General features: G+C 43.0%; 4 protein-coding genes across 14 annotated transcripts; all 4 read right to left on the reverse strand.

The window, feature by feature from the left end:
• Window positions 1-6,352: 6,352 nt before the first annotated feature.
• On the reverse strand, window positions 6,353-28,235 carry LOC118079919 (cytochrome P450 2C18-like). 3 transcript variants are annotated; one of them, XM_088661650.1, is made up of 10 exons: window positions 26,484-26,621; window positions 25,559-26,234; window positions 19,866-20,028; window positions 17,350-17,499; window positions 16,701-16,861; window positions 14,651-14,827; window positions 11,485-11,626; window positions 9,633-9,820; window positions 9,196-9,337; window positions 6,353-7,975 (listed from the first exon to the last, which is right to left on the reverse strand). In XM_088661650.1, the coding sequence occupies exons 3-10, from the start codon at window positions 19,975-19,977 to the stop codon at window positions 7,788-7,790; spliced, it is 1,260 nt and encodes a 419-aa protein (XP_088517776.1). In that variant the 5' UTR covers window positions 19,978-20,028; window positions 25,559-26,234; window positions 26,484-26,621; the 3' UTR covers window positions 6,353-7,787. The 3 variants fall into 3 exon arrangements, with proteins under 3 accessions (XP_088517776.1, XP_034960563.2, XP_034960562.2); XM_035104671.3 differs by lacking the exon at window positions 25,559-26,234 and having other exon boundaries at window positions 6,357-7,975; window positions 26,484-28,235; XM_035104672.3 differs by lacking the exons at window positions 17,350-17,499; window positions 25,559-26,234 and having other exon boundaries at window positions 26,484-28,235.
• A 145-nt stretch (window positions 28,236-28,380) lies between these two features.
• Window positions 28,381-53,780, reverse strand: LOC118079920 (cytochrome P450 2C19-like). Of its 5 annotated transcripts, XM_088661651.1 has the most exons (11): window positions 53,467-53,606; window positions 50,458-53,254; window positions 40,677-40,843; window positions 39,964-40,126; window positions 39,195-39,344; window positions 38,539-38,699; window positions 36,152-36,328; window positions 33,021-33,162; window positions 31,745-31,932; window positions 31,309-31,450; window positions 28,381-29,423 (listed from the first exon to the last, which is right to left on the reverse strand). In XM_088661651.1, the coding sequence occupies exons 4-11, from the start codon at window positions 40,073-40,075 to the stop codon at window positions 29,236-29,238; spliced, it is 1,260 nt and encodes a 419-aa protein (XP_088517777.1). In that variant the 5' UTR covers window positions 40,076-40,126; window positions 40,677-40,843; window positions 50,458-53,254; window positions 53,467-53,606; the 3' UTR covers window positions 28,381-29,235. The 5 variants fall into 5 exon arrangements, with proteins under 5 accessions (XP_088517777.1, XP_060127787.2, XP_034960565.2 ...); XM_060271804.2 differs by lacking the exon at window positions 40,677-40,843; XM_035104674.3 differs by lacking the exons at window positions 40,677-40,843; window positions 50,458-53,254 and having other exon boundaries at window positions 53,467-53,780.
• A 2,257-nt stretch (window positions 53,781-56,037) lies between these two features.
• LOC132591743 (cytochrome P450 2C55-like) lies at window positions 56,038-81,258 on the reverse strand. Of its 3 annotated transcripts, none has more exons than XM_088661654.1 (10): window positions 79,033-81,258; window positions 78,018-78,239; window positions 74,715-74,880; window positions 72,965-73,114; window positions 66,347-66,507; window positions 64,451-64,627; window positions 63,381-63,522; window positions 59,081-59,268; window positions 58,437-58,578; window positions 56,038-57,201 (listed from the first exon to the last, which is right to left on the reverse strand). In XM_088661654.1, exons 2-10 carry the CDS (start codon window positions 78,192-78,194, stop codon window positions 57,014-57,016), a joined length of 1,491 nt encoding a protein of 496 aa, XP_088517780.1. In that variant the 5' UTR covers window positions 78,195-78,239; window positions 79,033-81,258; the 3' UTR covers window positions 56,038-57,013. The 3 variants fall into 3 exon arrangements, with proteins under 3 accessions (XP_088517780.1, XP_088517779.1, XP_060127785.1); XM_088661653.1 differs by lacking the exon at window positions 79,033-81,258 and adding an exon at window positions 78,784-79,008; XM_060271802.2 differs by lacking the exon at window positions 79,033-81,258 and adding an exon at window positions 78,504-79,008.
• A 1,510-nt stretch (window positions 81,259-82,768) lies between these two features.
• Window positions 82,769-102,992, reverse strand: LOC118079922 (cytochrome P450 2C55-like). 3 transcript variants are annotated; one of them, XM_088661655.1, is made up of 10 exons: window positions 101,884-102,992; window positions 97,528-97,746; window positions 94,472-94,634; window positions 90,968-91,117; window positions 89,337-89,497; window positions 88,151-88,327; window positions 87,547-87,688; window positions 86,765-86,952; window positions 86,346-86,487; window positions 82,769-84,502 (listed from the first exon to the last, which is right to left on the reverse strand). In XM_088661655.1, exons 2-10 carry the CDS (start codon window positions 97,702-97,704, stop codon window positions 84,315-84,317), a joined length of 1,488 nt encoding a protein of 495 aa, XP_088517781.1. In that variant the 5' UTR covers window positions 97,705-97,746; window positions 101,884-102,992; the 3' UTR covers window positions 82,769-84,314. The 3 variants fall into 3 exon arrangements, with proteins under 3 accessions (XP_088517781.1, XP_088517782.1, XP_034960573.1); XM_088661656.1 differs by lacking the exon at window positions 97,528-97,746 and having other exon boundaries at window positions 101,884-102,297; XM_035104682.3 differs by lacking the exon at window positions 101,884-102,992 and having other exon boundaries at window positions 97,528-97,829.
• Window positions 102,993-106,459: the final 3,467 nt, after the last annotated feature.

A 106,459-nucleotide genomic window follows, 5' to 3' on the forward strand; every position in this document is an offset into this window, starting at 1 on the left:
TAAGAAAAATGCAGACCCTCCAAGCTGCCCAGAGTGGCAACCTAGTCAGATGGGTGGGGCATTATTATTATTATTATTATTAAAAATAGGACTCCCTATTTTCATCAGAGGAATGTTGGAAGGTATGAAAGTAACAGGAAAATGCACTAAGAAGTGTGAGGTAGTGATGAATTGATGAAAACTCATATAATGCTCAATAAATAGTGGACGTTGCATAACCTCTGTGCAAACAAATTCAAATGAATGCTCAACAAATAGTGGGCATTGTGCAGGTTCCAAGCAATCTTTGTGCAAACAAATCAGTGTGAATGTTCAATAAACAGGTTGCCTTGAAGTGGCTTTGGAGACTTTTTCCTAGACCAATAGCTTCAGAGGTATGTGGAGCCACTCTTCAGCAGGAAACAGTAGCTGGCTACTAAGACAGAGAACTCAGTCCAAAGCTGTCTGCCTTTTGTAGGCAGCTGCAAGATTGCTGTGGTATATGGCTTGCGGTACCCATGGGAACATGGCTGAGCACCTAAAGACTGATGCAAAGAGTTGGCTTACTTTTAAGTAGAATTTATTTCCGCCTCCCTTTAAGCTCTCTTTATCACACGTTTGTCAACTAACAGACCTACTCTTTCTCTGGGTGGTTTTAAACGCTGTATTTATATATTTTAAAACCTGTGTTCTACTTTATCGTAAAGCCTTGAGATGGGTAAAACCATGTTACTATTACTTACTAGTGTTTATTCTTAAATCTTAAATCTCTTACTGGCTTTTCTTACAATCAGCTAGTGGGGACTGCTGGCATTACTTGGGAATTCTAAGAAACCAACAGCAACCCTTTACTGGCAATCAGTGCACTTTTGAAAGGTTCCATCCACCATTTTGATTCAAAATGGCATCCAGTGATATCTACCTGTAGACCAAAACATGCTACTTGATCTGAAGAGCCACTGTACCAATTTTTGTTAAAATATCTTAATAGTTGTCTAAATCAATGGATTTATTATTATTATTTAAAGGTTCAGGTTGTATATTTTTTGATGTTCTGTTTATTGTTTATGACTACTTTTGTTATGTTTGTACTTATGTATTTTTTGTACGTTGTAAGCTGCCTTGAGCATGGTTTTAACTTTGGGAGGGCAGCATACACATGAAATGATTTATTTATTTATTTTGGCCAAGTTTTTCCACATCTTCTTGTTTATTGTTCAGCCATGCTGGCATTTTTTCCCATGTGTTTGTGCCTTTTCCTAGCCTGTACTACATATTCCATTTGTGTCTTTGTGAAAATGACTTTAAATTATGTTCACACTTTATGAAGGAATCTGGTCCCCCTACAGTAGTCTTGGTTTCCTCTAATTCCGAAGAAATTTTCCCTTTGACCACTTGTCACTTACCTGTCTGTGAGATATAGATATAAAATAAAAAATTGTCCAGTAGCACCTTAGAGACCAACAAAGTTTGTTCTGGGTATAAGCTTTCGTGTGCATGCACATTTCTTCAGATATACTGAAACAGAGAGAGTTATTTTCTTCTTCTTCAGAGATTTAAATAGACAGAATTGAGGAATTTGGGGTACTGCCTCTTGAGCAGGTGCAGAGGCGAGAGATAAGTATTATATTTGTTTGGCATGTCCATTCACAGGCTTTCATTACTTTCAGTTGGGTTCTGATTGTGGGATCAGTGTTCCTCGTGCATTCAAGTTTTTCTTTTTTTCTTTTTGCACACAACACATGCCACCCATATTCCCCCTCAGTTCAATCCAGGGTAAATCCAGTAAGATTAAAAAACAATAATCTGTTGCCAATGACTCATTTCAAATATCTCAACAACCTGTATGCAGTTTTAAGCTTCCAACTGAAACCAGACAAACAAGATTAGCATTCACTTTGTTAACTCAGTATAAAGCGTTTATTTGCTCACAGATAACTGCTAGCCAGAAGCTGATCTATGGTTACATGTGAGAGAGGCAACAAAGAAAATTAGGTATGGGTTCTTGTATGAAGCTTACTGTATACAGTGGGACCTCCGGAATGAATTAAGTTCTTAACCAGAGGTACCACTGTATTCAAAATGCATTGTCAGGGTTGTGATTTTGGAATGGTCCACTAGAGGCAAGGAAAGAGTGATAGGACTCTCAGCAGGAGCTGTGTGACATCAGAACCCCAAGATTAGAATAACCATAATGCCGTGTGTCACACTTGATGACTCTCAGCAGAGTCCACACCCTCCGCTTTTCCACTCTGGTACAATTCTGAAGCTTTTGGACAGAGAAACAGACACACAGAGACAAGGAGACAAAGTTCTGGATATCTGAGTATTTCTGGAATCATGGATTTCCTTCTCATTTCACATTCTTACGTCTGATGGCTCGTAACAGGCGGTGCTTTCCCTCTCCTTTGCAATCAATAAACATGGCATTCATGTCCACCTCATTGGGGTTTGCAACCAGTTGGAAGGTGAAGTTCTGGAGCAGGGTGGGAATGAAGAGGAAAAGCTCCATCTTGGCCAGAGCCTCTCCTGGGCAGGCCCTCTTCCCTAGAAGACAGAAAGGGAAAGAGAACTAGTTCATCACTGGAGACATTTATGGTACCCAGTAAACACTTGACTCCTGAGGAGTCACCTCAAATTATAATGTGTGTGTAGAGACATTTTCTCAGAAGCAACATAATGTAGCCAGTACATTGAGATAATGTGATAGCCCCACAATAATGAATGCAGAGGTATTTCATTAACCATTAAATGTATGTTAGACTATAAAGGTTACCATTTGTAAGAGCTCTGTTATTCCTCTGCCTACTTGGATTAACATTTCAGTGAGCAGCCTAGGCAACAGGATTAAGTTTTAATTTTCATCACTCTAAGAAGTAGGAGTGGAAAGTTCTGTCAATTTCAATCCTCTCATTTTTTTCATTTTTCCACTCTTAAATTCAGCTGTCTATATTTTGCTACAATTTGTCATTAAAAATATATTTGTCAAACCTCATCAGCATTTTAGGCAGAATTTACCCTAATAAACTAATTTCTATATGTAGTTTTGACTAATCACATTTTTGCAATCAATTTTCCCTACTGTAATGCATCTTTGTATGTTATAGTTGCAAATATATTCATTTTTAGGCACACTTTCCTCCAATATATGCTTTTTGGTAAACATTGTTTGGTTGCAGAACTGTTGCATATTATTATGATTTTCACTTTTAAAAGCAGCATGGGGGCAGCTGCAGCATGGGGAGGGGGAGTAACTATCCATTCTTGCACTATAAAAACTCCCACCCCACCCCCATGAGCTGTGGTTTGTCCCAGAGGGACTGTTTGTGTACCCTTAAATGCACTTGGGGAGATTTACTAAGACCAAGTGTGTACTGTATTGAGAACTTCTGATTTATGGCCCCAAAAGATGTGTTATCAGGCGATATGTGACCAGATCACCTGCGTTCCCTCCCCCACAAAAGTAAAAGACAGCCACTCTGGAGAATACAGGTGTCAGGGTTGAGACAGATGAGGGGGAAGAGTGGTGGCACAGCCCCCCTGACGAAGTGGCACCCACAGAGGAATGTGAGGAATTCATGCTGGGGGAAGACTGGTGGAGGCACTCCTCAGAAGAGGAGGAAGAGGGAGAAGTTGAGTCAGAAGCAGGCCCCAGTCAGGGAGGGGACCAGCCAGCCCCCTCACACACACCCCATTCACAGCTCTACAATGCCGAGCGGAAAAATGAAAGATGCCATTAGAAACAGCTGCAGCTCGTAGAAAGCGTGGGAGTGAGTCAGATACTTAAGAGAAGGCAAGATAAGAGTCAATCAGTGTCTGCAACTCATAGAATCATAGAGCTGGAAGAGACCACAAGGGCCATCCAGTCCAACCCCCTGCCAAGCAGGAAACACCATCAAAGCATTCCTGACAGATGGCTGTCAAATGTAATGAAGGCATATCCTTGTGAGCCTTCCTGGGAAGAGCATTCCACAAACAGGGAGCCACTGCATAAAAGGCCTGTTCTCACGTTGCCACCCTCCGGACCTCTTCTGGAATAGGCACACAAAGAAAGGCCTCAGATTATGATTGCAGGGTCCAGATTGGTCCATGAGGTCGAAACAAAATAAAAAAAATTCCTTCCAGTAGCACCTTAGTGACCAACTAAGTTTGTCATTGGTATGAGCTTTCATGTGCATGCACACTTCTTCAGATACCTGCTCACGAAAGCATGCACATGAAAGCTCATACCAATGACAAACTTAGCTGGACTCTAAGGTGTTACTGGAAGGAATTTTTTAATTTTGTTTTGACTATGGCAGACCAACATGGCTACATACTTGTAACTAGGTCATGAGGTGTTATGGTCCTGAGCCATTTAAGGCTTTATAGCTCAAAACCAGCACTTTGAATTGGACCCAGAAACTGATTGGCAGCCATTACAGTTGAGCCAGGTTCGGTGCAATATGCTCAATCAAGTTAATTGAGTTATGCCACTTGAGAATCTTGTATTTAGCTGGTTTTGTGCTTTAAAATGCATTGACCCTGTTTGCCCCATGGGGCAGTGGTCAGCAGTTCCCGACACTCTGGTTCCTTAAAGACATGGAATGACATTCAACTAAGTTTTACTCAGAATAGACACATTGAAATTAATTGGCCTAATTTAGTCATATTCCTTAATTTTAGTGGCGTTACTCTGAAGAAAACTGAACACCACTCCTACAGATTTATTGTTACATGAGATGAATATATATGATGATGAATAAAATGGGCTTCTGTCTACAAAAGCTTGTGCCATAACAAATTTGGTTAGGCTCAAAGTTATTGTTGACCACAATTTGAAAGTGACTCAAATTGTTAACCTTCTGTACTTTTCCCTACCTGCAGTTTCAGTTCCTGTTCTTTGCATTGCTGCTTACTTTTTGTTACTGTAAATGACACTGCAACTTTGCAGAGCCAGTTTTTCTTGTCCTGTTTCCCCATTCTGCTGCCATCATCCTTCCACTTCCTCCCCCCGCAAGAGGACCAGTTTGCACTAGAAGAATTCAGCACTAATTATAAACTAACATGTCCTTTTGGCTCATTATTAGGAACTCATGAACCATTCTCTAGCATTTCTTGGTCAACTGATTTGTTCCCCCTTTAAAGGGCCCGGAGTCACAATGTTTGAGAATAGCCACACTATACAGGGAAAGGACTAAGAAGCTGGCGCACAATCACACAAGCATGGAAATGCTACCTCAGGATCCAGCATGGGTTGATGGTTAGGATGTTAGAGTTGTACTGGGAAGACCCAGGTTCAAATCCCAACTCATCCATAAAGCTATCTAGATGACGATGGGCTCAGCACCATGTCTCAGCCTAATTGGCTGCCCAGAGGAAAACAAAGGGCTTGCCTGACAAGCCACAGTTGCTGAAATTATCTCATTGATAGTGTAGGTCAAAGATACTTCTTCTAGCTGAAAAGAACATAGTGGTAAATGTAGACTCCTGCTAGTGCTATAGTCTCCCCCTCTTGTGTATACTGTACTTCTTAAGGTACAGAGTTTCTTACCTGCTGGCCTTCTTCCTCCATTAGCTTTCCTTCCACTTGCAAAGAACCAACCATATCATCCCCTTAGTATCTAATTTTATTAGGTACAATTTTATTGCTTTGAACAAGTCTTGAAGTTGAGGACTTTATACAAAATGCAGTAGGCTATTGATATTTACATATGTATTGGGATAATAATATCGAATTTATATAATAATGTATGGGTTAGAGTTTTCTTTGTATATTTTATATATTCTTATATTGTTTCTTTCTACCCAGTTTTGTGCCGTTTTCTTTTCTTTTCCTTTCCTTTTCCTTGTGCTTTTAATTGAAACATTTTCAGGAAAAATGCCCCCCCCCCAAAAAAAGTCGGTAAGAAAAGAGCAAATGTGAAACACTGATTAGGATTGGACAGATTGGGACAATGTGGTGTGTATAAAATGGCTGTGCACAGGTTAAAGACTCCTTGTGCAAATGATCTTTCTTCTCAGCTTCTCCCTCTGCCAGGTCCCCTGAAAAAAGCCTCTCCTGGTGGGCCTTCCTGAACATCTGGCACTGCATTTTGAGGGTTCTGCAGTGGAGGGAGGAATTGCTCATGCAAATGTTGGATATATGGTAATCCATGGGTAGGCAAACTAAGGCACGGGGGCCGGATCTGGCCCAATCGCCTTCTAAATCTGGCCCACAGACGGTCTGGGAATCAGCGTGTTTCTACATGAGTAGAATGCGTGCTTTAATTTAAAATGCATTTAAAATGCAACATTTATTTAAAATGTTATTTGTGGGGCATAGGAATTCGTTCATCCCCCCCCCCCAAAAAAATATAGTCCAGCCCCCCACAAGGTCTGAGGGATAGTGGACTGGCCCCTGTTGAAAAAGTTTGCTGACCCCTGAATTATAACCCAATGTAAATGGGTGTCATATCACAGTTTAGCACCCATTTTAGAAGCCATTTCCAGGGATGTGGGTCGTAGTGCTCATCCCTAAACATAGCAGCCTTAAAAATGTGTTATGTGGAAAACAGGGTTCATAAACATCTATATATATTCAAAATGGAGGCTTTTAAAATAAATCATAGCTTAATAGAAAACAAGATTATGAAAGCTGGGTAAATTAAATTGAATGGTAATATTTTGCTATGCTTAAAAACCACACTTTCCTAGCCAAACAGCCATCTTTTTGTGAGTTGAATATTCTGGATCTGCTACATGCAATCTTCTTTATTTGTCTGAAGCAAGTCTAAGGCTACCTTTCTAATATCACACAGATGGGTGAGCAAGGGGTCCAAAGGAGCATCATTTTATGAAGTCTTTTTTTTATTACATTAAACTTACAACTATTTTTTGACAAAGTAATAATCATGAATAAATAAATAAGAATAAAAATGTGTACCCCACTACATTCATACCTTGGTTTGCGACCGCCTCCGTTTGCGACCGCTGCAGACCCGGAAGTGTTTATATCCGCGTTCCGCAGCGTGTGGATGCACAGAAGCGATCTGCGCAACATGCACAGAAGCACTCTATTAGCGCTTTGCACACGCGCAGAAGAACCCCTTGGTTTACTACGAACTCGGGGAGCAACCGGCTCCCCGGAACAAATTGCGGTCGCAAACCAAGGTATGACTGTACTGAGATCATTCCATTGTAACTATCCAACCTCCCAAAATTTCAACACCTCTTGCAATGGTTTGACCCCTTTCCGTTTTAACAGTACAAATTCTACAAACACCTTCCATATCTCTTCAAAATCATTTCTCCTTCATATTCCCTGTCTTACCTTAATGGCATATGTTAATTTATCATTAATAGCTATATCGCACACCTCTTTGTACCATTCTTCCATTTTATATTCTGCTTGCCTCTTCCACTTCCTAGTTACTATGATTTGTGCAACTGTCAATAAATTTGTGAGCAAGTCCTTCATAGCCTTCCACCCCATCGTAAATTGATAATAATGCTACTTCTGGACTTTCAGTCAGCTTTTACCCAGTGATTTCTGTTATCTCCTTAAACACCTTTTTGCCAGAGAAATTGTACATATTTACCCCCCCCCCCACGAAATGTGAACATAATTCCCGGTTTCCCAGCATCTCCTCCAACATAACACCTAATGTTCCTTGTTTGTTTGATTTAATCTCATTGGTGTTAAATACCACCTCCAAAATAATTTATAATAATTTTTTTATTCTTACAGACACCATTTTCAACGTACGATTCTCCCATCTCTCTCCCCCCCCCTCCCCAGCATCTAAAAGCATTGGCACCATCCATTCTGCTTAGTTGCTGTCACTGGATCATATTGAACGTCTAGTGAATTTCAATGGCAAGTCTCCTGTCTTCAGGCCACTATCCTCATACAAAGTGAATATATCCTTGTCTTTGGCATCTCCAATCAGCTGGAAGGTGAAGTTCTGGAGCAGAACACTGAAGAACAGGAACAGCTCCATCCGAGCCAGGGCTTCCCCTGGGCATGCCCGTTTTCCTAGGAGAGAAGAAAGTGGCAGGGCTCACCAGTCATCAAAAACCTATTTAGTGCCCAAGAAACCCAGCCAACTCATTTTGAAATAACGGAACTGCAAAAGAAAGACAGCAGTGTGACCATTTCTCAAGGGGTGCCTGCAACTCTCTGCTTCCACTGTGATGTGAAGGTGAAGTGTTTCAGGCAGGTATGTTTTTGGAGATATTGGTCTCATGGAGTTTTCTCGATTCTTTGGCTGACTGGTGGACTTCTATTCTGAGCATGTTATATAACACTAAAGTACTGCTTGGCTCATTCTCCTGCCACAAAACACAATATTGTATGTACTGTGCAAAGTGAGGATGTGCCCCAAAACCTATTCCAGGATCTTTTATGGCTGAGGTTACTGCTGTAGCACCTGTGCTCTTGAAGGTGCCTGTCCCAATAATTTGAAACAATGAATATAAATTAGTACTTTCCACCCTGTCAGCTTAAGGCATGGCAAAACATTGGCCACCATCTACCTGACACCGTTATTGGTCTATAGGCTGAAGATGAGCTCCTTTCAGCATGCCCAGCTGCTTGGAGTAAAATATAATGGTTCCTGCTATGTGGGAGGAGTGCAGAGGGCTAGGGAGGGCAATGGAGAAACATGCAGGGGGTGGGAATTCAAGAGTCTTGGAAGGTTGGAGCATGAGTAATGCGGAGGAGGATATGGGGCTTCCCAATGAGCAGCAGCCATGTTGCACTACTTGGCTTCACAATTCAAGGAGGCACGGATAATCCATTCTCTGGCTGGGGGACAGGCAGCCTGCAGAGAAGAGAGTATTGAAAAGACCATGTGGGATCCCTCTGTGTGTGTAAATCTTTGAGCTGAAAGCTACACATAAGCAGCTTCAGATCAAAGAAAGATAAAAGATTATGTGAGTGAGTACTCTCCTTTCCTTTCCTATCAACTCATCATGCCAGCTCTCTTTCTTAACACAGAGCCCATGTGGTTCCTGTAGGCAGTGGTCCAAAAGATGGGAACTCAACTGTCCCTTCCTCAGGCTAATGCTTGCTCAGGATGTAGGAAAGGGAGGGCAAAGACAGAGAGAAACGTCTTGTGGGTAGACAATCCCTCCCCAAACCTCTTACTTATCTCCTGGCAGCACTATCACTCTTGGAGTTCTCCTGCCCATCCATCCACATGCCAGCTGCTGGACCCAACCCCACAGTGTGAGAATCTAGGTCTATAGAGTCACCTGCAGAAAAAGGCATGAAGGCAACCCTGTTCCGGAACTGGCCCTTCTCATCCAAGAAATGACCTGGGTCAAACTCTTCTGGATTCTCCCACTGGAGAGGATCAAAGTGCACAGATCCAATCTCTGAACAGACGGTTGTGCCCTTCAGGGAGAAGATAGAGATTTCATTATTTGTTTCAGTTTCATAAACATAAAAAGAAGCCTGTTTATGTAAGAGACTGTGATCCCTAAAGTTGCTTGTCACATATAGAAACAAGTCATGGCACAGCATTCTGAAAAATCACCATGAATGTGTGTGTGGGGGGGGGTGAGGTAGTAATCAGCATACCTTGTCTCTGCACTGGCTGGGATTGTGACAAACCAAAGTCATTAATGGGATGATAAATCCCCCCTTCCCCTCTCCACAGTAACCTGCTCATTTCACATGTGACACACACCTGGGGGATAAGATAGCCCCGGAATTTTGTAGGACATGTTGTTTCACGCGGGAAGCTCTCAAGGCTCCCTTTTTCATATCGTTGAATCTCATGGAGAACAGCATTGGTGTAAGGCATCCTCACCCTATCTTCCATGCCAGGGATACGGTTGGCACCTACCACCTCATCAATCTCCCGTTGAACTTTTTCTGTAAGAAAACAAATTCAGAGCTCTACTTCCAGAATTCTGAAGCTACTTCTCTTCTAACATAGTGATAGCCTTCAACATTCTCCAACCAGAAGGAAAAGTAACACCGTCTTACATGAATTTGCATCCTGACAGGAGCCCATTTTTAAAGATGGCATGCAAAGATGAAAGGAATCTGGCTTCCATAACCCCAAGGCATTTGCTTTGCTACAGGGGATCACCTTATATTACTAAAGGATGTGGGCTTTTTATCTTAAGCAAAAAAGTTAACTGGAAGGCATTCTTAGAGATGTTCATGAAATTATGTAAAGCATGTTGAATAGATGGTCTGGAAACTTTATGCTGTCTCTTCAAACAATACCTTTTATTCATTCATTAAACTTACATCCCACTCTTGTACCTCAGCCAAAAAAAAAAAAAGAGTCACAGGGTAGCAAATCAGAATCACCACAGGGCAAGGGTTGAAGGCATTAGGTTCAGGACAGAAAATATAAAGTACTTCTTTGCATGATGCACAATTAACAGTCATAATTAAAGGAAACCTCACTACTGAGCTATTCTTAAGAGTTCACAGCCTTGCAGAAAGGGGATCAGACACAATCCAAACTGTTCTGAGGTAAAGAGCTGTTTGCTTATAATGGTGGTTCCTCCCTGCCTCGGCTCTTGCTAAAATGATTTAAAGAAGTGGTTTACTTTTGCACTAGCCCCTTGGACATACATAGCCAATGGATACTGGAGGTGATCCAATACGAGCCCAGCTCAGTGTATGAATCAGTTTAAAATGGTTTCCTCCTCCATCCCTCAAGGCAACAGCCCTCCTAGTCCCTGGTATTCAGATGTTAGAATCCCCAACAGAGGTTTTCATTCTGATTCTAATGGCTCCTAGGGTTGCCAGACTCAATAGAGGACAGGACTTCTGTGCCTTTAATTGCCCTGCTCTCTTTTGAGTCGGGAAACCTTAAAGAGAAACCAGCAGACCCTTTGCTTGGAAATTAAACAAAGGGTCTGCTGGTTTCTCTTTAAGGTTTCCAGACTCAAAAGAGAGCAGGGCAATTAAAGGCACAGAAGTCCTGTCCTCTATTGAGTCTGGCAACCCTAATGGCTCCATGGATTTGTCTTGTGGCAACAAAGTTTTAGGAGGAGTTATTCCTTTCATGAACAATGTAAGGCCCTTTTTTGTTGAAGCATTTGTTTTAAGGGATGTAAGTTTTAGTTCCTGAGTGCCAAGTTTGTTGGAGAGAAGTGCCGTGGAGCTGAGGTGAATGGGAAGATGCCCTTTTCCCTCCGGAAAAGATAAACATCAATCTCCAGGAAGACAGAATATGAAGGACAGGTCTCTGGGAGGACAGTGCTCTATTCTTGCTTTAATTTTACAATAATTTTATCAATTTTATGTAAATTATATCATTTATGTAGCATCTTTATTTATGTGCTGGTTACTTATGGAAGCTTTTGGAGTGCATATGCTTAAAATAAAATAAAACAGTGGAGGGTGGGAGCAGCGTCTTCCTCTTCTAAACAAATGTGGCTGATGCTGGACCCCAGTGGAAACCTTTACCATGGGCCGAGGAAAAGACATTTTGTACTTCAAGTATTTCTGTGAGCAAGTTGCACTTCCTTCGTGAAGTTTTAATGTCCTTTCAGTCCTTTGGACAATTTATGTACCTTGAATGTGTGGCAATCTAGCCATCACCAGGAGGGCACGGCCCAAAACTTCGCTTGTGGACAATGACCCAGCAATAAAGAGTCCCTGCACACAAATGATAAGCTCCTCTTGGGTGTAGATGGCCTCATGATTGGTTTGTTCCTGTAAAAAGGAAAAGGAGAAATAGAATTTAAAACACCCATCGGAAAGAGTGATGGAGGAAGTGAGACATCTCAGTCTTTTCTATGCAGTAACTGGATGGAACAAAATACTTGCATTGTTTATTGCCGTGTAACTACAGTGGGGTTTTTTTTAAAAAAAAAAATTGAATATAGTTTTACTCAGTGACATTTCTCTAGAAAATGAGGTGGTGGAACTCGTCACAATCACCTGCTCATTCTCTTAGAATGGCAATGGCACCCACCTGAGAGCTGCCAGAACTGAGATCCAACAGGTTTCAGCTGAAACAAAGCCATGGTGTTATTCATTTAAAGTTTTTTAAAAAACATTTTTAAAGTTTGATGTTTTATGATGCTTTTATATGTATTGGTAGGCTACCAGAGTGGCTGTGGATACCGAGTCAGATGGTCTGGGGTATGGACTATTATTATTATTATTATTATTATTATTATTATTATTACAATCATTATTTTCTTATATACAAGTTTATACTGATTTTAGTGGTTTTTAAGCCCACAAATTATTCCAATCTACCTCCACAATCTCTATTCCTACATCAGATTCCCATTGCTGTTTCATGGAGTTGTATCCTCCAATTGTTAACTCATTAATTATTTGATAGAGTATAGTGTTTATTATTTTGGGGGGATGGTATATTCATTTGTATGTAAGATCAATTTTTCAAATAATTTTGAAGGTCTTGTGACATTTAATGGCCAATGCTATCCACTCAATCTATTTGCTGATCCAGAATTGTTGATCAAGGTGTCTTCCCTGCCAGGTAAGTATTATTATGTTAATATGTTTATTGAAGATTTTTACATAAAAAAATAACAAAAACAAAAAGAAGAAAAAGAAAAGAGAAAAATACAAAAAAGCAAAAAGAAAACAAAACGAGATACAAAAAACAAATATTTTTAATATCGTAGCATCGACTTCCCCGTCCATCCCTTCCCGAGTCTATTTTAAATCCCATTGTACAGCTTTCACAATATTTTGCATAATAATTCAACAATTACAATTCTTATTCTTCACTCAATAATATAGCTTACTCAGTTTTAAACAACATCTTAACTATCTCTAATTATTTCCCTTAGCCTTTAATTTCTCCCTGAAAAATATATCATTTCCCCAAATCTAACATCTTCATATCTAATATATTACGATTCCTCTTGAATCTTCCCCTCCCTCCCCTGGGTAACAATTCCCACGATTCCCCAACCAGTTCCTTAATACTTTCCATTTTCAGACCTTTTAAAGCCATCCATTAATTAATATTCCATAAAAATTTTCACCCCACACCCTCTCTTGACCACTCCAAGCCACACCATTCGCTCCTCCTCCCCTTCTGTTGTTTCAAATCTTCAGCCAGTCTCCCTCTCACATCTTCATTTTCCTTGTCCCCTATTATCACCCATCTTCTGTCTGGATTGTGTCCCCCTTCTCTCACTAGAGAGGCACAAATCCAGACCCAGTCATCATCTTCTGCCACAGCTTGATTGTCTCTGACTGGGGCCTGATCTCCCTCTCCCACTAGAAAATCAGGGCCCCAAGTTCCACCTTGGTCTGGAGATCCTTGAATCAAATAAGTGTCCTTCACAACCTCTCTCACAGGTTGCTCTTCAATGTGCTGCTCCTCCTTTTCTTCTTCTAATTTTTCATTATTGTTATCTTCTTCCTCCTTTGCTTCTGATTGTAAATTTTCCATTAGGGGCTGTGAATTTCTATTACAGTTACACATTTCTTGTGTCATTTCTTGGATTTGTTCCAAAATGTACTGTAAGCAGTCCTCCTCTGACTGTAGGTTGGGTATTTTGTCTGGCTGCATCCTTTGTCTTCTCGTATTACACCAGAAGGCGTATGTTGTAATGCCAGGGGTGGTGCTGTATTCTTTTGTTAAATTTCATCCAAATTAAATCCTTTCTTTTATTTCCAAGGTCTGATTACTTCTTAAATTCCAAAGCCTCTTAGAGCTCAAATTAATGTATCCATAATATTGTATCTAGAATTCAAAGGTTCACCATTATTGATACTTTCTTTCCCTTTGTAGCCTCGCAGTTTCGGCTGGTCGCGGCTTCAAGGGTCTTGCTCCCAGGTTACAGGGGGGGATTGTTTATACTCCAAACATATTTTGCAGAGTTCAAAAATTAAAATACCTCCTCCCCTTGGCTCTGCCACTTAAGGGAAGGGTTCTCTTTTTTAGGAGAGTTCGTAGCCTCATTCAAACAACGCGGCTGCAGGCAAGTTAGCTGCGAAGTGATTATCTCGGGGGGGGGGGAGCGACCTCCGTTTCCTTTTTTAACTCCCCTCCCGTGACCAATTTTTTCCGAATTTCTCAATTCAATCTTACGTCCATTTGCTCACGGTCGAATTCTATTTTTGGAGGTATCTGCCGCTCCATTGTCTTCGGCTCGGAGCTTCTCGCCGCTGAGGTAGCAAAGGACCCAAGGCTCCGTCACGATCGGTCTGCTCTCAGGGCTCCAAAAATGGGGCTTTCCGGGCAGCGTTTGTAACTTCAGGGAGCACAGCTGGGTGTCCAGGTCCCCAAAACGCTCTATCTGGGGGTTCTCCGGGGGTCGCGGCACTGACGCGACTCCCCCCCTCCTCGGCGGCGATGGGGACCTTGGAGACCGAGGCGATCCCCGCCGAATGGCAAATGGCAGCAGACCGGAAGTCCCCTGCCAGGTAAGTATTGTTGATGAAGGAGGCCATTGGGGAAACTGAAGCATTTGGCAGGGTGACAATTAATAAAAGTAAATCAAAGATGATCTGAGACATCTCAGTCTTTTCCATGCAGTAACGAGAAGGAACACAAAACCTGCATAGCTTGAGGGAAGATGCCTCCACCTGAGATTAGCCTGGAGATCATCACAATGGCCAACCACTACAGCCAGAATGCAGGATCAGAATGAGGGAGGGCAGCAGACATATGAGGCATTTCCAAATGTAGCCACAAACAAGAGACATCTCAGAAGTGTAGAGAAGGGAAATTATATAACCTCCTACCTTCTCTGACTTCATAAGGAAGCAGTCAATATAGTCCCGGGGGTCCTGATAATCCAGGGTCTCCCTGTGGGATTCCACCCTCTCATTGATGTAAGCATACATTTTTTCAAAATCTCCAAAAATCTTTTTGTGCTGTCCAGGCAGGTAAGGCATTATTTTTGGGAACACATTATAAATCTGGAACAGAGACAATACATAACAATTGTATATTGAATTCATCATTTTAGAACTGCCTGCTGAGTCTATGGATTTAGGGATGTTGGAGAAATCTACTGCAAAATGTCTGCAATCCATGGCTCCTTTGAGAGGAGTGACAGGATTTAAGTTTAATAAACAAACAAACAATTGTAAAGAAATCCTCTCTCATCCTCTTCCTCCCCCTCCTCCTTGGTCTACTTTATTTACAGTCTATTATATTTACATATTGACATATTCATTATCATTAGATCCTGCCCATATCCACTGAGGCAGAACTCCTAACCATACCTGCCCAGAAATGAGGCTTACTGAATTAAACTGGGCTTACTCTGAGGTAAATGGGGTTAGGATCACAGCCCTAATCAACTTCCTACTGTGAATTTATAAATAATGCATTGGTTTTTTTTAAAAAAAGCAAATGCATTGTTCATTATTTCGCCTGCTTATTCTCTGAAACAAAATAATGCAGAAACAGGTTCGAGATCTTTCTACAGCAAAGACTCATTAAAAATAATTGTTAGGTATCTTGTATGCAGGTCTGGCCCATCCATGAAGTGGAGTGAAGCAGGCACCTCAGGTGGTGGAAGCCCTCGAAGTGAACCCTCCTCAGATGTCCTGCCCACCCCACCCCGTCCTCTGCTGGCTAAGAATTTACTTTGTTTTGTCTCAAGTCATGAAATGGGATGCACCACCCCTGCTTGAATGTTTCTGTGCTTAGTTGATACACGTTCCATATATATTAAATCTAAGTAGACTAGAAACCAGAACACTACGGACACGGGTTCAGTGGCAGAGCACCAGGTTTGCATGCAGTAGGTCCCAGGCTCAGTCACTGGCATACAAGGAACTCGAGAGTAGCTTGCAGGAGCCATGTGCAGGGCCGGCTCTAGGTAGAGTCCTGGTGGCGCCGGGCTGGTAGGCAGGGCGCTGCGCGGCGAAGCCGTGCGTAAGCCATGCTGCACCCTGCGAGGGCAGGGGCACCAGAGCGATCTCCGCCCCTCAACGCCAGGGCCCCCGACCTGCTCGAGACTGCCCTGGCCATGTGGTCTAAGCTTGGAGCAACCAACTCATACGTCCTCACATGCTGAGCTTCTCAGGTAGACTGGAGAGCAACAAAGAGTTACTTGCCCAGTCTCTCCTGGACTTCCGCTTATCCTATGCCTAGAAGGCACAGGTCCAAGCAGATTTGCTCTTGGCCCATGCTTTCTAGGCACAGGGCTGAGTGCTTTTACCATTGCCCTGCTGCTTCCCCCCAGGAAACCTGCTATTTAGTGCTGAATCAGAAGAAACAGCAATCTGCAGAAAAACAGATTGCTGTTTGTTCCAAAACAATGGGTTTTCCTGGGGGAAAGTAGTGGGGCAATCTTAGGTGTGGATAAGCTCATAGAAGAAAAGCCCAGATAAAAATATTTCCCTTATGCTTCCTGGGGAAAGGGAGTGTCCGAGTTTCAAACTCATTTCCCTTGCCACAAGCAGATATTCAGCCCAGCTCTGACTGCCTTAACACCCTTTAGATAAGCAACCCCTTGATAATGAATAACTGGGAAAATTCACCGCTAGCCCGGGGAAGTGCTGCACCAAAACACCTACAGAAGAATTCCTCAAGGTCTGTATTTTGAGGCCCTGCCTTTCTGTGGCAAATTTAATGTTGATCTGCAATTAAAGCGAAGATGTATTTGATTTGTTTCATGTGCAATTTTGCAATTTAATGCAGACAAGAGGATCAGAGAAAGTGTAAAAGGTAAAGGGAAATATGCCCTAGAGTGCACCTGGCTTATAACAGGCCCATGTCCACTAAGATGAACCAAGGTTCTGGGTCCATGGGATATCCTCACAAGAAGAAACAACATACCTGTCCCATATAACTCGCAAAGTAGCTCACGAAATCCTCTATGATACGCAACATCTCCCAGAGGACCTGATCTGTGTAGTCAAAGCGACTCCCAAAGACAACAGAACAGAGCACATTAGAAACAGCAATTCTCATGTATTTTCTTAGATCAAAGGCCTTCCCTGCAGGAGCAAAAGGACATAGTCAATGGAATTTGGCGAGGTGGATGCTCTCTCCCTCTGCCAGCACGGCAGAAGAACGTAAACAAGAGTTCCTTGTACAAACTGAGCTAGACACACGGTGCATTTAATATTTCCCTGACATTTAAAGATAATTAAATTCCTTTTACATGGAACGATAGTATCAGCAGCTCTTGAAGGACAGTATTCACTTTCTTTGGCAATGCAGAAGTGCAGCTTAACTGGTGAGGATAACATTATGGACTCCTACAAGGAGGACAATGTGCTCCCCCATATCTGTGGTCAGGAAATCCCTGCTCAAACAGAGCTTGGCACATTTCAGGAGTACGTTACAACTCAGCCAAGTTCTTTAATAGGAAGAAATTCATTATGAACACCTGTGCCATAACTAATGGAAATCCTGGTAGCCTACTCTTCCTGCCCTGAAGGACTTCAAAAGTGTGTTTGGAATAAGGATAACTTGAGAAGACCTTTTGCGGTTGCCATTGCCTCCACCAGACTGAGAGCTTCCTCCTGCACCCTCTTGGACATTGTTTTCTTCCCCATTCCAAAATCTCGCAGGGTGGTGAGTGTGAACCTGCGCAGCTCTCTCCATTTTTTCAAAGATCTGCTGGACAGTCCTGAAAGCAAACAGGTGAAGATCATTCCCTTAGGAAGTTTTCTTATCAGGATGGAAGTTCATTGTGGCACTTTGTCCATTCAGAATATATTCCCATTCGTAGTTGCAGTAGGGTTTCTTCCAGACAACCTGTTCATTGAGTGTTCATCCTGACTTGTTTGCACAACACTTGTACAGAGATTATATGGTATTGACTGTTGCTGAGTATTCATTTTGATTTGTTCACCCCAAGGTTTATGACTTCCCATCAACTGATCTCACTTTTTACTGCATTTTCCTATGACTTTCCTTGCCATTACAACACCCATCTGAGAATGAATCAAGCCATGGGTGGTTTGTATGTAACTTTTGTACCACATAATAACAGTGCTGAACTATAGAGTGAATACATTGAGTCATTTCTTCACATTGTTAAATGGTGCTGGAGGAAAGAGGATAGGCAAACTCTTCAGTGGGTCATGTCATATCACGGCTTTCATTAAATATTTGTTATGGGCAAAATGTTGGATTTGGTTAAGAAATAAAAAGGAGACTTTCCTGTATGACTAGATCCAGGTTTGGGGCAAGTGCTTTTTGGTGAGAGAGCCCCAGCAGAGATTTAACATCACAAAACATGCAGCAAAGAAAAGTGTGGGAATATAGGCTTTTGGGCCTTTAAAACATGCCCTTCTACCTTCTTTCCAAAGTTTCCCACTTCCCTTTAGTATAGAAAGAGACCACACAGTTTACTTACAAACTCTTCAAAGGGCAGATTCATGTGTTTTTCCATACAGCAGCACAAAAAGACTGGTTGAAAAACTTGGTTTCAAAACAGTAAGGTTTTCTAAATTATTTGCATAGAAACAGAAAGATAACTCGATAAAGCCATGTGGCCTAAGCTTGGAGCATCTAGCTCAGACATCCTGCACATGGTGGAAGAAAAAAAGGAAGGGAAGGGGCAGAACAAATAATTTGGTAGCCCTTCCTTCCAAGGTGAGCTAGCTAAGCTTGGCATGACAGCTAACTTTATGATCTTAACCCTTCATAGATTAATTAGAATTTAGCTTGTTGGTTATTTGAGACTGGCTATATCCCTCACAGTAAAGAAAGAAATCAGTCCAGGGCTGTTGTTTTGGGTGGAAAACTCCAGTTTGTGGTAACATCTAGCTCCACCTGCAGTTTGAAAAGGAAGGGCTTGATGTCTGCTTCTTCCTACTCAGAGACCCCTGTAAATGAAGGCTGCTTCTCATGGGCGTACCCAGCATGGGGCGGGGGGACAGCTGCCACCCCCTAAGCAAAATAAATAAAATAAATAAATCATCCTGCTTCACGGTGGCTGCAGCTGAGCTGGAGACGTGTTGGGGTCCCGCAAGAAGAGCCTGAAGCGTCTCAGCAAGGCGCAGCGATGTTGCTAGCCTTCTGGCTGCCCGGGGCGGCAAATCAGAAGGCACCCCGCCGGTGGCGGGGCGTCCGTCGCGCGCATAAATGCTAGCGACGCTGCTGGGAGGAAGGGACCTGCGCGAAGGGAAAGGAGGGAAAGGAGGGAATGGAGACAGGAAAGCGGCTTCCTCCTCCTCTCCATTTCTCCCTCCCCTCCTCGAGCTCCAGCGTAGGGGCAGCGCGGGAGCCACGTCCCTAACCAGCCCAGCCCAGCCCCGCCCCAGCAGCGGCACCACTTGCTGCTCCTTCCGGCTGCGGCCTGACGGCATGCCCAACCCCGCTGGCCCCAACTCCGAGGGCTGCACATGGGCCGCTCCTGGCGGCTGCAACAATAGCCCATGGCGGCGCGGCGCCTCAGCAGCTCCCGGGTCAGCGCACCCTCGGAGTGCGCAGCAGACGCCGTCACCGCTTCTGCTTGGGCTGCAGTGGCAGCAGGAGCCGCAGAAAGGTGAGGGGGCTTCACAGCAGGAGCCACAGAGCCAGGCCTTGCCCCCGGGAGGGATGCAGGGAGGACCTCAGCTCGTGCCCCTGCCAGGTCTGTGGGAAGCACAGGCAACTCAAGCATGCAGCTGCTCGGCGACTCGGCCAGCCCTCCCTCCTCCTCCTACTCAGGCGTGGCAGCCATCGGTGGAGGTGGCAAGGGGCGCCGTGCTGCCCCCCACAAGGTGGAGCCCAGGGCCCCCGCCCCCTATTGCTACGCCCCTGGCCGCACACATGCGCTCTCCCCCGGGGCTGCGCCCAGGATGAAACTTCTTCCTGGAGTCAGTTTGACCTGGGCTCCGTAGCCCCGCCCACATTCCCACTTTGTGGCCCCTCCCCTTCCATGCCTTGGCCCTGCCCCTGAACGACCATGGCTTGCCCCCCCTAGTTTTGATCCTGGGTACGCCCCTGCTGCTTCTCCCATTAAAATGGAAGCAATCAAAAAATAAGCACAGTACCCCTGCCTACCTTTATAATGGTTCACTGCATCACTGAAGGGCAAGGCAGGACGCCCACCAAATTCTTCAGCATGATCCAACAGAGCATCTTTCACCACTTCATATCCACAGAGTACCACCATGGGCTTGGGACCCAGCCAGACGGTAAAGATAGGACCCCATTTATCAAAGAGCTGAAGGTAGGATTTAAAAAATGCATGGATATATCAGTGGCAGCTGGCCCATTATGGCAATCAGGGTTTAGCCCTACCAAGTGAAAACCCAGCAATTTATTTTTAAATCCCCCCAATCTCAAAGCTATAGTCTTTTTTGTTCCACACACTCTCCCATTTCAATGAGTCCTGGATACTTTTTTTGTCAATCGGCTCTCTCACCACTCAACTAATCACAATCCAAAAGTGTTGCTCTAGCTAGGAGGTCCCACACCTCTCTTTCTCCAGTCCAGGGGTTCCCAACAAAATTTTCTCGAGGACCCCTCATCGAGCCGCTATTGTGACAAGGACCCCCATTAATTCCTAATCCTAAAATTAAAAAGTGAGAGCCAAATTAAGAGTCTTTTTATATTTTATATTTATACGTTTTTTACAGTTACAACAGAGTACTCCATCAGTATACAGTTTTAATTTTCAGTTCTTAATGAGATGAACCACTTTTTAACCAACGGTCCATTTTTAACTACGCGAACTGTAGCTTCCGCGAAAAACAATGCTTTGCTTACAAACACTACTGTTTTGCAAAGAGGCAGTGCGCGCCAGGGAGGAGGGAGGGGAATGGAGAAGACAGGGTTACCTGCGCAGTAGCGCACAAATGAAGCCGACGCGCGCAAAGCATCTTGGGGAGGTGAGCGTTAGTAGAATGTGTGTGCTGCCTCTTTGCAAAACAATAGTGTTTGTAAAGCGCCACCTAACAGCATACAGCAGAACTACTGCCTCTATCTAATTCTAGTTTTGCGCTAGACTCTGCTCATGCAGGAAGCGGCCAAAACAAAAAATCTGTTATCATACGAAATATATTTAATATATTTTTTATTCTAATAGCATCTTGCGGACCCCTCTGGCATAGCTCGCGGACCCCTGGGTGTCCCCGGACCACCTGTTGGGAACCACTGCTCCAGTCAGCAAAACCTATTTTTATTTGACCTCGCTATGCAATTTCCTCCTCCCATCTGCTGACATTATTTCAATTCATCCAGATGACTGAAGGCAATTAGCCTGGTGATTTGGTAGTCCCAGTTCTCATAACTGCTTTCCTGTAGGTCATGGCCAGAAAGCTCACACCAAGCCCCAGGATTGTGCTAATTATTTTATTTCAGTGACTTGTCTATTTGTGCTTCTCAGCTGTCATGGCAAGAACCCAGATGGCTATTGCAAGGGCTTGCTGCTTCAGCCAGAAGTAATTGCTACAAGATAGTATCACCAAGGAGACATCATGGAAACAATAAATGTCCATAAAAATGGCAAAAGTACCGTATTCTCCAGGTGGATCACGTTTAGTCAAAACTCTCCACTATGACCTGTCCATCTTCAGTGGCCCTGCATGGCATAGCTCATAGCTTCTCTGAGTTATTCAAGCCCCTTCACCACGACAAGGCATTGATCCATGAAGGGGGACCCCTATTTGGGGGGACTCTAAATAAAGAAATCTCCCATATGCACTATCCGTGTATAAGACGACCCCTCAATTTTAAACTTGAAAAAATAGGGGGGGGGAATATAGTCTTATACATGTGAAAATACAATAGTTTCTTTCCCAGATAGGTTTTATCTTAAACAATAGCAAATGCAGTAAATAAAAAGTTCGCTTGTAATATATCAGTGGTTCAGTGCTATTTTCTTCTCTTTCTAAAATAGATTTTATCTTGAACAATTGCAAACGCAATACAGTGGTACCTCGGTTTATGAACACAATTGGTTCCGGAAGACTGTTCATAAACTGAAGCGTTCATAAACTGAAGCAAACTTTCTCATTGAAAGTAATGGAAAGTGAATTAATCTGTTCCAGATGGGTCCACGGCGTTCGTAAACTGAAAATTCATAAACCGAGGTGTTCATAAACCGAGGTTCCACTGTAATAAAGAGTTCAAAATAAAGAGGACGACGTCCTTCAGTTTGTGAAACCTCCTGGAAGGTTTAATAATGCTACTCCCAATGTAAACATGCAGATGGGGTCAGATATACCCCTGCTTTAGGTTGTTTACACACAGTCTTTTCTTGTATATTATTTGAAACAAAGCTCAAAGACTAAGCTCTTCAATGACAAAATGTCTGATTACTTCCGAGCACTGAACCACTGGTATATCACAATTTGACTCTTTATTTGCTATTGTTTAAGATAAAACCTATCTGGGAAAGAAACTGTTTTTTGCAAATTTTTATGGATTTATTCATAAAATATCCTTGGTGATATTATCTTGTGTCGATTGCAGTAGTCACTGTATCACCACCCTGTTCATTGTTTTATCAGCAAGAAGTAAAGCAGCAAGGTGAGATGCTGCACATTTAATTTGGAATGGAGCTGTGTGAAGAGAGCCTATCAGAAAGTGAAAGGGTGTGGGGGTCAGACATCTGTGAGTAACTGAAGAAAAGGGTTTAGAAACAATGTGGGGCTGTTGAAGGGAAAGAAGAGCAGAAAGAAAGGAGTTGATGAATCAGCCAAAGAAATTCCTATATGAATTCCTAAGTGCTGAAGACATTTATTAAGCACAAATCAAGGAAGAACCAGCAAACAAGTGCTGATTAATAAGGATTTGTATGTAAAGCTGGATGGATGAATTGCAAAATGAAATATGAGTGGATGAAATGATCTGGTAAGAAAAAAGTGAATGAATTTAATGTGACCCTAGGAAAAAATTAAGTAACTTATGAATAGAAAAGAAATATCAACTGAATTTTTTGGGGGGAGAAATGGGTCAGAGAAAACCCACCCACTTCTTAACTCACTCACAAAGAGAAGGTTCTGTTCACAGAACCTTGGGTGGCTGGGTGACTATCCAGTCCTGGGATCCAATGAAATATCTGCGTGTTTATAGTTTAATATAGAGGGCGTTGATCCAATAGGAATAGAGCAAGGAGAGCAAACAGTCTGTCAATCATTATGGATGTTTATGGGGATATACACTAAAACTTTTTCAAGGGCATCATAGGAGGCTATCAAAATAACTGTAGCAAGGCTATTGACACTGGTCATGTGTCTCATTGAAGGCAAGTGCTCATGAGGGCTAAACTAGTCAAGGGATTAAGACAGTGTGCACTGTGTTACTGCAGAAGGTGTACATTTATATACCACCCCTATTTTCCAAGGAGCTCAAAGTGATAGTCCAATCATTACTTAGACACACACACAGAGAGAGAGAGAGAGAGAGAAGACTGTGCTAGTGCTGAAACGTTTGAAATGAACTGACAATGTAGGAATAACCTGAATTAACACTCAGGGTGAGTGAGAGAATGAGCAGCCAGTTGAAATTATTATTTGGGGCTTGGCTGAAACTTTGGGGCCAGCTTTTTTAACCATTCTGGTGGGGCGGGGATAGAAATTATGATGATCCCAAATATTAAGGACAGGATAACTTTGGTGAAATTTCTGTTTGTGAGCATTCATAGTGTTCACAGTATTTAACATTTCTGAGGTCTCTGAGGGCTTTTTCACATCTGAAACCTTTAGGAAATGTCTTTCTTCAGGGAATTGAAGTCTTGCACAAAGGAGAAGATTGAATAGAAACACAAACTACCCCCACCCCACCCTCAAAAAAACCAAGGCAGACAACAAGTGATGCAAAATTAGAATTTGAGGGGCATACCTCTGAAAACATTAAGAATAAGGCCTATTTATATATCTAAAAGTGGGAAATTAGCTAGGGAAGAAGTTCATATATTTATTTATTTATTACATTAATATACCAGCATGCTATGGTCCATGGGGTCACGAAGATTCGGACACAAATAAACGACAATCTTCCAAGGAGCTCAAAGTGATGTACATGGTTCTTCTGCTCCCCATTTCATTCTCACAACAACCCTGTGAGGTAGGTTAGGCTAAGAGATGGTGATTGGCCCATGGTCACCCAGTGAGCTTCATGACTGAGTGGGAATTCAAACCCTGGTTTCCTAGGTCTTAGTCCAACACTCTATCCATTATGTCACACCCCAAGGCAGGGCCGTCTTAAGCATATCTGGCGCCCTGGCGCTGTGGTGCGAATATCCCTCCGGTGCCCCCCGCCCTATTTCCCAGCGCGGCTGTCTGGTGGGCGCTGCAGCGCGGCGGCCCCCCTGGCGGCCCGGCGGCCCCCCTGGCAGTCCGGCGCCCTGGTGCCCTGCGCCACCCAGCCTTGCCTTAGGGCCGGCCCTGCCACAAGGGTTTTAAAGGTGTGCCAAGGAAGGAGAAATGAACTGCAGAGAACCTGAATGAATTCTTTGCAGATGTATTCATTGTTAAGGTGTGGGGCAGATACATGTGCCTGGGCTTTTTTCAAGGAGCAGGTTTGGCCCTATCATGAGGCAGAGAGAGGCAGCTGTCTCAGGCAGCACATATTATGAAGCAGTGAGTGGAGAGAGTGGAGAGTGTGCATGCACTAACATAGGTCACTGTCCTCAAGGTGCTATGGAGAATGTTGAGATCAGAGTCAATGGCCTGCTGGACCTTTGTACATGGAACAGGACTGGGAGGAGGCAGCTTTTCCCCGTTTGCTTCAGGCAGCAAAACACCTTGCAAAGGAAGTTTGCAGACAGCTGTGCCATTGAAACTGGCAGGTTATTGTAAAACTGGAAAAGGTGCCAACAGGGACAATTAAAATTATCAAGGGGCTGGCCTCTGTGAAGAAAAATTAAAACATTTGGAGCTTTTTTGTTTTTGTGTTTAGATAACAATGCGCTAAGAGAAGACAGAGGTGTAGGCAATTTATCATGGTGTGGGGAAAGAACACTCCTTTGCTTCCAGTGAAGCAGAATGGTAGGGCAATCAAGATAAGCAGAAGGAGCTCCTCCTTCTCAGAGGCAGCACCACTGCAAGATGTCTGGATGGTCATCAACTTAGACAGATTTTAAAGTGGATTAGACAAATAAGGCTATCAATGGCTGCTAGGCAAGATGGTCATATACAGTGGTACCTCGCAAGACGAATGCCCTGCAAGACGAATTTTTCACAAGACGAATGCGTCTTGCGATCTGATGGTGACTCGCAAGACGAATTCGTTTTGCGAAAAATTTGTCTTGCGAATCGCAGTTTCCCATAGGAATGCATTGAAATTTAATTAACTTCAATGCATTCCTATGGGAAACCGCGATTCGCAAGACGAATTTTTCGCAAAACGAATTGACTCGTGGAACGAATTAAATTCGTCTTGCAAGGCACCACTGTACTGTATTAGCTGCAGATGACATATAGTATGCCTTTCAACACTAATGAAACAGCAACATAACCCTCCGACAGCATACAAATCAATATGGCTAATTTGACTCAACAACCCCTCACACTCTCTCACACACCAACAAAACTCACTGTAATCAACCAAATGCAACCAACCAGTCTCTTTCACTGCCAACGAAAAGGAATAAATGAATAGATGCAAGAACCATCCACGTGACACTAATACAACACCCGACACATACACTATGCAAAAGATGGAAATATCACTACCCCCTTCTTTCTCCCTCCTCCCCCAACCACACAATGCCTATGATAGCAATGTCTCAACCAAGTGTTACTGACCTGTAGATAGGGCTCTACTAAGTAAAAACAGAGGCGTTATGCAGGGGCGAACCTAGGCTTTCTTTAACACTAGTCAAAGACCCAGCTTGGCATCCCCACACACATTTATTTACACACACACACACACACACACACACACACACACACACACAGAGGCTGGGAGCGTCAATGGTGCCCTCCTGGAGGCTTCACTTGGGGGCGGTGGCTACCCACCCCCCTGCTACAGCACTGCGTAATATGTCCCTTTGTTATCCATGAAAATCTATAGAAGCAATAATAACACTGATTGCCAAGGCATGGGGTGGGTGCAGAGCAGAATTGCAGGAGACTGTGCTGCTTGGAGAATGGATAAGACTTTCATCTAGTCCTTCAGCGTTCTTTGTGTGTTCTTAAAGATGGTGCTCTCTGCAGCCTCTCAGTCTGGCAGCACTTCCAGGAAGAGACAAAGAGGATGGGAAACCTTCTTTTCATGACCTCCCTTCTGTTCACTTATGTTGCAGGAATATTTGCGCCCCTCAAAGCAGCAGATAGAATCAGACATACACAGACTAAAGAAGGTAGAAATTAACTTTGTGCCTTCCTGTCTCTATCTGCCTTTTGAGTCTAGCCCAGGGGTCAGCAAACTTTTTCAGCAGGGGGCCGGTCCACTGTCCCTCAGACCTTGTGGCGGGCCAGACTATATGAAAAAAAAAACATATGAATGAATTCCTATGCCCCACAAATAACCCAGAAATGCATTTTAAATAATAGGACACATTCTACTCATGTAAAAACATGCTGATTCCCAGACTGTCTGCAGGCCAGATTGAGAAGGCGATTGGACCGCATCCAGCCGCCGGGCCTTAATTTGGGGATCCCTGGTCTAGCCAAATCTGCTTTACGGCACAAATGAAAAGTGAAAGTGGTCTCCAAGAGGTGGACTTACCTTTGCATAGTTTCTGCTCAGAGGCAGGACGTTTTTCTGCAGAAGATTGCCCAGAAGAAACCAAGGAGTGGGCCCTGGAGGTAGTTGGGCTTTCTTCTTGTACATTTTGAAGGAGAACAAGAGCAAGGTGAAGAGGAGGCAGAGAAGGAGCAGAGCTTCTACCCCCATTTTTCTCTCTGTTCTTTTGGTCAGAAATCCAAGAAAATACTTAAGAACAACAAGGTGGAAGAAAGCTGCCTGCTGGAGACCCGACCCAACCTGAACTCTGGATTATCTCTGTTGCTCTTCTGGTGTTCATGTTTTCAGTGTGGCCTTTAATAATTAACGGGGATAGTTATTCATTAATATACATTGAACTTAACCTTGACTCAGAATTAAAATAGGTTAATGGGGCGCATGAGAGATAGAGTACATGGAGGCTGCAAGCAAATATATGCTATCTGAGAAGCCAGTCAGTGAAAAGGTGTGTTTTACCTGCTGCAGGGAGGATGTTTACCTTCTTTTTTGAATCTGCTCACTCTCCTTTAAACACACTTTACTTATATATTTTATCTATCATCTATCTATATATCTATCTATCATCTATGCCACATTTAAACTGTGAGGGAGATAGATGTTTCCCCACTGCCCTTCCTGGCATACTCACAGCAACATAACTTTATGCTTTATGCATTAGTTAGCTTCTAAATGAATTCTTCTTTCCCCATCCCATTGTAATAACCACCACTTGAAAGGTGTCCTTGTTGTGGGTGCAAACTCCCAGATCTTGAATTCCTTGTAGATACTTGTTCAGGGTGGGACATGGTTGCTCCGCATAAAAGAATGCTTAAGGCTCATTGTGTACATGTGGATTTCTTGAGAAACGTGTCGCAGGAAACAAATTTTGAGCTGACGTGTGAATGTGTTTCATGGTGTTAAAAAACAAATCAGATGCAAGTCTGTGATGCGAACAAATCAGAGTGAGTGCTCATTAACTAGCTGGCTCCCCTGAAAACTCCTGGTGCTCAGAGTTTGGGTGTAATAATATAATACTGACTATACAAACAGTATTCAAAGTGGACTTAGGACTCAAATTTAGAAAAAGGTAGAAATAGGAGGATTCTAATATGAAATTCATAGGGACGCAGGTGGCGCCATGGGTTAAACCACAGAGCCTAGGACTTGCTGATCAGAAGGTCGGCGGTTCGAATCCCTGCGACGGGGTGAGCTCCCGTTGCTCAGTCCCAGCTCCTGCCCACCTAGCAGTTCGAAAGCACGTCAAAGTGCAAGTAGATAAATAGGGACCGCTACAGCGGGAAAGTAAACGCCGTTTCCGTGTGCTGCTCTGGTTCGCCAGAAGCGGCATAGTCCTGCTGGCCACATTTCCTGGAAGCTGTACGCCGGCTCCCTCGGCCAATAATGTGAAATGAGCACGCAACCCCAGAGGCGGTCACGACTGGACCTAATGGTCAGGGGTCCTTTTACCTTTAATATGAAACTTGGCAAGTGATGGGCAGAAGATGCAAGATATGTAGAACTGAGGAATGTTAGGGAAGTCCAAAGATGATACAGTGCTGGCTTGAATGGGTGTGGCTACCATTCATGAAGAAATGAAGAGGAATATAAAAACTGTGTACAAAAGTGAAAATCTGTAACCTCTCTGGAAGAGCAAAGGAAGCTGTTCTTTATGAGGGGAGGGTCTTTTTACCAATTGTCTCAGATGCCAAGTGTGGTGGTGCACACAGTTATCCACAAAGAAGAGCATTAAACCATTAAAAAAATCATAGCCCAAGATTTCTTGCACCCATTTATCAAATATGTGGCAAGTTTCATGCCCCCCAAAGGATCTACTATACCATGACAGTAATTTCATCCCATTTTACCAACAAAGAAAAAGGGTGGGGGAGAGATGCAGGTGTTTGATTTGACTACTACTTTAATTATACTGTTGTTGATAAATCTCTATCTTTGATTAATACAATTTATTGTGAAGTTTAAAATGTCTACACCTTGAAGAAGAAACTGACACGTGATATTATCAAATGCTTTTTCTGCATCTGGAAATGTAAATACTTGTTCAAGGTTTGTTTTTCATGCATAAATGAAGTTGTTGGGATTCATCTGTCTCAGGAGACAATGGAGGAGTGCAACTTTGTGGGTGAGGTCAAACTGCTGGAGGGTTACAGCACCTGCCGTGGCTGTAGATATGGAATAGATATGATTTGCTGCAGCTGGGGCCGATGAAGATGTCCAGTTGAGTTGCTGCAGATGCATAGCTAGATTTATTATTTTCCTAATATTATCCTTCATTAAGCAAAATCCATTTTCCTTGTCTATAGGTTTTTTTAATAATGTTCCTTTTTAGATAAAAAAATGCTATTGTTATAGCCCTGTTACAGAATTCAAGTAATTTACCGATTTATAATATCTCATTCTTCACTTTAGAAAGTTATTGGGCTAATATACTCCTAAAGGTCTTAACACTGAGATTCCATCTGCTCCCAGAGATTTATTTATCTTTGCCTTTTTACTTTATCTATCATTACTTATTATTGGATTGATTCTTCTAATGTAGTAGTGGCTCAGCTGTGGTTTTCCAAGTGTTGCACTACAACTCCCAGCAGCCGCAGCAGCATGATGTGATCTATAGTTTGGAATATATAGTTTTTCTAAGTAATGTGTGATTCAGTTCTCCCAGTAATCATGTTGTTCCTACATCAAATTATCTGAAAAGCATTGGCACCATTTATTCTGCTTAGTTGCTGTCACTAGATCATATTGAACGTCTAATGAATTTCAATGGCAAGTCTCCTGGCTTCAGGCAACTATCCTCATACAAAGTGAATATATCCTTGTCTTTGGCATCTCCAATCAGCTGGAAGGTGAAGTTCTGGAGCAGAGCACCAAAGAACAGGAACAGCTCCATCCGAGCCAGGGCTTCCCCTGGGCATGCCCGTTTTCCTAGGAGAGAAGAAAGTGGCAGGGCTCACCAGTCATCAAAAACCTATTTAGTGCCCAAGAAACCCAGCCAACTCATTTTGAAATAATGGAACTGCAAAAGAAAGACAGCAGTGTGACCATTTCTCAAGGGGTGCCTGCAACTCTCTGTTTCCACTGTGATGTGAAGGTGAAGTGTTTCAGGCAGGTATGTTTTTGGAGATATTGGTCTCATGGAGTTTTCTCGATTCTTTGGCTTACTGGTGAACTTCTACTCTGAGCATGTTATATAACACTAAAGTACTGCTTGGCTTATTCTCCTGCCACAAAACACAATATTGTATGTACTGTGCAAAGTGAGGATGTGTCCCAAAACCTATTCTAGGATCTTTTATGGCTGAGGTTACTGCTGTAGCACCTGTGCTCTTGAAGGTGCCTGTCCCAATAATTTGAAACAATGAATCTAAATTAGTACTTTTCACCCTGTCACCTTGTTGTTGTTCTTTAGTCATTTAGTCGTATCCGAATTCTTCGTGACCCCATGGACCATAGCACGCCAGGCACTCCTGTCTTCCACTGCCTCTCGCAGTTTGGTAAAACTCATGTTCGTAGCTTCGAGAACACTGTCCGGCCATCTCATCCTCTGTCATCCCCTTCTCCTTGTGCCCTCAATCTTTCCCAACATCAGGGTCTTTTCCAGGGAGTCTTCTCATGAGGTGGCCAAAGTATTGGAGCCTCAGCTTCAGGATCTGTCCTTCCAGTGAGCACTCAGGGCTGATTTCCTTCAGAATGGATAGGTTTGATTTTCTTGCAGTCCGTGGGACTCTCAAGAGTCAGCTTAAGGCATGGCAAAACATTGGCCTCCATTTACCTGCCACCGTTATTGGTCTATATAGGCTGAAGATGAGCTCCTTTCAGCATGCCCAGCTGCTTGGAGTAAAATATAATGGTTCCTCCTATGTGGGAGGAATGCAGAAGGGTGGGGAGGGCAATGGAGAAACATGCAGGGGGTGGGAATTCAAGAGTCTAGGAAGGTTGGAGCATGAGGAATGCTGAGGATGATGTGGGGCTTCCCAATGAGCAGCAGCCATGTTGCACTACTTGGCTTCACAATTCAAGGAGGCACGGATAATCCATTCTCTGGCTGGGCTACAGGCAGCCTGGAGAGAAGAGAGCACTGAAAAGACCATGTGGGATCCCTCTGTGTGTGTAAATCTTTGCTGAAAGCTACACATAAGCAGCTTCAGAGCACAGAAATATACAGTCATACCTCGGTTTAAGTACTTTTTTAAAAAGTACTCTGCGGACCCGCCTGGAACGGATTAATCCACTTTCCATTACTTTCAATGGGAAAGCTTGCTTCAGGTTAAGTACGCTTCAGGTTAAGTACAGACTTCCAGAACCAATTACACTCATACTTCGGGTTAAGTACACTTCAGGTTGAGTACTCCGCGGACCCGTCTGGAACGGATTGATCCACTTTCCATTACTTTCAATGGGAAAGTTCACTTCAGGTTAAGTACAGACTTCCAGAACCAATTGTGTACTTAAACCGAGGTACCACTGTAAAAGATTATGTGAGTGAGTACTCTCCTTTCCTTTCCTCTCAACTCATCATGCCAGCTCTCTTTCTTAACACAGAGCCCATGTGGTTCCTGTAGGCAGTGGTCCAAAAGATGGGAACTCAACTGTCCCATCCTCAGGCTGATGCTTACAAATTTTCTGCTCAAGATGTAGGAAAGGGAGGGCAAAGACAGAGAGAAACGTCTTGTGGGTAGACAATCCCTCCCCAAACCTCTCATTTATCTCCTGGCAGCACTATCACTCTTGGAGTCCTACTGCCCATCCATTCACACACTGGCTGCTGGACCCAACCCCACAGTGTGAGAATCTAGGTCTATAGAGTCACCTGTAGAAAAAGGCATGAAGGCAACCCTGTTCCGGAACTGGCCCTTCTCATCCAAGAAATGACCCGGATTAAACTCTTCTGGATTCTCCCATTGGAGAGGATCAAAGTGCACAGATCCAATCTCTGAACAGACAGTTGTGCCCTTCAGGGAGAAGATTGAGATTTCATTATTTGTTTCAGTTTCATAAACATAAAAAGAAGCCTGCTTATGGAAGAGACTGTGATCCCTAAAGTTGCTTGTCACATATAGAAACAAGTCATGGCACAGCATTCTGAAAAATCACCATGAAAGTGTGTGTGGGGGGGGTGAGGTAGTAATCAGCATATCTTGTCTCTGCACTGGCTGGGATTGTGACAAACCAAAGTCATTAATGGGATGATAAATCCCCCCTTCCCCTCTCCACAGTAACCTGCTCATTTCACATGTGACACACACCTGGGGGATAAGATAGCCCCGGAATTTTGTAGGACATGTTGTTTCACGCGGGAAGCTCTCAAGGCTCCCTTTTTGAAATCGTTGAATCTCATGGAGAACAGCATTGGTGTAAGGCATCCTCACCCTATCTTCCATGCCAGGGATACGGTTGGCACCTACCACCTCATCAATCTCCCGTTGAACTTTTTCTGTAAGAAAACAAATTCAGAGCGCTACTTCCAGAATTCTGAAGCTACTTCTCTTCTAACATAGTGATAGCCTTCAACATTCTCCAACCAGAAGGAAAAGTAACACCGTCTTACATGAATTTGCATCCTGACAGGAGCCCATTTTTAAAGATGGCATGCAAAGATGAAAGGAATCCGGCTTCCATAACCCCAAGGCATTCGCTTTGCTACAGGGGATCACCTTATATTACTAAAGGATGTGGGCTTTTTATCTTAAGCAAAAAGTTAACTGGAAGGCATTCTTAGAGATGTTCATGAAATTATGTTGAATAGATGGTGTGGAAACTTTATGCTATCTCTTCAAACAATACCTTTTATTCATTCATTTAACTTACATCCCACTCTTCTACCTCAGCCAAAAAAAAAAAAAAGAGTCCCAGGGTAGCAAATCAGAATCACCACAGGGCAAGGGTTGAAGGCATTAGGTTCAGGACAGAAAATATAAAGTACTTCTTTGCATGATGCACAATTAACAGTCATAATTAAAGGAAACCTCACTACTGAGCTATTCTTAAGAGTTCACAGCCTTGCAGAAAGGAGATCAGACACAATCCAAACTGTTCTGAGGTAAAGAGCTGTTTGCTCATAATGGTGGTTCCTCCCTGCCTTGGCTCTTACTAAAATGATTTAAAGAAGTGGGTTACTTTTGCACCAGCCCCTTGGACATACATAGCCAATGGATACTGGAGATGATCCAATACAAGCCTAGCTCAGTGTATGAATCAGTTTAAAAGGTGGAAACCTTTACCATGGACTTAGGAAAAGATATTTTGTACTGATCTCTGTGAGCAATTTGCACTTTCTTCGTGAAGTTTTGATGTTTTATTGTTTTACACAGGCACCCCCAAACTGTGGCCCTCCAGATGTTTTAGACTACAACTCCCATGATCCCTAGCTTACAGGACCAGTGGTCAGGGATGATGGGAATTGTAGTCCAAAACATCTGGAGGGCCAAAGTTTGGGGATGCCTGGTTTTACCTTTCTCTTTGCTATTACTCTTTCCACCTTGGAAATGCACAGCCTTTCAGTCCTTTGGACAATTTATGTACCTTGAATGTGTGGCAATCTAGCCATCGCCAGGAGGGCACAGCCCAAAACGTCACTTGTGGTAAATGACCCAGCAACAAAGAGTTCCTGCACACAAATGATAAGCTGTTCTTGGGTGTAGATGGCCTCATGATTGGTTTGTTCCTGTAAAAAGGAAAAGGAGAAATAGAATTTAAAACACCCATTGGAAAGAGTGATGGAGGAAGTGAGACATCTCAGTCTTTTCTATGCAGTAACTAGAAGGAACACAATAATTGAATGGTTTATTGCAGTGTAACTAGAGAGGGGTTTTTTTTAAATTGAATATAGTTTTACTCAGTGGCATTTCTCTAGAAAATGAGGTGGTGGAGCTTGTCACAATCACCTGCTCATTCTCTTAGAATGGCAATGGCATCCACCTGAGAGGTGCCAGAACTGAGATCCAACAAGTTTCAGCTGAAACAAAGCCATGGTGTTATTCATTTAAAGTTTTTTTTAAAAAACATTTTTAAAGTTTGATGTTTTATGATGCTTTTATATGTGTTGGTAGGCTACCAGAGTAGCTGTGGATACTGAGTCAGATGGTCTGGGGTATGAACTATTATTATTATTATTATTATTATTATTATTATTATTATTATTACAATTATTATTTTCTTATATACAAGTTTATACTGATTTTAGTGGTTTTTAAGGCCATAAATTATTCCAATCTACCTCCACAATCTCTATTCCTACATCAGATTCCCATTGCTGATTCATGGAGTTGTATCCTCCAATTGTTAACTCAATAATTATTTGATAGAGTATAGTGTTTATTTTTTTGTGGGGTGGTATATTCATGTGTATGTAGGATCAATTTCTCAAATAATTTTTAAGGGCTTGTGGCATTTAATGGCCAATCCTATCCACTCAATCTATTTGCTGATCCAGAATTGCTGATCAAGGTATCTCCCCTGCCAGTATCAAGTATTGTTGATGAAGGAGGCCATTGGGGAAACTGAAGCATTTGGCAGGGTGACTGTTATGTACTGAGCTGAATCCTAGAACAATATAGATTCAGAATCAGCAGTCTGATTGGTCCGCAGGAGCTACCCAATCCAACTCCAGGTGGAAGTGAATCCGCAACCTGATTGGCCTGAAGGAGCAGCCAATCAGGCGGCTGGCAGAAGGGAATCTGCAACCTGATTGGCCAGTACCGTGTTTCCCACATTTTAAGACACCGTCTTATATTAATTTTACTCAAGAAAATACGCCTATGGCTTATTTTCGGGGGGTGTCTTTTTTTAAAAAAAATATTACTGTAAGTACCCCTTCTTACCGCGGCCAGCATTGCTGCTGCTGGGTCCCGCTAGCTCAGGGTGCACAGCAAGGAGGACGCCTCTGACCAAAGTTTAAGGGGGGCGTGTCGGGAAGTTCCATTTGGCAGGGGGGAGTTGGAGGCACAATAGTCCTCCATAGCAGGGCCTTCGCGGTCCCTTCCAATTCCACAATTCTGTGAAACCGGAGGACATCATCGACAATGGTGGCATATGACAAAGGCGACGCTAAGCAAACCAAGCCGAGAACGGATGGCATAGGCAGAAAAGTCCCTCCTCCCCTCCTCCCCCGACGTTGCGGTGGACCTGCTGGCGGTGCTGAGCGGGGGGCCGAGGCCGTAGAGCATGGCTCACGCAGGTGGCTGGAGCGGGAGCGCAGGGGCTGCCGTGGGGCTGAGCTGCACCATGCAGGCATCGCTGCTGGCGTTGCTGCTGAGGCTGGCGCCGGTGGGGGACATGCCCGTGCCTGTGCCCGCAGCAGTGGCGAGGGTGAGGGTGCTGGCCGGCTCGGCGCGCTGCGCTTGGCTATTGCTGCGCCGCGCGGAGCACCGGATCAAGGATCCGGTCTGCAGAGTTAGCGCCCAGCAACGCCGCACGGAGCATCGCCTCCTCAATCCAGCACGGCGCTGCTGAGCGCTGACTCTGCAGACCGGATCCTCGATCTGGTGCTCTGTGCAGCGCTGATCAGTGCTGACCCGGCAGGCCGCCGGATCAAGTACGGTAAGCAGCCTGGAAGCTTCCCAGGGTGGTGGGAAAGAAAGAGGGGAAAGTTTGTCGGCGGGGAGAGAAAACGCGTGAGTCCTCTCCCTTTCTTTCCTGCTTAGCCAGCTTGTGGGCAGGCCGAAGCAATCGAGCCGACGTCTCTAATGACAGAACAGCTTCTGTTATTAGAGACGTTGGCTCGATTGCTTCGGCCTGCCCACAAGCTGGCTAAGCAGGAAAGAAAGGGAGAGGACTCACGCGTTTTCTCTCCCCGCCGACATCTTTGCCCTCTTTCTTTCCCCCCTCCCACCACCCTGGGAAGCAACATAGGCGAGGATCAATTGCTTTGGCCCAGGGGTTGCCATTTTACAGGAACAAACAACGTGAAAAGAAAACAGAAGCAACAAGCCCAGTCAGCAGTGCCTCCCTCCCTCCAACTCCCCCCCCCCCGCCAAATGGAACTTCTCGACACCCCCCCATAACTTTTGGCCAGAGGCGTCCTCGGCCCCGTTCCCACCTTCGCTGCTGGGCGCCGACCCTGCAGGTAGACCTATGTCTTATTTTCGGGGTATGTCTTATATTTTAAAAATCTTAAAAATCCTGCCATGGCTTACTTTATGACTACGGCTTAAAAAAGGGGAAACACGGTAGGAGCAGCCAATCAGGCTGCAGGCAGAAGTCAATCCACAACCTGATTGGCCCACAGGTGTAGCCCTGAAGTAGCCAATCACGCAAGGCCCATTGTGTAAATAATGTATATAAGCAGATGGTTTTGGGAAAAGAGCCATTCTTCTCTTCTTCTCCTTGAAGACTATGAGCTGAATAAAGAGCATGAAATTCACTCTCGACTCCGAGTATATTTCAGTGACAATTAATAAAAGTAAATCAAAGATGATCTGAGACATCTCGGTCTTTTCCATGCAGTAACGAGAAGGAACACAAAACCTGCATAGCTTGAGGGAAGATGCCTCCACCTGAGATTAGCCTGGAGATCATCACAATGGCCAACCACCACAGCCAGAATGCAGGATCAGAATGAGGGAGGGCAGCAGACATATGAGGCAGTTCCAAATCTAGCCACAAACGAGAGACATCTCAGAAGTGTAGAGAAGGCAAATTATAGAACCTCCTACCTTCTCTGACTTCATAAGGAAACAGTCAATATAATCCCGGGGGTCCTGATAATCCAGGCTCTCTCTGTGGGATACCACCCTCTCATTGATGAAAGCATACATTTTTTCAAAATCTCCAAAAATCTTTTTGTGCTGTCCAGGCAGGTGAGATATTATTTTCGGGAACACATTATAAATCTGGAACAGAGACAATACGTAACAATTGTATATTGACTTTATCATTTTAGAACTGCCTGCTGAGTCTATGGATTTAGGGATGTTCTCCTGCAAACTGTTTGCAATCCATGGCTCCTTTGAGAGGAGTGACACGATTTAAGTTTATTAAACAAACAAACCATTGTAAATAAATCCTCACTCCTCCTCCTCCTCTATCTACTTTATTTACATCATTCTGCCCGGACACTGAGGTCCAGCGCCGAGGGCCTTCTGGCGGTTCCCTCGCTACGAGAAGCTAAGTTACAGGGAACCAGGCCGAGGGCCTTCTCGGTAGTGGCACCCACCCTGTGGAATGCCCTCCCACCAGAGGTCAAAGAGAACAACAATTACCAGACCTTTAGAAGGCATCTTAAGGCAGCCCTGTTTAGGGAAGCTTTTAATGTTTGATGGATTTCTGTATTTTGGTGTTTTGTTGGAAGCCGCCCAGAGTGGCTGGGGGAACCCGGCCAGATGGGCGGGGTATAAATAATAAATTATTATTATTATTATTATTATTATTATTATTATTATTATTATTATTACAGTCTACTATATTTACATATTAATTATCACTAGATCCTGCCCATATCCACTGAGGCAGAACTCCTAACCATGTCTGCCCAGAAACGAGGCTTTCTGAATTAAACTGGGCTTACTCTGATGTAAATGGGGTCAGGATCACAGCCCTAATCAACTTCCTACAATGAATTTAAAAATAATGCATTGTTCATTATTTGGCCTGCTTATTCTCTGAAACAAAATAATGCAGAAACAGGTTCAAGATCTTTCTGAAGCAAATTTTTCTGTTAGGTTGATTGTACCTTGTATGCAGGTCTGGCCCATCCATTAAATGAAGCAGGCACCTTGGGTGGTGGAAGATCAAATATGTCCTGCTCACCCCACCCCGTCCTCTGCTGGCTAAGAATTTACCTTGCTTTGTCTGAAGTCATGAAATGGGATGCACCACCCCTGCTTGAATGTTTCTGTGCTTAGTTGATACACGTACCATATATATTAAATCTGAGTAGACTAGAAACCAGAACACTATGGACACAGGTTCAGTGGCAGAGCACCAGGTTTGCATGCAGTAGGTCCCAGGCTCAGTCACTGGCATACAAGGATAATAAATAATAAATAATAAATAATTTATTATTTATACCCCGCCCATCTGGCTGGGTTTCCCCAACCACTCTGGGCGGCTTCCAACAGGAAAATAAAACACAATAGTCTATTAAACATTAAAAGCCTCCCTGAACAGGGCTGCCTTCAGATGTCTTCTAAAAGTCTGGTAGTTGTTTTCCTCTTTGACATCTGTTGGGAGGGCGTTTCACAGGGCAGGCGCCACCACCGAGAAGGCCCTCTGCCTAGTTCCCTGCAACTTGGCTTCTCGCAACGAGGGAACTGCCAGAAGGCCCTTGGTGCTGGACCTCAGTGTCCGGGCAGAATGATGGAGGTGGAGACGCTCCTGCAGGTATACTGGACCGAGGCCATTTAGGGCTTTAAAGGTCAGCACCAACACCAACACTTTCAATGGCAGGGCACCAAGCTGCATGCAGCAGGACAAGGTTCAATCACTGGCATACAAGGAACTCAAAAGTAGCTTGTAGGAGCCATGCGGTTCAAGCCTGGAGCAACCAACTCATACCTCCTCACATGCTGAGCTTCTCAAGTAGACTGGAGAGGAACAGAGCGTTACTTGCCCAGTCTCTCCCGGACTTCCGCTTATCCTATGCCTAGAAGGCACAGGTACAAGCAGATTTGCTCTTGGCCCATGCTTTCTCGGCACATGTCTGAGTACTTTTACCTTTGCCCTGTTGCTTCCTCCCAGGAAACCTGCTCTTTAGTGCTTAATCGGAAACAGCAATCTGCAGAAAACCAGACTGCTGTTTGTTCCAATTCAGTACTAACCAATGGGTTTTCCTGGGGGAAAGTAGTGGGGCAATATTAGGTGTGGATAAGCTCATAGTTGTAAGGAAATTTTTAGTGATGTCAATTGAAAGGAAATCCATAATCACTGATGTATTTGATTTGTTTCATGTGGAATTTAATGGAGAGAAGAGGATCAGAGAAAGTGTAAAAGGTAAAGGGAAATATTTCCCAGGGTGCACTTGGCTTATACCAGGGCCCATGTCCACTAAGATGAACCAAGGTTCTGGGTCCATGGGATATCCTCACAAGAAGGAACAACATACCTGTCCCATATAACTCACAAAGTAGCTCACAAAATCCTCCATGATTCGCAACATCTCCCAGAGGACCTGATCTGTGTAGTCAAAGCGACTCCCAAAGACAACAGAACAGAGCACATTAGAAACAGCAATTGTCATGTATTTTCTTAGATCAAAGGCCTTCCCTGCAGGAGCAAAAGGACATAGTCAATGGAGTTTGCCAAGGTGGAACCTCTCTCCCTCTGCCTGCACGGCAGAAGAATGTAAACAAGAATTCCTTGCACAAACTGAGCCTGATACATGGTGCATTTAGTATTTCCCTAACATTTAAAGAGAATCAAATTCCTTTTACATGTAATAGTAGTATCAGCAGCTCTTGAAGGACAGTATCCACTTTCTTTGGCAATGCAGAAGTGCAGCTTAACTGGTAAGGATAACATTATGGACTCCTATAAGGAGGACAATGTGCTCCCCCATATCTGTGGTCAGGAAATCCCTGCTCAAACAGAGCTCGGCACATTTCAGGAGTACGTTACAACTCAGCCAAGTTATTTAATAGGTAGCAATTCATTATGAACACCTGTGCCATAACTAATGGAAATCCCACTTTCTGGTAGCCTACTCTTCCTGCCCTGAAGGACTTCAAAAGTGTGTTTGGAATAAGGATAACTTGAGAAGACCTTTTGTGGTTGCCATTGCCTCCACCAGACAGAGAGCTTCCTCCTGCACCCTCTTGGACATCGTTTTCTTCCCCATTCCAATATCTCGCAGGGTGGTGAGTGTGAACCTGCGCAGCTCTCTCCATTTTTTCATAGATCCGCTGGACATTCCTGAAAGCAAACAGGAGAAGATCATTCCCTTAGGAAGCTTTCTCAGCAGGATGGAAGTTCATTGTGGCACTTTGTCCATTCAGAATATATTCCCATTTGTAGTTGCAGTAGGGTTTCTTCCAGACTTAGGTAATAAAAAAAATAGGACATCCACTGAAAATAAGCCACCTTGTGTTTTTTGAGGAAAAATAAATATAAGATGGTGTCTTATTTTTGGAGAAACACGGAAGTTAAGATTGGCATGACAGCTTACTTTATGATCTTAACCCTCCATGGATTAATTAGAATTAATCTTGTTGGTTATTTGAGACTGGCTATATCCCTCACAGTAAAGAAAGAAATCAGTTCAGGGCTGTTGTTTTGGGTGGGAAACTCCTGTTTTTTGTAACATCTAGCTCCACCTGCAGTATGAAAAGGAAGGGCTTGATGTCTGCTTCTTCCTACTCAGAGACCCCTGAAAATGAAGGCTGCTTCTCCCATTAAAATGGAAGCAATAAGCACAGTACCCCTACTCATAGCTGCCAAGTTTTCCCTTTTCTCGCAAGGAAGGGAAGCCTATGCAGCATAAGGGAATTTCCCTTAAAAAAAGGGAGAACTTGGCAGCTATGCCCCTACTTACCTTTATAACGGTACGCGGTATCACTGAAGGGCAAAACAGGACGCCCAGCAAATTCTTCAGCATGATCCAACAGAGCATCTTTCACCACTTCATATCCACACAGTACCACCATGGGCTTGGGACCCAGCCAGACAGTAAAGATAGGACCCCATTTATCAACGAGCTGAAGGTAGGATTTAAAAAATGCATGGATATATCAGTGGCAGCTGGCCCATTATGGCAATCAGGGTTTAGCCCTACCAAGTGAAAACCCAGCAATTTATTTTTAACTCCCCCCCAATCTCAAAGCTATAGTCTTTATGGTTCCCAAAACTCCCATTTCAATGAGTCCTGGATACTTTTTTGTCAATCAGCTCTCTCACCACACAACTAATCACGATCCAGCTAGGAGGTCCCACACCTCTCTTTCTCCAGTCAGCAAAGCCTATTTTTATTTGACCTCGCTATGCAATTTGCTCCTCCCATCTGCTGACATTATTTCAATTCATCCAAGATGACTGATGACAATTGGCCTGATGATTTGGTAGTCCCAGTTCTCAGAACTGCTTTCTTGTAGGTCATGGCCAGAAAGCTCATACCAAGCCCCAGGACTGTGCTAATTATTTTATTTCAGTGACTTGTCTATTTGTGTGACTGACCATCTATTTTGGAGGTAAAGAATCCTTAAACCATTTTTGTTTATTGGATACAAAGGCAAGGTTTAAAATTATTACCTGCTAGAAATGTACAAGAGGCCACAGAGAATCCATACCATTGATCTCTCCCATTGTTGGACCTATTGCTGGCTTCTCAGCTGTCATGGCAAGAACCCAGATGGCTTTTGCAAGGGCTTGCTGCTTCAGCAAAAAGTAATTGCTACAAGATAGTATCACCAAGGCAACTATATGGAAACAATAAATGTCCATAAAAATGGCAAAAGTACCATATTCTCCAGGTGGATCACGTTTAGTCAAAACTCTCCACTATGACCTGTCCATCTTCAGTGGCCCTGCATGGCATAGCTCATAGCTTCTCTGAGTTATTCAAGCCCCTTCACCACGACCCCTCAATTTTAAACTTGAAAAATAGGGGGGGGGATATAGTCTTATACATGTGAAAATACGATAGTTTCTTTCCCAGATAGGTTTTATCTTAAACAATAGCAAATGCAGTAAATAAAAAGTTCGCTTGTAATATATCAGTGGTTCAGTGCTCTTTTCTTCTCTTTCTAAAATAGATTTTATCTTGAACAATTGCAAACGCAGTAATAAAGAGTTCAATGCTTGGAGCATGGAAAGAGGACGACGTCCTTCAGTTTGTTAAACCTCCTGGAAGGTTTAATAATGCTACTCCCAATGTAAACATGCAGATGGGGACAGATATACCCCTGCTTTAAGTTGTTTACACACCGTCTTCTCTTGTATATTATTTGAAACAAAGTTCAAAGACTAAGCTCTTTAATGACAAAATGTCTGATTACCAGAACAACTTCCGAGCACTGAACCACTGGAACAGCCATACCTCGGTTTAAGTATGCTTCGGTTGGAGTACTTTCAGTTTAAGGTTTTTTTTACTATCAAACCTTTATTAGGCATTTTACAAATAGAATCGCAAGAAAAAGAATCACATACAAAAGTATTTAAAATGCATACAAAGAGGCAACAGTAAACTGCATATACTAATTGTATATGTGTGTGTGTGTATATATATATATATATATATATATATATATGTATATATATATATAAATTCTGAGATTTCTTCCTATTAAACTACTCCTTGAGACACTGCTGCCAAAAACTCAGCTTCTCCCGCAGTCACCTTATGATCAATGTCAGACAGGCAGAATCCAACATTTCCACCATGCTGCGATTTCAGAGCACCCAGAAGGGGGGAACAACACACGTTCACGCAGCATGCTGTGGAGTGGATAATGAAAGAGAATATGCTCTACACTATCCGGCACATTCAGAGAACATCTACGGTATCTCTTGTCTCTGGGAGTGTTCCGATATCTACCCCTGACAAATGCCGAGGGAAATACATTCAGTTGGGCTAGTATAAATGCCCTACGTTGGGCTGGGATTATTAGCTTTGTAATATAGTTGACCCTATTATCTAAGATATTTAAATCATAGAGCATGGGGGAGCAAACTCTATTTGCAGCTGCCACAATGTTTTGTCTTCCAACATCCTTTAATCTGATTTGGACATTGTGGAAGATATATTGCTCACTTGAATTATACAAGGGCTCCAGCTCAATGCCTATGAATCTAATTTTGTTTTCTAGGAGTTGGTACCATCTAGATTTATAAGAGTCCTTGAGCAGGTCAGAGAGCAGACTTGATGGTGGGCAACGTAAATGGCATCATAACCAGTATTTTATGGCAATAGTTCAAGCCCAATATTCCATTGTGTGTATGCCTAATTCTGCACACATTGTTTCATATTTAATGGAAGATGGGAGTCCAAGGATACGTCTCAGGAAACTTGAGTGAATCTTTTCCAAATCTCTATTAAATGCTTGTACCCATATTGGGACCCCATAGAGTATCTGGGATAACACCTTTGCTTGGAAAATTTAGTTGGCTGCAGGGATAAATTGGTTTCCTTTCTGATAATAGAAACGAGCAACAGCTGAGGAGGTACCGTATATTCCGGCGTATAAGACGACTGGGCGTATAAGACCCCCAACTTTTCCAGTTAAAATATAGAGTTTGGGATATACTCGCCGTATAAGAAATACGACCCGGCGTATAAGACGACCCCGACTTTTGAGAAGATTTTCCTGGGTTAAAAAGTAGTCTTATACGCAGAATATACAGTACTCTTTGCCTGTTTTATAGCATTTGTACAATGATTTGACCACCCTAAATTGCTCTGGAATAAAATTCCCAGATTGTGTTGAATGATTGTGTAAAAGTGTCATTATTGTTTCACTGTACCTTTAAGAGTCAGGAAAGATTAAATGACTGGGGCTCTGCAGCTGTGGAGCAGCTCTACAGGTGTTGCTGTGAAGCTGATGATGCAGGGTATATCAGGGGTGTTGTGTGTTGCTTCTGTGCTGGGTGTTTTCCCAGTGTGCTCTTGGTGGGTGGTTTGGTTGTGCGGGTATTTTGTGCAAGCTTAATTTAATTTTTGTTATTTTTACTTTCTCCATTAAACCAAGCATTTGTTTAAGTCTTGGTCTCTATGTGTAAGTTTCTCAACCAGTTTCTGCTGATTTTGCTTTTAACCCTAACATTTTGGTTATGGGCCCAGTGGTTGAGCGTGGAACTGCACATGTTAGTTTTTGGAGAAAGGTTTAGAAAGGTTTTTTCCCCCTCTTTTCTGCTGCAACGGTTTTGTGGGCTGGTGGTTGAAAAGTTCCAGCATGGCAGACCGTGTTGCTGAGGCTGAAAAGGCTTTAACATTCCCGCAACTAACGGCCGAGAACTACAGTCTATGGTCCTTTCGAATGGAAGCACTTCTAACTTCCCGTGATGTGTGGAAGTACGTGACCGAGGACCCTCCTGCTCCTATGACCGATGCCTGGTCGAAAGGTGATGCTAAAGCAAGGGCATTAATTAACTTGTCTGTTAGTGATCAGCAAGTTGTGTATATAAGAAATAAGAAAACTGCCAAAGAAATGTGGGACAGTCTTACGGCAGTGCACGTTAGAAAGGAGTCAGCGTCTGCCATAGCTAGCCAGATATCTGCTGTACCTCCAGCACAATTAACTGTGGAAGGGGTAACAGCAAGATTGATGGGCGAGCTGGACAGAAGGGAGGCTTGTGGGATTAGCACTCCTATTTCTAAAAATAATGAACGCCGTATGCAAGTCTGTGGTGATTCATCTGCTTTCAAAACTTCCAAGCATTGCTGGTTTTGTAAAAAGCAGGGGCACCTTGCGAGGGACTGCAGATTTAAAAAGCAAAATGCTTCAGGGTCCGTTCCATTTCGTAAATCACAGACAGCAACCCAGCAGTCGGCAGCACATCGTAAAGATGGACGTGAGCCGCGAGCATTCCATGTTCATGAATTAGGTCGTAAAGTAATTAAAGATGACACATGGAAATCGTTTGTAGTAGATTCCGGGGCGTCAATTCATCTTTGTAACGACCGAAGTCTGTTTGTTTCTTTCGAAGAGGAAATTGGCACCATTCATCTGGCCAACTCCAACGTTCTACAGTCGCTTGGCAGAGGTACTGTGAAACTTGACTCCTTGAACATCACAATAGCAAATTGCACTTACTGCCCATCAGTGGACAATTTATTATCAGTAAGTTGCTTTGCACGCCAAGGAGTAACTGTGTGCTTCACAAAATCACTATGTGAGTTCTACAAAGGGGGAAAGCGTGTATTGTATGCCAGAGAGTCTGAAGGTTTACATAGACTATATTTTAAAAAGCATTCACAGCCACCTGTGAACTGTAGAGTAACCCAGCCAAGTCAGGGGCTGAGAAATGTAAAGCCTCACTCCGGATGTATTCATGAGCCGCATAGACTTTTGGGACATTTAAATTTCACAGATGTGATAAAGACAGAGAAGATTGTTGATGGACTAAACTTAAAGCCATGTAAATACTATATGCAATGTGTATCTTGTTGTAAGAATAAGATAAAAGTTGCAAGAAAGGGTAAATGCTCAAGCAGGAAAGTAACAGAGCCATTTGAACGTGTGCATTGTGATTTAGTAGGGCCACTCCCTCCTTCTTTAGGAAATTCAAAATATTGGCTTACTCTTATTGATCAGTACAGCAGATATTGTTTTGTTTACACCATTGCTGAAAAGTCACAAGCACTTGAGAAGTACAAGATTTTTTGCAACTGGGTAAAAACCCACTTTAACAAACCTATAAAGCATTTGTTTTCTGACAGGGGGGGGGGAGAATTTGTTTCTGAGGAATTTTCACATTTCCTGGAAGCGCAGGGGACTGTTCACGAGTTGTCCTGCCCTAGAAGTCCTTGGCAGAATGGGATTGTAGAAGTAGTGCAACGTGATTTGCAGGCAGGTGTTAAAACTTACTTGCATGATGCTAATTTGGGGAAAGAATATTGGGCGGAATCTCTTCATGCCTATCTTTTTGTTAAAAACAGATCCTATCATTCTAGTTTAAATGTTACACCCTATGAAATGTTGTTTAAAAAACGCCCTAATTTAAAATACCTGCGAATTTGGGGCTCAGACATTATTATTCACTACCCTGCTAGACACAAGTTGGATGAGCGTAGTGTTCAAGGAAAGTTTATGGGCTACCAGCAGGGGGCGTACAGAGTTTATGTACCAGCAACTGGTAAATTTCATATTACCAGAAGCATGATTGAAACTGTAAATTGGAATAGAGTTGCTATTTTTCAAGATAGTGATGGTTTAGATAATGCTGATGAGGAGGAAGTAGAAGTAGAAGAGGGAGAAGCTGGAGCAGGGGATACTAGTGAATCTGAAGACGAAAAGCCTGTTGTGTCTGGTGATTTGTTTGAAAATTTAAAGACACAGACACCTAAAGAAAGGTTAAGTTCTTCTGAGTTTTCTGAAAGTAAGAAAAGCCCACAAGAGTCTCATCAGTCTGATGATAGCAATTTACAGTCTGAAGCTAGAAGTCCAAATAGTTCTACTGATTCTGAAGGGCCTAGCTCTTCTTCAGGACTAAGACGTTCAGACAGAAAGAGACAGGAACCAAGACGGTTTTCAAAAGAGCAGTTATACACTGTGTATGCCAATAAGTAGTTTTTGAGCCAAAATGCTACAACGATGTTCAAAAATTACCTTTGCATGAAGCTGTAAATTGGTACAAAGCTATGGATGCTGAAATAGCTTCTTTAAAAGAGCATAACACTTGGTCTCTTGTACCACAAACCCCAGACATGAGAGTTATTGATTCAAAATGGGTTTATAAAGTGAAAATGAATGATAAAAACAAAGTTGTAAGGTACAAGGCTAGGTTAGTAGCCAGAGGTTTCCAGCAAATCCCAGGTGAAGACTATGATTTGTGTTACTCACCGAGCGTAAAATATGAATCTGTTAAGCTTTTGTTAAAAGATGCATCCCAGCGTGGACATTCTGTCTATCATGTAGATATAAAAACTGCCTATTTGTTTGCAGATTTAGAAGAACAAATTTTTATGCGTGTCCCTGATGGCGTAATCGCCACTAAAGGAGTAGTGTGCAAACTAAATAAATCTCTTTATGGTTTGCATCAGAGTGGTAAAAACTGGCATCAGACTTTAGTGAAGGAATTGCTGAATTTTGGTTTTACACAAGGCAAGGCAGATAACTGTGTATTTACAAAAGAAAATGGAAATTCTGTGACCAAATTATGTGTGTTTGTAGATGATATATTAATTTCTACAAAAACTAAACATGAATATACACAGATAGTGTCACTGTTACAAGAAAAATTTGATGTGGTAGAATTAGGCAAAGCTAAAAACTATATATCCATGCAAATTGAAGAAGGCAAAAATGGTTCTTATCTGATTCATCAAAATGCAAAAATAGATGATCTTGTTGAAATGTTATGTTTAAAGAATGCAAATGGGAAAGAAACGCCTATGGTATGTGGTTTCACTTTTACAGATGGCAATAACACGTTCTCTGGCAAAACTTTGTATCGCTCTGCCATAGGCAAGCTCAATTTTATTCAAAGAGTTTCAAGGCCAGATGTGACTTATGCTTTTCATTTTCTGGCAAAATTTGTAGAAAAACCCACTACCCAATGCTTCAAAGCTCTTAAGAGAGTGGTGATGTACCTCAAACACACAAAACGTTACAGATTGGAATTTACACCATCTATTGACAAAGGTTTTGAAATATATTGTGATGCATCTCATGCTGTAGAGCAAAATAATTACAAAGGTACATCTGGTATGGCTTATTTTTATAATGGGTGTCCTTTTGAATGGAAAGCACAGAATCAAATGATTAATTGTCTTTCTTCAACTGAAAGTGAGTTATATGCCTGTACTCAGGCCATCCGTGATATAGAGTGGTATTTACAAATATTTGAAGACTTAAAGATGCCAGTATCACTCCCAGTAAAAGTTTATCTCGATTCCCAGAGTGGACTTGCTATCCTGTGCTCAGAAACCAACACACAGCGCACTAGAGTGTTGAGATTACGTTTACAATTTGTAAAGAATTTGATTGCTGACAAAACAATTGTTTTTGAATATGTCCCCGGTGACAGACAAGTCGCAGACATCTTTACTAAAGCACTTCCAAAAGTTGCACATGAAAGACATGTACAAAGTTTGTCTCTGTTTCACAATAATGAACTGCAGGGGATATGTTGAATGATTGTGTAAAAGTGTCATTATTGTTTCACTGTACCTTTAAGAGTCAGGAAAGATTAAATGACTGGGGCTCTGCAGCTGTGGAGCAGCTCTACAGGTGTTGCTGTGAAGCTGATGATGCAGGGTATATCAGGGGTGTTGTGTGTTGCCTCTGTGCTGGGCGTTTTCCCAGTGTGCTCTTGGTGGGTGGTTTGGTTGTGCGGGTATTTTGTGCAAGCTTAATTTAATTTTTGTTATTTTTACTTTCTCCATTAAACCAAGCATTTGTTTGTCTTGGTCTCTATGTGTAAGTTTCTCAACCAGTTTCTGCTGATTTTGCTTTTAACCCTAACAACCTATACATCTTTACTTGCTGGATTTCTTGTTCTCTTATTATTTCCATTTCCCTAGTTTCCAACCTTTGGAGAAAACCAAGATTTTCATCTTCTCGTATTTTATGGAAAGTTTGTTAATTTCACAGTAGAGACTCAGGGAAAGTATAAGACGTTTCAAACCCAAGCTCATTAATGATAGTAGGACTGTGTCATCTGCGTATAATAAAAGAGGAACAGGTTTCTGGTTGAGTTTGGGGGCGTGTGATTCTATTTTTTGGAGGTGTTCTGGAAGATGTGATAAAAATAGATTAAATAGAAAGGGGGCAAGAATACACCCTTGTTTTACCCCTTTCGTATTAGGGATATCAGATGAGAGGTGACCTTTAATGTTGAGTTTAACTTGACAGATGTTGAAAGAATATAAATTTTGTATTAAAATCAATAGGCGTTGATCAATTCTTAGCTCTACAAGTTTCTTCCGCAATTTTGCATGATCAACTGAATCAAAGGCACCACGGAAATCTACAAAAGCTGTGTAAATCTTAGATTGCTTTTGGGATCTATATTTTTCGACCAAATGTGTAAGTATAAGGCAATGGTCTAAAGTAGAGCAACCTTTAGAGAAGCCTATTTGTTCTTTCCCTGGTAAATTTAGGTTTTTCATCCAGGTAAGAAGTTTAAATAAGAGGTGCTTGGCATAGATTTTTCCTATGACTGATAATAAGCTTATTGGTCTATAGTTCTTTGGTTCGTTTGGATCGCCATTTTTAAAAATTGGAATAATTATTTATCTAAGCCATATTTCAGGCATGATTCCATGTTTATCAATGAGAGTAAATAATTGAGCTAAGGGTTCTGCCCACCAGTCTATGTATGTCTTAAATAATTCTATCGGTAAACCGTCTGGCCCTGGTGATTTCCCTGATTTAAAGCTTCTAACTATCTCCCTGATTTCCTCCTCTTCTACCCTTGGCCACTCCTTCAGTCTGTTGATTTTATTATCTATGGCCTCATTTCCTTTTGATTCACTATGTAGATCATTAAATACGGATGTAAAGTACTGGGACCATTTAGATTCTGTGATTGATGAAAAATTTAATTGATTGTCGTTTTTCAGACCTCCATACACTAGCATCCAGAACGCTTTGTTGTTTTTGCTTTGAATTGAATCGAGTAATTGTAACCATTTTTGAGTAGCATATTTTTGTTTCTTTTCAGCCAGAGTATGGTGAAATTTTCTTTTTTCATCTAAATAGGAAAGTTCTAATTTAGTACGATTATTTTTGAAGGCTCGGCGCAATTTTCTTTTAAGTTGAAAGCATTCATCATCAAACCAAGGGCTGGCGCTATATTTAGGTACCCAGATTTTAGGTGGAGTGTTAAGCTCTGCAAGGATTTGGAAAATTTCATTATAGATTTTCAAAATGTTCCTGTGGGGATTAGTGTTCTTTAAATTTAGTAGCACCTGTTTTCTCAAGTTAGCTGTAAGTTTTTGCCCCACTGCAACACTCATTTCCTGGGACCATTTTAATTGGGTCATTTGTTTATATTGACAAGGTCCTATGATCATAGCTGCCAAGTTTTCCCTTTTCTCGCGAGGAAGCCTATTCAGCATAAGGGAATTTCCCTTAAAAAAAGGAAGAACTTGGCAGCTATGCCTAGGATTTTACAATTAATTATTTTAGTTTCCAACTTTAAGTTGATAGACAGCAATAAAGGTTGATGATCGCTTTCAGTATGCATTCCAATTTTGAAATCCGTGATCAAATTTACAATATTATAAGGGACAAGGATATAATCGATTACACTGCATCCTCTGAGGGAAAAATATGTGAATTCCCCACTTCTATCCCCTTTTGTTGAACCATTCACAATCTGGAGGTTAAAGTTGTTACATAGCTCAAGTAGGCATAAGCCTTCCCTATTTATAACATTGTCTCTGGAGAATCGTTCTATTTTCAGTGCATAAGCAATATCATTGTCAATGTTCCAATTTATTTTACTACATAGTTGCTCATTGTTGGTTCCCACCCTAGCATTGAAATCGCCTACTATTATTAGTGAGGCATTTGGATATTTATCAATCAGATTTTTGATATAAAGAGTTAATTGTGGCCAATTCTCACTGGAGATATTGCTTTTAGTAGGGGGAACGTAGACATTTCAGTTTAAGTACTCCACTGACCCATCTGGAATGGATTAATCCACTTTCCATTACTTTCAATGGGAAAGTTCACTTCAGGTTAAGAACGCTTCAGGTTAAGTACAGACTTCCAGAACCAATTGTGTACTTAAACCGATGTAACACTGTATATCACAATTTGACTATTTGCTATTGTTTAAGATAAAACCTATCTGGGAAAGAAACTGTTTTTATGGATTTATTCATAAAATATTATTGGTGATGTTATCTTGTGTTGATTGCAGTAGTCACTGTATCACCACCCTGTTCATTGTTTTATCAGCAAGAAGTAAGGCAGCAAGATGAGATGCTGCACATTTAATTTGGAATGGAGCTGTGTGAAGAGAGCCTATCAGAAAGTGAAAGGGTGTGGGGGTCACACATCTGTGAGTAACTGAAGAAAAGGGTTTAGAAACAATGTGGGGCTGTTGAAGGGAAAGAAAAGCAGAAAGAGAGGAGTTGATGAATCAGCCAAAGAAATTCCTATGTGAATTCCTAAGTGCTGAAGACATTTATTAAGCACAAATCAAGTGAAGAAACAGCAAACAAGTGCTGATTAATAAGGATTTGTATGTAAAGCTGGATGGATGAATTGCAAAATGAAATATGAGTGAATGAAATGATCTGGTAAGAAAAAAGTGAATGAATTTAAAGTGACCCTAGGAAAAATTAAGTAACTTATGAATAGAAAAGAAATATCAACTGAATTTTTTTGGAGAAATGGGTCAGAGAAAAGGCACTTACACAAGACTCTTCTTAACTCACTCACAAAGAGAAGGTTCTGTTCACAGCAGAAGGGTGGCTGGGTGACTATCCAGTGCTGGGATCCAATGAAATATCTGCGTGTTTATAGTTTAATATATAGGGCGCTGATCCAATAGGAATTGAGCAAGAAGAGCAAACAGTCTGTCAATCATTATGGATGATTACGGGGTTATACAAATATTTAACATTTCTGAGGTCTCTCATGACCTGGAAGCTGTACGCCGGCTCCCTCGGCCAATAATGTGAGATAAGCACGCAACCCCAGAGTCTGTCAGGACTGGACCTAATGGTCAGGGTTCCCTTTACCTTTACCTTTATACTGCATATCTAAAAGTGGGAAATTAGCTAGGGAAGAAGTTCATATATTTATTTATTACAATAATATACCAGCCCTATCTTTCAAGGAGCTCAAAGTGATGTACATGGTTCTTCTGCTCCCCATTTCATTCTCACAACAACCCTGTGAGGTAGGTCAGGCTAAGAGATGGTGTTTGGCCCATGGTCACCCAGTGAGCTTCATGACTGAGTGGGAATTCAAACCCTGCTTTCCTAGGTCATAGTCCAACACTCTATCCATTATGTCACTGTAGCGGTCACTCTGACCTGCACATCACCACTGGACGTTTTACGGTCGATTGGTGATGTGCCAACTACAAAATAAACACCTCCACCAAAACACCACAGACCAGGATACAGATAAAATAAAACGAAGTTGCTTTATTGTGTGTTCATATGCTTAATGGTTGCAGTACAAATCTTAGGTTGTTCTAAATTTCAGATGGTTCCTATACCGGCCTATTACCTCTAATTATAAATTACCGGCCTATTACTGCTAAAGTCAACTAGGTAAATATTTATTAATAATCTCCCAACTTTGTATCCCGTCTGACTAAATCACCACCTATTCTCCTTCCTCAATATATTAAACCAGCTCTCTCTGCATATAACCAACCACTCCTAGCTCAACCTCAACTGATTCCAACCTCAACTTCAACTCCCTAACTGCCACTTGGGAGGGGTTTTTATCCCTGGACTGAGCCCGCCCCCCGAGGGTTCTATCTGCTCCACGCTTAACCCCTCACATGCTGGGTCTGGTCTAGGTGGCGAATCGCCACAGTCACCCCCTAAGGGTTTTAAAGGTGTGCTAAGGAAGGAGAAATGAACTGCAGAGAACCTGAATGAATTCTTTGCACATGTATTCATTGTTAAGGTGTGGGGCAGAGTGTGCAAGCACTAACATAGGTCACTGTCCTCAAGGTGCTATGGAGAATGTTGAGATCAGGGTCAATGGCCTGCTGGACTTTTGTACATGGAACAGGACTGGGAGGAGACAACTTTCCCCCCTTTGCTTCAGGCAGCAAAACACCTTGCAAAGGAAGTCTGCAGACAGCTGTGCCATTGAAACTGGCAGGTTATTGTAGAACTGGAAAAGGTGCCAACAAGGACAATTAAAATTATCAAGGGGCTGGCCTCTGTGAAGAAAAATTAAAACATTTGGAGCTTTTTTGTTTTTGTTTATTTGTTTAGATAACAATGCGCTAAGAGAAGACAGACGTGTATGCAATTTATCATGGTGTGGGGAAACAAAACTCCTTTGCTTCCAGTGAAGCAGAATGGTAGGGCAATCAAGATAAGCAGAAGGAGATCCTCCTTCTCAAAGGCAGCACCACTGCAAGATGTCTGGATGGTCATCAACTTAGACAGATTTTAAAGTGGATTAGACAAATAAACTATCAATGGCTGCTAGGCAAGATGGTGATATACTGTATTACCTGCAGATGACACATAGTATGCCTTTCAACACTAATTGCTAACGAAACAGCAACATAACCCACCAACAGCATACGAATGGATATGGCTAATTTGACCCAACAACCCGTCACACTCTCTCACACACCAACAAAACTCACTGTAATCAACCAAATGCAACCAACCAGTCTCTTTCACTGCCAACGAAAAGAAATAAATGAATAGATGCAAGAACCATCCACGTGACACTAATACAACACCCGACACATACACTATGCAAAAGATGGAAATATCACTACCCCCTTCTTTCTCCCTCCTCCCCCAACCACACAATGCCTATGATAGCAATGTCTCAACCAAGTGTTACTGACCTGTAGATAGGGTTCTACTAAGTAAAAACAGAGGTGTTACGCAGGGGCGAAACTAGGCTTTCTTTAACACTAGTCAAAGACCCAGCTTGGCATCCCCACACACATTTATTTACACACACACACACACACACACAGGCTGGGAGCGTCAATGGTGCCCTCCTGGAGGCTTCACTTGGGGGCGGTGGCTACCCACCCCCCTGCTACAGCACTGCATAATATGTCCCTTTGTTATCCATGAAAATCTATAGAAGCAATAATAACACTGATTGCCAAGGCATGGGGTGGGTGCAGAGCAGAATTGCAGGAGACTGTGCTGCTTGGAGAATGGATAAGACTTTCATCTAGTCCTTCAGGGTTCTTTGTGTGTTCTTAAAGATGGTGCTCTCTGCAGCCTCTCAGTCTGGCAGCACTTCCAGGAAGAGACAAAGAGGATGGGAAACCTTCTTTTCATGACCTCCCTTCTGTTCACTTATGTTGCAGGAATATTTGCGCTCCTCAAAGCAGCAGATAGAATCAGACATACACAGACTAAAGAAGGTAGAAATTAACTTTGTGCCTTCCTGTCTCTCTCTGCCTTTTTAGTCTAGCCGAGGGGTCAGCAAACTTTTTCAGCAGGGGGCCGGTCCACTGTCCCTCAGACCTAGCGTGGGGCTGGACTATATGAAAAAAAAAGAGATGCATTTTAAATAATAGGACACATTCTACTCATGTAAAAACATGCTGATTCCCGGACCGTCCGCAGGCCAGATTGAGAAGGCCATTGGACCGCATCCAGCCCCCGGGCCTTAGTATGGGTTCCCCTAGTCTAGCCAAATCTGCTTTACGGCACAAATGAAAAGTGAAAGTGGTCTCCAAGAGGTGGACTTACCTTTGCATAGTTTCTGCTCAGAGGCAGGACGTTTTTCTGCAGAAGATTGCCCAGAAGAAACCAAGGAGTGGGCCCTGGAGGTAGTTGGGCTTTCTTCTTGTACATTTTGAAGGAGAACAAGAACAAGGTGAAGAGGAGGCAGAGAAGGAGCAGAGCTTCTACCCCCATTTTTCTCTCTGTTCTTTTGGTCAGAAATCCAAGAAAATACTTAAGAACAACAAGGTGGAAGAAAGCTGCCTGCTGGAGACCCGACCCAACCTGAACTCTGGATTATCTCTGTTGCTCTTCTGGTGTTCATGTTTTCAGTGTGGCCTTTAATAATTAACGGGGATAGTTATTCATTAATATTCATTGAACTTAACCTTGACTGAGAATTAAAATAGGTTGTAATCCCCTCTGGGATTACGCATGAGAGATAGAGTACATGGAGGCTGCAAGCAAATATATGCTATCTGAGAAGCCAGTCAGTGAAAAGGTGTGTTTTACCTGCTGCAGGGAGGATGTTCACCTTCTTTTTTGAATCTGCTCACGCTCCTTTAAACACACTTTACTTATATCTTTTATCTATCATCTATCTACAGTATATATCTATCTATCATCTATGCCACATTTAAACTGTGAGGGAGGTATAGATGTTTCCCCACTGCCCTTCCTGGCATACTCACAGCAACATAACTTTTTATCTACAAGTCAGCAGCAGTGAGTAGTTTGGAATGAAAAAGGAAAGGCAGAGGTAGATAGCCTAAATCAGGCATCTCCAAACTGCGGACCTCCAGATGTTTTGGCCTACAACTCCCATGATCCCTAGCTAACAGGACCAGTGGTTGGGGAAGATGGGAACTGTAGTCCAAAACATCTGGAGGGCCGAAGTTTGGGGTTGCCTGGCCTAAATGCATATTCCACCACCACCACCATCCCACACACAGAACACGCACACTTGCACGCACCAGCTTTATCCTCAAGAAAAGTCAGAATAATGCTCTATTGATTAAGGGAGAATGCAATAAAATATATGCAACACCCGAAGAAATAAATTCAGAGTTTCTAATGTGTTATTTTAAGTTGTATAGGAAAGAACGGTACACCTGATCTGTGAATGTTAAAGTTCATTTCTGCATTTGGTTCTTCTGCAATTATATCTGCAGCAAACTAAATTTATTGCAAAGCCTTTGCAGCTGAAAGAAATCCGTGGTAGTATGAAGAGGTAGAAAGTTCCAGACCATGACCGGACATTTCTCCTGTGGAATGGTATAAGGCACAGGCAGACTTTTTGGTCCTGAGTCGTTTTACCTTTGAATCAGGTAGCTTGTCCTCTATATGGTATGATGCTCATTAACTCTGTTACTAAAAGCACCCTCTATCATTTTGGAATACGTTATTTCATTTAGGAGTATGAGAGTCGTATGCATAGAGGTAAATGCAGTCATAATGCTTTATGCATTAGTTAGCTTCTAAATGAATTCTTCTTTCCCCATCCCATTGTAATAACCACCACTTGAAAGGTGTCCTTGTTGTGGGTGCAAATTCCCAGATCTTGAATTCCTTGTAGTTCAGGGTGGGACATGGTTGCTCTGCATAAAAGATTTCCCTCTTGCAAGAATGCTTAAGGCTCATTGTGTACATGTGGATTTCTTGAGAAATGTGTAGCAGGAAACAGATTTTAAGCTGACGTGTGAATGTGAGGGACTGGAGAGCCACTTTCATGGTGTTAAAAAACAAATCAAATGCAAGTCTGTGATGCGAACAAATCAGAGTGAGTGCTCATTAACTAGCTGGCTCCCCTGAAAACTCCTGGTGCTTAGAGTTTGGGTGTAATAATATAATAGTGACTATACAAACAGTATTCAAAGTGGACTTAGGACTCAAATTTAGAAAAAGGTAGAAATAGGAGGATTCTAATATGAAACTTATAGGGACGCAGGTGGCGCCATGGGTTAAACCACAGAGCCTAGGACTTGCTGATCAGAAGGTCGGCGGTTCGAATCCCTGCGACGGGGTGAGCTCCCGTTGCTCAGTCCCAGCTCCTGCCCACCTAGCAGTTCGAAAGCACGTCAAAGTGCAAGTAGATAAATAGGGACCGCTACAGCGGGAAGGGAAACGGCGTTTCCGTGTGCTGCTCTGGTTCGCCAGAATGGCTTTGTCATGCTGGCCACATGACCTGGAAGCTGTACGCCGGCTCCCTCGGCCAATAATGCGAAATGAGCACTTAACCCCAGAGTCGGTCACGACTGGACCTAATGGTCAGGGGTCCTTTTACCTTTAATATGAAACTTGGCAAGTGATGGGCAGAAGATGCAAGAAAAACATATGTAGAACTGAGGAATGTTAGGGAAGTCCAAAGTTGATACAGTGCTGGCTCGAAGGGGTGCGGCTACCATTCATGGGGAAATGGAGAGGAATATAAAAACTGTGTACAAAAGTGAAAATCTGTAACCTCTCTGGAAGAGCAAAGGAAGCTGTTCTTTATGAGGGGAGGGTCTTTTTACCAATTGTCTCAGATGCCAAGTGTGGTGGTGCACACAGTTATCCACAAAGAAGAGCATTAAACCATTAAAAAATCACAGCCCAAGATTTCTTGCACCCATTTATCAAATATGTGGCAAGTTTCATGCCCCTCAAAGGATCTACTATACTATGCCTGTAATTTCATCCCATTTTACCAACAAAGAAAAAGGGTGGGGGAGAGATGCAGGTGTTTGATTTGACTACTACTTTAATTATACTGTTGTTGATGAATCTCTATCTTTGATTAATACAATTTATTGTGAAGTTTAAAATGTCTACACTTTCAAGAAGAAACTGACACGTGATATTATCAAATGCTTTTTCTGCATCTGGAAATGTAAATACTTGTTCAAGATTTGTTTTTCATGCATAAATGAAGTTGTTGGGATTCATCTGTCTCAGGAGACAATGGAGGAGTGCAACTTTGTGGCTGAGGTCAAACTGCTGGAGGGTTACAGCACCTGCCGTGGCTGTAGATATGGAATAGATATGATTTGCTGCAGCTGGGGCAGATGAAGATGTCCAGTTGAGCTGCTGCAGATGCATAGCTAGATTTATTATTTTCCTAATATTATCCTTCATTAAGCAAAATCCATCTTCCTCTTCTATATGATTTTTAATAATGTTCCTTTTTAGATAAAAATGCTATTGTTATAGCCCTGTTACAGAATTCAAGTAATTTTCCGATTTATAATATCTCATTCTTCACTTTAGAAAGTTATTGGGCTAATATACTCCTAAAGGTCTTAACACTGAGATTCCATCTGCTCCCAGAGATTTATTTATCTTTGCCCTTTTACTTTATCTATCACTACTTATTTCTGGATTGATTCTTCTAATGTAGTAGTGGCTCAGCTGTGGTTTTCCAAGTGTTGCACTACAACTCCCAGCAGCCCCAGCAGCATGATGTGATCTATAGTTTGGAAAATATAGTTTTTCTAAGTAATGTGTGATTCAGTTCTCCCAGTAATCATGTTCTTCCTACATCAAATTATCTGAAAAGCATTGGCACCATCCATTCTGCTTAGTTGCTGTCACTGGATCATATTGAACGTCTAATGAATTTCAGTGGCAAGTCTCCTGGCTTCAGGCCACTATCCTCATACAAAGTGAATATATCCTTGTCTTTGGCATCTCCAATCAGCTGGAAGGTGAAGTTCTGGAGCAGAGCACCGAAGAACAGGAACAGCTCCATCCGAGCCAGGGCTTCCCCTGGGCATGCCCGTTTTCCTAGGAGAGAAGAAAGTGGCAGTGTTCATCAGTCATCAAAGAGCTATATAGTGTCCAAGAAACCCAGCCAACTCATTTTGAAATAATGGAACTGCATAAGAAAGACAGCAGTGTGACCATTTCTCAAGGGGTGCCTGCAACTCTCTGCTTCCACTGTGATGTGAAGGTGAAGTGTTTCAGGCAAGTGTGTTTTTGGAGATATTGGTCTCATAGAGTTTTCTCGATTCTTTGGCTGACTGGTGGACTTCTATTCTGAGCATGTTATATAACACTAAAGTACTGCTTGGCTTATTCTCCTGCCACAAAATACAATAATGTGGGTTCCCTCTGTGTGTATGTGTAAATCTATGCTGAAAGCTATGTGGGATTTGAAACACAGAGCAGTCAATTACAACATTCCTAGAGTGGACATATAAAGGGGGTGTCTGGACCAGCCAGTCAGAACTTCCTGTTTCCTCCTGGGCTGGGACAGAATCCTCTCCATGTGACCAGAAGTGGCTGTGGCCTCACTTGTGCAGGTAACAAAATACCTCAGGGGAGGCAGCCATATCTGCTTAGTCTGAGATGCTGTCCAGCCAAGAGAGGACAAAGGGACTATCTCTTTATGGGATAGATTCCAGGTGTATATATTTTGTAACTTAAGTCTGCCTTCTGGGATCCATTTATGAACAGAATGTGAGTAAACTCATTTATATACAGTACTTTTATACAATACTGTGTAATGTCTAATCTTTTTATGAGGGACTAAAGGAGAAATTACCAGGAAACTTATTTTAGAGGTTTATACAAACCTGGCAAACCTATCTGCACTGCACGTTTAAAAAGGGGAACGTTACTTTGCTAAATTGTAGAACTTGTTAACACAAGTTCGGAAGGATATAATTAAACAATATATCCTCTCCTGCATCCCTGAACATTCCCACAACTACACATAAGCAGCTTCGGGGCAAAGAAATATAAAAGATTGTGTGAATGTGGTTCCTGTAGTCAGTGGTCCAAAAGATGGGAACTAAAGTGTCCCTTCCTCAAGCTGATGCTTCCAAATTTTCTGCTCAAGATGTAGGAAAAGGAGGGCAAAGATGGAGAGAAACGTCTTGTGGGTAGACAATCCCTCCCCAAACCTCTTACTTATCTCCTGGCAGCGCTATCACTCTTGGAGTCCTACTGCCCATCCATTCATACGCTGGCTGCTGGACCCAACCCCACAGTGTGAGAATCTAGGTCTATAAAGTCACCTGCAGAAAAAGGCATGAAGGCAACCCTGTTCCGGAACTGGCCCTTCTCATCCAAGAAATGACCCGGGTTAAACTCTTCTGGATTCTCCCACTGGAGAGGATCAAAGTGCACAGATGCCATATCTGAACAGATGGTCGTACCCTTCAAGGAGAAGATAGAGATTTCATTATTTGTTTCAGCTTCATAAACATAAGTCATTCTGCCTCTATTTCAATGATCCTTGACGGTGACTTACCAATCCTACCATTCCTGGTTATGGAACATTTTCCTGATTCTTATTAGTTTGTGACTCCATGCAAATATTATATGTCCCCTGTTCATGAATTTTGATACAGTATAGTGTTATAAAAATACTATCAGTATATTATTAGCCAACATGCTGCTTGTTCTTTTTCAGAGTCATAAACATAAGAAGCAGCCTGCTTATGGGAGAAACCAATTCCTAAAGCTGGTTGTCATATATAGAAACAAGTCATGGCACAGCATTCTGAAAAATCACCATGAATGTGAGGGGTGAGGTAGTAATCAGCATATCTTGTCTCTGCACTGGCTGGGACTGTGGGAGACCAAAGTCATTGATGAGATGATAAATCCCCCCTTCCCCTCTCCACAGTAACCTGATCATTTCACATGTGACACACACCTGGGGGATAAGATAGCCCCGGAATTTTGTAGGACATGTTGTTTCACGCGGGAAGCTCTCAATGCTCCCTTTATCATATCGTTGAATCTCATGGAGAACAGCATTGGTGTAAGGCATCCCCACCCTATCTTCCATGCCAGGGATACGGTTGGCACCTACCACCTCATCAATCTCCCGTTGAACTTTTTCTGTAAGAAAACAAATTCAGAGCTCTACTTCCAGAATTCTGAAGCTACGTCTCTTCTAACATAGTGATAGCCTTCAACATTCTCCAACCAGAAGGAAAAGTAACACTGACTTACATGAATTTGCATCCTAACAGGAGCCCATTTTTAAAGATGGCATGCAAAGATGAAAGGAATCCGGCTTCCATAACCCCAAGGCATTTGCTTTGCTAAAGGAGATCACTTTGTATTACTAAAGGATGCAGGCTTTTTAACTGAGGGAAAAAGTTAACTGGAAGGCATTCTTAGAGATTTTCATCAAATTATGTAAAGCATGTTGAATAGATGGTGTGGAAACTTTATGCAATCTCCCCTCCCCCCTCAAAAAAGGAGTCCCGGGGTAGCAAATCTGGGTCACCAAAGACAAGGGAACGGCATTAGGTTCAGGACAGAAAAGTTAAAGTACTTCATTTCATGATGCACAATTAACAGTCATAATTTGCTGCCACAAGACAAATCCATGGAGCCATTAGAATCAGAATGAAAACCTATGTTGGGGAGTCTAACTTCTGAATACCTGGGACATGGAAGGGCTGTTGCCTTAAGGGATGGAGGAGGAAACCATTTTAAACTGATTCATACACTGAGTTGGGCTCATATTGGATCACCTCCAGTATCCAGTGGTTACTTATGTCCAAGGACCTGGTGTGAATTTAATCCACTGTTTTAAATCATTTTAGCAAGAGCCACCAGCATTGTGAGCAAACAGTTTGGATTGTGCCTGCTCTCCTTTGTGTACGGCTGTGAACCTTTAAGAATAGCTCAGTAGTGAGGTTTCCTTGAAGGTTTAAGAGGAGTTATTCATTTCATGAACACTGTAAGGCCCTTCTTTGTTGAAGCATTTGTTTTATAAAAGGATGTAAGTTTTAGTTCCTGAGTGCCAAATTCGTTGGAGCAAAGTGCTGTGGACCTGAGGTGAATGAGAAGATACCCTTTTCCCTCCAAGCAAGATAAACATCAATATCCAGCAAGACACAACATGAAGGACAGAACTCTGGGAGGACAGTGCTCTATTGTTGCTTTAATTTTATGATAATTTTATCAATTTTATGTAAATTATGTCATTTATGTAGCATCCTTATTCATGTGCTGGTTACTTTCAGAAACATGGAGTACATATACTTATAATATGCATATGATAGCATTGTTTGCAATGTTTACAACCATGAAAGGGGAGCACTGAATTTCCGGTCTGCCGCCATTGCTGACTGGTGAGAGAATCCCAAGCTCCGGGATTCCCTAGCATTGCGAGGGAGGGGGGAGCCGTGAGAGTGACACGGACCCCCAAAAGAGCACCAGATCAAGCATTCTGGGGATGTGGGGACTCAGCTGCACCGTTTTCGGTCTCCTCCGCCCCCCGGTAGCCCTAATAAGGGCGCTGAGAGCGAGCGGAGACGAGACGGAGTGCTTGAGTCAAACTGCTACCCTCACAACACGAAGCTCTGTGCCAGCAGCCTGGAGCAGTGGATTCTTCTAAATTAGTTGAATTTGAGAACTTTGGACACAGTAGGTAAAGAAAAAAACTTTGAAATAATTTTTAATTGGATACGGGAGGAGATTTAAACAGGAAGTCAATCTCCCCCATTGAGTGAATCGAGATGCAGTTCATTTGCCTGAAGCTGGGTCCCTGGAGGGATCAGCGAGCTGCCATCATGACATCATAATAGAAAGGAATTTGCTTGCCTCTTTGAGGCTGGAAACTGTCAGCAGTGAAGAGAGTACAAAATATAAGGCTGTGTACATGAAGTTGGACAATGCTTTTTTCATAAATGGACGCAAGATTTTTAAGATATGAAGAAGAATTAAAAATGAGAGTTTGTAACCAGATCGGACATAACTTTTGTTTCTGAACTTTGGAAATAAGAACTACGCCATTTCCTGTCTAGTAATCTCTGCTTTCCCAGGAAAGTTGAGACGAGCAGGATGTCAGTAGACACAACATCATCTGACTTGGACTCTCAAAAACAACTTCTGGAATTTATTGAAGATTTAAGATGTGACATGTATCAGAACACAGTGCAAAAATTAAAAAAAATTCAGAACTGTGTGGAAAATGAAGGATTATCCCTAACTGAGAATTTAGACAAGAAAGACCTTCAACCACTAGTCCTTGTTCCCCCAATGAGGGGGGGGGCAAGATTCATATTTGATTCCAAGAGCTTTTAAAGAAGAGCCAGTATGGAATAATGTCCTCCCAGTGAGAGAGGGAGGGTGGAATCCATACTGGGGCCAGAGTTTAAGGGAAAGAAAAATTGTGAAAGGGCTAATAAGTGGAAAAAGCAGTTGGATGGTGTTTTGTAACATTTAAAGAATTGGGGAGGCAGCAGGGGATGACCAAGGAAGAAGGGTGGATAGGAAGGGACAAGGTGGGAGTGGGGTGAGGAGTAATAATAGATGTTACTTTTTGATTGTTTTAGAAGGTCCAAAACTGGAATGACCTATGGAACTCGCTGAAACATCTGGGAGACCCTGAATCCAGGGGAAGGGGGGCTGATTTAGTTTTAAGTGATTAAATGTTTTTATGTTAGAAAAATTAATACAGTGGTACCTCGCTAGACGAAATTAATTCGTTCCATGGGTCAATTCGTGTAACGAATTTTTCATCTAGCGAGTCCCAGTTTCCCATAGGAACGCATTGAAACTTAATCAATGCGTTCCTATAGGCTTTGGGGGACTGGCGGCGGCATGCAACGGGGCTTCGGAGAAGGTCTCCGAAGCCCCATCTGATGCCAGCTGTGTGCAAGGCAATGGGGGGAGATCTTCCTTTGCTGCTTTCTATGGCCGCGCTTCGTAAGACGAAGCGGCGGTTATAGAAGATTTTGTCGTCTTACGGATGCCTCGCGCAACGCAAAACTCTTTCGTCTAGCGAGTTTTTCGTTGTGCGAGGCATTCGTAAAGCGAGGCACCACTGTATTTGAATTAATGGAAAGTTTTGGTAATAAACTTTAGGCTAAGGGGAGAAATAAAAGAGGATGGGAAAATAATTTTTGATTTGGATTAATTGATTAATTAGTGGTGGAGCATAGTGGACGTTTTTCAGAATAGAATAGTTGAGAGATAATGATAAAATGTGTTAGAATGATTTAAGATACAGAATGAAAATTGCTTAATTGAGATTCTAAAATGGACCCAGTGTGGGGGGAATTGAGGAAGTCAACAATGTTAAGTAAAAAATGTAAGAACTGTGATGTTTTTCTTTTTCATGTTTTATTTTTGTTATACAGTAGTACCTCGACTTACGAATGACTCGACCTACATATGTTTTGAGTTACGAACAAAGTTCCATCCACCATTTTGGATGCAGTTTAGATAGGATTTTTTCAATTTACGAATTTTTAGATAGGATTTTTTCGACTTATGTTTCCCCCCCCCCATTGGCTTCGACTTATGAATTTTTCAACTTACGAAGGTCCGTTCAGAACGGATTAAATTCATAAGTCGAGGTACCACTGTATTTTTTTGTGATTTTATTTTTGTGAATATTGGAAAATGAATAAAAATTATTTGGAGGGGGGGAGAAAGGGGAGCACTTCTCACTGAGATCATTGAGGGAGACAGGAATTTTAGAAATCCATAGAGATCAGCTGCATATCAAGTTTTTCAGAAAATTCCATTAATGCTCAGCTTGAAAACTTCCCAGAGGCTTCTCTCTGGTCTCTTCAGGACACGGAACACGGGAATAGATGGGCTGTTTGGTCTCCTGCAGACAGATTCTCCTTATGTGCTCATCTGCCAACATGTATTACTTTTTAAAACATAAAAAAACCCAAAGCAATCCTCAAAACCTATCCTAAATAAATAAATAGTCATAAAAAATAAAAGTGGAGGAAGCAGCATCTTCCTCTTCTAAACAAATGTGGCTGATGCTGGACCCCGGTGGAAACCTTCACCATGGACCTAAGGAAAAGACATTTGGTACTGCAAGGATTTCTGTGAGCAAGTTGCACTTCCTTCGTGCAGTTTTAAAGTTTTCTTTTCTTTTCTTGCGCTGCACTATTACTCTTTACCGCAAGGCACCTTGGAAAGATTTTATCTTGCACAGCAGAACCTTTCAGTCCTTTGGGCAATTTATGTACCTTGAATGTGTGGCAATCTAGCCATCACCAGGAGGGCATGGGTCAAGAATTCACTTGTGCTCAATGACCCAGCAATAAAGAGCTCCTGCACACAAATGATAAGCTCCTCTTGGCTGTAGATGGCCTCATGATTGGTTTGTTCCTATAAAAAGGAAAAGGAGAAATAGAAGAATTTAAAATATTCATTTGAAAGAGTGATGGAGGAAGTGAGACATCTTAGTCTTTTCTATGCAGTAACTGGATGGAACACAATACAGTACTTGCATTGTTTATTGCAATGTAACTACAGTTGTTTTTTGATTGAATATAGTTTTATTCAGTGACATTTCTCTAGAAAAAGAGGTGCTGTTTCATGGAGTTGCATCCTCCACTCATTAACTCATTGATTATTTGATAGAGTATAGTGTTGATTGTTTTTGGTGGTGGTGGGGTATATTCATTTGTATGCAAGATCAAATTTTCAAATGATGTTAAAGGTCTTGTGGCATTTAATGGTCAATCCAATCCACTCAATCTATTTGCTGATCCAGAAGTGTTGCTGAAGGAGGCCATGGGGAAACGGAAACATTTGGCAGGGTGACCAGATTGACAATTAATAAAAGTAAATCATAATGGTTGTGTCTGAATGTACCAGCTGAATTACAAGAGGAGAGGCTTTAAGAATATCAAACTCTGGAGGATCTGAGACACTCGAGTCTTTTCCATGCAGTAACCCAGAAGGAACACAAAACCTGCATGGCCTATTGCACCATATCTATAATGTTGAGAATAAAAAACATAACTGAAAACCAAATGATATAACCATGCAAGAAAGCAATCCCATGTAGTTACAATGATGGGCATTATTTTTTTAGCTGCTCTCTTGCTGCTTGGTTTGATGTCTAAATAAACTTGAGGGAAGATGCCTCCACCCGAGATTAGCCTGGAGATCATCACAATGGCCAACCACCACAGCCAGAATGCAGGATCAGAATGAGGGAGGGCAGCAGACATATGAGACAGTTCCAAATCTAGCCACAAACAAGAGACATCTCAGAAGTGTAGAGAAGGGAAATTATAGAAGCTCCTACCTTCTCTGACTTCATAAGGAAGCAGTCAATATAGTCCCGGGGGTCCTGATAATCCAGGGTCTCCCTGTGGGATTCCACGCTCTTATTGATGTAAGCATGCAATGTTTCAAAATCTCCTAAAATCTTTTTGTGCTGTCCAGGCAGGTAAGGCATTATTTTCGGGAACACATTATAAATCTGGAACAGAGACAATACATAACAATTGTATATTGAATTTCTCATTTTAGAACTGCCTGCTGAGTCTATGGATTTAGGGATGTTGGAGAAATCTGCTGCAAAATGTTTGCAATCCATGGCTCCTTTGAGAGGAATGGCAGGATTTAAGTTTAATAAACAAACAAACAATTGTAAATAGATCCTCCTCCTCCATCTACTTTATATTCATTATCACTAGATCCTGCCCATATCCACTGAGGCAGAACTCCTAACCATGCCTGCCCAGAAATGAGGCTTATTGAATTAAACTGGGCTTACTCTGAGATATGTGGGGGTTAGGATTGCAGCCCTAATCGACTTCCTACTGTAAATTGTAAAATAAAACATGGTTTTTTAAAAAGCAAATGCAGTTTTCATTATTTGGCCTGCTTATTCTCTAAAACAAAATAATGCAGAAACAGGTTTGAGATTCATTAAAGACTCATTAAAAAATTGTTAGATATCTTGTATGCAGGTCTGGCCCATCCATGAAGTGGAGTGAAGCAGGCACCTCAGGTGGTGGAAGATCATAGATGTCCTGCCTACCCCACTCCTTCCTCTGCTGGCTAATGATTCTCCTTGTTTTGTCTCAACTCATGAAATGGGATGCACCACCACTTGAATGTTTCTGTGCTTAGTTGATAGGTTCAGGTTCAGTGGCAGAGCACCAGGTTTGCATGCAGTAGGTCCCAGGCTCAGTCACTGGCATACAAGGAACTCAAGAGTAGCTTGTAGGAGCCATGCAGTCTAAGACTGGGGCAACCACTCATACCTCCTCACATGCTGAGCTTCTCAGGTAGACTGGGGAGGAACAAAGCATTACTTGCCTGGTCTCTCCCACACTTCCACTTATCTTATGCCTAGAACACAGGTCCAAGCAGATTTGCACTTTGCCCAGGCTTTCTAGGCACAGGTCTGAGTGCTTTTGCTTTTACCCTGCTGCTTTCCCCCAGGAAACCTGCTCTTTAGTGCTTAATCAGAAGAAACAGCAATCTGCAGAAAACCAGATTGCTGTTTGTTCCAATTCAGTACTAACCAATGGATTTTCCTGGGGAAAAGTGGTGGGGCAATCTGAGGTGTGGATAAGCTCATAGTTGTGAGGGAAGCTTTTTAGTGATGTCAATTGAAAGGCAATCCGTGATAGGAATCAGTGCCATTTTTCTGGAAAAAGAGGCACCGGAATTCACGATGAACACCTCCCTTGTTCTCTTAGAATGACAATAGCATGCACCTGAGAGGTGCCACAATCGAGTTCCAGTGAGCTGAAGAAAAGCCCAGATAAGAATATTTCCCTTATGCTTTTTGGGAAAGGGGAGTGTCTGAGTTTCAAACTCATTTCCCCAGTCCTAAGCAGATATTCATCCCACCTCTGACTGCCATAATACCCTTTAGATATGCAACCCTTTGATAATGAATAGCTAGCCCGGGGAAGTGCTCCACCAAAACACCTACAGAAGAATTCCTCAAGGTCTGTATTTTGAGGCCCTCCCTTTCCATAACAAATTTAATGTTGATCTGCAATTAAAGCCAAAATGTATTTGATTTGTTTCATGTGGAATTTAATGGAGACAAGACAGTCAGAGAAAGTGTAAAAGGTAAAGGGGAATATGCCCCAGGGTGCACTTGGCTTATACCAGGCCCATGTCTACTAAGATGAAGGTTCTGGGTCCATGGGAGGAACAACAAGAAGGAACAACATACCTGTCCCGTATAACTCACAAGGTAGCTCACGAAAGACTCCATGATACGCAGCTTCTCCAGGAGGACCTGATCTTTGTAGTCAAACCGACTCCCAAAGACAACAGAGCAGAGCACATTAGAAACGGCAATCCTTATGTATTTTCTGACATCAAAGAGCTGGCCTGCAGGAGCAAAAGGACACAGTCAATGGAATTTGGCAAGGTGGGTGCTCTCTCTCTCTGCCAGCATGGCAGAAGAACGTAAACAAGAATTCACTGCACAAATTGAGCTTGACACATGGTGCATTCAGTATTTTCCTAACATTAAAAGATAATTAAATTCCTTTTACATGGAATGATAGTATCAGCTGCTTTTGAATAATAATAATAATAATAATAATAATAATAATAATAATAATAATAATTTATTTATACCCCGCCCATCTGGCCAGGTTCCCCCAGCCACTCTGGGTGGCTTCCAACAAAACACTAAAATACAGAAATCAGTATTGAAGGACAGTATACACTTTCTTTGGCAATGCATAAGTGCAGCTTAACTGGTGAGGATAACATTATGGACTCCTACAAGGAGGGAGATGTGCTATCCCATATCTGTGGTCAAGAAATCCCTGGTATTTTCTGAAGGTATTTCCTTTATTTTATAAAGACAAAAAATTCAAGATTAAGAATCCACAAGATACAGTGAAATTTTGGAGAAAATATACCAGAGAACTGGGGAAGAAGGAGGAGGATAAACTGGAACTGGATGAAGAAAAAGAAGAAGAACCCCAATCGTAATAATAAAATTATATTTATTTTAATTGGATATAGAAATGGCAGTGAAATTATTATCATGGAATGCAAAAAGACTCAATAATAAAGTTAAAAGAAATAAAATTGAACATTTGTTGATTAAGAAAAATTTAGATATAATTTGTTTACAAGAAAAACATGGCCAAAAAGCATAGAAGAATTCTAATAAACATAAGTTTGGGAAATGAATTTATAACTTCAGATGTTAATAAAAAATGAGTAGCTCTGTACAGTATGTAAAAGGGAAACACTATCCACAACGGCTATTCAAGGACAATGAGGGGAGAATGATAGCAGCACAAGTTGCAGTACAAGGTGAGAAATTGATCATTATGGGAATTTATGCACCAAATGAGAGGAAATCACAATTTTATAAAGAATTTGAGGAGAAATTGTTTGAATGTATGGACCAGAAAATAATTTTAATGGGGGGCTTAAATGGAGTGATCTCCCTTGAAATGGACAGAACAACAAGGAGAAAGGATACAAATCAAGGGAAACTTCCAAAGACATTTTTCTCTTTAGTGGAAAATCATGATTTAATTGACATTTGAAGACTTAAATACCCATTAACAAAACAATTCACATTTTTCTCTGATTCAAATCAAAGTTCAAGTAGAATAGATCGCATGTGGATTTCTAAAAATTTTGCCCCAAGAACAATAAAAGTTGAGATCCTGCCAAGGACTTTGTGAGATCACAATTCCATAATTATGGAACTCAAGGGCAAAGATTAATCCCCCTTCAGGTGGAGAATTAATGAAAATTTATTGAACAATATAGTTTTTAAAGTGCAATAAAATTTTAAAAAAATATTTTGATTTGAATTTAAACAAAGGAAGTGAATTTGATATAGTATAGGATGCTAGTAAAGTGGCAATGGGGGGTTTCTTTATACAGCAAAATAGTCTCTTGAAGAGAGAAATAGAAAAAGAAAGAGGAAAACTTAAAACATTTAATGGACAATGAAAGGCAATTGATTAAAATAATGTTCATAAACTTTTGCCAATGTCTTAGCAAACAGATTGAAGGAGATTCTAAATGAACAAATACATCAAGATCAGGTGGGCTTTTGTCCTGGTCATCAGTTAAAAGATAATATGCAAAATATAATTGATTTAATTGAGTATTTGGAGACCGGGAATGATAAGCAAGTGGCATTGATCTTCATAGATGCAGAAATGGCTTTTGATAATATATCTTGATATATTATGAAGAAAAACTTGGAATGGATGGGTCTTCGGAACCTATTTCTTAAAGGGGTAGAGGCGATATATTCAGAACAAAATGCTAAATTATTAATCAATAATGTCTTAACAGAAAATTTTGAAATTTCAAAAGGGATGAGACAGGGCTGGCCATAATCACCATTATTGTTTACTAGTGTATTTCAGCCCGTTCAATAACGGGCTCTAGAACATCCTGGGGTTCGGAGAAGCGCTTGCGCAGCGCTTCTCCGAACCCTGGGACCTGTCATTGCTGTCGGCGGCAAGGGGACAGGAACGGAGGAGGAGAAAGCGCTGCTTTCTCCTCCTCCGTTCCTCTCCCGCAGCCGCCGACAGCAAGGACACCTCCCAGGGTTCGCAGAAGCGCTTGCACAGCGCTTCTCCGAACCCTTGGACCTGTCATTGTTGTCGGCGGCAGGGGGACAGGAACGGAGGAGGAGAAAGCGCTGCTTTCTCCTCCTCCGTTCCTCTCCCGCAGCCGCCGACAGGAAGCAGAACTCCCAGGGTTCGGAGAAGCGCTTGCGCAGCGCTTCTTCGAACCCTGGGACCTGTCCTTGCTGTCAGCGGCAGGGGGACAGGAACGAAGGAGGAGAAAGCGCTGCTTTCTCCTCCTCCGTTCCTCTCCTGCAGCCACCGACAGGAAGCAGACATCCCAGAGTTCGGAGAAGCGCTTGCACAGCGCTTCTCTGAACCCTGGGACCTGTCCTTGCTATCGGCGGCAGGGGGACAGGAACGAAGGAGGAGAAAGCGCTGCTTTCTCCTCCTCCGTTCCTCTCCCGCAGCCGCCGACAGGAAGCAGACATCCCATGGTTCGGAGAAGCGCTTGCGCAGCGCTTCTCCGAACCCTGGGACCCGTCCTTGCTGTCGGCGGCAGGGGGACAGGAACGGAGGAGGAGAAAGCGCTGCTTTCTCCTTCTCCGTTCCTCTCCCGCAGCCGCCGACAGGAAGCAGACATCCCAGGGTTCGGAGAAGCGCTTGCGCAGCGCTTCTCCGAACCCTGGGACCCGTCCTTGCTGTCGGCGGCAGGGGGACAGGAACGGAGGAGGAGAAAGCGCTGCTTTCTCCTTCTCCGTTCCTCTCCCGCAGCCGCCGACAGGAAGCAGACATCCCAGGGTTCGGAGAAGCGCTTGCGCAGCGCTTCTCCGAACCCTGGGACCCGTCCTTGCTGTCGGCGGCAGGGGGACAGGAACGGAGGAGGAGAAAGCGGCGCTTTCTCCTCCTTCCTTCCTCTCCCCCAGCCGCCGACAGGAAGGACGCGCGCACTCTCCCCCCCCCGCCTCCTCCAACCGCCGCTCCTCACGGCCAGGGAGGGTTGTGAGGAGGCCTTCGCCGGCCTCCACCCCGGCGGGAGCGGCGGTTGGAGGAGGCAGAGTGGGGGGAGAGTGCGCGCGCGCGCAGTCTCTGCTGTCCAATCCCTGTATCCCTGGGGCACATGCGCAGTGACCCAGGGACACACGGGACATCTGGACGCAGGGACAACATGGACATTATTATATAGGATAACAATCCTAGAGCTTCTGGCAAAAAAAACATAAGAGAAATCCAAAATGTAAAAGGTATTAAGGTGGGTACAAAGGAATATAAGTTAAAAGCCTTTGCCGATGACATGGTTTTAACGCTAGAAGATCCACAATCCAGTGTAATGGAAGCACTGGGAAGATTCAAAGAGTTTGGACAACTAGCAGGCTTTAAAATAAATGAGGCCAAAACAAAAATGATGGTTAAAAAACATGAATAAAAAAGAAATAGATGAATTGCAACATAAAACAGGAATTTTGGTGGCTTAAAAGGTTAAATATCTTGGCGTTTGGTTGACTCCTAAAAATTTGAATTTATTCAAGGATAATTACTTACCTGTGTGGAAAGATGTAAAAAAAAAAGGATTTAGAAGTGTGTGGAAGATTGAAATTGTCATTTTGGAGAAGAATTTCTATGATAAAGATGAATGTGCTACCTAAAATGTTATTTTTATTTCAGACGATTCTGGTGATCAGTGGGGTGGGACAATTCAGAGATTGGCAAAAAGTCTTATCAACATTTATCTGCCAGGGGAAGAAACCTAGGATAAAATATAAACTTCTTACAGATTAAAAAAAGAAAGGGGTGGATTCTCACTGCCAGATTTGAAGATATACTATGAAGTGTCCTGCCATCCTGTTAAGGGATTGGAAAAAACAGATCTATTGGATATAGAAGGATATGGTAACAGATTTGGGTGGCACGCATATTTATGGTATGATAAAGCTAAAGCTAAAGACGAGACGACAGAGGACGAGATGGTTGGACAGTGTTCTCGAAGCTACGAACATGAGTTTGACCAAACTGCGGGAGGCAGTGGAAGACAGGAGTGCCTGGCATGCTATGGTCCATGGGGTCACGAAGAGTCAGACACGACTAAACAACAACAAAGCTAAAGTTCATAGGGGCTTTCTGAACCACACGATAAGGAAAGCACTATATGATGCATAGGTAAGATATAAATATTTATTGGAGCAAAACACCTTGGTGGTTATCACCAGTGGAAGCAATATCAGTCAAAAGATTCAATATACAAGGCAAGTTGCCTACTTATAGGGAGTTAATAACAGAGACTGATAATGAATAAAAAATGAAGCCTTATGATGAAGGATCTGATATTTTAGCAAGTTGCTTGCAATATCATCAAATAAATGATATATTTAAAAAGGATAAAAGGAAGAATGGCTTTGAAACTTCTAGATCTAAGCTAGAAATAAATTGTTGGGAGGTGAAAGAAATTTTTTATCAAAATGTATGATTTACTTTTAGAATGGCATACAAAAGATGAAGAGATCAAAGAGGTATGATAAAATGGGCAAAAGATATTAGGCACAATATTCAATTTGAAACTTGGTCAAAGTTATGGAATGCTAGAATTAAATTCACTGCATGCATAAAAGAAAATATAATGGAAATGATGTATAGGTGGTATTTAACACCAACTAAATTAGCTAATTTAGCTAAATTGGGGGGCCAACTCCTATCTCTTGCAGGGGCTCAATTAGTGCCAGCGCCTTCCGTCAAGAGTTTGGGTGTAACCTTCGACGCTTCCCTTTCCATGGAGGCGCAGGTTGCAGTCACAGCTAAGGCGGCATTTTCCCATCTGCGCCATATCAAGCAGTTGGTCCCTTACCTCTCTCTCGCCCTGACGGTCACCTCCAAGCTTGATTATTGTAACTCGCTCTACGCGGGGCTGCCCTTGAAGCTGACCCAGAAACTCCAGAATGCCGCGGCGAGGCTCCTTACATGGTCCCGACCGCGGGATCACATTCATCCAGTGCTTTACCAGCTGCACTGGCTCCCGGTGGAGTACAGGATCAGGTTTAAGGTGCTGATTTTGACCTTTAAAGCCCTATGCGGCTTGGGACCCTCGTACCTAAGGGGCCGCCTCTCCTGGTATGCCCCGTGGAGGACCTTAAGGTCCACAAACAACAATATTCTGGAGATCCCGAGCCATAAGGTGGCTAGATTGGCCTCTACTAGGGCCAGGGCCGTTTCAGTATTGGCCCCAACTTGGTGGAACGCTCTTTCACAGGAGACCAGGGCCCCGTGGGATTTGTCATCTTTCCACAGGGCCTGCAAGACAGAGCTGTTCCGCCTGGCCTTTGGGTTGGACTTAGTCTGACCCCTGTGTTTTCCTCCCTCATGGCTTGGATTTATGGACTACTTAAAATGAGGCTGAATTTTAAATTTTAATATTGTATTTTAATCTGTAATTTAATTAATTGCTTTTTATGTTTTATTGTAATTTTATTGGTGTGAGCCGCCCTGAGTCCGGTTTTGACTGGGGAGGGCGGGGTATAAATAAAAATTTATTATTATTATTATTATTATTATTATTATTATTATTATTATTAAAATGTATAGATTGAGAAACAAGAATTATTGGAAATGTAATGCTAAAGAGGGAGATTTTTATCATATGTGGTGGACATGTGATAAAGTTAAACTATTTTGGGGAAATATTTATAATGAGTTTAAAAAATGTTTAGGTACACCTTCCCCCAAAAGCCTGAAGCGTTCCAGTTGGGGATGATAGGAGCGGAAATATCAAAAATTGATGAAAATCTGTTTATGTATGCCACTACAGCAGCTAGAAGTTTATTAGCCCCAAAATGGAAACAGCAGGAATTACCGACGGTAGACAAATGGCAGACAAAGATGATGGACTATGCGGAACTGGCAAGGCTGACAGGGAAAATCCGAAACAGAGTGACCAAGCATTCCAGAGAGAATGGAGTAAATTTACTCAATATATAGACAATCATTGTAAACATATAAAGACACTAGCAGGACTGTGATAACTTTCTATTGGGCTATAAGGACTGCGAAAACTTTCTATTGGGCTATAAGTTTTAAATAATTTAAGATAAATATAGAATCAAGATGTTATAAATGTGTGAACATAAGATGTGTTCTATAAAGACCAGAAGACACAATGGAGGGAAGACAACAGCTCCGTAGAGCTAAAAAAATTATAAAAGGTTTTATGATGCTATAATATTGTTAAAAATGGAAACTAATAAAAAATGGAAAAAATAAAAATAGAAGGACTTCAAAAGTGTGTTTGGAATAAGGATTACCTTTTGTGGTTGCCATTGCCTCCACCAGACAGAGAGCTTCCTCCTGTACCCTCTTGGACATTGTTTTCTTCCCCATTCCAAAATCCCGCAGGGTGGTGAGTGTGAACCGGCGCAGCTCTCTCCATTTTTTCTCAGTACTGCAGGACAGTCCTGAAAGAAAACAAGTGAAGATCATTTCCTTAGTAGGAAGTTTTCTCAGCAGGAAGTTTCTACATTGTAGCACTTTGTCCATTCAGACTATATTCCCATTTGAAGTTGTTGTAGAGCCTAGGGCTTGCCGATCAGAAGGTCGGCGGTTTGAATCCCCATGATGGGGTGAGCTCCCATTGCTCGGTCCCAGCTCCTGCCAACCTAGCAGTTCGAAAGCACGTCAAAGTGCAAGTAGATAAATAGGTACCGCTACAGTGGGAAGGTAAACAGCGTTTCCGTGTGCTGCTCTGGTTCGCCAGAAGTGGCTTTGTGATGCTGGCCACATGACCTGGAAGCTGTACGCCGGCTCCCTCAGCCAATAACGCGAGATGAGCGCTGCAACCCCAGAATCGGTCACGACTGGACCTAATGGTCAGGGGTCCCTTTAAGGTTTCTTCCGGACAACCTGTTTATTGAGTGTTCATCCTGACTTGATTGCCCAACACTTGTACAGAGATTATATGGTAGTGACTGTTGCTGAGTATTCATTTTTATTTGTTCACACCAAAGTTTATGACTTCCCATCAACTGATCTCACTTTTTAGTGCATTTTCCTATGACTTTGCTTGCCATTACAACACCCACCTGAGAATGAATCAAGCCAAGGGTGGTTTATATGTAACTTTTGTACCACATGATAACAGTGCTGAACTATAAATACATTGAGTCATTTCTTCACATTGTTAAATGGTGCTGGGGGAGAGAGGACAGGCAAACTCTTCAGTGGGTCATGTCATATCACGGCTTTCATTAAATATCTGTTATGGGCAAAATGTTGGATTTGGTTAAGAAATAAAAAGGAGACTTTCCTGCATGCCTAGATCCAGGTTTGGGGCAAGTACTTTTAGGTGAGAGAGCCCCAGCAGAGATTTAACATCACAAAACATGCAGCAAAGTAAAATGTGGGAATATAGGTTGTTGGACCTTTAAAACATGCCCTTCTACATTCTTTCCAAAGTTTCCCACTTCCCTTTAGTATAGAAAGAGCACACATTTGGCAAGTTAAAAACTTTTTACTTACAAACTCTTCAAAGGGCAGATTCATGTGTTTTTCCATACAGCAGCACAAAAAGACTGGTTGAAAAACTTAGTTTCAAAAAAGTAAGAGTTTCTAAATTATTTGCATAGAAACAGAAAGATAACTTGATAAAGCTATGTGGCCTAAGCTTGGAGCATCTAGCTCAGATATCCTTCACATCGTGGAAGAAAAAAAGGAAGGGAAGGGGCAGAACAAATAATTTGGTAGCCCTTCCTTCCAAGGTGAGCTAGCTAAGCTTGGCATGGCAGCTAACTTTATTGTCTTAACCCCTTCATGCATTTAGAATTAAGCATATTGGTTATTTGAGACTGGCTATATCCCAGACAGTAAAGAAAGAAATCATTTCAGGGCTGTTATTTTGGGTGGCAAACTCCTGTTTGTGGTAACATCTAGCTCCACCTGAAGTTGGAAAAGGGAGGGCTTGATGTCTGCTTATTCCTACTCTGAGACCACTGAAAATAAAGACTTATTCTCCCATATAAATAGAAACAATACAAAAATAACCACAGGACCCTTACCTACCTTTACAACCGTTATTCACTGTTTGAAAGAAAGGCAAAGTAGGACGCCCACCAAATTCTTCAGCATGATCCAACAGAGCATCTTTCACCACTTCGTATCCACAGAGTACCACCATGGGCTTGGGACCCATCCAGACAGTAAAGATAGGACCCCATTTATCCATGAGCTGAAGGTAGGATTTAAAAAATGCATAGATATATCAGTGGCGGCTGGCCCATTATGGCAACCAGGGTTTAGCCCTACCAAGTGAAAACCCAGCCATTTATTTTTAAATCCCCCCAGTCTCAAAGCTATAGTCTTTTTTGCTCCACACACTCTTCCATTTCATTGAGTACTGGATACTTTTTTGTCTATCAGCTCCCTCCACCACTCAACTAATCACAGAAAGAAGAGGAGCTGAAGAGCAGAAAGAGAGGAGCTGATGAATCAGCCAAAGAAATTCCTATGTGAATTCCTAAGTGCTGAAGACATTTATTAAGCACAAGTCAAGTGAAGCAGCAGCAAACAAGTGCTGATTAATAAGGATTTATATGTAAAGTTGGATGGATTAATTGCAATATGAAATATGAGTGAATGAAATGTTCTGGCAAGAAAATAGTCAATGAATTTAAAGTGACCCTAGAGAAAATTAAGGAACTTATGAATAGAAAAGAGAATATCAACTGAATTAACTATTTTTGAACAACAAATGAGCACTTTATCTATAAATGCTGAAACAATGACTTTTTATTTGTAGGTGGTGTTACGGACATTAACTGTTTCCCTTCCACTGAAATACATGAAAGTTAATTACATATTTAGTTACATAATAAATTATGTTAGGTTTGGCTGTAGAAGATAGTAATATGAGTGATGTAGGTTTTAGTGGAAGCAGAACTGTAGCAGAACCAAAAACATCACTGATGAACCTCTTATGATGACCTCCTTTCAAGATGCTAGTCTAAAAGCACTGCACTGTTTTTCAGCAAGCTCTTTGGCGCAATTCAAGCTGTTACTACTGACATACAAATGGCTTGGGACTCAAGTACAGTGGTACCTCTGGTTGCGGACATGATCCGTTCCGGGGTGCCGTTTGCACCCTGAAAAGTCCGCAACTAGAGCGGCTGTTCTGTGCACGCGCGAAGCACAATAGAGCGCTTCAGCCCATGTGCAAAGTGCGCAGAACGCTTCTGCGCGTGCATGCGGCAAAAGTCAGAAGTAAACACTTCTGGGATTGCTGCATTCGCAAGATAAAAAGACATAACCTGAAGCGGAAACAACATGAGGTATGACTGTATCTAAAACAGTGCCTCGCCCAACACCAGCCATCTCAGGCCTACAAACGGCAGGGAAGGCCCTGTTGGTGATGGTGCCTGGATAGCTCAGACCCACAACAGGACCTTCTTGGTGGCATTTCCCCATCTGTGGAATGTCCTCCCACATGAGGGGCACATGTCCCCCTCATTATCAACAGTGAAATGCAGTGAAAATGATTAAACTATCCCACTGTAGTCAAATACAAGTAATTCAACCAATTTGTTTTGGAGAAATGGGTCGGTGGAAAGGCACCTAAACCAGCCACTTCTTAACTCTCACAAACAGAAGCTTCTGTTCAGTGCAGAAGGCTAGGTGGGTGGCTGGGTGACTATCCAGTCCTGGGATCCAATGAAATACAATGGGACCTCGACTTACGAAGACGATCCGTTCCGCGGCCGTCTTCGTAAGTGGAGGTTTTCGGATGTCGAAGCACCGGGGTTGTCGACTTCGGAAGTCGAAGTGTTCGGATGTCTAAGTATGGCTGTATCTGCATGTTTAAAGTTTAATATAGGGGGTGCTGATCCAACTGGAACTGAGCAAGAAGAGCAAACAGTCTGTCAATAACTGTAGTTATTTATGGGGATATACAATGAAACTTTTTCAAGGGCATCGTAGGAGGCTACCAAAATAACTGTGTAGTTATTTTGTGGTCATGGCAAACGCTATGGAGAATGTTGAGATCAGAGCCAATGGTCTGCTGGATTTTCTACACGGAACAGAGCTGGGAGGAGGCAACTTTTTGCCCTTTGCTTCAGGCAGCAAAACACCTTGCGAAGGAAATCTGCAGAATGGAACTGCCATTGAAACTGGCAGGTTATTGTACAGCTGGAAAAGGTGCCAACAAGGAAAATTGTAATGATCAATCTCTGTATGAAGAAAATTAAAACATTTGGAGCCTTTTCTGTTTAGGGAACAACGTGCTAAGAGGAGACATAGCAGAGGTGTATCCAATTTATCATGGTGTGGTGAAAGTGGATAAAGAACACCAGTTTGCTTTCGTGGTCCAGTGAAGCAGAATGGTGGGACAATTAAGATACCAGTAAGCACAAGGATCTCCTTCCCAGAGGCAGCACTACCGCAAGATGGCTGGATGGTCATCAACTTGGACAGATTTTAAAGTGGATTAGACAAATAAGGCTATCAGTGGCTGCCAGGTAAGATGGTGATATATTACCTGCAGATGTCACATAGTATGCCTTTGAACACTAATTGCTAACAAAACAGCAACATAACCCACCAACAGCATACGAATCAATATGGCTAATTTGACCCAACAACCCCTCATGTCCTCTCACACACCAACAAAACAAATAAATGAATATCCATTTCATGCGGCTCAATGTGGTGCCTTCCATAGTTCTAGTTACAGGTAGGTAGCTGTGTCGGTCTGAGTCGAAACAAAATAAGGAAGGAAAATAATGAAGGAATGTTTTTTATTTCGACTCAGACCAACATGAATAGATGAAGAACCATCCATGTGAGACTAACACAAAACCCCCCACATACACTATGCAAAAGATGGAAATATCACTTCCCCCCTTCAAAAGATCATTACTCCCACCTCTCTCTCCCCACCTCTTTCTCCCTCCTCCCCCCACCTCACAATGCCTATGACAGCAATATCTCAAACAAGTGTAACTGACCTGTAGATAGGGCTCTACTAACTGAAAACAGAGATGTTATGCAGGGGCGAAAAAAAGGCTTTCTTTAACACTAGTCAAAGACCCAGTTTGGCATCCCACACACGTTTGTGTATACACACACACACACACACACACACACACACAGGCTAGGAGCCTCAATGGTGCACCCCTGGAGGCTACACTCGGAGGGGGAAATCCAGCTAGCCTTTATTATAAGGAAGAAGGCAAAAGTATATAAGCAAAAGAGGGAACAATTCACCTTCCGTCCTTCCTCTATACATTGCTTCATTCCAGACAATGGTTGTTTATGCTGCGCCTCAGGGAAAAGGGGACAGAGAGAGACTGAAACAAGAAATGGCTTTACCTTTGAAACGTTTTTGCTCACAGGCAGGACATCTTTCTGCAGCAGGTTCCCCAGGAGGAACCAGGGAGTGGGTCCTGGAGGTAGCTGGCTTTTCTTCTTGTACATTTTTAAGGATGAGAAAATGAAGAAGAAGAGAACCCAGAGAAGGAGCAGAGCTCCTGTTACAGCCACTTCCATCTTCCTCTGAGGCTCTTCTTTTGGTCAAATATATCCAGCAAACCTCTTAAGAAAGACAAGCAGAAAACAAAGCTGCTTATTAGAGCCCCAGCCAAACCCCAACTCCAACCTTCTCTAAATAATCTTAGTTCCTTTATTTCCAGTATGTGTTCCATTAGGAAGGGTGGGTCAATCATCAACATAAACTCTAGACCTGGGCTGAAAATAGGTTAATTTCTATGCTCTTCGACATCAAGGTTGGGTGCAGACTTACATGTAACTGATATCAATGCACATTTTCTTGAACACAACCATTAAATACAGTCGTACCTTGGAAGTCGAATAGAATCTGTTCCTGAAGTTCGTTCAATTCCCAAAATGTTCGAAAACCAAAGTGCGGCTTCTGATTGGCTGCAGGAAGCCCCGTCCAATGTTCAGCTTCCAAAAATAGTTCACAAACCAGAACGCTCTCTTCCGAGTTTGCGGGTTCGGGAGCCAAAATGTTTGAGAACTAAGCTGTCCGAAAACCAAGGTCTGACTGTAATATATATTTTTAAACCATGATACCCACATTCAAACACAACCACCCTCCCATCACCGACAACCTCACCCTTTTATCCATCAATGGGCATCCTAATGCCAGTAAGGATGATAGCCCAGCTGCCAGACCCCTCTGTGAGTAGATTCCTAGTCAGATCTGAGCTGGCATTTCCCGATTTCAACCAGCATCTAGAAATAATTGCTCTATTTGGCAGCAAATAAATTCTGAATATGCCACCAAGTTTTGACCGAAATCAACTAAGCCACCCACCCACCCTGAAAGGAAATACAGTATATGATTCCCCACTGCCTTATCTACCTTTGTCAAATGTAGTGCAGCAAATCATACGAAGGCTGAATAAAGTGGGCTGGCTTTCATGGCCAATGAACAAGCTGAACTGAAGGTCACTTGGAGATTGCTAGTCTGGATGTACAGGAAGTGTGTTACAACACAGATAGTGAAGCAATCACCCTCGTGAAAAGAAGAAGCATTAATTTAGACTGCATGGTACAAATAACCGATGTGCAATCAATATCTGCTGTTGAAAACACTGTCAATATTTGGTGTGTTTTCAGCCACGTTCAGTCACAAGTTTCTTACCCGATGCATTTTCCAGCTTGGACATCGGATATGGATGAAGGAAACAGAATATTTTTGTAGTAATTTAATATATTTGAGAAGTACTTATTGTCACGCCTGCCTCTAGATCATTTTTGGTATCAATTAAAAATTAGGGCTAAGCTTTCTTTGTGGAAAAATTCCTGAGTAATCTTATTGTGCCTTAAAATAGTTATGTATCTCAACGAAACATGTAACTAAACTTAGCAAAACAGGGTGGTCCAACACGCAGCCCAAGGGCCACATGCAGCCCCCAAGGCCCTTTTTGGTGGCTCTTAGCATTTGATGCCCCCACCGCACTCAAATTCCTTCCCAAAGCCTGGTAAGCAAGGTGCTGGGCTTTGGGAAGGAGGCATGAAGGGTGGCTCTGACAGGGTCCCAGAGTCCTCCTGCCTCCATCACAAAGCCTAGTTAGTGCTTTTCCAGCTTTGAGAAGGAAGTGAGGGGGCTCTAGAATGCTGCCAGAGCCTCAGGCCTTCTCCTTCCCAAAGCCCTAGACCTAGACCATGCTTAGCCAGCATGACGTCTGGTTGGAGGTTGTCAAATTTTGGGCTCACTTGCTCCTTCTGTGCAGCAAAGCAATGAGTGACCCACAGGTTTATTTTAAAGTACTCTTCCAGCCCACTTGGAATGAAAAATTGGACCACCCTGGTATAGAACAACATCATCCATGAATGACAGATGGGTAGGGGAAGAACTTTTCTCTTGCTGTGAAATTTAAATGAAATTGAAATTTAATCCAAGCCAGAGGAAGCAGGAGAAAGTTCAACTTTCCTCTCCTTCAAGGGTTCTTCCCCTCAAAGGTATTCAAATTCAGCTGCAGAGAACTTTTTACTGGCATCTACAGCATTAAGTAACAGGTAGAAATGTGCTCTGTCAGTTCTTCCATGCCTGTGGTGAGAAAACTTTCAGGTAATTCAACTTCATTAGGCACATCTTTTCCTGCATTGTTTCGAAGAATGGAGGTGGGGGAGACAAGAAGCATATTTTGAGCAAGAAGCCCCAAAGGCGACTTCCTTCTCTCCACACTCTTCTGCTGCTACCTGGCCCCTGGCCCCAAGCAAGTAAACATGCTCACCTGGGCACCTTCTATATAATTATCTCTCACATTCTTGGTATCTAAGCACAAGTCCCTGTGGCAACCCAATTGTGTAAGAATAATCAGTCAAGAGAATAGACATATTCCTTTTGAGGGTGGGCAATAGCACTAAAAGTAAATTTTAAATCAAAGGCAGGAAGTAGAGACAGAAAGTATCTGACTCTCATGAAATGAATTGGAACAGTTGTGTGGTATGACAACATGACCCAGAGACAATAGCACAATTCTAAAAAGCTTATGATGACAAGAAAATGTATCAAGATAGACAGTCCTTACAGACCCTCCAAGTTCCCCTATTTTCCAGGGACAGTTCTTAGGACGTCCCTATTTTCATCAGAGAAATGTTGGAGGGTATGGAGTTATGCAGCCCCTGAGTCAATGAGATGTAGCTTTACAATCTTTAGAAGGCATCTAGAAGCAGACTAGTATAGCTTTATCATGTTTTTATATGTGTTGGAAGCCTCTCAGAGTGTAGATACTGTACTTTTCCAGGATAGGGCATGGTTGCTCTGCATAAAAGATTTCCCTCTTGCAAGAATGCTTTAAGCCAGGCACCCCCAAGCTGCAGCCCTCCAGATGTTTGGGCCTACAACTCCCATGATCCCTAGCTAACAGGACCAGTGGTCGGGGAAGATGGGAATTGTAGTCCAAAACATCTGGAGGGCTGAAGTTTGGGGATGCCTGCTTTAAGCTCATGTGTACAGCACACGTATGTGTGGATTTCTTGAGACATGTGTAACAGTTTACAAATTTTGAGCTGAAGTGTGAGTGTGAGGTACTGGAAGAACATGTTTAATGGCACTTCTTTATCTCCTAGAACAGGCATAGGCAGACTCAGCCCTCCAGACTTTTTTGGGACTACAGCTCCCATCATCCCTAACCACTGGTCTTGTTAGCTAGGGATGATGGGAGTAGTCCCAAAACATCTGGAAGGCCGAGTTTGCCTATGCCTGCCCTAGAACCACCAGATTTCTCCCAGTGTCCCACTCCCACCCACACATAGGCCACCAACCCCAATCCCACAACATGAGAATCTGGGCCCATCAGGTCACCTGCAGAAAAAGGCTTTATTTATTTAGTTATTCATTTATTTGGGAACTGGCTCTTATCCTCCAAGAAATGACCGGGTTAAACTTTTCCGGAGTCTGAGAGTCAAAGTGGACAGTTGTGAGCAGTGGACAAACAGCAGTTCCCTTTAGGGAGAAGATGCAGATTATAGTACTCATGAATACAAAAGGAAACAGCTTTCTTTCATGAAGAAAGAAATCACTGAAAAAAGGAAAAAGAAAAAGAAAAGAAATCACTGACTCTCTTGTCAGAAAGTGATTTCTAAAACTGGTTCTCTTGCATAAAAACAAGTCATTGCACAGCATTCTGAAAAATCACTATGAATGGAGTTGAAGTGGAGAATCACCATATATTATATCCACACTGTCTGAGACTTTGGGAGATCAAGGCCATTCAGGTGATGATAAATCTTTCCATTACCTTCTGTGTAGTAATCTGATCATTCCATGTGTGAAACACACCTGGGGGATAATGTAACCCCAGAATTCTGTACGGCACATTGTGTCCTGTGGTAAGCTCTCAAGGCTCTCTTCTTCATATTGTTGAACCTCATGGACAATAGGGCATCCTCACCCTATCTTCCATGCCAGGGACGTGGTTGGCCCCTCCCACCTCATTGATCTACTGTTGAAGTTTTGTTGTAACCAAAAACAACATTGAGAGCTCTATTTCCAGATTTCTGAAACCACTACACATCTGACACAGTGAAAACCTTCAACATTCTCCAACCAGAAGGAAAAGTAAAACTCACACAAATTCTCTTACTGACAGGAGCCCATCTTTTAACACTTTGGCTTTTTAGCTTAGGGAAAATATTTAACTGGAAGGTATCCTTATGGAAGTTTTAAAAACTTTGTGTGGCATGTACAACAGAGTGGAAACTTTATGCACTCCCCTCACACAATACATTTTTATTAATAGATTGGATTTATATTCCCACTCTTCTTTGCCATTTATATAGTCGGATGCTCATATCTCTGTTATTTCCAAACCTGATAAAGACCAAGCCAGCTGGGCAAATTATAAGCTAATTCCGTAATTAATGTAGATGCCAAGGCTAACAATAATTCTTGCCTGTAATAGTAATTCATCCTGCAATATTAACATTAGAACACCAAAATCAGTTGGACTCCCCCCCAGGCTGTTTTAAACAATACAAGAATGCTTTAAAAAGTATCTGAAACATGTACATTTATTTGCGTGGACAGGCGGAGTCCCCCAAGCCTGCAGGCGTCCCCCCAAGCAGAATAAATACACGAGACAATGTGCTATGGGATTCAAATTGGCCACAACTTTATTCAAATTCAGGGTCATCCACATGTATGGGGGTTGGGCTGGCTCTGGAGAACATATGTTCAAGCAGAGAGAGCCCGCCCCCTGTTTGCTGCCGCAGGTAGGGAGAAGCAATGACACCTATTGGCATGGTCAAGGCTTCCCCCAGTACCCCGATCTTGTCGCCGCAAGGGGGTGAGGACGCCCCTCCCTCTAGGAAAATCGCCAAAGAATTCCGCCCAAGGCCTGACACTGCCAAGTTGTGATGTATTGCTACGGGAAAGGAGAAACCTGCCAATGCAGGGAAATTTTTCCTACCCTTCAACAGCGGCCTTGACGTAGCAGTGCCTGAGAACCTGTAGAGAAAAGGTTAGCCTGCAAAGGAAATTGAATGAGGGTGTGGAGGGTGGGAGAAGCTCTGGAACCAACTGGTGCTTGGAGGTAAGATTCAAATGCTATTGTCCGAGCCGGTTTGTCCCTCCCCTTACCTGGCCATCCCCTGGCTACACCTCCCCAGGCAGGATTGCATGCCAGGCTTGGTAGGCGGAGACCCCTGGCATCCTACCTGGGAAGGTGGTGCCAGTCCTGAACTTCCAGGGAGCTGCCCTCTGGGATCAGGGGGCTGCGTGCGTCCACGCAAAAAGCGCCCCCCATAGATGTGTGGAGCGGTCATTTTGGTACACTGAAAAATGGATTTCTTCACGATTTTATGGATTGGATTAGAAATTAATTTCAATCTTTAAAACTTCTTAATCCCTCCCAAAATACTGATATTATTGCATGTTTTTGCTGCATGTAGAAATGTAATAATAACTACTGCTTTATTATTTTGTTTTTCAGGCATAACTAGATTTATTCCTTTCCTAAAGATATCTTCTGTAAAACAAAAACAAAATATATTGACATAGTATTTCATTTAATTAGGATCCTTATTACTGTATATTTCAAAATTACTGTCATAGCCTTAATTCATAATTCAGGTAATTTACTGTTTTCCAGTATCTGCTTCACACACACTTGTAAAGGTATTATCACTTCACATTCCAATCCTTTTTGGAGCCTTGTTTTACTCCTGTTCTGTTTACTGTGAATAATTGGCATTGAAAAGTGAGGATAGCAACACATTACCACCCATGCAACCTGCTAGCAACTACTAGCTGGGATGATGGGAGCTGATGTCTGAGAATATCTGGATTTGCCCGTTCAATTTCTCTCTTGTCCAGGGGTGCTAACTTGAATAAAATAACAAGAGGAGGGGGGAGGTAAACCCCGCCCTGCATAATTGATCACAAGATGCAGCATACACACCCCATTTGAATGGCAATGCCTATCAACTTGCGGGGCAGCCTCCTCAAATATTTTACTGCGGGGCGGCGAAGGAACCTCGAAGTTGGCTCCTATGGTCTGTTCCACCTAAGCTTGGAATATTGGGTTTTCCTCAGTACTGTTGGATTCAAATCTCTCGGTGTTTCCATTCTCTACTTACTACAAATAGTTTTGGAGGCACTGACTTGATCCTTTCTGCTTAGTTTACCTCGTTGGATCACTTAGAACGTCGAATGGCTTGCATTTGTAAGCATGCGCTCTTCATTGTGTCCTGCATATGAAAAGAAGTTAGGTCCTTTCCTTTGAAATCTCCCACCAGCTGGAAGGTGAAGTTCTGGAGCAGAACAGCGAAGAACAGGAACAGTTCCATCCGAGCCAGGGCTTCCCCTGGGCATGCCCGTTTTCCTGGCAGAGAGAAAGAAGGCAGAGCCAACCAACAATCAAAGATCAAGATAGTGCACAGCAAACACAGCAAATGCTAGAGTTTCAAGAGGTATATATATATATATATATATATATATATATATATATATATATATATATAGAAACCAAAGCAAGCATAACAAGGGCAGCAATAGGGCCAATTCTCAGTTGGTGTCTACAGCTCTCTGTTCGCACACTGTTATGTACATGGAAGGTCAAGGTGGTTCAGCAAGTGGGTTTTTGAACTGTTGGTCTCCAGTAGTTGTCTTGCTGCTGTGTCTCGTGGGTGGAGTTTCATTGTAGACATGTTATATATACCTGAAGGAGCGTCTCCACCCCCATCATTCTGCCAGGACACTGAGGTCCAGCGCCGAGGGCCTTCTGGCGGTTCTCTCATTGTGAGAAGCCAAGTTACAGGGAAACAGGCAGAGGGCCTTCTCGGTAGTGGCGCCCGCCCTGTGGAACGCCCTCCCATCAGATGTCAAAGAGAAAAACAACTACTAGACTTTTAGAAGACATCTGAAGGCAGCCCTGTTTAGGGAAGCTTTTAATGTTTAATAGATTGTTGTATTTTAATATTCTGTTGGAAGCCTCCTGGAGTGGCTGGGGAAACCCAGCCAGATGGGTGGGGTATATATTATTATTATTATTATTATTATTATTATTATTATTATTATTATTTAGCATCAAAATACAGTAGGATTTGGAAGACCTGCTTGATGCTAATCTGGAATAGGCATGTTTTAAAAGCTAATTAAACCAGACCAACATCCTTTGTGAGGTAATAGCCTGGGGGTAGAGGGACCCAGGTGGTGCTGTGGTTAAACCACTGAGCCTAGGGCTTGCTGATCAGAAGGTCGGCGGTTCGAATCCCTGTGACGGGGTGAGCTCCTGTTGCTTGGTCCCAGCTCCTGCCAACCTAGCAGTTCGAAAGCACGTCAAAATGCAAGTAGATAAATAGGAACCGCTACAGCGGGAAGGTAAACGGCGTTTCCATGTGCTGCTCTGGTTTGCCAGAAGCAGCTTTGTCATGCTGGCCACATGACCTGGAAGCTATATGCCGGCTCCCTCGGCCAATAATGCGAGATGAGCACGTAACCCCAGAGTCGGTCACGACTGGACCTAATGGTCAGGGGTCCCTTTACCTTTACCTTAATGAGTCATTAGGACAACAGAAGATCCAATGAACTCAGTGTAAGACAGCAAATGTGTGGGGCCTCCCCATACAGATAAAGCCAAGATCTTAGACAACATGTGACCTATTTCGGGGGAGGGGGGGATGAAATTGCTTTCATCTGAAAAGCAGAACCAAATCAGTGATATGCAAATCTGTATGCGTTTGTGTGTAGAAACCCTTGCTCGATGGCTTCACATATGCATATTAGGTCCAAAGCAAATATTAGGGGAACAGGAAAAATATCCTTGCCCCTCATTCCATCACTCCATTTCAAGCATTTATTCATCTCCTAGAACAGGGGCCAGCAAACCTTTTCAGCAGGGGGCTGGTCCACCATCCCTCAGACCATGTGGGGGGCCGGACTATATTTTTTGGGGGGGGGATGAACGAATTCCTATTCTCCACAAATAACCCAGAGATGCATTTTAAATAAAAGGACACATTCTACTCATGTAAAAACATGCTGATTTCCAGACCGTCCGCGGGCCGGATTTAGAAGGCGATTGGGCCGGATCTGGCCCCCGGGCCTTAGTTTGCCTACCCATGTCCTAGAACCACCAGATTTCTCCCAGCATCCCACTCCCCCACACACTAGCCACCAGTCCAACCCCCCCCCCCCAACATGAGGATCTGGGCCCATCAAGTCACCTGCAGAAAAAGGCATGAAGGCACATCTTTTCCGGAACTGACCCTTCTCATCCAAGAAATGTCCTGGGTTAAACTTTTCTGGAGTCTCCCACTGGAGTGGGTCACGGTGCACAGTTGTGAGCAATGGAACCACAGCGGTGGACTTCAGGGAGAAGATAGAGATTGCATTATTTGTTTCGGTTTCACAATCATATAAGAAAAGGGAATTCTTTTCAGAAAGACAGTGATTGCTGAAGCAGTCTGTCTCACATAATTGCACAGCATTCTGAAAAATCACCAGAAATGGGGTAGGCGGGTGGAACTTACTACGACTTGTCTCCTTACACTTACACTGCCTGGAACTATGGCAGATCAAAGCCCTTCATGTGATGCTAAATCCCTCCCCACAGTAACCTGATCATTTCATGCGTGAATCACACCTGCGGGATGATGTGGCCCCGGAACTCTGTACGACACGTCGTTCCACGTGGGAAGCCCTCAAGGGTCCCTTTTTCAAATCGTTGAGTCTCATGGATAACGGCATTTGTGAAGGGCATCTTCACCCAATCGTCCATGCCAGGGATGCGGTTGGCACCTACTACCTCATCGATCTCCTGTTGAACTTTCGCTGCAATGGAAAGCATTCAGAAAATGTACTTCCAGAACTCTGGAGCTGCTTTTCATCTGACACAGTGATATTTTCTCAAGCAATTTCTCTTCCAAAATGCAGGGAGCAGCATCTCAATATTTGTGAATTTTTCATATGATTTATGCTGTATTTGTGATTTTCTACTATGTTCTATCATGTCATTATTATTAATTGTTTGTAAGTCACTTTGGGATTCATCTGAATGGAAAGCAGCATGAAAATATACTGTAATAAATTGAATGTCAAATCATCTTTCTCTTCTTAGAAAATAAGTCTAAAGTTAACCCCCATTCAAACCTCCTCATCTGACAACTTTAGAGGTGTAGAAATACCTTTTTGTTCTGCAATGATCTTTATGAGTAAGTCTTACTGCTTTTGAATAGCTTTGCTGTTTTTTATGATGCAACTTCCAATTGTTCATTGGTATTTTCTTTACTTTTTTTTCCTATATCACTATTACTATATTAGTGAAATAGTACATATTTTGCTGTTTTGTTGCTCTTACTGCAAGTGACCTTTGAAAGATTTTGTGTTGGATAGCAGAGCAAATCAGATCTTTTGGCCTTTAAGTACCTTGAATGTGCGGAAATTTAGCCATCATCAGGAGGCTGAAGACCAAGGCATTGCTTGAGTTTGATGTTCCGGCAATAAAGAGTCCAAACACGCACTGGACAAGCTCTTCGGTGCTGTAGATATCCTCAGGATTGGTTTGTTTCTGTAAACAAGGCAGAAGGGAAAGGAGGGTGGAGAGAATGAAACATCTCATCCTATTCCTCATAATAACCTTGGTGGTATGGTCTGTCAAGGCCTTGTCTTCTCAAGGCTATAAATGGAATGAACTGTGTTAACTTCAAACACAAGATGTACATTGCTTATTGCAATATAAAGTTATTGTTGAATATAAAGACATCATTGAGAACCAGTGTGGGGGAAAAGAATTTCAGGCCACCATATCATGTATGATTTCATTTTGGTCAGCTGCATTTCTGCTGCCTGGGTTGATGTCTAAGTAAACTGGAGGATTAGTTTGGAGATGGACTTTTGCAGCCACCAAAGCCAAGAGAGGGACAATGGTTCAGAATGAGGGAGTGCAACAGCAATGAAGGACAGTTTCAAATTAACTACAAATGAGGGGCATCTCAGAAATGTAGGGAAAGAAAGTTGTGGATCTCCCTACCTCCTCTGACCTGATAAGGAAGCAATCAATATAGTCACGGAGATTCTGAGAATCCAGTGTCCTCCTGTGGGACTCCACCCTCTCACGAATGAAGGCCTTCATTTTTTCACAATCTGCTAATATCTTCCTGTGCTGTCCAGGTAGGTAAGCCATTATTCCTGGGAGTACATTATAAATCTGGAACAGAAACAATGGGGAAACGAGGAAATGAGATAAACTGCAATCATAAATGAGATAAATGAGGAATGAGATAAACTGTATTTGCCTCTCTCTCATTCAGAGGTTATTAAATTAATGTGGCTTTTGGAGGTTACATGACCTACATGTGGAGTTGTGATGTGTGAACCAGTGTAGGTACCAATAGGTACCAGTCGTGACCGACTCTGGGGTTGTGGCGCTCATCTCGCGTTATTGGCTGAGGGAGCTGGTGTACAGCTTCCAGGTCATGTGGCCAGCATAACAAAGCCACTTCTGGCGAACCAGAGCAGCATACGGAAACGCCGTTTACCTTCCCACCGGAGCAGTACAGTACCTATTTATCTACTTGCACTTTGACGTGCTTTTGTACTGCTAGGTTGGCAGGAGCAGGGACCGAGCAATGGGAGCTCACCCCGTCGCGGGGATTCTAACCGCCGACCTTCTGATCGGCAAGCCCTAGGCTCTGTAGTTTAACCCACAGCGCCACCCACATCCCACAGTAGTAGTAGTAGTCATGCCCAAAAAGCACACAGAGAGACTTTTCAAGTTTCAGCTTCCTGCAGTGAGAGCTCTGCCACTCTTGTATCCAGAAATGAGCCATCAGGTCACTTATCTCACTCCAGTGGAAAAATAGGAGCCTTCTCTGATGCTTTTTCCAGAGTGCAACTTTTTGCTTAAGGTTACAGCATTCAAACACGGCATTTTATGTAAACTTACAACTTTAACAAAAATGTGATGGTATTTTTGGCATTATTTACATAAAGACATGCCACTGGGGTGAAGAACTGAATTGGATTGCAGTTTGTTATGTGGGAGAAAGACCTGTAAGAGATCACACTGAGATGAATTGGACCACATTTTACATCCCTATTGGTGACATAATAAAATTTGAGGAAGCATGCCTGTTTGAGTGCAGAAATAGTTATCAGCAGAAACGCAGAGGTGGAAGAAGGACCCCCAGGTTCAACATGCAGAAGGAACAACATACCTGCATTGATAAAGTACGGAGGTAGCCCATGAAGTCCTCCAAAATACGCAGCATCTCCAGCAGGACCTGATCTTTGTAGTCAAACCGATTCCCAAAGACAACTGAAGAGATGACATTTGAAACAGCACATGCGAAGCTTCTTCTTGGGTCAAAGGCCTGCCCTGCAAGAACAACAAGACACAGTGAGTGGGGCCTGGCAAGTTGGTACTACTACTACTACTACTAATAATAATAATAATACCCCTTCCATCTGACTGGGTTGTCCCAGCCACTCTGGGGCTTTTTTTTTCTTTTTCTTTTTTTGCCTTTATGGCAAAACTGATATGTTTTCCTTTTGGTATCTCCCTGGAATTTAAGGGTACTTAAATTCCTTGGGGGTCACAGGTGGCGCTGTGGTCTAAACCATTGAGCCACTTGGGCTTGCCGATCAGAAGGTCAGTGGTTCGAATCCCCGCAACAGGGTGAGCTCCCGTTGCTCAGTCCCAGCTCCTGCCAACCTAGCAGTTTGAAAGCACACCCAAAAAAGTGCAAGTAGATATATAGGTACCGCTCTGGTGGGAAGGTAAACGGCATTTCCATGCACTGCTCTGGATTCAGTGTTCCGTTGCGCCAGAAGCGACTTAGTCATGCTGGCCACATGAGCCGGAAAAAATGTCTGCGGACAAACACTGGCTCCCTCGCTTGTAAACCCAACCCCAGAGTCATCCGTGACTAGACTTACCTGTCAGGGGTCCTTTACCTTTACCTTTAAATTCCTTGTACATAACACCTTCTGATATTTATTATATTTAGTAATACAGAAGTACAGTTTAAGTGTGAGGATCATAGAATCATAGAAATGGGAAGCTGAGGGTCATCTAGTCCAACCCCCTACAATGCAGGAATCCCACTCACAGACGCCCCTGGTTGGGCTCAAACCACCAGCCTATGTACATATGTGAAATCTAATGTTTAAGTATTAAATGTATTGTGATTTATTCTAATATGGTTCTGGAATAAAGTTTATTTTTAAAAAGAACAGCTATCCAAAATACATCCCATATGTCTTCACAGATAAATATATAAATATTTGATATGGCACTGTGGAAATGGCATTCTTCTGGCCTCATAATGCACTGGGTTTCCCCATCTCACTTCCGATTCCCTCCCTTTGCAATAGCAAGATCTTTCATTTTGTTTTTTCTTATAAAGGGAGAAAATGGCGGGGGGGGGGGAGATTGGTTGTAAACCATTTTGAGGACTGGTCTAGCTAGAAATCTGGATCAACACACAATGGTTGCATTTTGCAAGTGAGTGATTTGCATTTCGTATAACTCCCAAATCAAGTATTTACGCCCTGCATCAGCATGACAGATGTCACAAGGGCAGGGGGACAATGGGAGGAGAGAGAAAGAATTGCCTTCTTATCTGTCTCAACAGCCCTAGCTTTAAAAACAAATTAATTATAGAACCCCCCCCCCAAAAAAAGAATATTAAGCTTGCCCAATATTTAAAGAGAGAATTAAAATCAGAGAGGTCTGAAGTAAGAAGAGACAAATTACAATCACCAACAACAATCACTAAATAAAATCCCACTTCCTGCCCTGAAGGATGGCAGAATTTTCTTTGGAAGACATATGGCTCAAGAGTACCTTGTGTGGCTACCAATTCTTCTACCAGACAAAGGGCTTCCTCTTGTATCCTCTCAGACATTGTTCTCTTTCCCATCCCAAATTCCCGCAGGGTGGAGAATGTGAATCTGCGCAGCTCTCTCCATTTTGCCTCATTTCTGGTGGACAGTCCTGAAAGGAAACAGGTGGAGAGCTCAATGTACAGAAACCAGCAGGAAGTTTCAGTATGAGAGATGGTGCCTTCCTCCTTCAAGCTATTTGTAATCGCAAACAGGGGTGGTTCCAGACAACTGGTTTATTCAGCATTCAGTCTGATTTTTTTTGCAGTTTGCTTGCACTGAGATTATACAACTGGTGCACATTCATTGTTCTTTGCTTGCACAGCACAGACTTCGCACCGTTCAATGCTTATCTCACACTGTACAGTGGTACCTCGCAAGACGAATGCCCTGCAAGACAAATTTTTCGCAAGATGAATGCATCTTGCGATCTGATGGTGACTCACAAGACTAATTCGTTTTGTGAATCGTGGTTTCCCATAGGAATGCATTGAAATTTAATTAATGCGTTCCTATGGGGCAAAAAAGAAAAGAAAAGAAAAGAAAAGAAAAGAAAAGAAATTTCAATGCATTCCTATGGGAAACCGCGATTCGCAAGGCGAATTTTTCGCAAAACGAATTGACTCGCGGAACGAATTAAATTCATCTTGCAAGGCACCACTGTATAGTGCATTTTCTGTCATAAACTGTGTTCACTGCATACCCTCCAACATACAACATTCAACACTAAAAGTCCAGTTGTTTTAAAGTGGGTTTGCTGAGCTCGTAGGCCATAGCACTTAAATCCATTTAATTGTCCCAATCTGGATATAATGTGCCTGTATACTAATAAGTAGCACTGACAATGTAATCAATAGCATAACTCCTAACTCGAAGTTCCTAAGCAGATTAGGTCACCGAGACTTCATACTGACTAATTATAGGGCAGTGCGCTAGCCCTGGTGCTGGAGGAGAGAGATCTTTGTGTGTTCACATCATGCCACATCTGCCATTAAATCCCTGTTATGGACAGAGGAGCAGAGACTAAAACATCTGCCAGTATTTATATCTAGCTCTACCCAGGATTGGGGAAGGGAAACTTCCCTGAATAGGAAAAGCAGCTGGTTTGCATAAAGTTCCTTTTTAAACTTTTTTCCCCCTTTGCCTGGGACTGTGGGAAATTGGTAACTACCATTTCTTTTGACATGTTATTAATTCCTAGTGTTGAGAGCCTTGAAAGTGGGAATTGCATCTCAAATCAAAATGGAGCTGGATCAGGTGCTATTCATTGTTAGTGCAAATTGTGCCAAAACCTGGCCATTGCACCAGTATTCATTGAATTACAGTCAAGGTTCAAGTCTGATCAGTAGCATCTCAGTGCAGCAGGAGTAAACCTTACACAATAAAAATCAAAGACTTCCAATTGCAAATTAAATGAATCACTCAGTTTATTACTATACGAACATAAATGGTATTATTAACTGATATGAATTGGAATCATGAAAGTTTCTGGAAGTTATATATTAAGTAATATGATATAACATTTCAAAATAAAGCAAGATGCATATGACTGAATTCAAGCAAATGGCTATAATGTGCATATAAGATGAAAAGCTGCACTGACAAAGCAATCAAATAATGTAACTTTTAACTCCCTCTAGCCCAGGCTTCCTCAAACTTGGCCCTCCAGATGTTTTGAGGCTACAATTCCCATCAACCCTGACCACTGGTCAGTGGCATAGCGTGGGGGTGCAGGGGGCCAGCCGCACCGGGCGCAACATCTGGGGGGCGCGCTCAGCAAGGCGCCGCCTCCGCCAGGAGGTGCGAGAGGCGGGACAGAGAAGAAGCGGAAGGGGGGGAGGCTCGCCCTCTGGCTCTTTCCCCTTAGCCAGCCTAGCCACCGCAGCCAGGGGAATACCCTCTCCACTAACTCCCGAAGCCTTCGAGAGCTCCGCTCCCTACTCCTCTCTCTGCCTCTCTCCTTCGCGAATCAACAGGCGCGGAGAGGGTGGCCGGAAGGGGGAGGGCTCTGCAGCAGGGGGCCGCTCCTGGTTGGGCCCTCGCTCGCCGCCTGTCACAGGGCGGCGTGTGTGTGTCGGCGGGCTGGTTCCGCCTCGGCTCCTCGCCGCCCATCCCCTCCGCTGCACAGACAGACATGACACAGATCCTCAGTGGCTGCCGCTGCCGCTGAGCAAGCGGCCACTTCCTTGGGCTGGGGCGGGCGCGAGGGCGCGAAGCCTGCTGGCAACTGGAGCTGAGGAGGAGCGGCGGCGCCTTAGTCGGCTTCCCCCTCAGCGAGCAAGACGGAGAGAGAAGCCCGCCTGCCTGCCAGTAGCCACACTAGGAGACAGCCTTGCTAAGCGCCGCCCGGAGCCCGCCTTCCTGCCTGCCTGCCTGCCATCCCTCCGGGCGGGGGGGGGGGCAGCCCGGCTCTCCCGGGAGCGCCGAAGCCGGCTGCCGAAGTGGTGGCACTTGGAGAGCCAGCGGGGTGGCGCGGCGCTGCTGGGAAGGAGAGCGAGTGACTGAATCTGGCCATTGGAGAGTCTATTTCTCATAACATTTGATGGGAAAGCGTTGAATCTGGCCTTTATAAAGGCGTACCTGTGCCTTGTTACAGATAAAGAAGTTAGATAGGTGTTAGACCCAAGTTTAGTGGCGAACAGGTGCCATCGCCTGTTGCGGTGTTGTATTGGAGGTCAATTTCCTCTAATTTTTGGGTGGCAGATCTCTTAGCTGAAGCTAAATCCAGGTTCAGTAAGTCAGATAGGGCTAATTCGATGGACATGAGTTTCACATGTATTGCTTTGGTCCAGGGATTGGGATACTCGTCTCTCCAGAGGCACTGGATTAGATATAGGTTGGGAAGTCTGTGCCATAATGTCAACCAGTAATTAAGGATTCGTTTCCATAAAGTAATTCCTAATGATGTTACATTTAGTTCCAAGCGTATGGCAGCATTACTTACACATCGGGGTAGTTTTAACACCCGTCTTCAAAACTGGTTTTGGATTGCCTCCAGAGATGTTAAATTTATAGAGCAGCCCCATATTGGGATTGCATATGCTAGTATCGTTATCACCTTGGCCTTAAAGACCTTTAGCACAGAGGGGACGTGGAAAGCCCCATCTGAAAAAAAGAAACACAACAGCGCAAATGAAGTGGCTCTTGTTTGTTTCCCATGGGTTTGCCAAAACATATTGTGCTATCAGTTGGTTTTTTGTTGGGTTTTTTGGGGTTCGTGGCTGTTGTTCAGTTACTCTTTTCACAATGCCAAGGTCTCCATTGATCTAGCCTAAAGCTACAAACATGTTCACAAAGATTCAAGCAGCTGATACAGAAGACACAAACATGGCATAATGTCATTCACTTTGATCCAGCATACGAAATATGGCATAACTGCTTAGTATAATAGACAGGGAAGTGTGGCAGGGCCTAGGTTTACAGAGGTAATCAAAAAATAAGCACAGAAATGCAGTACACCCCTTACCGCGATATTTGTTCACTCTTTCCAAGAATGGCATTGCAGGACGCCCACCAAATTCTTCAGCATGATTCACAAAAGCATCTTTCATTGTTTCATATCCACAAATCACAACGATGGGCTTTGGCCCGATCCAGACTGTAAAGATGGGGCCATATTTATCAATGAGCTGAAAGTAGAATCAAAGACAAGCAAGGTTCATTGGGTAATAATAATAATAATAATCATAATCATAATAATAATTTATTATTTATACCCTGACGATCTGGCTGGGTTTCCCCAGCCACTCTGGGCGGCTTCCAACAGAAAAATAAAACACAGTAATCTATTAAACATTAAAAGCCTCCCTGAACAGGGCTGTCTTCAGATGTCTTCTAAAAGTCTGGTAGTTGTTTTCCTCTTTGACCTCTGATGGGAGGGCGTTCCACAGGGCAGACGCCACCACCGAGAAGGCCCTCTGCCTAGTTCCCTGCAACTTGGCTTCTCACAATGAGGGAACCGCCAGAAGGCCCTCGGTGCTGGACCTCAGTGTCCGGGCAGAATTATGGAGGTGGAGAAGCTCCTTCAGGTATACTGGACCGAGGCCATTTAGGGCTTTAAAGGTCAGCACCAATACTTTGAATTGTGCTCGGAAACGTACTGGGAGCCAATGTAGATCTTTCTAGACCAGTGTTATGTGGTCTCGACAGCCGCTCCCAGTCACCAGTCTAGCTGCCACATTCTGGATAAGTTGTAGTTTCCAAGTCACCTTCAAAGGTAGCCCCACGTAGAGCGCATTGCAGTAGTCCAAGCGGGAGATAACTAGAGCATGCACCACTCTGGCGAGACAGTCTGCAGGCAGGTAGGGTCTCAGCCTGCGTACCAGATGGAGCTGATAGACAGCTGCCCTGGACACAGAATGCTTCCTTTGGACAGATACCTTAGGGCAGGGGTGGAGAAACTGTGTTCCCTGGACCAAACTTGGCCTGCCAGGCTTTTTCTCACAAAATATATTGACCCATCTCTAAGCTGGCATCATGGCAATCTTAGGGCAGTGGGGAAGATTCACAAAAGCTTGCAAAAACTTCTCCTATACAAATCTATGGTGTGATTCAATCTGGAATGCTGTGCACAGTTCTGGTTGACTAATGTCAAAAAGAGATATTATAGAGCTGGTGGGGGGGAAGTGCCCAAAAGGAAAACTAAAATGTATGGAAAGGGCACAACATTTTGATATTTCTTCAGGAAAAAGGTGAATAAGAGGAGACAAGACAGAAGTGTGTAACAGTGTCATGGTGTGAAGGAAGCAGAGAGAGAGGTTTTGCTCCCTCTCCCATCACACAAGATCTCTTTCCTGGCCAGTCACCCAGTGATGTTCTATAGTGGGAAATTCCAGAGCACAAGGAAATACAGTCATATCTTGTTTTTTGAACAGCTTAATTCTCGAATGTTTTGGCTCCCAAACACCGCAAACCCGGAAGTGACAGATGGAAGCCAAATGTCCGACGGGACTTCTACAGCTTCTGATTGGCTTCAGGAGCTTCCTGCAGCCAATCAGAAGTCACACTTTGAATTCCGAATGTTTTGGAAGTCGGATGGATTCCATTTGACATCCAAGGTACGACTGTACTTCTTAGACGCAGCACAGAGTTTGGAATTCATGACTGCTAGATGTAATGATGGACAGTTTTAACAGCTGATAAGATAGAGACACAGCTGGGACACCAGTTAAAGTTGGTAGTAGGCACTCAGTTCCACCAAGACAGATTTCCTCAAGCTATAATATTGCTATCAACTGTAGCTTTACCCTCCATCAAAATTCATGGCTGCTATTCATTCATTCATTCATTCATTATTTTTAAAAATTTCTATAGTGCTCATTCTCTCCCCCCCCCCTCTCTGGGGCTCCGGCACGCCGTGAGGGAGGTGGTTCTAGGCCTTGGGGCCCTGGAGTTCTGTCTGGTCGACGGCCAGATGCCCTCTGCTCCAGCCTGCTACGATCTCTGAGGGGGGCACAATTTTTCGGGTTCCCGACTGGTCCACCGGGCACCCGCAGCACTCGCGCGGTGGTGGCGGTCTCAGCAGCTTTGAAGCCTTTTGGGCAGCACAAATACGTTGGCTGCCCTCAGGAGCTCCGTGGTGCACGCCATGATGCCTCACCGGAAGTCTCTATAATGCTCATTCTGAGGATTATATCATCATCATCATCATCATATTATTATTATTATTATTATTATTATTATTATTAATAATAATTTAAAAACACAGAAATACATAGCATAATAACAAGCAAAAACCATACCCCCCCCCCAGTTTAAAAGGTATAGATTGCTTAATTAGCCAAAGGCCTGGGTGACAATGAATGTTTTTGCCTGGTACCTCAAGATATGTAATGAAAGTGCTAAGTGAGCTTCCTTGGTTAGAGCATTGCACAAATGGTGAGCCACCACAGCAAAGGCCCATTCTCATGTTGCCACCCTATGAAGGCACAAAAGAAGGGCCTCGGATGACAATCACAGGGTCCAGGTTGGTTCATATGGATCCCCATACTCTCTACAGTGGTACTTCGGTTTACAAACACAATTGGTTCCAGAAGTCTGTACTTAACCTGAAGCGTACTTAAGCTGAAGCAAACTTTCCCATTGAAAGTAATGGAAAGTGGATTAATCCGTTCCAGACGGGTCCACGGAGTACTTAAACTGAAAATACTCAAACCGAGGCGTACTTAAACCGAGGTATGACTGTACAGCCTTCTAGCATGGGAAAAGACAAAGAGGATGGGAACTTTCCTATCATCATTTCCTATCATCATTTCTGTTAACTTGAGGCTTCTCAAATCAGCAGACACAAGCAGACATACACAGACCAGACAAGAGAGAACTTAATTTTGTGTCCTCCTCCTCCTCCTCCTCCTCCTCCTCCTCCTCCTCCTCCTCCTCCTCCTCCTCCTCCTCCTCCTCCTTCTCTCTCTCTCTCTCTCTCTCTCTCTCTCTCTCTCTCTCTCTCTCTCTCTCTCTCTCTCTCTCCTACTATTGTAGGCAAAATCCTATTCATTACATGGCATTTATGGACAGGAAACTCACCTTTGTATAGAACTTGTAGAGAGGCAGGACATCTTTCTGTAGGAGATTTCCCAGAAAGAGCCAGGGAGTTGGTCCTGGGGGTAGCTGGCTTTTCTTCTTGTACATTTTGAAGGAGGAGGAGAGTAAAGTGAAGAGCAGGCAGAGAAGGAGCAGCGCTCCTGCCCCAAACAGCTCCATCTTTCACTGAGCTCTTCTTTGGGCCAGAAATCCAAGAAAATGCTTAAGAAAGGAAGGAAGCAAACTCATCAGCTGGAGACCCAGCCAAACCTGCCTCTAGAATATCTCTAACATTCCAACCCTGTTTTCATTCTTTTCCATGTGTTTTTTAATTATTAGCCAGAGCTAGTTACTCATTAAAAGAATGTCACTCTGACCTGAACTCAGAGTTAACTTCTTAACCCTTGGAAATGTGAGATGTCGTACATGGAGGCTGTGCACTGATGCACATTTATTGTGAAGTCAGCCAGGGAAAATATTTTCTTTTCTGGTGCCAGTCAAAGTCAGCAATACTGAGCTGGACAGACCTTTAGTGCAGTTTCCATTTTTGTGACTTTATGTTCCTGCTAATTTTTATACAGGCGTTTAATGTGTTGACATACCTACTGAGTTTGTGCCTCTTAGATGTGGCTCTCACCTGCTGACTGCTATGCATCTCAAGTAAAGCTTTCTTAGCTCCATTGCCCCATGTATGGGACTGGCCATAAGCCAATAGACTTGATTAGTGATGTATCTTCATACTGTAGGGTGTTGTCTGTGGGACTGGAGAGGTGTTTCCTTAATTTGGCCCAATTGACATTTAGCCCAGGTAAGTGAAAATATTTAAGAAAAGGTTTATGCAGTATCTGAGGTACTATTGGGTTGAGGGCAGAATTCAAGTTCAAGTGCTTCTGTACTTTGACGTGCTCTGAGTATCAGGGGATGGAGGAAATGCTATTCATTAGCAATATTATTTCCCCTGAAAATCGGTGTCTGGACTGAATAAATATCACAGTGATCCAGAATGTGGAAGAAATTAACATTGCCAGTTGCTGCTGTTTAACAATATTTCCCCTTTCTCTTCATCCTGTTCCAATGGAGTGCAGATGGAACTGAGTTTTAACTTGGAAATGTTTCAAGCAACCTTCCATGTGGTTTCCATTACATAAGAGCGCATTCCTTTTTCTAATTAAGCAAATTCCTTCTCCCTACCCTGGGGGGCTGCTTTTGGGGTTGTGCGGGGTTTGGAGGGGAGATAAGCTAGACACAAGAGGAGCTTGTATGGTCACCATTTCCTCCAGCAGGCAACGAGCTTCTTGAACCTTCTCAGATATTGATCTCTTCCACATCCCAAAGTACCAAAGGGTGGAAATAAAACAACTGGCCCTGCTCCCTCCATATTGCCTAACTTTTGGTGCGCAAACCTGAAAGCAAAGAGGTAGAGATGATTTTTCCAGTTTTCATCATAGGAAGAATGAGCAGGATGTCTCTACAAGAGAGGTGGGTTCTGTCACTTCCCCCTTCAAATTATATTTCCCTTTGTACACACACACACACACACACACACACACACACACATCATTATCTCCTTCATCCTTTTTCCTCTTTCATTTTTTTTCAATACTCCCTTGCACACAAATCTACCTACATTTCCATATCTCTTCTGCTTTCTTATTCTGTAGCCCCCTCTGTGCACACAACCCATACAGATATATATATGTTACTGTATCTTTAAAATTAATAGAATCTTAAGAGCAAGCCTGTCCGTCAGTTTGTTCAATTAGAGCAGGTTAAATTCACTTGATGGATGTTGTACATATATGGGTGTTGTTTGTTTATAAAACATCTCTTCTGAATTACTACATACAATCAATCTGGAACTTTGTGTTAAATACAACACATGGTACCAGGAGTGTAATACAGTATGGGAAGGTACAATGGAATATTTGAGAGCACTGCATTCTTTCTTTTCTTTTCTTTTTAAATATATATTTTATTAAATATTTCTTGGTTTACCAAAGTATATGCAATGTCTCTTTTTTTCAAGTTACATTTTTTACAGATCAGTTTCAAGCAGCTGGGAAATCGAAGAGAGTGTTTAAAACAGCCCCCCCTTTCAGAGTTTCTCCCTTCTTGCTGTACTCAAGCGATGGGAGAAGGGGGGGTGGAGAGACAATGAACAAAAACTGTGGTTTTAAATGAAGGCAGGAGTTTAAGTAAAGCAAGGATGGAGAGACACCAAGGTATTTTTTTTTTTAAAAAAAAAAACCCAACCCAAACAGCTTTATCAAGGAGAAATGGCAGAGATGGGTACAACAAAGAAGGTAACCTTGGGTTACAGATGCTTCAGGTTACAGACACTTCAGGTTACAGACTCCACTAACCCAGAAATAGTACCTCAGGTTAAGAACTTTGCTTCAGGATGAGAACAGAAATCATGCGGCGGCAGCGGGAGACCCCATTCGCTAAAGTGGTACCTCAGGTTAAGAACAGTTTCAGGTTAAGACGGACCTCCAGAACGATTTAAGTCAGGCATCCCCAAACTTCGGTCCTCCAGATGTTTTGGACTACAAAACCCATCATCCCTAACCACTGGTCCTGTTAGCTAGGGATCATGGGAGTTGTAGGCCAAAACATCTGGAGGGCCGCAGTTTGGGGATGCCTGAATTAAGTTCTTAACCCGAGGCACCACTGTAATGCCAAAAAGCTGACACAACAGAGCCTTTCCCAACTTCCTTCTCACTGTACTCAAACGTTCTTTTAAACTGCCACTCACTTCCCCCCGGCCCAGTGCGCCCCCCTCTGTTCACTCTACTCAAACCTCTGCCATGTTTTAAAATTGCTGTTTTCCCACTCTTGGTTTCTCTCCATCCCTGCTTTATTCAAACCTCTGCTTTTGTTTAAAATCACCATTTTCTTCTGTGCCGCTCTACCGCCACTTTACTCAGACTTCTGCTGTTGTTTAAAAAGCCATGCTTCCCACTTTCCTGGTGCCTCCTTCTCACTGTTCTCAGCCTTCTGCCTCCTCCGTTCATGCGAGAGAGATAAAGGATGTGGAGCCTCAAACAGTCCATAGTACTTTACTCAAACTTCTGCCTTTATTTTAAATTATCGCCTGTCAGCGTTCTTCCTTTCTTGCTTCCATGCCTTGGCTGCTGCTGGTGTGCAACCTGCGTTCTCTTTTGCCCCCCCCCCCCGACTGCATGGAAATCCCAGATTGTGATGCAGCACCACGAATCCTCCAACGTGGGCTGCATGGTGACAGCCATACACTTTTATGTATATTGTGCATATATTAAATTAATCTAGCTCAGCCTCATAAAAGGGGGAAGAGGAGGATAGTGTAAACCTTGAACTCCTGCATAAATAAGCAGGGTACAAATGAATGTCACACGCAGTCATTTGTGTCTTTCTAATAACACAAAAGATGGGGCTATCCTGTGAAGCTGATTCAGGACAGACATAAGGAAATACTTCTTCACAGAGTGCACAGTTAAACTCTGAAATTTGCTACCACAAGACAAATGGATGTTAAACAAAATATGGGGGGGGGGCGTTGATAGTGTTATTCAGTTTCTGTCTGCTAATGTTGAAAGTCTTAATATGGTACATGGAAAAGGTTAGCAGTCACCATAACAGCAAAAAATATGCATAAACATCATAAACATCATGTAAATGTGCACATACAAAAATGCATTACATAAGGGGAAATTGCTTTTAGAAATTATTGTATTGGACAAAATTCATATTACAACACTGGTGAATTTTCACAAGAACCTTAAAAAAGGATGAAAACTGACGGGGAAATCAGAACTCAATATGGGAAAATGATAAAAACTGGAATTTACAGATCAGTCTCAATTAACAGCGAAATCCTATGCAATGTATATTCAGAAGCAAGTCCCATATAGTTCAAAGCGGCTTCCACCTAGGTTAAGTACATACGAGATTGCAACCCAAAGTTGTAGCCTGAGACACACTTACTTGGGAGTAAGTCCCATTAAACTCAGTGGGACTTACTTCTGAATCTACACTGTATGGGAGTGACATTGCTGTCCCCTCTAACTAGTTCAGAGCAAGCAGCATCAGATTTCTGCAGGCTTACATCAGAGTCAAATCAAATTGCTTTCATCAAAACCTCAGGACTGCAATGATTTGCAATGAATGCAGTCAAGTGCTACCCTTGTAATCAGATATCACAGCTATGATTATTTGATCTAGAAAGGAAAAGGAAATGTACCAAGAGAATATAAGAATCCAAAAGATGCTAAGCTATAACGTAAAAATCAGCTTGCATTCATTGATAAAAAAAGCAGATACAAGTGGTTTAAATAACTAAATAAAAAAATAAGAAGGGAATCCCCATCCCTATATGTTTACCTGCATACTGTTGGAAGTCCTTTTGCATTCTGGGTGCCACCTTTGCCACTATGATTAAAAGACAGGCAGAGAAGATTCCATATGGGCTATTGCTTCCAGGGGAAAGATCCAAGTAGCTGAGAAGACAACTCACTGGGTGGGAGAGACCCAAATGTGGCCCGAGAGAAGCTGGAGGGGAGTTTCTCTGTGCTGCAGAAGAAGGGGGAGGAGGCGTGGTCTTTGGGTTGTGACGGTGAAGCAAATAAAGGAAGAGATGCAACATCTGCTGAGCATGCAGAAGGTCAATCCCAAGCATCTCTAGATAGGGCTGGGAATATTCCTTGCTTCAAAGCCACTAGCAGCCTGTGTAGACCGCATTGAAGTAGCCAGCCCAATGGTCTGACTGTATAAAGCTGCTACCAACCTTTCTTTCCTAAAATTCAGGGGAAAGCATTTTCTTGTCTTCTGCTGCCATCTCCTGGTAAACCATAGAATTATAAACCAAATGGCAGTTAAAAAGGTAAAGGGACCCCTGACCATTAGGTCCAGTTGTGACTGACTCTGGGGTTGCGGCGCTCATCTCGCATTATTGGCTGAGGGAGCGGGTCAGGTGTACAGCTTCCAGGTCATGTGGCCAGTATGACTAAGCCGCTTCTGGTGACCAGAGCAGCGCACAGAAACGCTGTTTACCTTCCCGCCGGAGTGATACCTATTTACCTACTTGCACTTTGATGTGCTTTCAAATTGCTAGGTTGGCAGGAGCAGGGGCCGAGCAACGGGAGCTCACCCTGTCGCAGGGATTCGAACCGCTGACATTCTGATCAGGTTTAACCCACAGCGCCACCTGCATCCTTGCTAAAGGAGAAAAAAATGGGCACATCACATCTCCTCTTGCTGTCCTTAAATTGGGCAGATAGGGTGCTTGGTTGCTGCTAGTTCTCTAACAGAGTTGGGTTAGCAAAACTTGGAAAATAGCAGTTCTAACTTAGTGTTCAATCAGATCTCTTTCCCCATAATACATTCTAGTCCTACTGAAAGACAAAACTACAGCTCTCGGCCTTGCCTACATCACAGGGCTGTTGTGAAGATAGATGGAGGAAGGGAAAGACAATGTTCACAGTCTTGAGCTCCTGGGAGGAGAATCAAAATAGAAAGATACAATAAGCAACAAATATGTGCAGTTTCACAACTCTCAGCAAAACACACACACACACAAACACATATTATTATTATTATTATTATTATTATTATTATTATTATTATTATTATTATTACCCTACCCATCTGGCAGGGTTTCCCCAGCCACTCTGGGCGGCTTCCAACAGAATATTAAAATACAATAATTTATTAAACATTAAAGGCCTCCCTAAACTGGGCTGCCTTCAGGTGTCTTCTAAAAGTCTGGTAGTTGTTTTTCTCTTTGACCTCTGATGGGAGGGCGTTCCACAGGGTGGGTGCCACTACTGAGAAGGCCCTCTGCCTGGTTCCCTGTAACTTGGCTTCTCGCAACGAGGGAACCGCCAGAAGGCCCTCGGCGCTGGACCTCAGTGTCTGGGCAGAATGATGGGGGTGGAGACGCTCCTTCAGGTATACAGGACTGAGGCCGTTTAGGGCTTTAAAGGTCAGCACCAACACTTTGAATTGTGCTCGGAAACGTACCGGGAGCCAATGTAGATCTTTCTAGACCAGTGTTATGTGGTCTCGACAGCCGCTCCCAGTTACCAGTCTAGCTGCCGCATTCTGGATTAGTTGTAGTTTCTGGGTCACCTTCAAAGGTAGCCCCACGAACAGCACATTGCAGTAGTCCAAGCGAGAGATAACTAGAGCATGCACCACTCTGGGGAGACAGTCCACGAGCAGGTAGGGTCTCAGCCTGCGTACCAGATGGAGCTGATAAACAGCTGCCCTGGACACAGAATTGACCTGTGCCTCCATGGACAGCTGTGAGTCCAAAATGACTCCCAGGCTGCGCACCTGGTCCTTCAGGGGCACAGTTACCCCATTCAGGATCAGTGAGTCCTCCACACCTGCCCACCTCCTGTCCCCCACAAATAGTACTTTTGTTCAGGATTCCACCTCAAACAAAATATTTGGGCACCATTGATATTAAAGCAAAATCCCCGTGTTAAAAGTCTACAGGAATGCTAAGTTGCAGCAGCTGTAAGATGTTTAAATATTTTATGGTTGTATTTGCAGATTCATTTTGCATATTATATTTTTGTTTTATGGTGACTGTATATAAATAAATCAGCCCAATGATAACAAGCAGACCAGTGGTGAATCTGTGGGAGACATGGAAAATCAGGAGGGGGAGACTATAGTACATAGCTGTCAAGTTTTCCCTTTTCTTGTGAGGAAGCCTATTCAGCATAAGGGAATTTCCCTTTTAAAAAGGGAAGACTTGACAGCTATGATAGTATCACATTTTTTTTCTCAGCAGAAAGGAAACCTCATTTATTTCAAGGGTGTTACTTCTGAGTAAAATCCATAAATTGTTTTGTTTTGTTTAACCCTGTAAAGGCACCACACCTAGAGAGTGAATGAAACAATGGCCATGAGTAAAGTACTTTAACAGACATAACCCAGTATCCTGCTTTTTTCTGCTTCCCTGGGTGGAGCCCCTCCCAAGTCTCAGGTGCAGATGGTCAACATTCCTTCATCTGTTGCCATAGCAGCAGTGATTAAACGTCCTTAGCAGTGGTGCTACCTGGCAAGTGCTGAAGCATTGGAGCTGCCTTTGCATTTTGCGCTCTAAGTTTCTTCAGAGATGCTCAACTGATTTCCTTTTCCTTTTAATGAAAACCAAGAGTCTGTGGGTCCTGCAGGCATTGGGCCTACAGAAATCCAACCCAGGTATCCCCAAACTGCGGCCCTCCAGATGTTTTGGCCTACAACTCCCATGATCACCAGCTAACAGGACCAGTGGTCAGGGAAGATGGGAATTGTAGTCCAAAACATCTGGAGGGCTGAAGTTTGGGGATGCCTGATCCAACCCCTTCTACCCATCTGTTTGCAGCCCTGGTTTGGGGGTATTTTAGGATAGCTCTAGGCCAGTGCCAAAGCTGGAGCAACTAGGCATCTACCTAATTACTTAGTGACCTTGGTGGGGGCAGATGAGGAACAAGGACCCCCCCCCCAGGATGTTTCACTGAACTACAGAACAGTTGAGGGGCCCTGTGGCAATAATAAATATGAACTTTCTGTAAGTTGGGGTTTTTTGTTAACCTTTTTAGTTCTAGCTATTTCAAGAGTGTAGAACTTGCATTCTTTCATAATTGTAACCTGAAGAACCCACAAACTTTGACTGCAACCTCTGCTTTGAAGACTTTGAAGATATCAAGAACGACTGAAACAGTCTTCTGTAGCAGCCATTCCCAACCTGGTGCCCTCTTGGACTACAATTCCCATCATCTCCCAGCCAGCAAAGGTGATGAAGAGGAAGCAGGTCTGGCTTGAGATGGCTGGCCAGCCAGCAAAATCCATTCTAGTCAGTGTGATGGGGTAGAGGCAGCAGGCATTTCCCACCTTCTAGAACAGTTTTAGTATTACACTAGTGTGGTGTAGAGCAGTAGACTCGTAATCTGGGGAACCGGGTTCATGTCTCCGCTCCTCCACATGCAGCTGCTGGGTGACCTTGGGCTTTGAAGTCTCTCAGCCCCACTCACCTCACAGAGTGTTTGTTGTGGGGGAGGAAGGGAAAGGAGAATGTTAGCTGCTTTGAGACTCCTTCGGGTAGTGATAAAGCGGGATATCAAATCCAAACTCTTCTTCTTCTTATGCAGTTTGCATTTTTACAAAAGATTAAAAGTACACCCCCAGTGAAAATTCCTTTTTTAAGAAAAAGGGGCACTGATGATTCACACCTTTGAACCCATTCAGAGCTCACTTCTTTCAGGGAAGCTGTTCAGGAATGACAGGCAAGGACACTGACTGGGAAACAGAATACTTCCCACTGTTTCTCCCATCCAGCAGCCATGGTCTTATGTGCAAAGTAGTCATGCCACCCTCTGAAACTTGGGCTATTTGCACGAGTATATGCAGAGCTATCCTGTTAATTCTGCTTTACACGCTACGTGTAATTAGCACTTTTTAAAAAGCATGTTAATTTGAGCAGGAAAAAGAGACACTACGGTATACACATGAGAAAATGATAGGTACAAGATGTTCTAGAAAACCTAGCAAGGAAAAGCAGCAGGAGAAATAATGTAACACTGCAGCTAGCAAAGATTTGCAGCCGAGATTGAGACAATCGCTCACATTTAGAGAAACAATAAAACAGCTCACACAGCACTACTTTGTATTTATACCAGGCATGTGCAAGGGATACACCAGCTTTCCCCAATCTGGTGTCTTCCAGCTGTTTTAGACCTACAGTTCTCATCAGTTCCAACCAGCATGGCTGTAGCCCTAGGCTTTAGTCACATGTCCTGATGGGAAAATAAAATGCCAGTGGATGTACCAGCAGAACGCTCAACCAGTTCAGCTGCTGTGCCAGCAAATGAGCTGGCAAAACACCTGAGAAAGAATGGAACTGTAAATTAGGATGAGAATTAGCACCAGAGCAAAACCATGCCACTGTTGATGGCGCAACTTTTAT

The sequence above is a fragment of the Zootoca vivipara genome, chromosome 2 (assembly GCF_965207765.1).
Source record: "Zootoca vivipara chromosome 2, rZooViv2.hap1.1, whole genome shotgun sequence".
NCBI lineage: Eukaryota > Metazoa > Chordata > Lepidosauria > Squamata > Lacertidae > Zootoca > Zootoca vivipara.

Bases quoted from the DNA above. Each gene is read 5' to 3' on its own strand.
- LOC118079919 (XM_035104671.3), bottom strand. From the start codon at position 26,651: ATGGGGGTAGAAGCTCTGCTCCTTCTCTGCCTCCTCTTCACCTTGCTC. The intron at 9,821-11,484 runs GTACATAAATTG...GTTTTCTTACAG, and splicing joins TAGATTGCCACACATTCAAG to AAAAAGTTCAACGGGAGATT. The intron at 7,976-9,195 runs GTGACTCTATAG...CTTCTCTCCTAG, and splicing joins CTTCATGCCTTTTTCTGCAG to GAAAACGGGCATGCCCAGGG.
- LOC118079920 (XM_035104674.3), bottom strand. From the start codon at position 53,634: ATGGGGGTAGAAGCTCTGCTCCTTCTCTGCCTCCTCTTCACCTTGTTC. The intron at 38,700-39,194 runs GTCTTCTCAAGT...TTGCTCCTGCAG, and splicing joins GGCAATGGCAACCACAAAAG to GGAAGGCCTTTGATCTAAGA. The intron at 36,329-38,538 runs GTATGTTGTTCC...TCTCTGTTCCAG, and splicing joins TTGTGAGTTATATGGGACAG to ATTTATAATGTGTTCCCGAA.
- LOC132591743 (XM_088661654.1), bottom strand. From the start codon at position 78,194: ATGGAAGTGGCTGTAACAGGAGCTCTGCTCCTTCTCTGGGTTCTCTTC. The intron at 59,269-63,380 runs GTACATAAATTG...GTTTTCTTACAG, and splicing joins TAGATTGCCACACATTCAAG to AAAAAGTTCAACGGGAGATT. The intron at 57,202-58,436 runs GTGACTTTATAG...CTTCTCTCCTAG, and splicing joins CTTCATGCCTTTTTCTGCAG to GAAAACGGGCATGCCCAGGG.
- LOC118079922 (XM_088661655.1), bottom strand. From the start codon at position 97,704: ATGGAGCTGTTTGGGGCAGGAGCGCTGCTCCTTCTCTGCCTGCTCTTC. The intron at 91,118-94,471 runs GTAAGGGGTGTA...GTTTCCTTTCAG, and splicing joins AAGAGTGAACAAATATCGCG to GACTGTCCACCAGAAATGAG. The intron at 87,689-88,150 runs GTAGGGAGATCC...CCTTGTTTACAG, and splicing joins TCCTTATCAGGTCAGAGGAG to AAACAAACCAATCCTGAGGA.